The sequence below is a fragment of the Pseudochaenichthys georgianus genome, chromosome 24 (assembly GCF_902827115.2).
Source record: "Pseudochaenichthys georgianus chromosome 24, fPseGeo1.2, whole genome shotgun sequence".
Classification (NCBI taxonomy): Eukaryota; Metazoa; Chordata; class Actinopteri; order Perciformes; family Channichthyidae; genus Pseudochaenichthys; species Pseudochaenichthys georgianus.
The window spans coordinates 20,032,699-20,176,877 of NC_047526.1; the positions used below are offsets into that span (position 1 = coordinate 20,032,699).

Consider the following 144,179-nt stretch of genomic DNA (forward strand, 5'->3'; position numbering starts at 1 on the left):
CCTTCGCTCCAACCCCTCTCCCTCTCCCTCCCCCCACATCTACAGGTGAAAATTACTTTAGCGACACATTCATCGCAAGAAGTGTAGCAAAAGTCAAGGCCGCAGATTCGTGGATTTATACTGCCACAGATCAGATTCGTGAAGTTGTAATGACTGATTTGAGAGGTTGTAATAACCAAGTTGCAGTTGTACTGGAAAATATATTTTAAAAATATAGTGAAAAGTGAACATTTCATCACTAAGCTACAAAACTTTTTTTTTTCTTCTGTGACTTCAAATTTGGTTCACAGATACGTGGATATTTTATACAAGTGTAAATGTATGCACACAAGCTAATTTTTTCGGCAAGAGATCACATCAGGTTTTACAAGCTCTCGCATTTTGCACCATATCTACCTTCATACTTCCTCCCATTTTACTCCAAATATGGTCAGGCTTACTCGGGATATATTTGATAGGTCAACACCACGCTCATATCTGTAGGCTAGGGATGCTTCATAATTAGCATGAAAACAAGAGTGGTATCTATGTTCTCATTTAAGTTTCAGCAAAGATGCACTTTAAAGGTCCCCTATTATACTGTTTTTCATCAATATATTATAGGTCTCAGTTATATACAAACATGTCTGGCTCGAAAAACCAAACAGATCATGCATTGTAGCATCCCATAAACCCATTTGTTTCAGCCCTGTTTCAAAAGTTCTGATTCTCTGTCTTTTACTTTAGATGAAAATAAGGAGCCACTCCCCACGCCCCTCTGCGAGATATTTGCTTAAAAATAACACAATTGTGCTCTAGGAGGAGATTCAGCTGATAAGGTGTGTGGGGGGGGTGTTACCTTGGTTGGTTATTGGCTAATGGTTCCACAAGCCAAAAAATAGGCCAATATCTGATCAGCTCATTTTCAGACAGGTTTTTATAAAAATGGAGCAGGACAAAAAGTGAGCGAATCTTTTTTTCTGAAACCTTCAGAATCTCTTTACACAGAGAGGACACATGTTTATGTATGAAAGACATGAAAAAGTGGATTTTGCACAATAGGTGACCTTTAAGTGTGATATTCTGTTATGGTAATTAAACAGAAACTCTAAGGCCACGTTTAGACGGAGACGAAACGGGTTGTATCCGCTACAGTTCTCTATTGTATGGACGGTTCGTCCACATGAGGCCGTAACGGAACCACGGAAACGTAGCCCTCAAACGATAACGGCTCCCAAGGTGGGTAGATCTGCGGACAAAACGGCCCCCCAGAGCCAACCTATACGATAATTTCCTGATAAGGATGACGCCATAGCCCCGCCTCTCGCCACCTCTGCTGCTCACCCCCGCGTCACCCGCGTCATTGCTGATGTGTTTCGCCAACAACAACAACAATGGCGGATCACAGGGTTGCTTTCGTGCTCCAGACGCTACTGACCATGCTACAGATGTTAGTGCAAAATCTACAGCTCCTCTATCACAACCATCAGTAACAAGTGGACATGGAGAACTACATGAACTACATGTTGCTAAATCCACCGCGGAGAATAAACAGAAGGGCAACCATGGCAACCATGCTCGGGGGGTCTTCTTCACTGCTTTTGGTGTATTTTGTGGCGGAAGTACAGCGCCACTTATAGACCCGGCATATGTACTACAGCATCTCCAGCGGGTCGAGCGGTCTCGTGTGGACGGACACGTTTCTTGAGCCGAGGTGGTGGTGGCTTGGCAACTGGAAGGTCACAAGTTCAAGTCCCGGCAAGACCAAGTGCTACCGAGGTGTCCCTGAGCAAGGCACCTTTCCCCACACTGCTCCCCGGGCGCTGTTCAAAATGGCAGCACACTGTTCCTAACACTAGGATGGGTCAAATGCAGAGAAACAATTTCCCCACGAGGGATTAATAAAAGTCCATTTTAAACGCTGCTGAAGGTTAATCCAATGTTCCTGTGTCACTTTGAAATGATTACTGATAATCCATCATCGTATTTATGGCAATAATCATATTTTTCATATAGAGTGTGACAGAGCTTCCGGTTTTGGGCAAACTGCGTGCCTATCACTCTCAATCCTCAATGGTAATGTTTAGATGGATTTAGGAACTTCCCCTCGATTCTATTGGTTCTAACGGTTAAAAAAAGGTATCAATCACTCAAATCGACCAATGGGTTCCACAGAAACGGCAAATACACGGCAAATACACCCAAATTACCCCAGAGGTGTTACCTCTCTAAGAAGGTAAAATGTCACTTGATACAGGGTACTTATTATATGTTATAGTTTGGATTCCTAAAGCTTTTTGTCTACTATCCGACCAGCCCACTTCAGTACCGGCCCATCGGGATTCATTATAAGTAATGGGTTTCTTTTGGACAGAAACTATAATTTACATTTTTTTACTATGTTAAATCTGAATTTACTTAATAAAAACATCTATATTGATTCTGACTTTTCTACATCCAACTCACAGGTGTAACATTGCTTTGAGAAAAAAGATTATTAATTTACCCCTTTGAAGATATAGTCATTTGTTCTGGGCATGTCAATTGAGCCTGAAACCTGAAAAATAGGCTCAGGGCTTAACAGGTTAAAAGTATCATAAAGGCTTGACTCCCACCCAAGATGTTCTGAAACTCGTCATGACAGAAATGTTGCTATGGCTAAGAATTTAACTCAGTAGAGGTCAATTAAACTTTTATGGCCCTTAAATCCTAAAAAATCAGTCAACTGGCTTTGATGTTGATTGCATCCCATACATGACTCCACATGGCTGTGGTGTGTGTACATGGCAATGTATGATGGAGATCGAGAGTGTGTGAATTAAAGGCTCTCAAGTTTGTCCCAATAAAGTTATAGTACACTTACGCTTCAAGTGTGTATTTAAATAGATCCTTGGAAATTGAGACTCTTTACCAGCCTTAACATCTATGATCCTCATTTTCTGTCCTTAGAGAATAACATTTTCTATGACTCACTAGAGCCTCTCCTCAGATACTAAATACATCAAGTTGACTGAAAAGAATTTCACCACACACTGATGCACACAAAGTTTGACAGGCTGAATATTATCTGGGGGCTTTTAAATTACGAGAGACATATCAGAATCTAATGGGCCAGTGCTGCCATTAAGTATAATAAAGTAGTATCAGTTTCTAATTTCATATAAAATATAACATCGCCAAATTAATTTAGATAATGGTGACTGGGAGAGAACGGCGGCAGATTACTGATGTGCTCAACATGAAGAGACATGATGAGATATTCCTTTAAGAAGAAAAACACAGCTCAGCTTATCTCACACTAACACCTTTAAGCTGCTTGAGTGAGGAGACAAACAAAATGTCTGTTTCTCAACTTGATAAGCTTTCCTAAACTCATCTACTCTTGCATACACACCGTACTAGCCTGCGTTACTAAGCACAGTGATACAGCATTAACTTTAGGGAGAGACAATGTTCTTGTGTATCATATTCATTTGACGCTCGTATTGTTGGGACATGAAGGGCTGAGGCGTGCGGACTTTCTCGCGGTGCAGCAGGAGAACGTGCCATTCACTGAAGTAATGCTGTGCCATATCTAAGCAGTAGCATCAGGAAGCTAATGCAATCCAAATAACAAGCGCCCTTTGATGCCATGTTTGATAGCAAGCAGATGTTCCGCAGATGATAGACGCTGCATGTGTACAGCGCATCTGTGGGCGCATTTTCACTAAAAGCCAAATCCTTCTTTGTCTACAGTTGTAAGTGCTGCAGTGGGACAGTATCAGGAAGTCAGAAATGTAAGATCAAAGGTAAAAGGGACAGAAGATGAAAGAGGAAATAAGGCCGGCTACAGTTACAATGAGTGGGTTTCAGCATTGCCTTTTTTTTGCCAGGAAAGCATTGTCAACTTTTGACTTCAGTGTCGTTCATCCAGCAGAACAGCTGTGATGGTAACTTTTTTTGCAAAACACCATTAAGAGTTCTGCTTTGTGCGCCTCTCACAAAGGCTAATGTGGGTGAGAATTGTGTGATTACACATTTTATTAAATTGCAAGTCTGTCAAATTCCAGGATAAATGTGCAGGTGATAATTATAATCAACTTTTTATCTCTCGAAAATGGCCGACCCCTTAAGGTTCAAGTTCAGATTGTTTTAGCTTCACCAATTGCCTAAATTAAAGAAACTCTATCATGCCTGAACTCCGAGCCAGGTAACCACATGAGGGATACAAAAGAGTTTCTTTGCTTTTCATTAGTATGGCATTATTCATCTTTCACTTGCTCAAAGTCATCCGTGCCTTATTCCATGTTAAGCAAGGCTGAGAGCCTTTTATCTTGTATTATGTTCAGGACCATCAGAAGGCTCGTCAGACATGCAGTTTGAGTAGAACAAATACAGTTTTTAAAGGTGGATTAAACCATTAAATTAGGAATTTATTAAACTGCCAGTCCTGTCTGAGAGCATGAAAAAGAAGGAGCTGAATGCCAAAATCAATTTATTTACCCTGAGGCTAATTCTATATTCTCTTTTCTTTATGCACCACTACCCCAAATAAACATAGGCAAAAACAAAGTGACAAGACAAAAAGTCAAGGGGATATTGAAGGTAAATATATTCCATGGAATGCTCTTAACGTCCCGATAGCAATGAATACATGAAATGCTTTGAGAATAAATACATAACAACATTTCATCTGTGGAAGCCGTGGCGCTGTAAAAAGCACGACCAATCATCTGAGCCGGCCCGGCTAAAGTAACTGGATGGCCTACCTGCCTGTCAGCCGTCCATCTGTGCACAAACTTATCTCGTGCCCTCATTGGTCATGTGCGCGTTCGTGTGTGTTGGAGGAGAGGCTCTGTAAGGAAGTCTGAAGGAAGGGGCAGATTTTTTCCGGTTGCATACTTTCAAATTCTAGCGCACTCGAGCTGGTTTCTCCATTCTTACCTACCCTACCTTTAACAGAATGAAAAGGACTATACCAAATGGCAGCGTGATCTAACAGACCTTATAAAAGGCACGATGGAGGTGCCGTAAGCATTGCCAACACTGGAGATTTGCTGGGCTTTTCAAAGATGGCAATCCCAAAGGTGTCCAATGAAAAGACCAGAACACAAAACATCTCATAACATTTTCTTTGTGGGAGGCGAACCAGGATGGATGAACATGGGAGACGTGTTTATTCGGGCCATATCTGGTGATTGCCTGTCCATGATACAATAGTTAACACTGCAATTCAATTATTGGTTACAATAACCAGCGTTGGTTCACCCAATGTGTTGCACTCAGGCTTGTGAAGCGGATAACAGGGGTAGGTTATATAGGATGTGTCATGATGGTAAATTAAAGTGTGTTGCACCAATGTTCACCATTGTGTTGGTCCAGTTGGGAGTGGGATTACATTTTCTGAGTGAACTTCAGTGCTCCAAACATCGATGATAAGGACATTCAATTGTTAGGGGTCTTCTCTAATGGTTTTGATATCCAGAAAATGTATGATTACTCAGAAAAGTAACATGAAAATGAGTGCTTAATTTAAAATCCCAGCTAAAGATCATTAATCTGGAAATAGGTTATAATTCTGTCATTGGAGTTTGCAGGTTTTATATACATAAAACTCCAAAAACCATGTTTTATTCATGCTTCATGGTACCTTTGCATATAAAGAAAATGGCACCTTTATGGTCATCTTCAACTCTTGCTATCCTCTCGATCACATTAAATGAGTCCAAACGTATATTTAGCCAATAATAACTTGTTTTTACTAGCATGGTTGCAATGTCCACAATGTCAAGCAATTATCAGCATATATATTGAGACCCTTTCCCAAAAGTAAAGAAACACTTAATTCTCCAGTCAAGACATTTTAAACAATTCATGACAGTAGCCTAATGTCCTTCAAGCTAAACTGTACAATACGTTGTTTACCTTGGAAATCGAATAAAAAATGCTTCTGTCGGCATTCATTTATGACAAACTGTTTTGATTGCCATACTTTTAACAGCTACCGCTAAATCTAAGATTAAAAAACGATTTGGTAATGGAAGTATAATGTTAGGCACAACATAAGAATAGGAACATTTGATAGTTGGGGTTAAAAACCAAAAACACTTTGTTAAAGTTTAGGGTTTTGCAGACATACCTACATGTCAAAGCCTGTGTAAAGAGACTCTTACCATGTCAAGAATAATTCCTAGTCACATATACAGATGGCTCAATGAATATTGATCTTTTCAGTTACACGAGAGAGTTACAGTATATCTCAAGCATGGACGATGTTGTACATACCTACAGAACTTAGAATTATTAATTATAAAGTTTAAGGCTGCAGTGATGTGTAGCCCAGAGCTTTTCGTTGTATAATGTGGTTTAGAATAGTGTCATGGTTAATAAGTGCTGAGATCACAAAAAGCCATTTGTCCCTGTAAGGCGGAGATCACATGTTGACAGGAGCATTTACTTCTCTGGTTCCCTTTCGCACAAACAAAATAAAAACGGCAGCAGGGTCCCTAAGTATGATAATAATAACACAATACTTTATTGATCCACGGTGGGAAATTCTCTTTTTAGCTAACCCCTTCGCAGCAGGCCATCCCACAGCCTCGAGGGAACGAAAAGTAAAAGAGAAGAAGGAACATCTTCTTCTTCTCTTTTGAGGCCTTAGAGGACTCTATTGGCGCGTTTCCACTGCAGGCCTCGCTCGGTTTGGGCCCGGCTCACTTTAATGCTGCGCTTCCATTACAGTTTAGGAACTGGGGCAGTTACTATAGTAACGCAGTGTAGGCGGAGCCGTGACGTCATCTTCAATGAGAGCCCCAGAAAAACAACACAGCCGTTAGCTCTTAGCACTCAGAGCTCACAGCTCCTCATATCTGTTCAGAAACTAGACAACAGTTACAAACAAGTACAAACCACAGACTGCCTGTGTCATGGCGAATACAGTCGCTGGTTTATTTATGTCTGTATAGGCCGTTGTTGTGAGTGTGGACGGTCGGAGCATATATAACGTTAGCTTAGCCAAGCTACATTTAGAAAACACGCATTTTAAAAGGGTTTTTCGCCTGCCGTCTGTCTGCAGACTTGTCAAAGCATTAATTTATGGTTTTTACTAACCGGTATCAGTATGTTGTTACTTTGGCATTATTTTGAAACGTGTATTGCAATTAAATCACAGTCAAATATGTTCATCTTGTTGTAGTTGTAGCCCCCTTGCCAGCGATTCTCTCTCTAGTTTAGTATATTCAGCCCGACTCAGCCTGGTTGTTCCTGGCCCTAGAACCACGATTTAGTCGGGCCAGAAAAAAGGTGAAAAAGTAGCCCCGGGCCAAAACTAGGCCAAGTGGAAACGCAACCAAAAACGGGCCCCGCACGGCTCGGCACGCTTAAAGCGAGCTACCCGCTGCAGTGGAAACGCGCCATAAGTGAATCCAGTCGGCTCTAACACATAGTCACTGCAAATGAAAACCCATTATAAATAGCATTCATTGGCATATTTACTGTATGCATACAAAAATTAACCTTGGGATAAAGAGCACATGTAGGTACGAAAGCTGGTGTTTACCTTCATTAACAGGCCATTCACACACCGTTTCAGCGAAGGCAATATTATGCACACAAAGTCATCCCGCTGGTGGAAACTGCTTATCCCAGCTGATGGAGTATATAATTCCAAAATTGGAATAATAATGATGGCATTATAATTCAGAGGGATAGAGTAGAAATTAGATTCTGGGGCTTTTTTGCATATTGCCATTATTGAGTTCTGCACCATTCTCTCGGTGAAAGCGAGGAGGAATTGAGAGACGGGATGAGTTTACATGTCTAACTCACTGAGGCGACCCACAGGACTCACCTTGCAGCAATTTGTGAGTCTGAAGAGAATATTTTTGAATAATTATGTTCCAAAAGAAAACTGTAACGGATTCAAACGCAGATGCAAATACACACATAGCCACCCTGTTAGTGTAAGAGTAAACGGCTGCAATCACATTAAACATCCCGGCAATTACAGTGAGAACAAACAGCATTTCAATGCAGCATTTCTCATAATGCCACTTCATAGAGTGCCCTAATTGTGCTCCGATTGCTGCAGAAAATAATCTATGTCACTCTCGCTTTGCTTCACACAGGCACCCAAACAGCTAATCAAAGGGCCATATTTCCCTTTTTGCTGCACTCAGAACTGTCAAGTGTCTTTGAATGAGTGCTGAGCATATTTGCGCGTTTCCATTGCAGCGGGTAACTCGCTTTAAGCGTGCCGAGCCGTGCGGGGCCCGTTTTTGGTTGCGTCTCCACTTGGCCTAGTTTTGGCCCGGGGCTACTTTTTCACCTTTTTTCTGGCCCGACTAAATCGTGGTTCTAGGGCCAGGAACAACCAGGCTGAGTCGGGCTGAATATGCTAAACTAGAGAGAGAATCGCTGGCAAGGGGGCTACAACTACAACAAGATGAACATATTTGACCGTGATTTAATTGTAATACACGTTTCAAAATGATGCCGAAGTAACAACATACTGATCATGAAAACCATGAATTAATGCTTTGACAAGTCTGCAGACAGACGGCAGGCGAAAAACTAGTGATGACAGTTTGACACTGAAGCTTCGAACGGAGCTTCAACCCTGGACTTCCTATTTCATAGAAGCAGTGCTTCGAAGCTTGCTTCAAATCACGTGACATATGACGTCAGAAGCAGCAACTGCTTCAAATCACGTGACATGTGACGTCCGAACCAGCATCTGCTTCATTTCCTGAATGAATCACTTGACTGGTTCACGGTCCATTCACGCGATTCAATGCACTGCCTCGTCTCGATTCTGACAGGTGACAGGTTGAAACAGTTTCGAATTAGAACGCTTCAACACTTTATGACCCCTCTAAACAATGCGCAATGTGTGGGTTGTTGTCGTAGTTTGTGTTGTTGCTGTTGAGTTGTTGTTGGTATTGCATTTGAATTGTAGTATCATTATAGAGCAAGCCAGGAACAAAGATAGGTCCTTCTGGCTCGGGAAACACTTCGAAATGTGGAGAAGTTCTGAACAAAAAGACAATTATGAGTAATATAAAAACAGTTCAATGTTTTAAGGAATAGATAGCCCAGTGGGTATGGAGCCGGCGGCCCGAATCCGGCGATGTCCTCCGCGCAGCTGGTTCAAATCCCGGAATGGATGTACTTTTAATCATTGCTTTTCAACTTTAATACTTTAATAACTGTTAAAAGGCCCTCTCCTCCCAAAACAATGTCCAGCACTCTCTAGTCTCTTCTCAATAACCCAATACACACAATTATCAATCTTTAATTGCAAATAGAACATAATATTCAGTCTTAGTGTGTGTGTGCATCGAATATTTTTCAAGGCAAAGATACGTTAAACCCACTGCAGCCTTGCACTTCGCCAGGAGAGGTTGCTGTAACTGAAGCTTCGAGAAATGAACCTATTTCCGACACAATTGTCCAAGCGGTTCGGTGCTTCATTCAAAGCTTCATTTTGCCATCACTACGAAAAACCCTTTTAAAATGCGTGTTTTCTAAATGGAGCTTGGCTAAGCTAACGTTATATATGCTCCGAGCGTCCACACTCACAACAACGGCCTATACAGACATAAATAAACCAGCGACTGTATTCGCCATGACACAGACAGTCTGTGGTTTGTACTTGTTTAACTTTTGTCTAGTTTCTGAACAGAGTGCTAAGAGCTAACGGCTGTGTTGTTTTTCTGGGGCTCTCATTGAAGATGACGTCACGGCTCCGCCTACACTGCGTTACTATAGTAACTGCCCCAGTTCCTAAACTGTAATGGAAGCGCAGCATTAAAGTGAGCCGGGCCTAATAAGGCCTAACCAGGCCGAGCGAGGCCTGCAGTGGAAACGCGCCATAAAATTATACAAAAGTTGAACAATCTGGCCAGCTGTACTTGGATTAGAAAGTCACTGCAATTTTCTACTGGTTCTTGTATCCAATGTGCATGTATAACTACAAAAACAATAATCATTATTTAACAGACTCTATCCCCTAAATAATAAAACAAGAGAGAGTCTGATATAGCTAAAACAAAGAGTAGAACTAGTTTTGCTGCAAAACAGTATGCTACAAACTAACTTATTCTAAAGACAAACTAAAAACCTCCTGAAAATCTTTTCTTTTAAGGCCATCTAGTGGTTTAATTCGATTCGCTGCAATGATGTACTGTAGGTAGAAATGCCCCAACATTTGGGAAGAGAGTGATGGAAAGAGAACTAAAATATTGAACTCCGGTAAAAGTACTTTTACTTTACAGAAAGTGTTCTCAATTAAAGTGAAAGTCCTACAATGGTTGACCTTTGGGTGACAGTGATCAAATCAAATCATGTTTTATTTATATAGCACATTTAAAAAAGATTTGTACATGCAATAAAAACACTTTACTACAATAGCAAACAGAAGACAATAATTTACAACAGCAAATATAAAGATAAAACACAGGGAAATGTCAGGACAGTGTTAATAACCTCTGTTTTTTCTGTGATGCAGTCATTTCTCCTATCATTCTCTCTTTGTCTTCAGTTCTGGCCACCAATCACAACCTTTCTTATCCATTGGTGGTTGCTTGAGTATGTTTTAAAAGGTAAGATTGGCACAGATACAAAGGCTTTTAATCAGTTGGAAAATAACGAGTTAAGAAGCGTTGTTCGCGATTTTTTCCTCGGTACAAATAGCATTTTCGCCATAGACACCTTGGCGCAAATAGTATTTTTCACTATAGTCACCCTGGTAAAATAGCTGCTTCCTAATATCTCAGGGTGAGTATGGTAGTTCTGCTTTAAAGTCTTTAGATATCAGTAAAAGCTTCTGACTCTGAAAGTGTTTTTACCCCATAACTGAAGAGCGTAAACAACAAACACTCCCTTGAGTTTGTCCAGATTGTTCAAGTGTACTCAGAACAAATCAAAATAAGAGTTGAGAGCATGTGAGTGGGGTGGACTGCCTGGAACTAATACTGTTTATAGCTTAATGCCACATCTGTCATTCATTTGGTGCTTTTATCCACAGCATCTTGAGTGCATCCATTTAGTTCCCAGTGGGAAATGAAGCTCTAACCCTGCAGTGTTACCAGTGCCACACTCTACTCATTACACAACTGAACTCACTCTCAAAGCAGCAGGTTGACAGGAAAGCAAAAGAACATGCTCATTTGAAGCATCCTGGAATCGGGAAACCAGCTGAACCAAACTATTTATTGAACAGAGCAATCGAAGTGCAGCATAAACACCTCTATTATAGCTGCAGAAATCTATATTTTTAGGCCAACAATGTGTAATGTGAAAAGTGTCACTATCAATTCCAATAGCATTAACACCCCTAACTTTGCTTTTACCTTCATCTTTTAGCTTCACTCACATCAACAGTTTCAGACACAAAGTTAGCAAGTAGCTGTAGAACATAGAGGAACGTTTATTAGCTAAACAGCAAATGAAAGATGTTTCCCTACGGAGTGTGGTGACAACAAAACAGAGCTAAAACAAGAGTGAATATACTGTAGGACTTTGGACATTCATCATTCATGAAACTGATTTATTACAACTGTATAGTAGGTTTGAGGTAAATTAACACAAATGGTAACATTTTTGGAAACGAAACTGGCAGAAATGAACTTTCATAACTCAATGAACACATTTTTAGAAGACCAACAGCGAATGAGGATGACTTAGTTTGCCTAATGCCCTTATTTAAAGGTCCCCTATTATACTATTTTTCATCAATATATTATAGGTCTCAGATATATACAAAACATGTCTCTGAAGTGTTTGGCTGGAAATACCAAACAGATCACCCATTGTAGCATCCCATAATCCCCTCTGTTTCAGCTCTGTTTCAAAGGTGCTGATTCTCTGTAACTTTAGATGAAAACAAGGAGCCACTCCCCTCTCCCCTCTGAGAGATATCTGGTTAAAAAGAACACAGGGGGGGGGGGGGGGGGTTACCTTGCTTGGTTATTAGCTAATGGTTACACAAGCCAAAAAAATCGTTATGACATCATAAAGTGGCCCAAATCTGATCAGCTCATTTTCAGACAGGTTTTTATTAAAATGTTTCAGGACAAAAAGAGAGCGAATCTTTTTTCCTGAAACTTCCAGAGTCTCTTTACACAGAGGAGACACATGTTTATGTATAAAAGACATGGAAAAGTGGATTTTGTATAATAGGTGACCTTTAAAGTTACTTATACCTGTACAGACGTTTTGTGAATAAAACTACAACTTAGAACATTTAGGTTGTATGACCAAAACAAGGACTATGCTAAAGGATGATTTGTATAATATAGATTGGACTTGACAAGTTTATGACATATTTTTGGATTGTAAGTATTAGTGAAGTAGTTATTTCGACAAAATCAACCATTAGTTAATGATTTACCATCCATTAAAATATACAATAGTATCCAATTATAAGGCTTCTATTAAAGGAATGGTCCACTCATTAGATAATTAATCAAAACTTCAGTATTTAGTGAAACGTTATGTTTAAACCATACCCTGAAGAAATCAGCGATATTCCCCGGTAAATAATGATTTTATAGCTCTTTTTTATCAAGACCTGTATATTCCATCTGGCCGCCGCCATGTTTGCCATTTTCAGTAGTCACGTGATGGTCGTGACGTCATCCATGCGTTCACTTTGTCAACACACGGAAACATGGTGGAGTATTTCAGTTCGGACTCGTCAGCAGAGGAACAAGTTTTGACCAATGTGAAGAGATTGGATGGGGGAATTCAGCCATACATATCAGTATGACAATACGACACCCTCTGTCCTTAGACCCTCACATCGTACAAGGAAAAACTTCCGAAGAAAACCCACAGTTTAAAGGGAACATGGGAGAAACCTCAGGGAGAGCAACAGAGGGATCCCTCTCCCAGGACGGACAGACGTGCAATAGATGCCGTGTATAAATTGAAAAGATAATACATTTGCAACATAGGTAGTCCAAATGTTTGAAAATGCATGTGTGTATAATGGGAAGATGATATAAGATACTATATGTATGCATGTAGTACCACCCTTGCTAGCGATTCCCTCTCTATAGTTTAGCATACTCAGCTTCGTTGTCCCTGGCCATAGAATCACGATTTTATGGGGCCGGAAAAACTGGGGGGAAATACACACTAGTCGGTACTACGCTATATGGAAAGGCCACCAAAAACTGTCCTGGCCTGGACGTTAAAACGGGGCTAGCCGCTGCAATGGAAATGCGCTATAACATACCTTATTCTTACTCCGAGCACTACTTCTGCTCCTCCGTCGCTTCACACTTGCAGAGGGCGATTTCTCTACTGGCCGAACTGGTGTCCTGGTCGGTGATGACACCAGAAAGACCGATGGTACTGCATCTCAATTGAGTAATGGTTGTTTTTTAAAATGTCTCACTAGGAAAAGCATAGGTGTAAATGATGAAATATAGGTGACTCCATTTGGCTACTTTCATGTAATCGTCCATCTTTAGTAGCTATGTTATTACTACAATGACAAAGGCAATATCCTGCTGTGAAAAAATACCTATTTTCTGCTATTTATTCACACTGTACATACACATGAGGTCTTATTCATGTTTTTTTCATGTTGTTTTTACATGAAAAAATCCTGTGTTGAGCTATACTAGTGGCATGGCTTTAGATATAGCACTGTCCCTCTTGGTGACTTTGTTCCAGACTGAAATATCTCGATAACTATGGGATGGATTGCAGTAAAGTTAGATACAGACATTCATGTTCTCAAGAGGATGTATCCTAATGTATTTGATGACTCATTTTTCATAGATTGCCATGACATTTAGTACAGATATTCATGTCCCCCTGAGGCTTATTTAAAAATAATTGGACCATTAACTCAACAAATTTGTTTTGGGGTTTTTTGTATTAATGTTCCTATAACATGTGTCTCTAAACAATTAATTGAAATACAAATTCCCATGTCAATTAGCAGATGTTAGCATACCAACATCTGAAAGGTCTCCTATCATGTTATTTTTAGGCATATATTATAGGTATCAGATATATAGAAATATATAAAAAACATGTCTATGAAGTGTTTTGCTCAAAATACCAAACAGATCACCCATTCTAGCCATGCCTCATATCCCTCTGTGTTAGCCCTGTTACTAAAGTGCTGATTCTGGGTGTAAAGCTTTATGCTGCTGTGATTAAATGCCATATCATGTTCTAAACCACATCAAGGATTATTTCTGAAACGGTATGGAGCACAAATGCTTTTTCTCTTGCAGGTTTACCACAAGGTGAGTTCCATTTTTTATTTTCTGCTTTTTTACATACTCTCTCCAGTACAGCTTAGCTCTGAGTCTTAGCGATTCTTGCTAATGTAAACAAAGACCACATTACGGCAGGGCTGCCAACACTCACAAATTGAGCGTGAGAGTCACGCAATCAACCCATATCTCATGCACTCACGCCACACTTGCCTTTCCTCACGCTAAGTTTTCATCCAAAATAAATGTATATAAATATAAAAATAAAGTTAAGGAACAGCAAACCGAGTGGTCTACGAAATGGGACGTTCTTCTGGCTTTGTTCAGTAAAGTTGGAACGATATTGGGAGATTCTGATTTCACGGATCAATAACTCATGAACAAAACGTTATTTAGACACAAATGACGTCTCCTAAGTACCGTGGTAAGGTTGACAACGAACTACAATCACATTTCGATAAAAAAAGCCAATACGCGCCGTCCTCCGAGCTGGACACATTACATTGGTCTCTATCTGCAGTTCAATACATTTGTAACACTGTACACATGAACGTTTCTTTTTTCGGTTCACCAAAAAAAAAATCTCACTCCAAGCTGAACTCAAATGTTGGCAGCCCTGTATTACGTCTAAAACAGTCAGGCATTGTTTCTGATAGCAACATTTCTGATAGGGCCGCGGGTGTAAAGCCAACCCACATTTCCAATATTACGTCATATCAGCTCCGTTGTACCCCCGTTTTTAGAGATTTGGGTACAGAGGAAAAGAGAGAGGGTTTTATTTTCTGACACTTTGTGAGTTCCCTGACACACCGGGGACACATATTTATGTATAAAAGACATCGACAAGTACATTTTGCATGATAGGTCCCCTTTAAAACAAGATTAACATGGTAAACATTATAACTGCTTAACATTGGCCTGTTAGCATTGTCATTGTGCATTTTAGCACTCAAATAGCTTATAGCACTCCTAGCATGGCTGCAATCTCGTCGTCTTCTGAATTGTCGCTGTCAGATTACCTCTCTGCTCCCTCTATCCTCTACACACAGTATAAATCTATTCTTTTGTTCTAGTCTGTTGTCTTTTCTCTTCCTGCTTCACCTCCTTTTCCCTGTTTTGCAGACACCCTATAGCCAGAGGGCACAATCACACAAGCAGAAAGTCAATCAGGAAGCTTATTAAACATGACACTCAGTGAGCACACTCAATATGGGCGAAGGACATGGACTCTGAGGTCTACGTGTCAATTAGGAAAATCAGATCCATCATTGCAGTCAACTCTTTTTCACTCCTCTGTTTCCTCCTTTTGCATCTATAGCACATTATCTCCTAGTCACCACCGCTCTCGTCTCATTTGAAAAGACTTCCCAGCTTTACGCACCAGTTGTTGCACTGCTCTACTACCAAATAAAATGGGAATAGACATCAAATACACACACACACGACACACACGACAGCAAGCTATTCATCACAATTTAGCAACAGCATCAGACACTGAGGGACGCCCCCTCTAGAATACAATCCCAAACACAAACGGCTACACACTTCTCCCACGACACTCATTTCTCCCTCCATTTGTCAACATGGTTTCCTGCTCTTTTAATTCCCGCTAAGTCATCGCTTTTTTCTGTCTCCTTACAAACTAGGCTTTGTCATTCAGTTGAATTTAAAGAGAAAGTCGATGAAACTGAAAAATGCCTAAGAATGTTTTGTAGCTAACTATAACCCCAGTATTATATGACTAAAGTACAAAAAACGAAGCTATTATAATTTGAGTATTTGAACTATGTATATGCATTTAGTTCCTTTTTGTTATTTTATTCTAGAATTACACATTTCTGAAAAGCTCTTGTTAGTGTTTTTATTTATGTTTATTCTTATGACTTATCCTATTCATGCGCTTTTTGTCATGTTTCCCAACCTCATATAGGTGAGGATAAGCTTTTCTATATGCAGGGATGCCAAAAAAGGAAATAAGATATGCAAATGAGTGTGTGTGCAATCATAAACTAATCTGCTAATGGGATTTTGTTAATGTCTTCCCATTAAATTAATAAAATATGACCCAAAAGTGACTTGAAATTACATTTCAGTTCAATGCACAAGCAATTAAAGGCCACCATTAAAAGTTACCATAATGTTTTTTCCCCGTTAATGTTACCACTCCATCATATAAAGTATTGGATCGAAGCTTCAAGATGTTGTGTAGTGTTTGAGACGGCTCCACCAGCATATGTAATGCTCACTGTGCAAATTCTGTATTCCTGGGTGAGATGATTTCTATTTCTCTGTCAACTTCACATGGTCCCTCTCCACCTGCTTTCTCATCTTGCCACTGATGGAGTGCTACATGAAAAGGGACTTCTTAAGGTCTCGTCTAAAGCTTGTTGAGCGGCGGTAATAGGCCTGTTGGAGTGGTGATGATGAGAAAGAGAGATTTGCTCACAAGATCTAATTTCACAGCCAGTGACCGGAGTGCAGTAGGCAAACACTTGATTGTGTGCATAAAGTCTGACAGTGCAATAGCACCACCCAAAGACAAGCTGCGTACATGAAGAGCTGCAGCCATTAACTTAAGGTAAATAAACATCTAAAGTATAAATACTGTATGCACATCCTTATACGACTAAACCGTATATTGGGTTAAAATAACAAGTCTATTATTGAGCATGAATATAAAATAATTAAGCAACATAAGCAAATTAAGTTGGATAGGGTTGAAAGCTAAAAAAAAAAACCTATATAGTGTGGTGACTGTATAACATAACATAATTCACTCATGGAACTACAGTTAAGGGTATTGTTTCCGCGCGGACATATGTGTTGCTTATTGTATCTATTGTGTGGCCTCCTTGCTTTTCTTCCTCTTTTCTTCCCGGACTGCAACCGGACAACATGACCTTTGCTGCTCCTAAATAAAGTACCCTTTTGCACCTTCGATGCACCGCCTCCGACTCCTATCTCTCGGCACTACACTGGTGACCCTGAGTTAAAGGGGAAAGGAAAAACCAATTACAGCTATAATATTCCGGTAGTTTATTCATTTTACAATGGATATTGATCGTAATATTTATTGTACATGATATTACTCGCCAAAAGAAAATTAATTATCCGCCGGCCGGGTGGGGAATTCCGGGACCAGGCCGCTGCCATTAGGGGAGTCCCAAATGGTTACGTCACTGGGTGGGTCTTCGCTCCGGGTATCCATACCGGAAGTCAACACAACGTAGCAGATATGGCAGTGATGGAGGAATTTTGCAATGAGATCGACGTTTTGAACGATGAATTTGACTATTCGTCGGGAGATGACATTGTCTGGTCTAAACTGGTCTTCAATGGCATTACAACGATAAAAACGATGATGTAGTTAATCCATAGGTTAATATACAATGGGGCTGTGTCCCCTTTGAAATGTTCTGATAATCTATAAGCAATACAACTGCAATTCCGTTATCTGCTGTCCGCTCTGTGCTTCGTGCGCTCTGGGTCCTGCAATACCATCCATTGAACACCTAGTCCAGCAATACTAGCCTTTTTAGGGCTGTTTTCGACAGATGAGCGTGTGTATGCCAGTTTAATTAGTTGAGCTATAGAACACCCCCAATTCTCCATTGTACGTCATAATAAGAGCTACCATTTAGTTTGGACGCGATTGCGTTAATTAATAAGGTCACACTGTGTCAGTAAATACATGTGTGAGCTAGTAATCTGGTAGTGCTGCAATATTTACCTCTCTCTCGGCAGCTGAAGCAACTCGTTTGGTGGCTCGAATTTCACGTTTGTTGACACTGTCATTGTCTTGCGCGGCCGACGTGCTGGGACGGTCGGTGTTCCCGACTGCATACGTTGAGAAATCGAATATTGTGGGAACAGATCCTGGGTTCAAATCCGATGTTTTGTATTGAACCAGGCATCCAGACAGTGTTGGGAAAGTTCACTTTCTACATGAACTAGTTCAGTTCACAGTTCACATATTTTAAAATGAACTAGTTCAGTTCATAGTTCATAATTCAACATTTTGAACTAAAGTTCATGGTTTCAAAAATGAACTAATTTATAGTTCATAGTTCTTTTTTCAATACGTTGCTGCGAGCTATTATTTGTCTCCTGTACGATGTTAATGGGCCATTTCAATTTTTACAATATCCTCAGAGGGCCGTACAAGTTATTGACCTCTGCTTAAAAAAACTAAAATCACAGCTCATTCATTTCATGCTGTGCAAAGAAAAAGCAACCTCCTAATCCAGATATCTCACCATGACTCGCGTATGCATGCACGTGCAGGGTGTGGCGTGACCACCTAAACAGAAAGATAATTTATGGACACAAGATGTGTGCAAATGTATTTAGTTTCCTATCCATGTGAACATGGTTTAAGTGGGGGGGACCTAACCTCCTCTAGGGGGGTCCGGGGGGCATGCTCCCCTGGCAAGATGTGTTGCACTTTGAGAGCAACATTAGGAGATCTATGGACACATCTCTCAACACCCAAACACAACTGTAAGCAGATTTTCTTTTAATTTATGGATATTTGACAAATCACTACCCTTTCAAACTGTATTCTTCTTTATTAATAACTGTCTTATAGTATTTTATACCTGTTTACTTTATTCTCTTATTTTTTTTATAACTATAATGATCATATAAAGATGTGCCTTTACCTCACTGGTTGTAGACAAAGCTTCTTATATTCGTTAGCATAGCTAGCTAACCAGATGCTAATGACAACAACACAGTTATTATAGTATGACAGATGAGCAGATCGCCACTGGGCTTACAACTAAAGACACAGACACGCAGAAACTGTGGCATGTGTACGGACTTATCGGTACTGCAATTTCTGAAGTGCTGGAGTGGCGTTCTGGTGCTCTCCGTCAGAACTGCACCCCTGTCAGTCGAGACATATACCACGTGATGACACGTTAGGCTCGTGTTGTGTTCAAGGACCCTGACCTTGGCCAGGAAAAACAGGTACTCGCTTGTTTAATTTTTTTGCGGTCTAGATTTCTTTCATTTTTTTATTTTTTGCGTGTGTTTATAAATTACCTCGAGGGCCGTACCAAATTGTCTCGCGGGCCGTATACGGCCGGAGGCCGGAGGTTCCCCACCCCTGCCGTAGAGTCTCACTCTGAGCGAGTGCTGCTGCAGCTGCTCTCGGCTTCGTCCATACTAATTCATTCATTCATTCATTCATTCAATGCTCGCCGGTTCCGCGGTTCCACATTGTTTGTTGTGAGGAGTCTGATATATTTAGTATATTTATATTTTAGTGCGACAGCCAGGGGTGACAGGCGCGTACGCGTCACAGGCAGCTTGCTGTTGCCAGATTGGGTGGTTTTCCGCATTATTTTGAAGCCTGTTTACGGTGTGTTTTAACTGGGTTTTCGGCTGAAAGGCATATGAAATCTGGCACACTTTTGAACGCCGTTATAATACAGTGCTGAGAATGAACGCACGTTTGAACGCCGTTATACAGCGCTGAGAATGAACGCGTTCTCAATTACGTTCATCTAGCGGAAATACAGTACGTTCAGTTCACGTTCGCCCAAAATATGAACGCGTTCATGAACGATCGTTCATTGAACGCGTTCAGGTACATCACTGCATCCAGACTCATCAAACCTAATTTTGTGGACATAATCGTCATTTTTAAAGTGTTCGCTGCACACACGTGCGTACTGATTCAGCGGCGGATCGGACCGTTTCATGGAAATAACCCATGCTTTGAGCAGCTTCTCATCCGTTAGTGCAGTGGTTCTCAAACTTTTTCTGTCATTCCCCACTTTGAACAGGTGGGCCTTTTCAAGCCCCACCTGTGCCTCATCGCTCCAATAAAATGGTAGGCCAAGCTTAAAATTGTCGAATGTATCGTTCTATAACAGGGGTCTCCATTTTTTTTAGGATGAGGGTTACTTTAAAAAAATAAAACAAGTCGTGAGCTACTTTTACTCCTCTTTTTTGTTTTTTTGCAGTGTATATATTTAGCACATTTTAACATTATTATATGCTACCTTTAACCTTTGAGTGCTGTTTGGGTCTGTGGGACCCGTTTTCAGTGTTTACTAAAATAAAATGTATGCAATTTAATTATTTTAACCTGCTTTATTTGGTGGTGGACGTCACATCCTTGAGGGTCCGGGGGCATGCACCCCCAGGAAGATTTTTTTTAAATGTTGAAGTTGAATGCATCAATCTGGTGCACTTTGAGCTAGGGCTGCTCAATTAAATCGTATTTTAATCGCAATTACGATTTTGGCTTGCAACGATTATGAAAACAACATAATCGAAATTAAACGATTTTATTTATTTTTTAAATAGGTTTTTCAGTTGAATTATACTTAAAGTTCAGGGTAATCAACTGTTAAAAACATACTTTTCAAATTATTTTCTTCAATAAATTGATGTTTTTCAAAGTAAATGGTTAATCGTTTTTAATAATCGTGATATCAATTATTGACCCAAATAATCGAGATTATGATTTTTGCCATAATCGAGCAGCCCTACTTTGAGCCCAACATGAATTTATGGATACAGCTCTCAACACTCAGATGAAAGGGAGCTGTATACTTTTCAATAATCCAAACATCTTTAGAATATGATCACAACAAATCATTTAAACTTGTTTATTCTTATCTTATGTTACTTAGTTAGCATTCTTTCTTTTTATTTATGCATATTTGACTAATCACTCCCCTTTTAAACTTTTTACTGTCCTATAGTACACATTGGAATGATTTCTTACTTTATTTTGTACAACTTTATTAAATAGATAAAGGTGTGCTCTCTCTCTTGCTCTCTCGCTCTCTCGCTCCACATTGCTTTTCTTCCCGACTGCAACGCTGTTGTGTGTGTCTGTGAGAGCGTTTCACACGTGTGTATGAGAGATTTTTACCAGTGGCGAGCCTGTCTCTGAGGGCCTAAGATATTCTACAAAATAATATTTAAAAACATTAAAACAAATTATATTTTTCTTTATATATTTTTTTTAAATATGTTTTTAGTAATATTTGTCAATAGTTTTACCAAAAATAACTTGATTAAATTCTATTTAAAATAACATTTCCAAAGAAATAAATCCTTTGAATCTGCCTATTCAGTTTCTGTTTGAATGTGAAGGGTTAAATGAAAGAAGCTCCTCTCTGCGAGTCTGTGAAGACAGGAGCTGATTGGACGTCCAGCTATGAATTCACAGAGGGCCAGCTATAGTAACTGAACGAGAGTAATGTCAAATGACAGTACAATTGACCAATCATATCTTCCCTCTAAATGGGTGGGCTTTATTATCGCGGACTTTATGACAAGTTCCGCCCGCTGTGAAACGTTTCTTGTTTCCATAGCAACAACAACTGTCAACAGCGTAAACTTGCCTTCAAAATAAAAGCATGCCAAATTACACTTAAGACATACAACTGCAACGAAAGTAACAAACACAATGCAATATCCTTTTCAATTTCAAAGAACACAAATTGGGTTATCTACAGGTGTTGTTTTGTGTGGTAGAGGGTCACTTTTCATTGATACGTTTTGATATTCCACCAGTGTATAAATAATAAATAAATGTGAAAATAAAATGTAAAAAAAAATTGAATTTTTTTTTTTTTTATTTTTTTTTTTTATTTAGGACTAGATGCCGTTTGCATGGTGGAGAGCAGCAAGGTGATGAAGACCTTTGAAGACAGCGCCACTGCAGCGCATGCGCACTTCTTATCTCATTATTATGACTTTTTATCTCATAATTTCGACTTTCTTATCTCATAATTATGACTTTTTATCTCATTATGACTTTTTATCTCATAATTATGACTTTTTATCTCATTATTATGACTTTTTATCTCATAATTTCGACTTTTTTATCTCATAATTATGACTTTTCATGGGGATTTTATTTTGTTCAAGTGGCGGAAATGGGCTTCCATAGTTTACATTGGAAATAGACTAGATAAATACATTTAATGGGAATATTGTTCCATGGAAAGCAGTTTGAAAAGTGTTTCCATTTCCCTTTAAGTCTCGCTGAAGTTTCCGAGATTGGACTGAACATGGCTATTGACGCCGTTTTTCGCAAACTGCTGGAGAATTTTGGAGACGTCCGTGGCTGCCACGTGCACACGGACTGAGGCTCGGTGCGCCCCCCACGGAATGGCTGAGGACGTCACTCGCCATTCCCGCATCGTCTCGGCACTGGAAGACAGCAAGCCTTCCGACTTCACGGAGACGATACACGACCTGCTAGGTATGGGAGAACCCGACTTCTACCTCATGGGGCTGTTTCTTCGGGACGTGCGGCTGCATGTCCAGGCTGCGCTAGCTAACACAGCTAGTGTTGAACCCCGCGCTTTAGCCGAAGAAGCTAGCCGGTTCTTCCTGGCCGTCCGGGAATTTACCCCTGAGGTGGTGGGGGCACGCCGCCTAGCAGAGGCTCCGGGCCGACGACATTGAGTAACGACAGAGCAGCGACAGATAACAGTTGACCACGACAGCCAACGACTAACAGCTAACGACAACTAGCAGCTAACAGCGGCAGCTAACGGCTAGCAACGACATCTAACGGCTAACAACGGCTAGCAACTAACAACGTGTTAACATTTGACTGTTAACGATTTTTTTTTTCGGTGCCAGAGAGGAGGTTCAACCGGCCGGTTGACCTCGTGTGGACACTCTTGTTTTTTCACCACCTCAATGGCGGCTTCGGATGTCGCCCACTCTTTCATCGGCCCATGGGTGGCGCGCTTCGGGACCCTGTCTGGCCTCTTCCCTCGCCTCGGCGGTTTCGGACGTCGCCCATGCCTTCATCGGCCCGTGGGTGGCACGCTTCTGGACCCTGTCTGGCCTCTCCTCTTACCGCGTCTCACGGTTCGCTTCGGACGGCACCCCGTCTGGCCTCTCCCCTGTCCACGGCTCCTTCCTCCCGGGGACACGGCTCCTTCCTCCCGAGGACTTTGTGCCCGCCACCGCTGTGCCCTCGCCTGCGGCCGGGCAGCGCTCCTTCCTGCTGGGGACCACCGGGATATTCACGCCCGTCGCTGCACAGCGACCCACCTTTTTGCGGCTGGCGGATGTTGTCTTCATTCGCCACGACGCCTACCACGGCCCCCTTACGACGGCCCGTTTCATGGCCCGCACCCCACCCCCCGGTGTGGATGCCCTCCCCTCGTTGGGGTTCCTACCCTCTCCTGCGGCCCCCTTCCGACGGCCCATTCCATGCCCCGGCCCACGCGAGGATTGTGCCATGTTTGAATTCTGGGGGGGCTTGTGTGGTGACCACTGTATAACATAACATAATTCACTCATGGAACTACAGTTAAGGGTATTGTTTCCGCACGGACATATGTGTTGCTTACTGTATATATTGTGTGCCCTCCTTGCTTTTCTTCCTCTTTTCTTCCCGGACTGCAACCGGACTTTGCTGCTCCTAAATAAAGTACCCTTTTTCGATGCACCGCCTCTGACTCCTATCTCTCGGCACTACAATAGCAAATATTGTTTGCATTGTTTATGTTAAAAAATGTACATTTGATTATGATGAATGTTTCATTTTAAACATATACTCTAGCCTGTCTCTTTAAAAAAAGATCTCACTTTACATGTATAATGTAAACGTGTGATTTAAGATTATTTCATCACATAAATAATGCAAATTTCTGTCTGTAATCTTCATTGAAGTACAAACAGCTCATGACTAAATTGTGTTTCTCAGTTTAATCCAGAAGATGGCGCCACAACTCAGAGCAAAACTTAAGCCTGGCATTATAAAAATTGCGCTTTTAATATTAATAACCAGATGAAATTGCATCGCACACATTGGGTGTGCCTCAAGTTTGACACAAGCAGAGATTCATACATGAATGGTAGGGGAGCAGCAATGCAATACTCTGACCAGTTTAAGGATATTTGTCAACACATTTGCCACTAATTGAACTACCACCACTCATTAGGATTAACCATGATTATTTTATTTCATACATTATGAACTATTTTAAGCATGTCACTTTGTCATCAAATGTGTGTCAATGCAACAGCTAGGAAATAAGAAACGATAACCCTAAAGATTATGGACAAAAAACAACGGGGTGGCACCATTATAATAAACATAAACAAATGATGTTATCCTAAAAGCTATTCCAACTTGAAGCTTATTTTGCTTCTTCTCTGCTTAATTACATTGTTACAAGACGCAAGCACCAGTAGAGTCAGGGCTTGGAAGAGGTTAACTCATTTGCATAATTGGTCTGTTAAGGTTAAAGGAGAAACAAATATTTTTAGCACCGGAATTGAAATTACAACACAATCATAGTGTTTTATTGGGAGGCATTAAATCACAGCTAATAGAGAACATTGTTCTCACACTTAATACCTCTGTAGACACTTTAGTTGGTGTATTTTGGAACCTATTTTTTGTGTATATATTTGACACTTTATACAGTGTATCCTTGTGAAAAAAATGTATGTAACAATTCTTATGCAACTTTGGTGTACATATCAGGTAAACTGAACAGAAACAGCAAAGATAGAGAAACGTGAAAAATACAATAATTTATTTAACCAGATATGAAACAGACAGAAACTGAGACATGCTGGAAGAGAAAACCTCCAAAGCCTGATGCCAAACTGCTTTTACGTTAGTGTCTGAGGGCAGAATATGAGCTACTGTTTGTAGGCAATGATTGTATTGCCATAGACTTTAGTAAACATCAAGTCCTGTCTGGATTAACAGGTGTGGCGGGGAAATATGGGTGGTGCAGAACACAGGGAAGTCATCTTGAGGTTTAGACAGACATGTAGCACATCCAGGATCCACAGATTTACAAAGAGTGATTATGTAGGACAGCCCACACCTAGAAAATAGAGAAGAATCAAATGATTAAACATTGTTAACAATGGAAATGATGACATTTATTGAGAGATTAGCAGTGGGGAAGGAATACTCAGTACAAGTAGCATTACTACATTTTAAAGTCACCGTTACAAGTAAAAGTCCTGCAAGTATTAGTATCAACATATACATTATTTCTTAATGGTAAAGAGTAATTGTTACCATTGATGCATTTAAGTGCAACACAGCTGGAAAAGGTGACGCTCATTTGAATGTCTTTCTATACTGCTGAATGATATTTTAACCTATCATTATATTTCAATATGATTATCAATTGATTTATATTGTTATTATTATGCCATAATCTCAATATGTAAAGAAGGCTATCTAGGAACTTAAGTGTAGTAGAAGTATAAAGAAGCATAACATGAAAATACTCATGCAAGATACCCTTGAAATTGTTATAAAATACATTGAGTAATTATAGTGTACATTTCCTCAGTGCAGATTAGAGTCGGCTTTCGTGTGCGAGTGACGTTTATAAGAACAAGATGTCTTTGCCTGTCAATTAAAAGAAGACTAATAAAGCTGCTAGTCAAAGGCCTTCGTTTGACTCCATAACTTTTGCCCAATGTAGCATTAAATGTTTACCATTCAAGCCAAATCCAGCTTCTTCTGAGTTTCTGACAGTTTGTCTTGGAGCCGCTTCTTCTTCCAGTCCAGGAACTTCCTCCTCATCCTGTTGGCCTGCCAGCCCGCCACGAAGCCGGCCGCGAAGGAGACCACGACGGCGACCTGAAGAGTCCTCTCCGAGACCTCAGCCATGTTCACCTCTGACAGCCGCTCACATTCGAGAGCCGCATGAAAATCAGCGGTTCACTGGTACAGGAAGTGAATCGCTCTAACTCACGCGATACTACAGTGGGCGGTGGTAATCTCGTGCGCTTCAAAATAAAGGTCCGGAAGCCCTCTCAAGCTCATAAGAACATCATGTATTTTGTATACAAAAAAGCTGACATAAGGGGTAGAATTATAAAGTAATAAAAAATAATGCATACAATAATTCAGTTTCATATTTGCCTTTTTATTCATAATGTTTTTAAAGGTGCTGCTATAATAAAATGATGAAAATGTGGTTTGGAGTCAGACCTTTTCCAAAAAATAAACCCCAAAAAAACACATCTGCATCCATACTATCACCTCTGAAGTATGTAAACATGTCTTTACCCTCTTGGGTTCATGGTTCTTACCCTTTATACAGTATATGTTTTTACCCAGTGATAAAATAAACATAATAAATTGATTTACATATTGAAACATTAGTCAAGTAAATAAAGTATATTAAATCAATACAATTTTGAATACTGCTAATAACAATATAAAGTGCAACAAACTTCTTGAACAAGGAGTTTTATTTTCTTTGGAAAAAGTATTCAATAAAAAAACATTAAAAAGAAAAGGAAGGTCATTAGGGAGTCAAAAAGTAATTTACATTGGTCAAGGATGTGGTGAAATACATATTTGTTGTACATTTTAAATGGTTTATGTGGGTAAATAAGCCTGAGACAACCAAATTGGCTTGTTTCCTTGGATCCAATTACATTACGTTTTCAGATTTTAAAAGGTAAATTGGAAAAATGAATGTGAAAGTTGAATGCATCACCTAGCTCCCTCAGTCGTTACAATACATAACTCATACATAGACATAATAAATGTGGCTGTAACATTTGTTTGTTAGGTTGTTTAAGGAATACACATAAAACACCATAGATTGCAAATATTAACAAGTAATGTACAGTTAGAAAACAAACATTGTGTTTAAACCTCAAGAGTTGTACAAGTGTAAACTGCATGTGTGAATACAGGTTGATGTATATACAATGTATTACGGCAAAGCTGTATTGGGGCTGCAAAAATGTAAATAATAATGCTCAAGATAGTTGATTTAACAGTTTGTAATGTTTGAATACTGATTGAATACTCCCTGTTTTGTTTTTAAAGAACCAAAAAAAAAAGGACTGAGGTTGTGTTTTTCATTATCTGATGAGAGTAATGTTATTGTTAAGTGATGTGGTTATTGTAGTGGCAGCAAAGATCTCGGGAAGCACCAAGTTGCACTCTGAGTTTTTTTACTACAAGTAGATTTTTGTCACAGTAACATGATGTACAATTGACGAGAACAACGTGTCTGCTTTCCTTCCTCTCATTATGAACGCTGCACCTTTTTGACGTTGTCGCTTCACAGTTACGCTGTGGTGTGTGGTAAACTTTTCCACGTTGCCCTTTGTTTCACTTCTCACTTCTTTAGCATTTATAAAAAGTTCAAAAGATGTTAATGCTTGCTGAAGAGTTTGAGAAATTACAGTTTGTGTCGTTCGTCAATATTTACATCAGTTCAGACCACAATTATTTAAAAAATGCAGCAGCATTGTGCCTTAACCCAAAGACTTTTTCAAGTTCAAAACAATATGGAGGTAAAGCACCAAACAGGATGTACAGCTGCCTGTCTCAGAAGGTTTCCAGAGGTGTTCATGCTGTTGACGGTCGGATGTGGAAGAGTTTTTATATACAGTAGCTTCCAATCTTCGTAGAGCCAAAATATTTACAATCCGTTTAGAAAACTGATCAACAATGGTGGATATTAAATCATTTTTTCAAATAGTCCTTAAATGTACTGTCAACATGTCAAATGTTTCAACAGAAAACCAGGATCCAAAGGCGTCCATGATGTATTGCTGAAGGTAGAGAACGTTTATGAGAATCGTCAGATACAGTTCAGAGTGATGTGACCAGGGGTTTGGCTCCTCAGCAGCAAATCACAACCGATTCTGTTTCAGCCGGTCTATGTGGTAACAGAGTTTGAGCGCAGGTCCCAACTTCAGTCCTAGATACTTCATCATCATCTCACTTTTCAGCAAGAGCAGAGCGTCTCCGTCTATCTCCTGAAACACATCACAGAACAGTGTCAGAGCCTTGTATCTTTGATAAGAGAAGGCTCTTGGTCATTTAGCGCAGACTCACATGCTTCCTGAAGGATTCAGCGTGGGGGCCCAGGGCCTGGGGGTCAGCATCTTTGATGAACCAGACGACTTCCTCCACCCCCCACCTGGAGGGGTCTTTACCCGCAGGACGCTTGGACTCTGCGGAGTCTGGAGTGTAAGCTGGGGAAAGGTGGAGGAATGACTCTTAATTTATCAACAACATTGGGATCCAATAAACAAAACAAACTAATAAACAGTCTTATATGATAACCAACAAGATAATAGCTTAGTGTGTACCTAATGAAACTGTTTTATTTTAGAACAGGAGCTAGAGGAGAATGTTAAGAATATATGTATGTGAATGTAGTTAACTCTTATCAATCAAAACATATGTTATACTAAAGTATACCAAAATAAATCCCAGGAGACTATGTCGTAAAAATATAGTCACACATGTAAAAAAAAAACATATTATAGTATGTCGAAAGATATCGGAACAATTACATGGTATATAGTATGTTGAAAAAAGTCAAAGTATAGTATGTCTAAACATTTCAGAAAAACAACATAGTATGCAGGAAAATAAAATGGTATGTGGAAAATATATGAAAGAAAAAAGTATAGTATGTCTAAATATATGAGAAAAAAGTCATTATGTATGTTGAAAAACAAATAATAGTATAGTATGTCAAAATCAGGAAACCAACACATGTCGAAAAAAAGTCATACAATAATATGTAAAAAAAGTTACATTGAATATTATGTCATTACAAATTATTAGACTGGTATGTCAAAACATATCAGAAAAACGACATAGTTTAGTATGTCGGAAAAAAAGGTCATAGTATAGTGTGACAAAAATGCACACACTCCTCCACTGAACTAATGCGGTCTATTTAGGCTGCGGCCCCACGAGGACGAATTCGGTCGTTTGCGTTACTGTTTAGTGTCATATAGACCGTTCGGCCCCACGAGGACGACCGAATATGGCACTAAACGACTGAGGAAACGACAACGGGTCCCAAGGTGGATAGAAAGGCATACGCAGCTCTCTGGGGGGTCAAACGGCTCCGTGTGTGCGCCCTATACGGACATTTTCAGATCACTGATAGTGATTGCGCAATAGCCCCGCCTCTCCCCACCTCTTCTGCTCACCTCCGCTTACCCCGCGCCAGTGCTGAAGTGTTTCGCCACCAACAACAACAACAATGGCGGATCGCAGAGTTGCTATCGTGCTCCGGACGCTATTGACCATGCTACAGTTGTTTGTGCAACATCTACAGCAATAATGATGAGGCAATAGCCCCGCCTCTCCCCACCTCTGCTGCTCACCCCCGCGTCAAAGTAAACTGCACCCTGAATTCAGATTATTTATCTTTCTCTCGCGAGTGAAGTCTAATCTGACAGGACGGAGACACGCAGCTCTGCTCCCCTGCAGCTCCTCCCGCTGCAGCAAAACACACACTTCAAGTCAGATCATCACCCTTAGCTATTTTAATTACCTCTCAAACTCCCTAAACTAGTTATAACAATGTTTATTTTTACTGTCGGCCGGGTCACTCATTACTGGATGAGCTGCTGCATGAGACAGACACTGACGCTGTCTGAAGAGAGGGAGGAAAAAGAGAGGCTCCGTGTATTTTATCATTATATTATATAGAGTCGTTATTCATTTGTTTTAAAGCTCAATAAATAACAAAGAAGACCTTTGACCGGCACTTTTATAATTGTGTCCGGAAGATTTCAACTTTAATACACGCTGACTGGCGAAAAACTCTGCCCGGTTCCCTCGGTCCCCACCGCGGAGAATAAACAGAAGGGCAACCATGACAACCATGCTTCTTCGCTGCTTTTGTGGAGGAAGTTACAGCGCCACGTACAGGCTCGTCATATGTACTGCAGCTTCTCCAGCGGTTGGAGCTAAACGGAGCGGTCTCGTGTGGGCAGACACTATCCAGATAATTATTGCATGTGGACGGAAGCCGTTTGCGATTGCGTTTGCGTTAATCCTATGCGTTTAGCCGTTTTCGTCCTCGTGGGGCCGCAGCCTTAGGCGGTCAGTGCACACACCTGTGCAGGGGGACCATGGCTGTACAGGAGCTTTACAAGCTTTGGTACAAAGCACTTTTATCTGTATCAAAGATCTAATCAGAGGAAATGAACTGGCAATGCAAAGTACAAAATGCAGCCTCACCATTCCTGTTGACTTCCTGGAAGCTTCCTGGGCTTGATGCTTGTCTGCACAGGCCCATTGGGGTAGAGCAACTGCTGCCACGGTAACTATAGGACCGCTTTGGTGGGTACTGGGATGTCATGACATTGAAGGCAGAGTCGCTGGGATCAACAGCATAACGCTTGGAGTCCATTGGTGGGTCGCATAGGAAGTCATCAGGCATGGACGTTTCCGCTAGAAGAGGAACGACAGGAAGTAGTATCAATAAAGACACATGTTGGAAATGTATGATGTGTCCCAATCATATACTTCTAATGAATACAATTAATTGTGGAACAAAAACAACATATATGCTGTGTTAAAGCCCCTTCCAGCTGTAACCATACGTCTGTGAAACGGTTAAAGGCTGTAAGTAATTCTTCTGAACGTGCTCCCCTTTGAGCCAAGCATTTTGCAGATTGTCAATAATGTAGATGCCTGCTGGTGCCTGCCGGGGCTGGGCAGTTATGGATTATCTCTCTCTGACAGATTTATAAGACAGAAATACTCTATTGAGATGATTTGAATTGCCTGTTGTTTGTGCTCAAGCAAAGGTCAAATGTATTTGTTTGTATTCCGAAAAATCTATTATGTGACTAGATCTGAGGATCACACACACACACACACACACACACACACACACACACACACACACACACACACACACACACACACACACACACACACACACACACACACACACACACACACACACACACACACACACACACACACACACACACACACACACACACACACACACACACACACACACACACACACACACACACACACACACACACACACACACACACACACACACACACACACACACACACACACGCAGTGATAACAATGATAAACAGCCCTCATACCCTACAGTACAATCTTAATATTTTCGCACTTTAGATACATATATATTTTATTGTCTTTTTTTCATTGTTAACACTATCTCCATTCTTATGCATCAGTTTTCTTATATTTTATAATAAATGTTTACTGAATATTATAAATAGATAACCAAATTCAATTTGTTTATGTTATAGAGGATCATTATTTGAAAGGGATTTGCACTGCTTGGAGAGTATCCAACACAATATCATAAAAATACTGGGACTATTTCGGAATTGCTTCTCCATTTCACCAGAGAAATGATTTACATCTGTTTGTAAGGCACCACAGGGAGTGAATGGTTTGTAGTGTGTGTGTATAAGTGTGTGTGTGTGCGTGTGTGTGTGTTCTTCTCTTCTGTATGTCTACAGTCTGACATCAAACACTTTTCATGATTTGTAAGAACAAAGAGCAAAGCGCTGGTCCTTGACACATGAGATTCCCATTCCCACCTCAAATACTCTAAAGGCGGTCTTTAAATATTTGCTTATTCAGAGCAGGACAGACCAAGAGGGAGAAGAGCAGTGAGAAAAAAATTAAAGCGAGAGAGAAAGGATGGCTGGATGAATGAATGTGTCTTTTCTCTTGTGGAAGAATTAAAAACAAGTCTGATTTTCTCTAGAGCCTAAGCAGGAAAGGAAAGCTCAGAGAAAAATCAAAGGGAATAACAAAGAAAGGTGTGTATTTCACATAAAAAAGAATGAAACATACATACTAAACCCAGAGACAGTTGTTTTGTTTTTGATTTAACATGCAGACATGCACAGGAGTGAAAAACAAGTCATCTGATTGTTTTATAGCACAAAGAAGAAGGATAAGTCTGTGTTTTAGCACCCAATGTAAGTCTCAGGGAAGCACACAGCTGAAAAAGATAAGATTCAACAGAAAAGAGAGGAAGCGAGAGCGCATTTGTACCATAAAGTCACACCAAGTGTAAAAAGCGCTATGAGCCCCTTTCTCAGTCAAAGGCTCCAGGTGTGAGGGTTTAATACAATTCATTAGACCTTGTAACCTGACCCCCCCCCCCCCTATAATTCCTGATTAGGATTGATACTTGGTACAGACCGATTCATGTTCGGGGATAGAAAAGCTGATAAAGGGGGAGATTTGTGATACCTGTGAGGGCTTGTGGGGTGGCAGAGTGGGGGACGATGGCAGCGTCCTGGGGGAGGGAGCCCATCTCAGGCTCTGGGGTGCTGCCGGGGGGGGAATTAGCGAGCGGGGACATCACCATCCTGGGCTTCAGCTACACACAGGAACACACACATACACTCAGATCAAGGATTCTGCTTTTATTTCATTACACGACAGTATACAATATTGGATTCCTTCTTCAAAAATCTTCCTCATACAACACTGCCCGTTGGTAGCCAATGTAGCTGAAGCTAATGAGGATTTGGTCATTTGACTAAGAAATATTCATCGGCTTGTGGTATTCAGCTCCCTTCACAGCTAACAGGAATCATTTGCACATACCACCCGCATTTTAACAAGACAAAGACGGTTGGAAATCGTCAAAGTATCCTTTAAGTGTTAGAAATGTTTTGACCCATGCATTGAACTAGATAAAAAGGCATCTACCTACAGCACCACCACTAAACAAATCTCAACAATAATGGCAACTCTGTACTATATCGTGATATAATGTTTCTACTACCAATTCCAATATCAATATTTTTTGTACACGTTCAATGGCCTATTAGTTAACAGTGCACCAATATCACAATGCCCCTGGTTCAATTCTGGCTTAGCATCAGTTCTGCATGTCATAGCCTCTAGCTCTCTATATTTCCTGTCTTTATGAACCCAGGAGGATGTTCAATAAAGAATAAATGCAAAAAAGGAAGGCAAAATAATATCAATGACAGTACCATACTAAAGACAAAATGTTGCAGTGTCCGTGCCTGTGTCAAAGCATTCATTAATGGTACATAGTTGAGTTTTTGACCACTGGTGGCATTATGGAGTGGGTCAATCATTTCTTCAGATCTACTACTGTATACCAACAGTTTTATTACATTATTCGGCACATAGAAAGTTGGCGTTAGTTATGTGCTAATGAACCTGGCAAAGCACCAGCTAAAGGCATGGGAGAAGACTAGCTGTGTAAATGTGGATGTAAATAATGCAAAGGATTATTTATAGTTGCAAACCAGGAAATGATCTGAACACATTCAGGAAATGAGAAAAATCTGAATGTGAACCTACAGTTTGTGTGTGAATCAAACGACGACCTACTGACCTTGAAGCCAGGTTTCCTGCCTCTCTTCTTCGGGACTTTGAGAGGCGACATATCTTCAACGTAGTGACTCTGGAACTCCAGTTTGCGGATCGGAGGCCGTCCTCTCTTCCTGCCAGGTACCTTACCCTGGGGCCCCGCTGAGAACTGGGGGCCGAGCGAAGAGGTCTGCATTTCTGAGCCGGCAGACAACGTACTCATCAGACCTGAGAGACAGACAGAGAGATTGTTAAATGCAATTTCGAGGTAACAGGAAGTGGCAGCTTTTAACTGCACGCACCACTGCTTCAGCAACCGGAAACTTTGATGTACCTGTGAGACAACCCCCTCGCACGCTTACACACACACACACACACACACACACACACACACACACACACACACACACACACACACACACACACACACACACACACACACACACACACACACACACACACACACACACACACACACACACACACACACACACACACACACACACACACACACACACACACACACACACGCAGAGAAACTAAAAGAAATAGTAGAAACAAAGCCACAAAAAGCTTTGTACTCCATCACACCCCTCCCCCGCTCTAACTGAAGATTGCAATACATATCATTGCTGCACAGAGAGACAAAGCCACACACACACACATACAGACACACACACACACACAGGGAGAGGAAGTGAAAGCAAAGCACATACCCATAACACCCACCCGATCAAACAATCAATCAACTGTACATTCACACACACACACACACACACACACACACACACACACACACACACACACACACACACACACACACACACACACACACACACACACACACACACACACACACACACACACACACACACACACACACACACACACACACACACACACACACACACACACACACAGCAGTGCTTTCAAGTGTTTTGTCCTTTACCATTCATTCACATGGCCATGACTTTCACAATGCTTCCCTCTCTCCATCATTTCATTCATGCAACACAATGGCTTACCTGAAATGTCCCTTGAATGAAGCTAAGTCACTCTGTGCAGATTGCGCTTTTCAGAGCGCCTGGTTTTTCTTCTAAATACCTGTCTTACTTCTGATATATATATATATATATAATACAGATATGGACTGATTTGAGTGCAGATTCAGGCAACTGATATAGAATAAATACATCTTCTTGCGCTGTCTGAAGTATTTGGCAATGCATACAAAAGGACAAACTGAGACAGACAGAGCACTTGAATATGCATGATGCCTTTCAGTCCAAACCACACAGAAAGAGGCTTCAGATTTAGCATAAAATGATGATTGTGAGCATTGCCTACCATGCACAGCCTTCTGGTGGTCTCCGTCTGTGTGATGCTTCGCTCCAGCAGCAGGTTTCTGAATAATCCCCCCCGACAGCCTGCCTCTACTGTTCTCTGCTGCTCCACACTGTCAAGACGCCGGCAACTCTCTCTCTCTTCCTCAATCACCTTCCTACGAAACAACCCCCTCCTCCTCTTTCCCTTCTACCCCCTAACCCCCTTTATTATGTGTCCCCCTTCAGTCGTCATAGCAACACGCCTCTAACATCCCGCGGCAGTCGCAGACGTGCTGAGCTCAAACGATGTGTGTGTGTGTGTGTGTGTGTGTGTGTGTGTGTGTGTGTGTGTGTGTGTGTGTGTGTGTGTGTGTGTGTGTGTGTGTGTGTGTGTGTGTGTGTGTGTGTGCGCGCGTGTGTAATGTAATTACAGTTGCTGCAGCTCTGGGTTTTTTTCTCTGTCTGTCTACAAAAAAAGCTCAGAGCGGGTGACAGGGGATTCACGCTGCGCAGTGTTTTGTGCTACAAGCGTTCAGGGTTACAAATCTATCCTCAAATTGTTTCTGAGGACATTTCTGCACAGGAAGCATGTCCACAAATTAAACCAATGTGTTGAAATCTTTGAGTCACACTGAATGCTTGAACTTTTCGTCTGGCTTCCAGGTGAAGGGATCGATTTCTCTGTAAACATCAAAAGCATCAAGTAGAAGCCCTTCAGGATTACTCTGCTGCTTTTGTTTGGGATAAAAAAAAAAAATCATATTGCTGTCAAAGCTCACAGCCTTCCTTTTATTTATAGACTTCCTGTATACTGCTTTTGCCTTATCTATAATAAAAAAAGTACACATGGAAAGAAAAAAAGACCAGCCAAAGGCAAGGTTGAACGTTTTTTGCTCGCCGTGTTGTACTATTTGAAAGAAGAAGCCGGCTCCAGAGGACTTATTTGCTCCACGTGTAGAGTAAGTCAGGCTTTTCCCTCCCTCACCACCATATATTGATTAGTTACGCTCAGGTTGCTATGCCGATTCCTATTCGCTGTCAAAGGAGCCACACTGCTGCGTTTTAACGCTCAATCAAAATCAGGTTAACCTTACACAGAGAGGATCAAACCCCGGCGTGCCCTCCATCGCACGCAGAGCCGCTGTGTAAAGAGATTTGTCAGGAGTCGACTCACAAGCTGTTTTAATGTGACAGGCCAGACAAATTGCAGCATTTCATTACTTGTAGTCCACACATAATAAAAAAAGGGGGGAAATAAACTGCAAGGTGAGAACAATAAGAGCTGGGACACACTGACCATGTGTGTGTGTGAGGGAAGGGACCCATAAATCATAAAAGTAATTACCCAGTGAGATTAATCCTGATGTCCCTCCTCAATCAGTCCTGTCCCATTAGGACGCATCACATTACAGACAGAGACAGAGAACAGATAATCATCTTTTGCTTAAAAATAATTACATATGAAGGAAAGGGCGGGGGAGCCCATTAACACTGGCTGAAAATATGAGGCAGCAACATTTTTTTCAGCAGGCGAAGAGGAAAAGATTTGCACCACTGAGCCTTTACACAATACATTTGGGACCGCTGCCTCATTTGTCTACGGCTAATTAAGCAATTAAGAGATGTGTGAAACCCTGCACCCAACGTGATGCTCTAAATAAGGGATGTGTCTATTTTTTGGAAGCTGAATGAGCCACAGTAATGGCCACAACAATGATCAGCAATGATTAGCATAACTTAATCACCAGCTTCAGGGGATGGAGAATTGTATGTGTTTTCAATTTTGCAGAGGGAAAACTGCAATGAAGTGAATTATGCTAATGCATCACTAAACTGCACGCGCACACATAGATATATAGACAGTTTAAGGGTTACACACATACTAACCTGCATGCATAACATCGCAAGCTTCGCCTGGTTGTCTACAATGAATAGTGTGTGTGTTAGTGTGTGTGTGTGTGTGTGTGTGTGTGTGTGTGTGTGTGTGTGTGTGTGTGTGTGTGTGTGTGTGTGTGTGTGTGTGTGTGTGTGTGTGTGTGTTCTCTAATCAATGTAACCAACCCCCTGAATTTATTTACAGCTCAGGCAGGGCGTCGCCATGGAAACAGAAGGTAAAAATTGGATCCAGTGCCAGAGTCATGTGATAAGGTGGGAATAAATAAACAACAATGTCTGTATTAAATATAGGCACTCACACACACACATAAACGGCTGCTCCTTATCTCCACTGAGCTCCATAATAACAGAGCCCACTCCAGAAAGAGAGGGAGGGTGGAGGGTATTGCTCTTTTCATCAGCTGTGGGCCGGGGGGGAGGGGGGACATTTGATAAATCATATACAGGAATATTTAAATGCCCATATCTCACACAAACATTTCTGAATATACAGCACAGTTTTAAAATGACTTCTTGAGTTGATTTATTTTCCCTAAATTATGATAAAGAGGCCCTATTATGCTAATTTCCAGGTTTCATATTTGTATTTTGAGCCTGACATGTTTACATGCTTTATTGTTCAAAAAGCTCTTTATTTTTCTCATACTCTTTTCACCCTCTGCCTGAAACCAGAGCCCAGTCTTCTCTGATTGGTTAGCTGTCCGACTGATTGGCCAACAGCTTAGATGTCCCGCCCCTTAGCCTATTACGTACAATGTGTTGGAGCGCTAGCCAATAGAAGCGTGAGTGTTATGAGTGATGTCACTATGTGTCACTATGTAATTACAAATATATTTAAACTTTAAAAAGTAAAAAATATTTCAGTACTTTTTAATCCACTCGATTCCTTTACAGCTGTAATTACTCATTACATTACAGATAAGTAGCCTACTTTATATACAGAATATAAGAGTTATGCATTGTTTAAAATATGAGAATCCAATTTAATTCAACACATTTTAATGCATCAGTAATCAAGTAATCCAATAAGATAAAGTGTAAATGTAAATAAAATGTAAGGCAACGTCATATTATTTATAATAATATAAAAGTGACATTCAAAGAATAGGAGGTTTATTTAACTTTAATATTATTTAAAGAAGTCTAAGAGACGTTTAGCTAAGATATAGGCTATTTGATGAACTAGTTACGGTAGGCCTATATTTAATTTACATATATTTAATATAGTTAGTAAAGGCAATCCTAAATACCCGTTACATTTCAGCAGATACAGGGAGACTGGCAAAATCATTCTTTCAAAATAAAATGCTGAGACTCACTTTTTAAAAACAAACTCTTACTTTGAGCGCAAGTGTCGGGGGGGCGGCACCTCAGCCTCCGCCCAACTTGCTGTGACTCCGCCTCCAAGTCCACCAGCTGCCAGCAGCCCCGCCCCCGGTTGTCGCGGTGATCCAAACGCAGACGAAGGCGTACCCCTTTGCTTAGGACGCCAGGTAACCAGGCAACGTGACCAGGAGGAGGAGGGGCTAGTTCCAGATAGGATTCTGGGCTTGAGTCCCGCCCACCTCGCAGCCTCATGCCCTCTCAGCCCAGGGGGAGGCGAGATACATCACACTGGAGGAAAAGAGAGAACACTTTAAAACGACAATACATTTAAAATATGCATGGATTGACCTGCTGTCAAATGTGAATGTATTAATAATTCAATTCTACTGATCACCTTTTGCTCATAACGAAGTGCTCGAATATTACACTTCTTAACATTCATTTTATCCTCAACCATCCTTCAGACTTTTTAAACCACAAAAATGTGAGTGGAAACTTTAAATACCAAAAACAGAAAAGAAAATGGTCGGAGCATTGTGTAATTAAACCAGTGTGTATCCAGAGGTCAAATAAATAAAACTGGTTGCTAATGGGAGAAAATGACTTTGCTAAAAGAATTAGGGACAATCTGTCATATCTACTGTTGGAGAGAACACCCAGGGGTTTATTTACTACTATCAGGCAGCAATTATTCTGCCTGCATGGAAGTGAGATGTTGCATTGCATCATCAGAAAAACACATCTAAAGCACTCTTACTACACACAAAAGTATGTATTTACTAGGGCTGCACGATATTGGAAACAACTGACATTGCGATATTTTCTTCCCCTGCGATATATATTGCGATATGAAAAAATACAGGAAGAAAAGACAGTTTTTTTCAAACCATCCTTTCTTGAACTGTTATGCTATACAATTGGTATTTTTTTAACAATATTTAACCGGATGAACGATTTGAGTCACGGACTTCTGGATCTTGAATTATCAGAGCAACAAGCTGAGCTAGCTCGGTTATCCTGCTGTGATCTGAATGGATGTGATTGGTGGTTTGCTGTGCATGCAGAGCCTGCATGTCACTCACTCAAGTACCCCTGACATGAGAGCCGCGCGAGTTTTCCTTTTGTAGCAAGCAGCAAAATAATTGTAACATGACGTGTTTGAGTTCAAAAAAAATTAAATCTAAAAAAAAAAACGACACGATATATCGTTCAGCCCTAGTATTTACAGCACAGTATATATGATTTAAATAAAGTCTGACAGTAATGACACATTTATCAATAGGGCAATCAACCATAAATAATAACTTAAAACAGCAAGAATCTTGAAAGTATATTAGCTTAACTATAGCGAAAAGGAAAAGGGCAAAAATGTTTCACCGAACCAAAACCTAGTAAAAATCACGTTTTTTGGTTTGTTTACAAAAAGTGCCACTGAATAAAAATCAAAGGAAAATGGGACATTAAAGAGCAGATACAATATTTTTGAGAGCTGAACTATCAGCTTCAATCAACTAAGAGAGGAAAAAATCTGCCCTCAACCCCAATATAAAAAAGAAAAGTAAAACGAAAGATCAAACAGACATCCTACAAAAAACATGAAAGAAGATGCGCACACACACACACACACACACACACACACACACACACACACACACACACACACACACACACACACACACACACACACACACACACACACACACACACACACACACACACACACACACACACACACACACACACACACACACACACACACACACACGGGAAGATTCCTCTGTTTCTATCTAAGGCTCTGAGTCCCATGAGAGAAGAAAACTACTTTATCTTGCTACCAAAACACTTGTGGTTTGGAGCTTTGCCAGAAGTGAATCTGGAGAGATTTCTTTAACAAAATCACACACAAAGGTGAAAGGACCAATAGTGTGCCACCCTGCGAATGTATTTCCCTCTGCAATACAGTGCTGACAGACCTTTCTTTATTAAAAAGCTTTTTCAAACAGTGTCTTACAAAAATAATTAGAAATAAGGAATTAAGTGAATGGATTCAGTCAGACCATATACAGGTGGACTTGGTTGCTTTAAGTAATGAATTACAAAATATAGTGATGATAAATGGCACATTTTGATCTCAGGCCTTGTTTTTAGCTCTGGTGCCTCCATTGTCATCCAGCATTTTTGATCCCTTAGAATAAAAAATCTAAATAAATTCCTCGCCAACAAAACAAAAAAACACTTTGCAGGAACCCACAAGGTTGTTCATGCTGTCTGCATGGACTTTTTCTTTGTGTGCAAATGAAGTCCTTCTGCAAAGTGCACTCCTTTATCAAACTTTTTCAAGATGTTGCGAGTTATAGCTGTTACACACAACTACACTATACCACTGCTTTTGCAATGTGGCCTCAAGCAAATTCAGTCTGGTTTGAAGGGATGTGAACGATTAACTGTCTGCATACTCCACATACATGTGTGCATAACCTGACATTTGCCCCATCAACTTTTTTGGAGATAAAAATAGTTGTTGGTCTAAATATTTAATGCTCTAAAACAACACTGTCACATACTGTATACTGTAGATCAGGATGTTAGTGAAACCAAAGGTGAGACTGAGTTTAGTCAAATGTATGATGGAAATTGGATATTGAATATGCAAGCAACATCACATTTTAGCAGGGAACATAAGGCTTTTCTATAGTATTCTCTATAGATGGACTGCACTGAAGTGAGTTTATAATGACCTTGTTGTGGGTTAAATACAGTAGTGTGGGATTATGCCACTGTGTAGGCTATGTTACACAATGTTAATGATGATAAGAGATGCCTTTAAGTTCGGTTTTGTGATAGAGACTCATATTTACCTAGACCTATATCTTGTTGTGGTCGACTTAACGGACGGAATTCATACCTCCAGGGCAGGTGGACTTGCTGTAGACGCTGAGCCGGAGCATGGAGCACCAGAGGCGGCTGGAGCACCAGGGAGCCCTCGGTGTGAGTCAGTCCGACTTCCACCCCTGCAGTGGCGGCAGGGAGGCGAGCTCACACCGCGGGCTGGGCTAGAGACGGAGGGGCGGGAAGCTGAGCCGCTGTTTGACCTTCCTAACGCTGTTCGGAGATTTTGGCAGGAGTTGTAACGTCCATAATGGCGGAAGTTGTAGGGAGACGTGTCGCTAAACCGTTCAAGGTGCTGTTGGTGATGATAATTTCCTTCTCTGGCTTTGAAGCGGCATCTCAATTATCTGCACCGGCTCAGACAGAAGGAGAGACTGCTCGGTAAATAAAACAGGAGCACTCCAACTGGAGAGGTTCAGCCCTCTTTGATATCCCAAACCCTCCTTGACAGATATGAGTTAAACCCAGAAAACATTATGTTCTATTGTCATATTGTCACACAATTTAGATATTTAAGTAGTTATGGTCAGGGATTTGTTGTGTGTGGGGTCTTATACAGTTTATTGTGATGCTTTTTGTTGTTGTATGTAGGCTACATTCTTAATCATTGAAATGATTCAATGATGATACAAAACTGTTCTATACTTTTCAAGATTACATTTATTGTGATGTAAACAAAATATAGAAGTCGTTTTTAGTAAATAGTTATAGTATTGAGTTACTTCTGCTTTCAGATTTATGACTAAAGTTTAAAAAACTGATATGAAATGTTTAAATTGAATTTCTGTTATGTTAAGTAGGCTACATTAACTAATTAACTAAGTACTGAAGTGTTTAAGTAAACGTTAACTTTGCACAACTATTTGAGATTTTCTAGTATTTGAGCCTTCTTATCTTACTATATTGTACTTATCACTGCACCATATTATCTAAAACGTCCGAATTCAGAATAATATAATATAATCAAAAGTAAGTAAAGAAACCATTTATATGAGTTATTAAGATGAGTTCCATCTTTACAAGCTTCTACATTAAAGGGATGAACAGACTGATACACCAATAATTATATCTACAGAAAAATGTGTGTTTTAAAGTTATGTTATGCAGCCTGCAGTTTGTAAAATAATGTACAGCAACAAAACCATGTTTAAATGTACATCATACATAGAAACCTCGTACCCTTGCTTCTGCCCCATGGACCAGTGCCTTCAGCCATTTTTCTCATCCAATCTGATTCACCCAAGCGCGCCACCCACGCATGCAAAACGACGTTGAAACTGCAATATATGAGCGTACAAGCAATTGAACCCCTTGTTATGGTATAGCTGGATGTTACAGATATGCTAACTGACCTGTTTTAATCAATTAGCATAGCACTTTGCATAGATTAAGCTTCCTTTGGAACGGCATTAGGTATCCAAGAGGAAGATTAGCCTAATTATGATGGTGAAATCAAACTTTCAGACAGGGAATTCCCTGTTGAAAAATAATGATATGCTAAGACTAGAGTTTGTCAGGGTACCTCTACATGACAGGGCCACGACATTGGGTAGCAGTACCCACTGAAATACATCTCCAAAACAAGCTTCCAAGAGTAGATGGGGAAAATATTGACACAATGTCATTTAAAAGTTTTTTATTTGAAATGATTTTAAATACAAATAATATACTTTTCCATTTACAATGACAGTTCCTTTGTAAACAAAAGTGGCAGATAGATAGTCATTGGGTAATTTGTCCAAACTGAGGCGGCCTGCCGGCCAGTCGCCTGAACATCTTGCGTCATGGGAGAGATGGTGTCGTATTTAACCTCACTGCAGATTTTGTTCTCCCCACACAGCGTAAATCACTGATGCTACATTCTATTGCAGCGCGATAAATACTCAAGAGTACAATTTTGCCTGTTAGCATAACCCTGTTATGAACGCAATTATGGGAGGGGATAGTGCGCACGTGAGATTGTGTATGTGGTGTTGGGAGAGCGTGCCCACAAATAGTCATATCTTTAACTCTCCCACACGAACATGACACACTATACAATAGAAGAAAATGTGGATATTTATGGTGAAAGATTATACATTTCTTTTAAACACTGTCAAGTCGTCGACATACAGTGAGCCCAGAGCCACACAAGGAAGCTCTGATTTTTCTTTTTTGCACTCATGAGTCTAACAGATGTAAAAACCAAAGTTAGATTGGAACGAAACGAGACAATGTTTTATATTTGTTGTCACTAAAGCTTAAGTGAACTTTTAAATGAAAAAAGAGTCTCTTGGTTAGCCAGAACTGCTCTGTACTCCCCCAGACGGAAAAACAAAATGCCTTTTCAATGTTGTGGGGGAAAAACACTTATCATTTGAAAAAATGGTGGTAATTAAAAAACAGACATTGTTGAGCTTTAATGACTAAAAGGAAAAGGTGCTGAACAGAAGATCATCTGTCTTACACAAAAAATTACTTTCAACAGGTTTTAGCTCGAGACACTTTTCAGATCATGAGTGCTGTCAGGGACCCCATACTCCAATCCCTTTAACACAAAGCGGGTCACGTACGATTGCTAATCCTCTTTCAGCAGACACAACTTTACTCAGTGATATGTATTCCAAGACTGAGGAACTATAGGTTTCTATGAAGAGGCTATCTCTATACGGAAACTAAAGAAAAACACTGTTACAAAACAAACTTTTTTTTCTGCTCTCCCAAGAACCAATGGTGCATAGCACCCAAGAACTACTATGTTGTGGTATTTCAGTTGTATTCATAAGGCCTTTTTGGACAATGAGTATACACTGGAATGTGCTACAATTGTAAAGAGAAAAAAAAAAAAAAAGGATGAAGAGAAAGGAACTTCTCCGAAAAGCCACAAGTATTTAGATCTATATATATATATATATCAGTATCTGAGCCCCTTAGAAAGACTGAAAACTCACATTTGTATGTAGTATATGGACGAGAAGAGTACTCAATAATTCAAAGAAATGTTAACACTGCAAGTTTTGAGGTCAATTAATTTCAAGATCCACCTATTTTCAACGAACACAGTTTGACCTGGATTACAGGGGCAGAACAGGCATCATTAACGGAACCGACTGGAGATCAGTGTCCAACTGTGTACATCTCCTTAAACATACAGTGAGTACAAGTACATATAAGTGACTGGCTGGTGTGACAAAGAAAAGTAAATGAAAAAAACTAAACCTGACGAGACATTACTGTGCTCCCATGCGCTGAAAGGAGCAGAAACGTCCCAATGTTTGCCTCGGATGTGTTCCGAAGCAATCTAAAGCTCACACTGCAGTTTTTAAGTGTACAGTAGAAAGTATCATTGGTGTTGAAACCATTGGTGCCGAGTGATTTCTTTAAAATTAGGAAAAAGAGCAATGCCATGATTTCCATTCGGAGGTCATGTGTTTTTGTTAATTTTGCAAAACTGAATTAGCTGTTATACATCCCCCTCTCCCCCCTTGGAGAAAAGAGCCCAGATAATAGGTCCTCCAGTCCACAGTGTGTCAATCTTCCATACCTGTACAAACACATACAAGGTTACAAACACACATCATCCACTCACACTCTCACATGCACACACATCAGGGCCTGGGCAAGTATTCACAGAATTCTCTTCCGTTAGCAACGGAAACTGAACGAACAAGTCTCAGTAGAAAAAGGGGGGCAATGGAGGGGCGGGGCCACAGTCTATGTAAAGATAACATGGAGGGGAAGAAGAAGAAGAAGAAGAAGGGCTCTGTGTGTATAAACTGTCCCCAGTGTGTGTTCAGTGTGTGTTTGTGGCGGGCACAGCTTCTGCTTCTCTGCTCTTGAGTGCTGCTGTGGCGTCGGGAGTGGGTTGGGGTGGTCAGTCCATGGGGAGAGGGTCGGGTGGTGGTGGGGTTTGGGGGGGCTGTGTGTGCGTGTATCCACATTCAGTCGTTGTCCTCGTCGTCGTCTTCACTCTCCTCGATGCCGTCGCTGTCCTCTTGCTCCTCGTCCTCCTCCTCTGTGTCGGGGATGTCCCACTGCGGGTGGTTGTCCAGCATGGCCTTGGCCTCGTGGACCTCCAGCTGGGGGAATACAAGAATACCCGTTAGAATACCTACATTTCACCTCAAAACACAGATTATATCTCCTACGTTTGGTCATTTTGCAGAGGAACACCTAATCTCCTATCAACCATGATAGAGCCGTGTTCTTTTTCCACATCTTAGGGTGCTATAAGACCTTGAGTGACAATAAGCTACATTGATGCCTGGTAGTTCGTCTTAACACTTGCTTTTTACAAACTTATTAAGCTGTAAATATGAAAAACTCCTTTATTTCAAATCATTATTAGCACCACATGGACTCAAGTGGGGAAATCCAATGTTGGTATCGGACAGCAAATTGTTAAGCACTAATCAGGGGCGGACTGGCCATTGGGAATACCGGGCCGGTGCTGTGCAGAAGAAGAAGAATTGGGAGGGAGGACACACACACACCTTGAGTGGTTTGATCTGGTCCAGTCCCAGGTAGGAATCAGAGCGAAGTATCACAGAGTATTGGTAGTTGCCTGTTTTGGAGGGTGCTGGAAACTTCAGCTCCACCTGAGGAACAACACACACACACACACACACACACACACACACACACACACACACACACACACACACACACACACACACACACACACACACACACACACACACACACACACACACACACACACACACACACACACACACACACACACACACACACACACACACACACACACACACACACACACACACACACACACACACACACACACACACACACAGGATCAGTCATATAACTGCATATGGTGTATTTAACATTGTTTTACAGAGCAGCATGTGGCAATTCTACAATGTTCCTGTATATATCAAAATAAAATAACCGCCACGTAATCAAATAAAGTGACTGTTTCAGGATTTTAAAAGGTTGGCCTTTTTTAATTAAAAAAGACAATCTGATAAAAGGTAGGTTACCACAAATGAATCATTTTAAAGATGGAGGATGTCATATGCTGTAAAGATTTTAAAGACCCTTGATGTGTGATCCTGGGCTATATTGACACAACATGCTGAAAGGGTCCCCCGGTAAATATTAGCATTCAACGCCCTGCTGAGCAATTACATATGGCAAACGTATAATTATCAGCACGGTAAGGCTCATTATTATTCAGCCGAGAATGAGACGTGAACACAGCGGCAATTTACTCTTTTGATGAAGGAAAATCTCCCGACCCCTTTTTTAAAAACATGTCCGTCAAATCACGCAGCGTTTTAGCGGCCTCACAACACAAACAGGCGGAACTGTTAAAGTGACAGAGTAATTGATGGTGAAGTGTTAAGCATGGGCGGGTCACCTCTGGCCGTTACATTCCTTCAGACTTTACGTGGGCCTCATAAAACCTCGCTGTCACTCCTGGATAACACCAGGTTCAGAGGTGCAACATAACCACACACACATATATAAGCAACTAACCCTCGATGGATATAATGACAAGTGTAACGGGTTGCCTGGCAACAGGATTTGTGAGGGGCTACGGTGCACAGAAACTGTTGCTCGTTTCAGTTTCTTAAATGTTACATTTATTATTTCATATATTTTGTTTAAGGTCAATTTGTTGGGAAAACACAAGTCATTTGAAAATGTCACCTTGGGTTGTAATGGACACCACTAAATGAATGCCATTTTTAAACTAAAACATAAATCAAAAATATTCTTTACAATAAAGTAGAAGCATATGATTGCCTCCTGGGTTGTATCTAAACTCATACATTTATTTGGCCATTGTTCCATAAGAAAACACATGCTCACCTCCTCTGTGTCTTTTAGCGTGCAGACGTGGTAGGGCATGGAGACGAGGGTCTGGTCCCGGCGGTCTGCGATGTACAGCCACCACCACTCATGCTTCTCCTCGGCGAAGTAGATGCTGTAGACGGGGTGCGTCACCTTTGACTTGGTCTCCAGCAGGGCCCGCTCCCGCCGCTGGATGCTCTGCTGCAACGCCTCCCACTCCTGAGGGGGGAGAGTGGAGGGTTAGGCTGGGTACAGGTACAAGCCTCTGCATTCATTGATGACGTTAAATCAGGACAATATGGAACACAGAGTGAGGATTTTTCGTGCTCCCAGGTGTGGAATTTGTTAAAAAGGCTTCAAAATGAATCAACATTTGATGGAAATCTCAATATGGAGTTAACAGAAATAACAGTAAGCGCGATATTTAGTTATGGCAAAGTAACATTCTGAATAAGGTATTGTGGAGCTGCTGAGAATTCCTGGTCTTTAAAACTGTTTGGAACAGATCCTCCTAAATAAAATGTGTGATAATGGGAATAAGGTTTCATAAATGGTCATTCTGTCTAATGTACCGAATCATACTGCACTTGCAATATCAGGTAGGGCTGCTCGATTATGGCAAAAATCATAATCTCGATTATTTGGGTCAACAATTGATATCACGATTATTAAAAACGATTATCCATTTACTTTGAAAACATCAATTTATTGGAGAAAAAAAAAAGTGAACAGTATGTTTTTAACAGTTGATTACCCTGAACTGTAAGTATGATTCAACTGAAAGACCAATAAATAAAAAAAAAAAATAGTAATAATAATAAAAGACTAATCGTTTTATTTCGATTACGTTGTTTTCGGAATCGTTGCAAGCCATAATCGTAATTGCGATTAAAATACGATGAATTGAGCAGCCCTAATATCTGTGCAATGTCATTTTTGACAAATCGTGCAGCCTTAGACTGAAACTCACAATAAAATGAGATATTGCTCAATGGCACACTGCCATTAGTCCTCATTTAAAGTGTTCTGACCTCTTCATCGTCTCCAGCCATCTCGTCCACCTCCGTGTCGCTCTGCTTGTCGCTGTCTTCGTCCCTCTCGCTGGGAGAGTCCTTGTTGGCTTCGCCCTCTTCTGATTCGCTGCCCTTGTCCGAGACCTCGTCCTCTTCCTCCTTAACCACCGCCGTTGTCGTTGTTGTCGCTGTTGCTGCTGTTACTGTTGCTGTTGCTGCTGCTGCTGCTGCTGTGGCTGTGACCACCTCCTGTGACAACATTGGCAAAAACACAAAAATAATGTATGATGTAAGGGATGCGATTGATGATCAACGAGCAGCTGTGATTGGATACATACATTTCCTGCCACGGTGCCATTGGCCTGCTTGGTTTTAGCAGGCGCTGGAGTGGCCTTCTTCTTGGTTAATTTTTTCTTCTTGGACTTGGCTGTCTTCTTAGCCCCTTTATTCTTGTTCTGCCACACTTTTGTTTTGGTTTTACTCACGTCTCCCTGTACGACACAAAGACAAATTAAAGTTAGGTAAACCGCACATTATTTCTTGCACTAGAGCTTTTAATCATGGCTAAATCTGTGCAGCAATGATATTTATTGCAATCTTCAGTTAGAGCGGGGGAGGGGTGTGATGGAGTACAAAGCTTTTTGTGGCTTTGTTTCTACTATTTCTTTTAGTTTCTCTGCGTGTGTGTGTCTGTGTGTGTGTGTGTGTGTGTGTGTGTGTCTTACTGCTTCCTCTGCCGTGGCAGCCTCCTCTGTTAGACAGGGTGTTGATGAGTCCTGCTCCTTTTCAAACACCTCCTACAAAAACAGAACACACATTTAGCTTTTTTAACAACGCATACAGACAACAGCACACTCTACTGGTCGTCAGTGGAAGTGAATTTCCAAAGCGGCATAATTAGGAATCCATTTGATTCCCCCCTTATTTTGGAAAATCAATCCTTACCGACATCCGTTTTCTGGTTAAGGTGACAGTGACTGTGACGATGGAGCCTGCTGTGATGTTATTGCTGTCTTCGTCATCAAGGACTGCAAAGAAACAAATGCAACATTCAACTAGACGACCTGACCATGACAACAATCATGCTTAAGTAAGGTAGATACATCTAAAAAGGGACAAAGACTAAGATGGAGCTACCGCATTTTGTGGTGCAGACGGGTCACAGGTCAGCTGGTGGACAAACAATGCGTGTTAAGATGTGTGTATATCAGGACTGACCCTGCAGTTTGGTATCCATGGTGATGTGAGGGAAGCTGCCCAGCACAGCAAAGACCTCATCGTACTTCTCCTCCCCGAGGAAGCGCAGCATGTTGCGTCTGTCGGAGTCCTTTAAGCTCACCAGGTCCTGGAGGCTCCGGACTTTATACTGCAGAGGAGAGGGGAAATGATCAATAACACCTTTCTGCATGTTTTGACTTGTTGTGTGCATGTACAGACACCGGGCGGGCAGTTACCTTCTTAGAGACGCAGTAGCGGAGGTGCTCCTCCTCAAAGTGGGGCAGCTGCAGCAGCGGTGACTTTGACTCCTGCAGACCCTGCACTATCATCTGGGTCAGCTTCATACAGTTCTCTATGGTAACCAGTCGAGGAGCATGGAAACCTGGGAGAAACGGGCACAATGATGTTGGTGGAGACCTGTGAGAGGCTGATTCAAAGTGAGAGGTCTTGCTCCCAGTAAATTGGACTTGGTGTGTGTGTGTGTGTGTGTGTGTGTGTGTGTGTGTGTGTGTGTGTGTGTGTGTGTGTGTGTGTGTGTGTGTGTGTGTGTGTGTGTGTGTGTGTGTGTGTGTGTGTGTGTGTGTGTGTGTGTGTGTGTGTGTGTGTGTACCTCCTCTGCTGTTGGCCATCATGGTAAGCTGACAGCCCACGTTGATCATCTCCTGGAGAAGAGCGGGACTCTTCCTCACCACGAACCTCTGATCTGGAATCGGAACACACACAATGTTCTAAATAACGTGGTCCCGGCCTTCCTTATATTTTTATCTTATTACTTGGGAAATAAATACGCAGATAATGGTTGAATATCGTCCTTCAAAATGTCATTAAAACCTCTCCACTGTCTGGATACCACGCATTAGAGTCTTGGATGCGTGTTCACGTGTTACGCAGCTTATTAACTCGTGCAGATCCAACTCAGATGTCTCCAAAACATCACAGCTTGCCAAGATTCGTATTGTTCACAAACAGAGAACTACTCTAAACAGCTTGTCCTAGTTGAGTATCTGACCTTATCTCTGTGTAAGAGTGGAAGCATACAAACAGGGTATGGTTGTGTATTTATGTTGCAATCCCGTGACTTGCTGTCTCGCTGTTTAACTTCCCATTTTCTAAGCTCTAAAGAACAAGTTACTGACCACTTCTTTTGGAGATGTGAGCTATATATGCTAACTCATTGTGTTCTTATATAACCATGTGAAATACAACAGTGTGGCACGCCTGTTTTTACAAATCTTTGAATACACTTTATTGAATTTATCAGCAGGCTAAGAGTAGCTTTTACAACATAACATGTAAATAATGACATTTAGCCATTTTCTACAAGTTTTCTTTTCTGGTGTCCTACCTTCATCCAGCTCCTCTGAGACGTCCATGCGTGCCAGGTGAGCCAGCACTAAGACCCTGGCCTTCAAACTGTAAGGATAGCAGAATGGAGGCTCCTTCTTCTTCACGTTGATGTTTCCCAACTCACGGATCAACTAAAAGACACACAGGAGAGGTTGTTTACAAGTGTTTTCTTTTGAATTCTTTACACACAGATTCAAAATAGTCATTCTCACACAGGCAGACTCAAGTACGGTTTTTTAGTACCTGTGGAACTTCGATGTTGTCTGTTGGTCGTATGGTGGCGTCTTTGTTACTGCGGGGGTCAAACTCAAACGCTGCGGTCAACACCATGGCTAACCCTGAGAGTGAAAAACGAAATAAGTTTAAAAAACACATCAAAAGAACTTCAGAATGTCTGTTTTGTTAGGTGGAAGTAAAGCTTGTTTGACTTAATCATTGGACCTAACGCTTCAAAGTCTTGTTATAAGAAGACGGGGAACTCACGCTTCATGTTCATGTTGGGTGTCTTGTACATGAAATGCATGAAGAGCTGCGTGGTGTTGATGAGGATCTGGTCTCCGCTGTATCTGATGGAGCGGTACCACCATGTGCCCTGAGATGTGGAAGGGAAAAGGTAAGAAGGTTAGAAAGTCAGGGTAGAGGAAAAAGAGAAGGCAACTGGTTTTTTTACAATCTAATGCTGATGAGGACTTACCACAACAACAGGAAGGATGACCATAAAGGCTAGTCCATATACAAGCAGCACCTAGAGAAGAAAGCAGGATGTAACACACTCGTTTTATTGTTGCTAGTATAGTACAACACATTTAAAGCAAATAAAAAAGGTAGGTTTGCAAATTGTTACTCCATTTGACATTAATATATACCAGCATTGAGTTCTTCTGGTCAACAATCCAGGCGGGCAGGGCAATACCAAAACTGGTGGCTAGAAAGGGAGACATAAGAAACATTGATCAAAATGGTAAAAATCAAGAGCTGTGCCGTGTGGCCAATTCAGCATCATGGACAAAGTTGGAATATCACAAAATGATTATTTCCTATATTGACGTTGTGAAAAATTACTATTCAATTTCAATTACTACATTCGAAACCTTATAATCCATTTTAGATGCCATTGAACAACATGCACACATGTTACTTTTGGAGGCCAGTGAGTGAAAATGCATTATATATAGACATTTTTATTCATTCGGATAAACCCCTTGAGATGCACCATCTCGTTTTCAAGGGGGTCCCGAAACGCCCACAGTAGAAGTCAGTGTATAAGACTGAGACATATCTTCATGGTATTTCTCCCTGGAATTAACGGGCTTTCATGTATCGATGAATCTTCCATTGTTTGTCACATTCATGACTAAGCGAGTCAGACTCACTCGCATTGATCAAAAAGGTGTGGCAACACTTTAAAATGCAGATGTGTGAAAATTAAAAAAAAGGTAGTTTCACTCACCTCCCGGCCCATCCGGGTTACCGTATGTTTCCCAGTTCTGTCGTGACTGTTCGTTTGTCAGACTGTGGAATGAAGAGTAAAAGGAATCAATCACCTTACACTTCTGGGCTTTCATTATTCATTAATCTGCTAATTGATTATGTAGCTGCTGTCTGGCTTACAACATCGAGACACTTACGCAGCATAGGCTTTAGCAATCCTCATGAATGTGGACTCATCACCGCCTTTGTCAGGATGGAACTTGAGTGATAGCACACGGTATTGCTTCTTGATTTCTGATAGCGATGCACCCTGGAGACAGAAATATAATTACAGCAGCTCCTTACCGCACATGAAGTGTAAAAACAGATACAAGTCAAAGGAAAACTACACTGTGGATTCTCAGAAGTCCTGAAAGATGGTTATTTTTGTCTTGCGTTTCATCTTAGAAAAGTTATCTTTGTCCCACAACATAAAAAGAGTCTTAACGGACTTCAGAGGACCCACAGAAAACAAGAGACGTTGTGTTTTGTGCGTATTTACCGGGTCCAAGTTGAGGACTTCATATGGGTTATACTCCTGGTACTCTCTGTCCAGCTTGGACACTTTGTATGCTAGCAGCAGGAACACAGCCCAGCCAAATAACAAAGCTGCTTTCCTGAAAATGTCACACACAAGCAAGGAAAAAATGTCACACACAAGTGTTAGACAACATCAGGCCCGTCCCTTCTTTTAAAAGCCACTTCACATTGCGTCATCTAATTTTTAGAACTGTTTGGAGTAGAGATATTGGGCAGATGCAATTTGCAATGCAAACTAGCTTCCAGCTGTTAGAGCGACGGACATTTGGGAATATGAAAAACAGAAAGCTTGGTCTATGCATGGAGTCAGAAGGGCAGGGCAGGTTCTGACATTGTTGTTGTTTGGTATTTATGCATGGAAGTTGAACTTGTTTCCATGACAATAGCAAAACCCCATGGCCTGCTCTGCAGCATCTGTTGCCATGACAACCACTCACCAGCCTGAGTTGTCTGGCTGGCTCAACCAGAAATAAATATACGATGGATTCCTATAATAAACACCATTGTTTTGATACAGTTGCAAAGAGGAAATGGATAGTGGCATTTTGAGAATAAATGGCTGATGAAAAAGATGCTTCCACCAGATTACGTCAGAAATGCAGTCATGCTAAAAAACAAGTCATGAATTTTGAGAGTAATAACAGAATATAGGAGGTGTATTGACAGAACCGGAGTGGAAAGTGGATGCATGAAAACAAAGGAGACGGAACAAAGACGAGACACTCAGACAGAAACAGTGACGGAGGAGGCGAGGAGTGAGAGAAGATAGGCAGCGTGAGACGCTGAAACGTACTTGAACACCCAATCTTTTATTAACCCACACACGCCGAAGGAATAAACAACACTTAGAAAAACAGCGTCATGTTAAGAGAAATGCTAAACAGTGCAATTCGATGTTTACACCGACAGCACGCGTCACCAAGAGGTTTACACGTGAATAAAAAGTGCCCAAAATGACCAAATACAAGTACTTCCACACAAAAGATGTATTCTTTGGACAGTGTGGCTTTTGCCTCATTGTCACATGACAGTGTCCAGCTTGAAACACACACCAAGTGATCCAGAGAGCTGTCTGGAACAGTCTTAGTAAAGGAAGGATGGCTGATGTTACTCAAGGCAAACAGCAAGTCACACCCAGACAACAGGAGGGATGCGAAATGTACAAAGAGAAAGGGAGCGGACCAATCAAGGAAACAAGCCTGTTATTACACTGCTGAGCATGTTTAGGCCAATCATATTTCAACAGTGAGGAATTTGTATGATGCTGAAGCTGCATTAGGCTAAATAAGTGAAATATTTAAAGTAAAATCTGATTTTGGGCTTAATTGAAGTGAGTCGAGGCCTCTCTGGATTTAAATCACCCACAGCTTGTCTATTTACACCATGAAAACTACAAACCAAGATGTTTGGACTCACTTTAGTGTTGGGACGATGCTCTGCTGCGACTTCATCAGCCGCAGCCGGTACCACAGACACCTTCCATGGACCTTCCTCAGGCTCTTCAGACGCAGTTGTTCTGGAAAAACGATGGACAGAGACAGAGGTTACGGACACATTAATACTATCAAAACAGTCACAATGATTACTGATAATGCCACATTAGTTAGGGAGGAAATACACGTGCTTTATGGTAATGATTTAAAGAGGGTTGGGAGATATTTTCATTGGGATTTAAAATCATTGTGGATATGTTTTTAGAGGAGGGGGATGCATTTGTTTCCTTTTTTCAGCTTGAATTAAGTTTAAATGTGGGTGTATCTTTTCGATATTGTTAATGCAATGGTGTTGACAGGGGATTCCTAACTTGCAATACAATATTTAATTCAACAACAATAAAATAACTGTTTACAACCTATTAAACTCCAATCTAAATTGTCATTAAATAATCCCCATTAATCCAGCGGAGTAAAGTTTGATGGCATATGTTTACCCAAACCTTGTTAGATATGGTGTATTGTTGACAAATAGATAACAGCTATACTGCTATAAGGATATATCAGGATAAGGTGAATAAAGCCACAAAGGCAAGGCACCTTCAACACAAGGCTTTGGTGTTGAAGGTGTTGCTTAACCAGCCAGTTTAGCTTAATTTACTATCGGAGTATGGTTAAACAGACTATAAATGTGACGTTAAGGCAGATATATAACCAATGGCTTTGTAATACTTGAAGCTGGTGCGATATCTGTGCTAACTGACCTGTACTTAACTACGAGCAGTAAAAGAGACGTGGACATCATCTTAGAGACGTCTGCTAGCCTACATTCACAAGTTAAACTAACGTGTGGTTATCTCGTATAGCCGCTGCATTTAGTAGGAAGCTAACCAGATTAACAGGCTGCACACTGGTGAGCATTAACACAAACAAGACGAGCTGAATCTACCAGGACACTTTACACTAGCTGTGGTTATTGAGTTAGCACTGAGGCAGACATCGGGCCTTACCAGCATTCTGATCCCGGGGCCAGAGGTAATATGTGGCTGGGATCACAATAAGTCCGACGAAGGACGTGAGGAAATAAAAAAACGTGTTGCCGCTGTCATCGTACTGGAACTGTTGCCCGGCCATTTCGTAGCGGCGCTTGGGTCGCCCTTCTTCTCCACCGCTGCGATTCTCCCACTTCTAGCCAAATGTGTGCGAGTTGACAGACCGTTAGCTAGCCAGCTAGCATTCAGCCGAGACAGCTCTGATCATCGGTGTACGTGGTGTACGCCTGCGCAATGTGGCCTTCCTTCTTCTTCGTGGGTATCCAGCGCTGCTCCTGATCGCTACTGACCCCCAGCGGTGGCGACGGAAGAAGAACAGAGGAGCTGAGTGTGATGGGGCTTTTTTAACTCGATTGAAGCAGTAAGACAGTGTTGAAAAGTAACTAAGTTAATATTTACTCAAGTACTGTACTTAAGTACAATTTTGAGGTACTTGTACTTTACGTGAGTATTTGAATTATATGCTACTATTCTACTCCACTACAATTCAGAGGTAGGCTAAATATTGTACTTTTAGTCCACTACATTTATTTAATACATTTAGTTAATTTGCAAATATACAGTAGATAGATGATAAACAATAGGAGCAAGACTTAAAAAATACTTTAGATATACCTGGATTAAATTCACAATTAGTATAAGTTTCACTTCGTAACCAAAAACATATAATATATGATTGCATAATGAGTACTTACTTTTACTTGAGAAACATTGTGATTTCAGGACTTTTACTTGTAACAGAGTGTTCCTACACCCTGGTTCTTAATAAAGTAAAAGATCTAAGTACTTATTTTCGATGAGTTTGATGTTTAAAAAAACAAAATGTACTCGGTTACTTCGTAAAAGATTACATGGCCAGGCTCTGCAACTCTTGCACATGCTCCATTTTCTTTTTCATGTAAAGAGGTAAAAACTCAGTTTGAGAAGTCCCCCAGATGTGTTCCTACAACCGTCTGCAAATGTATACATTATTTTGTTATAAAAATGTATGTGACTAGAAAAAAGAATAATAATAAGATAAACAATCTCAAACTATTCTTGTATTTCTTATGGACATTGCATTTGTCAACAGTATAGTCATATTAATTGTAGTGGCAAAAAAACAGTTTACACAAGCAATCCCAGAGCAAACAACTGAACACAGATTGTGTATTATTTTGGCAGCAGCGCTGGAAAGCGCGAGGTTGACCTTGGGCTTGTTTGACTGATTTAACATTTGTACCAGTGGCCATTAAATCACAGTAAAATGTTATCCCATATAATAATGTACAGGATTGATTTATCTTTTTCTGTAAACCATAATAGTGTGTTTATATGATTTAGATTAAGAGTAAACAAATATTGTAAAATATGTCATAATGATAAAACAAAAGAAAGGAAAACTAGCTTTGTGGAATGTTTATTATTTTTATTTTAACTCAACAGGATTGGCTGGACATAAACATACAAAAAGGATATAAACAGTAGGGTTATCTTTATTCAAAATAAAAGTAATAGCCTATTAAACTACACTTGTCAATCAAGGATTTGTGTTAAAGTGAAGATTGTCATCCGATGTTGCTTTGTGTATCTGATGACTTACACAAAACGCATGGTTGCAAGGACACTTTTTTCTGTTCCTTCCATATATACTGTATGTTTATTGTTAAGCTTTAGTTTTAGACTGATCAATTAAAACATTTCTAATTACATTAGGTATATGTTTTTGATGATTTTTCAGATGGGTCAAAGATGATGATAAACAAATGTGTATTTTCTTTACAGACTGATTCTGTTATATGTGCACCATAACATCATCCAGAGGCTTGCGTTTCAAGTCAGGCACTGTGGCGTCAGACGCAGGATAACCTACAGGAAGTAACATCAACAGCTTCTCATTGGCCGGCCGTTTGAGGAGGATCCTGAGCTGGGGGCCGCAGTTTAGAGGCGTCGATGTGACGGTGACGAGACCCACGTTCTGATTAGCAAATGGACAGAGAGAGCAGACATTCAGCCACGTTACCATACATGTCAAGTAGCAGTTTATCCTAAAGCGCATGCATACCCTTGTTTAAATGGCATTAATGAGAAATAAAACAGTTATCGGCTGATGTATATTTCAATGGGCGGTGTTATTCTTTACCTGTAAGGCAGCTAACAGGGTTCCACAGGAAATGGAGACACTGATTTCATTGTAGTAATGTGTCCTTTTCTTGTCATTTGGTAGAATCCCATAGGTCTGTTTGAATACAAGGACTAGATATGGAGCAACATCCAGGTAATCCTTAATCCAGTTTGTCCTGCAAGAGGAAGGACGTTTTGAAAAATGGGTTAGACATGTGAGAGATTGGAAGTTGTAGGAAGACTTAACAGTACATTAGTCCATAATGAAAGATAGACATAGTGTAAGTCAGGCTGACATTTGGGATAAGGGGATAGGGATGAATCATTGTACGTGCAGTTAAATTGACTTTTTCTAGAACAAATAAGCAAATATTAATGAGGGAGGGTGGTGTGGGTGCTCACTTTAATTTGGCCAAATCATTGACCCACTTGTCCCCCATCCTCTGACGGTAGTTGACCTCCTCCTCTTCTTCTACTATCTGTCTGATCTGGTGCTTTGTGTCGGGGTCTGACACCACGACAAACGTCCAGGGCTCTGTGTGCGCTCCACTAGGGGCCGTACCTGTCCAGATGAAGGAGGCAAGTTGATAGGAAATAATTAAATAGCCACATCCCCCACTAGATCAATGTTTACGTTTTTTGTATTTTGGTTTAGAGCATATGAAAAGTGGTCCATTTGTCTTCACATGCCTGCAGTAAGGATGACATTATCGATGACTTCTCGTGGGACTGGCTCAGGGCTGATGAATCGGACAGACCTCCGCTGGTTCATCAGAGTGTACACATCCTTGGATCTCTGCAGCATCGTCTCCTCGGGGTAACGTGGTGGAGTAGGGTACATGTAGAAGGTCTTCCTCCTCGTGGCTGTCCGCCCAATCGCCATGCTCTAACAGGATGACAGACAAAAGCAGGACCAGTGAGCACTATCCTATATACAAAATGCTAAATTGTTATTGCAATACAGCTTGTTCTTGGATCATTATGTAAAGTTATATTCAATGATGCAAAACAAAATGATTAGATTTAAAACCCAGATGACATTATGTTATCACGCACATATAATATGTTGATGAAACTGTATGCAACAGACTAACACGTTGCCCGTATATCAGGTAACACGTTGCTCTCTGTTTTAGCCAAAGTTGGGTCAAGTGCACTGATACCTTTAAGTACCTCATAATTACATGCTTGACTACAAGAGTCAGTTTCAGTTCATGTTGCCTACTGCAGAGGGCACTTTCATTAGGATTGATCAAAAACATCTTTAGAAATGTTGCATTTAAGCATAACGTTTACTAAAGAAATACATTATCAAAAATAATTAAATGAACAAAAATGTAAAAGCACTTAGAATGGCCCACATCAGAAAACATTGGATAACATATTGATGCATTATGTGTTCATTATTTAGATGTGCAGCTGGTACAGGTAGTAGTAACTACCTTGTACTTGTTCTACCTTTGTGGTGGCTTGTTGCCCTCTGGGGACAATAAAGATGACCTTTCCTTACATTATTATGTCCCTAGGCTGCAGGCCGTTTACTATTACTGATTTACCCAACTGTGAATGATTATGTCTAAAACCAAAGACATTCACTTATTGATAAGGGGTTTTTACATTATGTGAAATATGTCTGGTGTTGAGATTGGGGTTCTTGCCTAGGCTACATATACTTTGTTTCCCTTAAAAAAGTTTTAGAAAGTGGGAAAGAAGTTTCTGATTAGCTCTTACCTTCCTCTTTTGCTGTGATTTCTGTATCGTCCTGCAAGTCCTGGTCCACCCACGGTCTAAAGTCTGCTTTTTTTGCCCCTTCAGTTTTTCCAGGGGGGGTCGAGGTGGTCTCTGTCTCCCGTGACCTCACCAGCATGAAGCCTATCACCAGGCACAGGACCACAGCCAGGACAGGCGTGAGGACTGACAGCAGAGCCATGAGTGCTTTAGAGTACAGAAGAAGACCCGGTTACTCGGCTGAGTGCAGATTGAGTGTTATGAAAAAATGCGGAGTCAGGGCTATCTTTGTGAGGAATTTGGCTCTTAGGTTGCAGCTCTGCCCCACAGTTACCCGCTGTTTCTGTTTTTAATGTCAAGAAATGGCACCATAACCAACATATGAGAGCCCTAGGTATGTGTTCAATAATGTACACGTGCTACAAAGTCAATATTTTACCTCTTCCTGTTGGTAGGTAATACCTGACTGTTTCATTTGTAGCTTTCTCAAAGGGCTGTTTTAAAATCGAAGCTGCAATTGGCAGGGAAGAAAAGTGTGTTATTTATATTTTTCTAAATTATAATTTTTAGTTACTCAATCCTAGAGATGTACCAGCTCTACTTCTGACTGGTGTGACATAAACATAAGAGGCAAGTGTGCATAGACTTTAAACTTAGATTATTTTTACATCATAGTAAGGGCACATGTAATGCAATAACACATTTCATCTTATCCCAAGCACGATATTTTGCAATATATACAGTGAAGTAACCAGCATTCAGTTCATGTGTATATACTTAATCCCTAAGATCAAGCATAATATGTTGATGATTTTCATTCATTACTTACAGTAGGCCTATGTGGTAAACAAAATGCTCACAATGACCAACAGGTGGGGCAAATATTTCTGCCAGGATGAACTCACTGGGTTCATAATTACCTCATTTGAAAACATGCTGGTGATCAAGAATCAGGTAAAGCCTATGTATTAGCCTTTTTACAAATACATAAATCACACACACACATAAATAATGTAATGGAGTTGGTTCAACAAATGAATAATAAAACAAAGCAAAAGAATAGCTTGGCTAGAATGTATAAAAGACTGAAGCTTTCCAGCATGGGCTCGCTCTCCAGTGCGCACTACACAGACAAGCACATTGAAGAGAATCTAGGTGGCTCATTGCCCAACAATACCCACCTTAACATATCATTTATGATTCTATTAAAAATATTTCACTTTCTAAAACAAGCACAGAACCTGCATAATGATATCTTTCAGATTCATTTCAGCTGTCAAAAACTAGCAGCACTTCCCTTTACACCAATTTAGCAATAGTGGGATGGTCACGTCTTAAGATGTTTTATAACTTGAAAATGACATCATTTGTATTTGGAAAATAGGCATTTGCAAAGGCTTCCTTTTTTTTTTTCATGGAAACCTTGATTTCAATGTTCACACCATTTACATCCTCGGATGTTAATTTCTTTCAGTGTTCGCTCCGCCTCCTCGGCTGTCTCCGGCGCTGCGCTTTAAATAGCAGCTGTTTAAAAACTCCTCACCACTCTCCTGTCTGCTGTGCATCTCTCAGTCTCCACTCACTCGCAACATTTTCCTAAAACACTAACCCCCTAACATCTCGCAATGTCGGCCGCCAGCACCGAGACTAGCGCCCCACTGCCCACCGTCGGCAGCCGCGTCTTCTTCCAAGGTGCACCCGCAGTTGGCTGCGTGGGCACCGGCCCCATCACCGGAGACGACCCGGTGCAGAGGAGACAGGGCAAAGTGACGGTCAAGTACGACAGGAAAGAGCTGCGGAAAAGACTCGTCCTGGAAGAGTGGATCATCGAGCAGCTCAGCGAGTTGTATGACTGCGAGGTGAGAGGAGCCTAAATATTAAATCACACACGGTTTGTGGGCGACACCTTCAAAAACATACGGATATTTTAGGGAGACAGGTGAAAAAAAATCTGCAGAAATGCTTTATCAATTAGATGGCTTAAACCTATATGTTATCTAATTAGGACTCACTTTACTGTATGCATTGAGTGACATTGATAGTTGCTTTGCTGCTCATGTGATTGTGTCTGTCTTTGCAAAGGCATCAACAAATGCACCCGTTTTATAGCGAACCCCAACATCCTCCATTAAACAGACTGTGTATTTGGGTTTATTGGTGTCTCTTTGTCCTCAGCACCGATACCTGCTGGATTTTTGTGGCAGAAGCGAGAATAGCAAGGGGCATCAAAGCGACACAAAAGCTGTCTGGTGTAATAATGATGCCTCTTTACACTGTGACTTTGACACATCGCATTGTCTCCTCTCTTATCCTCTCTGTCGGTGAGAGAGAGAGAGAGAGAGAGAGAGAGATCTTTGGGTTTTTGGATTATGTATAATATTCAAGGTGTATGATTAGAAAATGCGTTTTGAAATAATTGTATTTTTTTTTAAATCCTGAATGTGATACTCCTTGAGAGCAAAATGAGGACATGATAGTGTTCCAGTTCCCTTTTAACTGAAGCTTTATGTGTGGAAATTAATTCCTCAGTCGCATTTCTGACCTTTCAAACCCTCTTCACCTTTCGAGGGATGATCTGTCGCCAGACGATATTGACAGCCCCATTATTCTGCATTCACAAGTGGCATTCTTTAACATTTAAAGGGGGAGGGCAGGGATTTGTGTGTGTGGTTAGTGAGCAAAAGAGAGATGGGGGAGCAGAAATAAAGAGATTCTATAGGTGGTGGTGTGTAAGTGCATGCGTGTGTGCCCTACAGGATGCTGCCGGAGTCAAGTTGGGGGGAAGGGTACGGACTGGAGGAGAGGGAAAGAAGGGCAGTGGGTTAAGGATGTGCTGATGCTGTGACTCTCCTCACCAGCCAATCACCTCCTCTGGCTCTGACCCCCTTCCTCGCAACAGAGGGTCCGCACACACACATATGCACACATACAGTCAGTCTGTCACCTCGGAACGCAGCCAATCAGAGATGGAACAGGCAGTGTGAGCGTGAATACACATGCCTTCACACATGAACCTGTCAGACTACACTGTGGGGATGAGTTATATTAAAATATGGAGCATAAGGGATGTGTGTGTGCCTGTGGCTACACATCATTACCAAGATTGATTGTATTGGTGCGCATGTGCAGAAGGGAAACACCTGCACAAATCACAGCAGGAGACTGAATATCAACATCCAAGCATCATTGTCTGTCATGAGTTTGTCTACTGACTTATGAAATGCACATAATTCCTCCCCATACTGTAGGCATACGACTGTCCTGCAACGGCAAACTGCTACCATTTACATAAATATCACCGAAAGATAATCGTTTTTTAAGCGATCCATACCCCTAAGCAGGATTTTTAATTTTTCCGACTGTCATCTTGTTTGCAAAGCTTCCTCCTCTCTTTACAGTCCTGCTGTGTTTCTCACTTAAGTTAAAGAGCTGCATAGCCCCTCTGAGTGTGGACTGGTTTACATTTCAAAGCCAGATGAGCTCTTGGCTGGGTGTCAGTCTGCTGTCAGCAGGTGCGCTTGATCTACGAGTCCTATGAAGCTCCTCCCGTGCGGATCGACTAAATGATTTGATGTTTGGATGAAGAGGGCTGGGGAGCACCGGCCTAGCGCGCATTTAAGAGTAGGCTTCAATCAACATTTGCCTTTCTCTTCAGAGACTGTGATTTGTTTAATGCAAATGCATATCTAGGAAAATAGTCAAAACACTACAGCAAATCACAATGTTCTTTCAGTGTTGCAGTCAGTCTCTTTTGATTTCTGGATGCCACCATTGTATTATTACTGATGAAAAAGACTCCACTTTCTTGTCTGCAGATGTGCCTTTTTCCTTGTCTTCAATCTAGATTAAACTAGATATTCCCAGCAGCGTGACACCTCCTCATATTATGTCTTTCACACAGCAAATGGGATAATATCACATAATAATCCCCTGGCTCTGTGGCGTTGTAGCCAGTCTGATATCGTGCTGCAATAAGCGCAGTGTTGACTGGTGGTAGAAAGACATGAAGGCTGGCATCATTTCAGAGGAGAGAAGGTAATGAAACCAGTACATCATTACTTTGACATGTTGTCACTGTGGTGCATTGTTAAGGCTTAGTTTCATCTGTTCGCCTAGGAATAGAAACATGATGGCAGTGTTTGAGCAGGTGGACTTTACTGCGCTACAGATTATGTTTGATCACATGACTGTAAACAGGAAGTCACACTCCCTCCATGTCTGTTAACACCTCTATGTTCAGACCTAAGATGGACACATTTGTTGTGTTGAGTGTGCTGGACAGAGAGAGGGAGATAGGCCTACTGCTGATTTGGCGACGCTGGTCTAGCTTAAAGGTCAGACTCTGTATCGGTTTCATAAGAAAACTTGATACTCGAGAGCATCAAGGAGTGTGTGTGTGTGTAGAGGGGGGGGGGGGGTGCTGATGCTGAAGGTAATAGATTGCAGGAAGGGTTAACTCAGATTAAATTGGATTCAGGTTTCAATAATAGCAAGGTGAGAATATGTGTTGCCAATTCATCTTGTACAAAATCTACTTGTACTGTAGGTTGATAAACCCACATAAGGAAAGATCCATGGTATTTTCACACAAAATCGAAATTCTTGTGGAGAGTTAGCTTAGCATAAAAAACGTCAAAGAGCTAAATGCTAGCATTTCTTAAGGTAACAAAATCTGCCTACTAGCACTTCTAAGTTCACAAATTAACAGAGTGTATTGTTTGTGTACTTAATACACAGACTAAAGTGCTGAGCTAGAGCCAAGCTAGCTTTTTACCCATGTTAACAGTCTTTATGCTAAGCTAAGATAGCCCTTTCCTATAATAGCTTATTTGGCACACAGTCATGATCAATCTCATCAACATCTGTGCAAGAAAGCTGATTAGCACATTACCATTAATGTTAATTAAACCTTGAAGCAAACAAGACATTTACTCAAAAAATCATCAATTGTTTATCCCAACTGTGTTTTTCCCTTTTTCTGTAGCTCATTGTCTTTTATTACAATTTATTTATGTGTTTTTCTAACCTACCGTTTAAATTCGCCCTGGGCCTCGGGCTCCTTCCTCCTCTCCCTGTGCGATGGGATAACAGAAGGTGAGTTCTGTCAGAGATGGATCCCCTCGGCTCTCCTGGGATATGTTGCCTTGTTTATTTGGCTGTTCAAAGGACAGAGGGGAGGGGGTGACCGAGAAAAGCCAAGGACCCTCATTGCTCCCAATGCAGCACTTAATACAGTGGAGACCAGCAGCATCTTATTTTTTCCTTTTCCTATTCTGCTCTGTTGTCTGACAAAGCCATTGCTCACGTTACATTAAACTATAAAGAAGGTGCTGCAGCGTTTTCTCCCTCCAACTCATACGGCACGTCTGTCCACAAATTACAATATAGACAATCAGCAACACTTTTGCATAATTAAATTGCAATTTTGCTACTGTAATCATATACAATGGCACTGGATCAGTCTATCTTGATTAGGGCAAATTCCTTATGGAGTTCATTGACTATAAATTAATTTAGTTTTCTCTAATCAAAATTTACAAAAAAGTTAAACTTGACTATAGTGTAATTGAGCCTAGGGAACCAACTGTACAAATCCCCAGATCTTTGGTTTATTATCACATAAGATGAATAAAAGTAGCAAAGCCTCATTTTTAAGAAGCTGGACCATGCTTGGCATTATAGTTCTCATTCATAACACTCCGTTCGATGTCTCACTATGGGATGCGCCTCATCGCGGAGCAAACAGAAGCATCAATCTCATTACGCCAATCCTGATTGGCTGGTGATCTTGACGTCAACATCAGGGGAAATCACCCCCTATAAGTAGCCTGCGCCACGACGCATGCGTCATTCAAAACACCTCTTCTCGCTTCAGAGCACATCTCTAATGGTAGCCGGGCTAGCTAAACAGTCCACAGACTAAAGCTAACTTCGGTCGACGGGCGTTAGCCGGCTACTCTTTCTGCTTCGCAAGAAGACTATAGTACTAACACACCAGTTAGTATTATAAATAATCAACCCCGCCGTTCTTCCTCTGGAATTAAGGTAAGGTTTTGATTTTCAAGTTAGCAACACACCCGTTGCTAGCTTGTTTTTTCCCTCACTGCCGACACCACGGTAGCGAAGACGCTTTTTCTTTTCTCTTCTCACGGAGGAGAAAAGGATTAAAAGAATATTACCACACCAGGTAATATTCTTTGAGAAAAAAGACCCACACCGTCCTTTTTTCTCCGGATTAAAGATAGGTTGGTAACACTTTTTTTCTCGACGTACCTGTTACGAGCGGGTCCTCTCCACGCCACGCAGCGAACGAGATGGACTCCTCTCTCCCTCACACCAGAGGAGTCAGGGACTCGGAGGCTCGAGCTAGCTCGGAGCTAGCTTGTCGGGACAGGATCCCCTCATGTCCATTGATTTGCCGGCTGGCAATCAAGACGCGGGGGCGTCCGCCGCAGAGACTGAGCCCCTCACCATTACGGTCTGGGGCTCATAAAACAGCGGCAGCCGCGGAACCGGATTCCCGCGCCATATCAGGCCGGGACCCGGTGGCGGCAAGAGACGCGGGAATGGGGCCCCACGCTCTACCAAGCTGGGGCTCCTGGCTGCACCTCACCATGGTTTCACCCGCGGAGGATGTCCTAGAATTGGATTACATGGAGGACGAAGAGGATGCCTCTGAGTTCCTCCTGTCTGATTCGGATGAGCAAGAAGACGACATCTTCATGTCAACAGCTCAGGCTGCAAAGCCGGGAGCGATGGCTGCTCTCCCGGGCGATAGCACACCAGCTTCGCCCTGTCTAAGCATGGACCTACAGGCCGTGTGTCAGCACACTGCGTCCAGGCTAGACATCCCGTGGCCCGAAATGGCCAAGGAGATCTCCAGGTCCCGTTACGAGGGGAAACATTTTCCCCAAACAACGAGGACGAAGAGGCAACTCCTTCCGGTCTTCCCGGAGATGTTGGATGAGGTGTCGGTCTCGTGGAGAGACCGGCCCTTTAGCAACAAGGCCCCAATCCAGGGTGCCTCCTCCCTAGACTGTGACGGTATGGAGAGGCTCGGCCTGCTCCGCATACCGCCTATGGAACCGCGGCAACCCACCTCCTACCGAGGATGGAGCCCGTCACCAAGCAGGAACCCCACACTGCCAGCAAAGGCGGACCGATTCCAGTCGACCATGACTGAACGGTCCTACAGAGTCGCAGCGCTATCCGCCAGGGCTCTGAACATTTCCTCACTGCTAACTGCATACCAAGCGGAGCTCTGTGAGGATCTGTCGAGCAATCCTGGACCGGCCACTCTGGACGAGATGGCTGCGGTCACAGACATTTGTCTCCGTATCCAACGCTGCGCCGTCCAGGCCACGGGCAAGGCAATGGGGATTATGGTGGTGCAGGAAAGAGCAAGATGGCTCAACCTCACCAACCTCCCAGACCGGGAAAAGGAGGATGTGCTTGACATGCCCATCGTTCCCGAGGGGATTTTCGGCTCCGCTCTCGCCTCCATGCAGAGGAGATGCGAGTCGAAAAAGAAGGAAGACGAGGCCCTCCACCTCTGCCTCCCTCGAAGGGTCCAGCCGCTGCCTTCACAGCGGCAACTCTTCGCCCAAGCTGCCCCGAACCCTGCTCGGTTTAAAATACTGAAACAGCAGAGGTCGCAGCCCGCCCTGAGTCCCCAGCCCAGGCAGGAGACGAAGGCGAGTTGGCCTAGAAAGTCTCCGGTTCCGGCTGCAGCCCAGGCGCAGCCAACCCAGACTTTCGACCAGCAGTCGAGGAAGAAAAAGCGAGCGGTCTGACAGCCCCCCCTTCTCCTCTCCGTGAATGTGTTCCCGCCGCCTCGAGAGTTGCCTAAACACCATCCTCAAGTCTGCACAAACACATGTCACACACTGGTTGATCACTCTGTCATTAAACATTTGCCGCTGACGCATCCAGGCTTCAGGCCGAGGGCGCAGCTAAAAAAAAATGAATAGAAAATCAATAAAACCAATAAACAGCCCGCCAATTCTTCCCCTTTTGAGAGCAGCTACGGCATCTCTCAAAAGGCGGATTATTGACAGGTCTGTGAAGGCACCACCGCCACGCGCATGCGCAGTGCCGGCTGGGGTCGTGAAGGCTCCACCGTCACGCTCATGCACAGTGCCGGCTAGAGCTGTAAAGGACAGCCCGCCAATTCTTCCCCTTTTGAGAGCAGCTACGGCATCTCTCAAGAGGCGGATTATTGACGGGTCCGTGAAGACACCACCGCCACGCGCATGCGCAGTGCCGGCTGGGGCTTTAAGGGCACCACCGTCACGCACATGCGCAGTGCCGGCTGGGGTCGTGAAGGCTCCACCGTCACGCGCATGCGCAGTGCCGGCTAGAGCTGTAAGGGCACCACCGGCACGCGCAGGCGCAGTGCCGACTGGAGTTGTGAAGGCACCACCGTCACACGCATGCGCAGTGCCGGCTGGAGCTGTAAGGACACCTCCGTCACGCGCATGCGCAGTGCCGGCCGGAGCCGTAAGCGTGACATCTCAGCTGGCTCTAAGGAGCATACAGCAGGAGATACTCACAACATCTGCCTGGGCTTCTGAAAACAGTTATACTTTATCTGTTTTCACAAACCCAGAGAGAGTCAACCCATATTCTGGAGAGAGAGGTTCTCTCTCTTCTAGAAAGAAGGGTTTTATCTATAATGCCCACCGAGCGGAGTCAGATTACGGGGAGCAGAGAGTTTTGGTTATTATGTAATGCGTAGTGGCACTACACCCGACTTTTCTAGTGCGGGACGCGCTACCGACTACGGGTGCTGTCTTTTCACGGAAGGTGGCCACCACGGACGCAGGTCAGACAGGCTGATAGGGTATTTACGAAGGTCGCCCGGTAAGAGGTCCCTTGAGCAGAGACCTCCAGCGGGCACACGTAAACTACCCGGAGCTTTTAGCGGTGTTCCCCACCCTAAAACGCTTCCTGCCTTCTCTCAGAGGACACCATGTCCTCGTGAGGACAGACAACACGATATCGTGTATGAACCGCCAAGGGAGGTTGCGTTGTCTCCAGTCACACACACTGGCACACAAACTGATCCCTTGGAGCGGCAGACGTCTCCTCTCTCTGAGAGCGACACAGGTACCGGGAGTTATGCACCTCGGGACAGAATTAATTACTGTCCAGAGGTGCACCACTCTATACAGACTGGACTCCTCATCCAAGGATCGGGAGTCCGCTGTGGGTGCGTTACGGCGGAGCCGCGTTAAGTCTGTTCGCAAAAGGAGAAAATGCTCAATGACAGCTGTTCTCTTTAATGCACGATTTAAACTCACTGTTAGGCGGGGACACACTCATACACGATCGACCTCCGGGTCCTCTGTGCGTGTTCCCACCCCTGGCTCTGTTACCCCCAACTCTGGCCAGAGTAAAGGAGCAACGCCACACACTTACGGCCCGTCCACACTACAGCGTCGACAGCGTCGACAACTCCAATCTGCCCATTCACTTTGAATGGGGTGACGTCACGTTGCCTCGCTTTTTCGCCGAACTGAATTGTGGGTAGCAGAGCGGTCCGTCTCCGCCGTCTCCGGCGTCAGAAGTTGAACAATGTTCAACTTCTGACGCCGGAGACGCCGGAGTAGCCAGCGCCAGCCAATCAAATCCCGTTTCTGAAAATCTGACAGCTCAAGCCGTAGCCAATCAAACCGCGTCTAAGCTGGGAGAGATATCCCGCCGTTCATTTCTATATTTCAAAAAAAGTTGGAGGAGAAACTAACTATCGCCGTCGCAAATCACCCGGTTGTGTATGACCAGACCCTCTTCACCTACCGGGATACAAACCGGAGGAACCAGGCATGGAGGGAGGTGGCAGAGACAGTGGGTGAAACTGGTAGGTTTTCGCCTGTTTGGGGAGTTTATATATATATTGCTCCCATAAAATCCCTGGGGTTTTTTGCTTTGTATGTCGGGAGCGGGAGATTCATGTGATTGGTTGTTGGTCGTGTTGCTTGAATAAAATCCCCAAGCTCCAGACACGCCCAGCTCCAAGCTTTTTTTGAAGCTGTAGTGTGGACGCTCCGTTACTCTGATGTTTCCGCCCTAGCCCGCAACGTACGGGCTGGCGGAGATATATCAGCTGTTGTGCGGGCAGCCATAGCAGCCCCCACCACGCAGGGACAGATTGTCTCAGGCGGGGGGGGCGATCCTTTACCCACGCCCAGAGCGCGGGGCACTATGGGCCTGACCCGTGAGTGGTACAATCTGAATACAGTGGGACTCCCTCAGAAGGTGATAAACACTATTCAGAGTGCGAGAGCTTCCTCCACCAGGTCTCTTTACGACTGTAAGTGGAGGGTGTTTGAGGAGTGGTGCCTTCAAGAAGGACACATCTCTTTTCAATGTCCTTTTGGGGTGATTTTTATCATTTCTACAGGACTTGATCGAAAAACACAGAGCTTTCTCCACGATCAAGGTGTACCTGGCTGCTATTGCTGCATGCCATGTGGGCTTTTAGGGTAAGACGGCTAGCCAACATCCTTTGGTTTGCCGTTTTATGAAGGGAACTCGCAGGCTCCTCCCTGTCTCCAGGTCGCTGGTGCCCTTATGGGACCTGGCAGTGGTTTTAAATGGGCTCAAAATGACCCCATTTGAACCCCTGGAAGGAGCTGACATGAAACATCTGTCACTCAAGACAGTGCTGTTATTGGCCCTGGCATCCGCCAAGCGGGTCAGCGATACCCATGCACTGTCTGTACATCCCTCATGCACTCATTTCGCCCCAGGGCAAACGAGAGTGTTGTTGAAACCCAACCCTGCCTTTACACCGAAGGTGGTTGGTTCGTGTACCCCAATTGACATTGAGGCATTTCCTCCGCAGCTGGTTTCCTCCGGGGAGCAGCAGCAGGATCTGTTGTGTCCAGTCCAGGCTTTACACACACGCAAAATAAAGCAAAAGTCTAGACAACTTGAAAGGATATGGCGTTCAACTAAACTTGAAGAATCTCGTTTAATTTGGCATATTACTCTCAATGAATATAAGAAAGCACTACGTAAAGCGAGAGCAGCCTACTACTCTTCATTAATAGATGAGAATAAGAATAATGCAAGATTTCTTTTCAGCACTGTAGCCAGGCTGACAGAGAGCCACAGCTCGATTGAGCCTTCTATTCCCATAGCACTCAGTAGTAATGACGATACTATTAACGATAAAATTGTTACTCTTAGAAACAAAATTAATGACCTCTTGCCTTCGACCAGTATAGTGTTATCAACAGCTCCCGGAATCGTAAGTTCTAATATTACACTAGATAGTAAACTAGAATGCTTTTCAGCCATTAACCTTGAACAATTACATTCAATGATTCTCTCTTCTAAACCATCAACGTGCATGTTAGACCCAATTCCAACTAAGCTGTTGAAGGAAGTTTTTCCATTAATTAGCACTTCTTTATTAAATATTATGAATATGTCTTTATTATCAGGCTATGTTCCACAATCATTCAAAGTAGCAGTGATAAAACCGCTTCTTAAAAAGCACAACCTCGATCCAGAGGTTTTAGCCAACTATAGACCTATTTCTAATCTTCCGTTCCTCTCAAATATTCTTGAGAAAGCGGTGGCAAAACAGTTGTGTGATTACTTAAAAAACAATGATTTATTTGAAGATTTTCAGTCTGGCTTTAGAACACATCATAGCACAGAGACAGCTCTGGTTAAAGTCACAAATGATATTCTAATAGCCTCAGACAAGGGACTTGTCTCTATTCTTGTTTTGCTCGATCTCAGTGCTGCATTTGATACTATCGACCATGATATCCTATTGCAAAGACTAGAGCACTTAGTTGGCATACAGGGAACTGCTTTAGGCTGGTTTAGGTCCTATCTATCTGAACGCTCTCAGTTTGTACGTGTTAACGATGAATCTTCCACGCAAACCAAAGTTAGCTATGGAGTGCCACAGGGCTCAGTGCTCGGACCTATTTTGTTCACATTATATATGCTTCCGTTAGGCAATATTATAAGGAATCATTCTGTAAACTTTCATTGTTATGCGGATGATACTCAACTATATTTATCAATCAAGCCTGATGAAATTAATCATCTAAATAAAATTCAAGACTGCCTTAAGGACTTAAAAACGTGGATGACCTTAAACTTTTTGATGTTAAACACGACCAAAACTGAAGTTATTGTACTTGGCCCGAAGAATCTACGAAACAAATTATCTAAAGACATACTAACTATGGATGGCATTAATTTGGCCTCCAGTGAGACTGTAAGGAATCTTGGTGTTATATTTGATCAGGATTTATCCTTTAACGCCCACATAAAATCAATTTCAAGGACCCACTACTTCCATCTACGTAACATTGCAAAGATCAGGCATATCTTGCCTCAAAACGATGCAGAGAAACTAGTCCATGCATTTGTTACTTCTAGGCTGGATTATTGTAACTCTTTATTATCAGGGAGTACCAAGAAGTCAATCAAGTCGCTTCAGCTGATTCAAAATGCTGCGGCTCGTGTACTAACCAGAGTTAGGAAAAGGGACCACATTACTCCGGTTCTGGCTGCCTTACACTGGCTCCCTATAGAACACAGGATAGAATTTAAAATTCTTCTTCTCGCCTACAAAGCCCTTAATGGGCAGGCGCCATCTTACCTTAAAGAACTCATTATACCCTACTGTCCTACTAGGGCATTGCGTTCCAAGAATGCAGGGTTGTTGGTTGTTCCTAGAATCTCTAAAAGTACAATGGGAGCCAGAGCCTTTTCTTATCAAGCTCCACATTTGTGGAATCAGCTTCCAGTTTGTGTTCGGGCGGCAGACACCCTATCCGTTTTTAAGAGTGCGCTTAAGACCTTCCTTTTTGATAAAGCTTATAGTTAGGGCTGATTAGATTCAGCCCCTAGTTTTGCTGATATAGGCTTAGTTTGTCGGGGGACATCTTACTTCTTCCTTCTCTCTGTCTATACCCGTGTACACTCATGTTCCGATTAACCCAGCTTCCCCAAATGTCTTTCTTTTTGGTGTCTATATACGCTGGGATCCGGAGTCATGGATGATCCTGCGGTCCTGTGTCCTGGATCGCGAGCGCTGGATCTTGAGTCGTGGCTGTGGTCCTGGATCATAGGTCCTGGATGGATATCCTCGTGGATTCATCTTCCTATTATATACACACATGCATTTCCAAACATTTGGACTACCTATGTTGCAAATGTATTATCTTTTCAATTTACACACGGCATCTATTGCACGTCTGTCCGTCCTGGGAGAGGGATCCCTCCTCTGTTGCTCTCCCTGAGGTTTCTCCCATTTTTCCCTTTAAACTGGGTTTTCTTTGGAAGTTTTTCCTTGTACGATGTGAGGGTCTAAGGACAGAGGGTGTCGTATTGTCATACTGATATTCTGTACACACTGTGAAGACCACTGAGACAAATGTAACATTTGTGATATTGGGCTATATAAATAAACATTGATTGATTGATTGATTGATATATGGACAGATCAAAAGAGCTTCGTCTTAATGACCAACTCTTCGTGTCCTGGGCTAATCCTCACAAGGGTAAGCCTGTTACTAAGCAACGGCTCTCCCACTGGATCGTGGAGGCAATTGCTTTGGCCTATACGAGTCAGAATCTGCAAGCACCTTCGGGTCTGCGGGCTCACTCGACTCGGGGCCTGGCTACATCCTGGGCTTTGTTCAAGGGTGTTTCCATCCAAGACATCTGTGCAGCGGCAAGCTGGTCTTCGCCGCTCACTTTTGTCCGCTTTTACAGGCTCGACGTCTCCGCTCCAAGCGTGGCCCGAGCAGTGCTGGGCACCTTGTTGAGTCGGGACTCCACCTGTGAAATTCTGGTTGATCGGTGATCTTCGAGATAAGCTCGTCTGGCAATACGGGAGCTACAATATCCCATAGTGAGACATCGAACGGAGTGTTATGAATGAGAACTATAGGTTACTTACGTAACCCCAGTCCTCAGAGTAACATGAAGTGAGATGTCTCACCAGACGGCCCTCCTTGAAGCGAGAAGAGGTGCTTATTTTGAATGACGCATGCGTCGTGGCACAAGCTACTTATAGGGGGTGATTTCCCCTGACTGATTTCACCAGCCAATCAGGATTGGCGTAATGAGATTGATGCTTCTGTTTGCTCCGCGATGAGGCACATCCCATAGTGAGACATCTCACTTCATGTTACTCTGAGGCCTGGGGTTACGTAAGTAACCTATAGTTTTAAAAATTATGATTTATTTTAAACCAATGTATTCAACTTTAATCTTGATTTCACCTTGACGTTAAAATCTAGAAAAAAATCTTTTTGTCTGTCGTGTCGACAAAAACATAATATTTTTTATTCTTTGTACGTCCAATGGTTAAACTACACATGTCAAAAAATCCCTAGCCCCTCACTCATTCAGGAGCCCACCGTGAGAGACCAGACAGACTGTACTGGAGGGCATACTAATGCTGAGGTCTAGTTGATTAAAAGGCAGATTGTGTCAGCACGGTGATGTCCGTCTGAGAGCACCTGAACGAGATCGATGGAGGTTGTTGAGAAAAAAACGTTACTCAATTCTTGAGGAACAGACTTTTCTGTGTGTGTGAGAGAGTAACGTAGCAACAGAAATGGACAGGGCGGTAAATCTGACTCTGCAGTTTGATGTGTGTGTGTTGCTGGGGTGCATGCTGCAGAATGAGGGGAGATGGACTGCTGTAATGCCCTACTTTTTCATGGCTCTGCATCAATAGAGCCCCACTCAATTAGGCTTATTCATGTGTACGAGCACGGACACTGCCCACACACAGAGCTCTGCCCCTCGGGCCTTGTGTGGGGGTGTGTAACAGAAGTTGCTTTTTTTTCTTGTTTCGGTTGATGATATTCTGCTGCTCTTTGGCAGATATGGGGTGGTGAGCGGTCAGGGGTACTTCTCCATGAATGGATGAGTCCTCACACACACATAGGTCAGTGTGCATATTAGGGCCAAATAGAACAAGAGGAAGTAAGAGATGGAGCATCTTCTCGAGGATAATACTTAGTCTTATGTCTGTTCTCTTTCTCTCTGGATCATCACCACAATACAGGAGGTCATTTAATTTCCACCCTTGTGTGTAGGAACTCTGTCTCAAGGCGGTGTGTGTGTGTGTGTGTGTGTGTGTGTGTGTGTGTGTGTGTGTGTGTGTGTGTGTGTGTGTGTGTGTGTGTGTGTGTGTGTGTGTGTGTGTGTGTGTGTGTGTGTGTGTGTGTGTGTGTGTGTGTGTGTGTGTGTGTGCACAAAGGAATGTGGGTTTTGTTGTTGACCTCAACAGTGACTTCTAGGAAGAAAAAAAACATCTTAATCTCCTCCTGTCTGAATCATTATCCCCTCCCCCTACCCCCCCCTTCCTGTGACCTTGTCAATAACATTCCCATTTGCTCGCCTTTCATGTTTTTCTGGCCGTGTATCATGTGAACCTCATTGGGCAGCAGAGGACCAGTACACAGTGCAACTCAAGCCAAGTCATTAGCAACGTTCAATAGGATTTAGGAATAGTACGCCGGGGATAAACACACACATATTGACGCACATAGGAATTGTGTTACCATTACGGTTACACTATATATACGACATACTGCAGACATACAGGTGTAACCAGTATACTATTTCATGATCTAGGCTATTGTTATGCTGGTGGTATACAAGGGTTCCTTTACCTTTACCTCATCCTTTACCTCTTTATTAGTCCATTCAAAAGTGCACCCATCCACTGACAGATGATGGATGTGATTCAAGTCTGTAATCAATTGAATACATCTCCCTTTGACTGACGACAGGAAGTGAGCTAAGCTTGATTCCCACATTATTTTTTAAACTAGAGGCTTCCTGCAACATTGTCAGCTGAAGGTCAAAATTGTATACAAAAATGAATAGAGCGGGGGAAGAGCAGTGAGAATTAATCTGAGAAAAATACATCATCTTGTTATAAACTTGGATCTAGAATTTAAATTACTACATCCAGCAAGACAGATCTACTTATTGGAAGATTTTGTCAATGGGTGACCCTGATGTGTTTATGGATCTGTCGGGGAAGGTCATTGTTGTTTGTTATCTGCGCTTGGGATGGCGGACATTTATCTCCCTGCCATTTAAATTGCACGGGCAAAAATAGACTCGCTTAGCGTCTTTGTCCGAGCGCGTGTTGACACATTTCACGTGGCACCTGCAGACTCACGCATCTGCTGCGAAACAAATCAGAGGTGCTGACAAGAAGGCCTTTTAGCGAGCAGATAACCACCAGCTTTTGAAACAGTTATAAACGTCAGAAAGGCGTCAAATATCTGTCTGAAAAACAAAATGGAGGGCGAGGTTGCAATGTGTGTGTTCGCCTCTCTACATGCCTCCTGCTGCTGTCATCTCGACACTTCTCCTTTCCTCAACCTCTGATCCACCGGGACAGCCACCCACCTGTTTTCTTTTTTTTTATCCGCCTCCTCTTCCCTTGAGCGTTTTGTTCTTGTCGTCCCTGTGGCTTTCACATACATGTTCAGCAGGGCTCGACATTAACGACTGCCCGATGGCCATCTAGTATTTAGCTCGGGCAATGAAGCCTAACCTGCTGGTTGCCCGATCGGGCAATCTATTATGCCAGTATCATGCAGCTCGCGGATCCAGTAATGAGTGACCCAACAGTACAACTAAACATATCTAACTAGTTTAGGTAGTTTGAGAGGTAATTAAAATAGCTACGTGTGATATTCTAACCTGAAGTGTGTGTTTTGTCCGCTCACCGCTGCATGTGATCATGCAGAGCTGCGTGTCGACTCGTCAGCAGCAGCTGATCTCTCTCTCCCGTCAGATTAGACTTCACTCGCGTTTATGTCCATATCGATCAGATCCAGCTAGTTCTAGCTAATGATATGACTACCTGCTTATTAAAAGACACCTAAACAATAAGTGTCGCTATGCAACTGGGTGAGGCCACAAAGTATAGCGCAGCATTATGCCTTTGTTTACATGCCCACCGGAATCCCGAGGCATTACCAACAGATCAACGCACAATCAACCCATACAGGACATCTCTTTCTCCACATTAAGTGTTAAGGCCCTGACACACCAACCTGATTTTGGGAGACAGAGGCCGTCAGAGGCTGTCGGGCATTCGCGGCGCCCTACTCAGGTTGGTGTGTCCCGCACCGTCGTCCGTGACACGCCTTATTTGGACTGCCTGACCCGATGCATGGCCGATTCACATGCATCGGGTCAGGCAGTCGGACCAAGCAATCACTCGGATTGGCTGTTCAGCTAGCGAATCAGTGCATGAGAAGCGAAACGGAAGTGAGGGATGTAAACAAACGATTTAAGAAGGCACACACAGACTGCTATTCATTTTCATCTCATCATGGCGATCTGGAATGACGGAAACGAAGACCTGCTCATCACCTTGATCCAGGAGAGGCCAGCTCTGTACGACATCACTGAGACAAGGTACTTGAACCGAGTAGTGAAAACCGGACTCTGGCGAGAGATTGAAACGCAACTTGGTTTCTCGGGTAAGAATATCTTTTTCATCAATTGAGCTCTTTAGCAGATACTGTTGGCTTTTTATTGTTTTCCAGCGTACAGTGACGTTAACGTGAAATGTAATTTGTTATTTCAACCTTGTGTTTTGTTGTTATCTTGTTGCTAGCTGTGCAGTTTGGCACTGCATATAGATATGAATTGGACATGTTAACTAGCCACAATGCTTACATCGTTTATTTGTGTGCTTCAGAGAAAGAGCTGAGGAAAAAGTGTGATTCTATGCGAACCCATTACACCCGGTACAGGAAACTTGCCCCTTCGGGGTAGTTGTGGAGCACAAAAGACTGGCAGACAGCAGTGGATCCTGACCAGGCTGCTGCTTTTAGAGCCCTACACAAGAAGGAAGGAGAGTACTTCGAACCTCAACATCACGGTAACTATTTTATTTGTTGAGTACAAATACGTTTTTCTTGCTTCTTTCATTTACTAAAACATTATTTTCATTCATTTGGTGGTTACAGTGTTAAATATAACAATAACAGAATAATATATATATTATTGTATTATAATTATTGATGTGCTCATCACCTTAATGTTGCAGCTGGTAAAGGAGGAGCTAATTGAAATTGCATGATATACTGCTGGGTAGCTTATGAAATTCACCATGGGATCAATAACGCTTTTATCTTAACCTATAATAATACATGATAAAATATGTCTTGATTATATTTTGTAGTGTTCTGAATCTTCTAGAAGTATGTCTTTAGCATCTGAATAGAGCATCACAATGTGTCTACAATGTACCTCTCACACTTGACCATACCCCAAACTAATGGCACACACATTTCAGGGTATTGTTTTGTTATGAATGCTTAGTAAACAGTTTTAAGAAGCCATGGTATTAAATTCAACTAACTGTGAACGGTGGCTGCAGAATCACCCCCCGGTGGCACCAGCAGTGAAACCTCGACCAGCACCACCGAGGAGTCCTTCCACTTTGATGCTGAGCCCTGCACTCCCCTGGCAGAATTCACTATCTGCACCACACCGGCACCGCTCGGAGAGAGGCCAAGCACACTCAGCACTGGAAGGCCTCTGGCGAAGCGCAGGATGATGCAGGATTCGCAGGAGGAGTCCGCCGTTGAGGCGTCAAAAACATTGCTGGAGGAGATCAAAATAAGACTGGCACAGTTGGCCCCGAGTGGACTTGATGATGATATCGCGGCCCAATCCAAAGTGTTTGAGCACAGACTGCGGCTGTTGCCACATCAGATGCGACGCTTCCTGAATCAGGTTCAAAATAGCTTCTTCGATTGCTTAGAGGACTCATTTTTAAAGATGTGGCTAATTTTTTTTTTACAGACAGTTGTGGCAATAAAAATGTTGTATTGCATAGTATTTTTATTGTATTGTATTTTTATTGAATGTTTACTTTTTGTATTATTATTGTTTATTTGGATAATAAACCACTTTTTACCGATACTGCAAAACTTTATTTCGTACCTTCATACATTCGTACCTCCATACATTCAATTTAGCAAGAAGTGGCCATTATTCAGATGGGTGTTTCTGCAGGATAGGCAATGCAAAACTTTATTTCGTACCTTCATACTACAGCCATTACATAACACAACATAGAATGATTTATTGCTGCTTCAGAGAGCTGAAGTGGAGGAGCTGATTTAAATTACATTATATGAAATTCACCATGGGATCAATAACATTTTATCTTAACCTATAATAATACATGATAAAATATGTCTTGATTATATTTTGTAGTGTTCTGAATCTTCAAAGTTAACTGAAGTTATCAAATAAATGTAGCATGGTATAAAGTACACTGAATGGGAGTGGAGCAGTAATATAAAGTTGCAGGATTAGTCTCAAGTACCTCAATATAATTATAGTATGTCTGCACTTTATGTGCTCATTTCATCATTCATTCATGTATTTTATATTCTACTAAAACTGAATCAAACCATAAACAAGGTGGCCTGTTGGGATTACTATATATATATATATATATATATATATAAAATATATCTGCATTATTTTATCCCACTTTATGCTTTGCTCTTGCTGCTTGTTTTACACTGATTTTATATCTTATTTCTTACTGATGTAAAGCACTTCAACTGCAATCCCCTGTATGAAAGGTGCTATACAAATAAAGTTATTATTATTCAGATGGATGTTTCTGCCATTATCCTCCTCAATTTGCCTAGAAGTATTTTAATGTTGAAGCTGTTACTATAACCAATACTAATGCTAGGGCTGCAACTGACAGTTATGTAGGCACATTGTTATTGTTTCTTATCGCTAACCCCTCTTATGGCTGATAGCTCCAGTGCCGCACGAAACATGTTTTCGATGGACGAGAGGGAAATGAAACGCACACGCTATTTGTTGTTTGTTTATATCACGGTCTGTTCTTCTTCTCTGTCTTCCGGTTGTTGCCTCTTTTGAATGACGAATACACACTACCGCCGCCTGCTGGTAAGGAGAGTTATTGCCACTCACGCACTGAAGTCTTTGCGGTGTGTTCCCGTGCGACACATGGCCAAGACGCAGGAGAACACAGCGACGCAACAGCCGGCGTCGGCGTCAGCGAGTCCTCTGGTGACTGCTTGGTGTGTCAGGGCCTTTAGACATTAGAATTGACTTTTCTTGTCTGTCACATACTCTTCTTGTCTGTCACATAAGTGGCGCACTGAAGCGGTATTGCGCTAAAGGAAAATTATTTTGACCGACATTTTGACCGAAGAGATTTAGATTTGCCGGCTAACGGGAACTCTGACGTCGCCATTTTGTGTGCTTCGCGGATGCGCTCGGCTCCTCTCGACTGCTGCTCGGGTCTGCTTGGTCAGCTTCCGGATGAGGAGGCATTTGTTCGAGCAACTTACAGTAGATAACATTACAAACATTTTTAACAGGGGCCATAATAGTGTAAATAATGTTTGTTTTGGCAGTTATAACTGAATGTAATGTTTTCTACTTTTTTACATCTGGGAAGGCATCTGCCTTCATCAGATGGAAAGTGTCTTGACCAACAAATTAAGTATTTCTTATAGCTATGCAGGGCATGCAAGCGAGAAAACACAAACAAGAACAAACAAACAAGTGAAATGAAGAATAAAATTGAACAATATAATATTGTGGTGGTTCATCTTATAATTCAGTCTAGAGAATGCACCAGACAGCATCTAAGACCTGCATCTAAATGTTCTAGGGGTACGGAGGCCACCCAAACCCTTCGTGCGTCATTTCGTCCAAGCGCATTTTTCAGGGCAATCTCTATTGGGATCAGGGCCATCTGTAAATTAGCTTAGATGGCCCACAGGGCCATCTCCCAAAATCCTTAATGTCATGCACTGCATGTAGATTAGTCGTGTTATGTCTGTCATTGACACTGTTAATCACATACGCCTTCAAAGTGTATGAAAAGGTTTAATTGCTACAAGCTCACCAAAAATGAGCCACCACTGATTAAAACCCAAAATGTGATAAAACGATGATTACGGTCATAAAAATGCAAGTTTTCATTTAATTTATCTTGATGTCTGCCTCCCTATAGTCTGTTCTCCTTCCACCATGTCTCATATGGTTCTCCCTGTATGATGTGGTTATGGGGTTGACGGTAATACTACTATGATGTCATGTTTTTAGATGTTTCTGCATATCTGCCAGGTGCATAAAAGAGAACATATAGATGGATAGAATGAAGAATAAAATTGCAGATATAACAGTGTCTGCAGGTTATTAACTTAAATTATAGGTCTATATTAGGTCAAATATAGCCCAAGATATAGTGGTAGGGAAAACAAATCTTAAAATGGTAAGTGCAATTCGCGATCACTTGAGAGATATGCCAGATGCAAATTGTGCAAAAATAGAAGAAGAATAAATAGGTGTGAGATGAATTTTCACACTCACACACTGTGTTTCCTGTGTTGATATGACATCCCCTCCCATCCCAGATGATCCAGTTAATCACTGGTTTCATTGTCAGCTTGCGGGCCGACACAATTTATAAACTGGCTGTGTGCAAACACTGAGTCACTCTCCATGGTTGGCACTGGGAAAAGATGCAAAAACACTGTCGTCATTCACGCGTGTATGTCAGAGGGAGACTTTGTTTTGACTTTCAAAGTCAGCGGGGTGTGTTCCTGTGGGCGTGTATTTCACTCGTATGTTTGCCTAAGCTCAAAGACAGCAATGGATATTATAAGGGGGCACTCTTATTTGTTAAATGTGTTAGAAATTACATTCTTAGAGACTTAAAGTTTGTTTATTGTTTTGTCTTCATTGCTAGCAGTCTATGGCCTCAGAACAAAGGGATTTCTGATAGCTTCTGAATTTGAATAAATCCATTCATTTCACTGGAAACAGATGACCTTGGTAATCTTATTGACGTTGAATGTCCAGTTTGGCTGGAAGCCCCGTTTTTCCATCGAGAGTGAGGGTCCAAATGGGCCCCAGCTGTCATTACATCAGCCTCAGGATAATATGAATCATGCGCCCCCGGATCACAAAACTGTGAAATAGAGTCACAAGAGAGATGCTGGCAGTTGCATGGTTGAATCCACAACAGAACTCATTCTGAGCTTTAAATCAGGGCTTCAGACCAAACCAGGATGAGATGATTTCAGGGATTTTGACCTTGTGCAGTAGCATGTGTGTGTCGGCGACTACTAGACAACACTTTAAAGGACTCGCCAAAATGATCATTTATGTATCAATGATGTATGAAAAACACAATAAACAAAGAAAATGATTTGAAGTAAATTGGGGCTATGTTTTCCAAAAGCAAGACTAAATCCAATAACTCTAACACAACTCATGCAGTACAATCCAAGTCTCATTGATGCAGTCATGTGCTGACTAATTGCTAGAAAAACATCTCACAAACAAGGCAACACAGGGTGAGTAATTGATATACAAACGTAATCAAAGCACAATATGGTGAGTGTACTGAATAACACATGATATACTTTTTTTATCTGCACTGTCCCTTTGGTGTAACAACATACATTTCCCCATCGTGTAACTAATTAAGGATTTATGATAATCCAACTCTTATCTACTGTTACTGTAAAAAAAAAAGTTGCATTAGAAATCTACGATAGTTGGATAGATAGGTATCTATAAAAATGAATATCTAGCATTAGCTAATAACGTCAATAAGATTACCAAGGTCATGTGTTTCCAGTGAAATGAATGGATTTATTCAAATTCAGAAGCTATCAGAAATCCCTTTGTTCTGAGGCCATAGACTGCTAGCAATGAAGACAAAACAATAAACAAACTTTAAGTCTCTAAGAATGTAATTTCTAACACATTTAACAGATAAGAGTGCCCCCTTATAATATCCATATTGTTGAGAATTTCCCTTCACAATGAGCGTTGAATAATCGATGAAGGAGTTCACAGAATTAGCTTCCAATATTCAGCATGCAGGATCATAGTAGTTTGCACTGGAATCCTCCTTTGAGGATGAATCCCTCCCTCCCTCCCTCCCCAACCCCAATTCAATGTCCTCTGGAGTACAGCTGATTCAGCGTGGGAAAGAGCTTTTTGCTGCAGCAGCTAACTTTATCCAGTGAAGTCACATCATCCCTGCTGCATGGTTTCAGCAAATTGCATCGCCTAGGGGAGAGAGGTGTTTAGAGACGAAGGAGGGAGGAAAGGGAGGGGAATAGCGGTAGAAACGCTTCTTTCTACTATTGCATCCTCTTTTGTAAAGTACATTTTTCTCATGGAAACCTTTGTCCTCTTGTTAACCTTGATCCTTTAGACCCCTCAGCTTTTTTTTTTTATTAACTTGTCCCATCCTCACTCTCCATTCTCTGGCGTGTAGTAGTTTCTCTTTCTTTCCCACAGCTCACTCGGTCTCTTATGATGAATTCATCCCTCTGATGTGACACAGCATGGCGGTGTAGCGGAAGAAAGCTGAGCTGTGAAGTTTCACTGTGTTGCACAACCCTCCTCTGCCTCATCATCACCACCGTGACCCACTTATCTGTGCGCTCCCCATCTCCCTGCATCTTATTTTCTTCTCATTTAGATTCCAATTACTGATCCCAAACTTAGCTTTCTTCATTTCTTTTTAGCTTCCCTTTTGCGGCCGTTCTCTCGTCTCTGCATGATCCCCGATTTACATAGCTTGTTTGTTTTTGTTTTCTCCTTCTTTTTTTTTTACTGGCTTTTCAAGTTTTCCTTGTTTACAATGTAATTTAAATATTTTAGCATCCCCTTACTATTAAAATGCACCTTAAATCCCTCCCGTCCCACGCTATTTCCCTCAGATCTTTCGTTTTCCGCCCCTCTAGTATCCCATCTTATCTCCTCGTATACAGCGCTGTCTGTTCCGATGAGTGGGTGTTATGATTTTATTGACCCGAGTACTTTTCTTTGAAACCTTTCAGACTGTGTGAATGTGCTCAATTTGTATCTTCTATTATCCGGCAACATCAGGGCCACATTTGATGTTTATTACCCAGACACTTATTTAGTCATTACAGGCAGAGACTGAACGTTCCTGTGCTCTTTACACCGCTGCAACATAACCTGTCTGTGACACACGCACGCACACACGCGCGCACAAACTCTCTCTCTCTCTCTGAATATGCCCGTAGAGAAAATGTAATTTGATAGACAACGATTTTGACTGCTAAGCTTCCATTTTTAGCCTCTACCTGACAGCAGCCATGATTGTCCTGAAAACAACTTACTGCTGTGTCACTGCAGCTCGTTTTTTTTTTACAGTATTTACATTTCATATCATCAATAAATCCAGAATTGTAGAGAGTTCATGTATCATACTGAAATATTACAAGTCAAAAACATACCTTACTCTAACCCTAAATGGTCTAAAATATTTAGTTAAGCGTTATATTCTTTTTAGGTAGGTTGGCTTTCTTGAAATCGTTTTTACATTTGAATATTGATTAGGCTATAGTTAGACAATGTAGCTCTTCCAAAAAATGTAAAGAAGTCCAAGAGTAACGAAACAAAACAAGTTGGTTAGCTTTTCCTAGTTTCTCCCTGACATTTGTGGCGGGTGCTTTTTTTCTGGCAGTACAGCTATAAGCTAGCATGGCTTCTGAACGGTCTTTATTTCTGAGGTGAGACTCATTTGGATTGTGGTATTTCAATCACAAGTTAGCAGCTAGCTACCGTGCCATTATGTCATTGTTAGCTGTGGATATAGGCATGGGAAATACAACCGAAAATAAAATATTGAATCCACCTTACACAATTACCTTTCTGCTGCATATAAGTGGCCTTAGCAATTAACCCTTCACTGTTCAATACAACTAGTAGTTCTCGTTCACGTAATTAGACTATGAATGGGAATAATGATGAATCACTTTTCTGAGTGAAGTGATGGCCTGTCACAAGGAGTTTGACTCTTTGTTCGAGGAGAGAGTGTTTGAATAGAGACTGAATGGAGTTTGTGGTGAGTCACGGGGCCGGCCCGCTCCCATTAGTTTTGATTCACCTCACCACAGACAAACCAGACTGAAAGCCCTGCTGGCTGCTTAGCTGTCGGTGAAAACAAGTGTGATACACATGCACACACTTTCTCTGCACTAACAGAAAAACAAACACACTGACTGGCCTGTCTCGCTGCTGGCTCTCTCACAAAGTCGACTCAAAGTATCCTTCTTTACAACAAACACTCCGCTCCTTGTTATCTGCGCAGTCTTCTATACATAGGATACACACTAAGTCTTTTCATCTCGGTCTTTCTTCTGCTTATGAATACAAACACATTTGCCCCCGATTGGAAAAAACTGGTGGTTCTAATCGTCTCTTTTACCACACCAAAAATCCTATTCCATCCTGATTTTACACTATTAAATTGTAAACAATACACATAACGTTGCCAGTGCCCTTTTATGGTATTTAATACACAACATATCACCTTTTCACTAATATGTTGCTGAAAATATGCACATGCAGCGAGGTAACAATGTGTTATGTTGTAATTTAGCTAACAAGAAGAATCATGCATTTGTTTTCTTTGTTATGGCTTCTCCACATTTTTTTTAAACTTTCTACCTGTGAATACCTTACTTTTTGCAGTACTTAGTTGTTTTTCATTATCTTCGTTAATTGTATTTAATTTGTTGTCGTTAATGTCCAGCAAACGAAAAAGTACAAGAATAGTTTGCAAATGACAGTGGCCATCTCCTAGGACTTCATTTCTGTCTAGAGTATCATTTTGTGGTTTATGCTGCTTGAGATCATATCTTAGAAACAACAGCATTTTATTTAGTGGAGGAATACCTGGCTTTATCTCCCATAAAATATATATTTGTAGGATGAGCTTCTGCATGAGCTGCAGGGACCTTTCTATCTACCGTCTAACACAATCTGATGTTGTTTTTAAGAGTGTGTGTGTGTGTGTGTGTGTGTGTGTGTGTGTGTGTGTGTGTGTGTGTGTGTGTGTGTGTGTGTGTGTGTGTGTGTGTGTGTGTGTGTGTGTGTGTGTGTGTGTGTGTGTGTGTGTGTGTATTGCCTCTCCCTTTACGTCTCCTGGCATTGCCCGCTGTCATTTTGTCACCCTTCAACTTCTGGCAAGATGAAAAAGAATTTTCCCAGAGGGCATTGGGTGTGAGCTCAACTATTTCAGCTTCTCAATCACCAGCACGGCGGCACTTTTACCGTTCATCTACATTTTAAGTGTGCAAACGTGCACGAGTGTTGAAATGATTGTCATTGCATGCAATGCATTTCACACACTTGGGTACTTTCTCACAATCTCCACAGAGAGACAAAGCCCTGGGGTGAGCGTTTCTCTGATTGATGGTGGCAACGTTGAGTGTGTGTGGGGGGGGGGGGGGGATTTGCACGTCGTTGGCGATTGCCTGCAGTCATGCCTCACACACACAGCCCATACTTGCCCTAGTCATCACCAATCACAGTGACATTCTGCCTACTGACAGGAGGAATGGGCACACGCACGGGCACACGCACGCACGCAAATTCTAGTTTGGACATATAATGGGTTTCATCGGACACCTGCTCAGCCTCGTCCGTCAATTTTTGTCCGTGTGTTTCCTAAATAGAGATTATTTTAGCTTGGCCATCTTTGAGTATTTCTATATACTTAGTCACCCCAATGTTGGAGGATTTTCTAGACATATACTGTATAACAAACATAACCTACTGCAGAGGAAGCAGTTGACTTCGAAGACTCTGATATATATGGACGTGAAAACCTATAAAAAGGTAGATACGGCCCTTTATAAAATCTAAAATGGACATCTTAAATGCAGCATCTACCAGCAAAGTGTGTTTTTGTTTCTTCAGAATTATTGTCTCTGAGCTAATTCTAATTAATCTTTAATTGAAGTTTACTATGCCTATGTGAGGTGACAAATACAGCTACTCAGCTATCATTGAAAACGACTCAAATATATATTTTTGTATTACCTTCTTATTGTTTGGTTTAACAGACTCCATCACTTAAAGTTTGGAGCATCAAAATGCATTCTTTAAATATAGAAACCCGGTAATACCACCAGCTAGCCTTGCCAAAGTGCAGTCACTGCAGCTTTGTTTAACTCCATGTTGTTGTTCTAGCTACAATGATCTGTGGTGTACTATTTGATATGGTATTACAGAATATCATACAGTACTCACTGCATTTGAGTTTTGCAGGACCGTACAGTGTACCACAAAAAATAGAAAATGAGAATTTCACATAGCAACAGCATCCAACCAGTTATCTCTCCTGCATTTTGAAAAAACGCCTGACATGCATTTGCATATAACCTCAGTCCTCCTGATTCCATTGCGGACACATTTCTATACTAATAAATGAACGGCTTTCATACGTTTTGCCACATTTCTCCGCCTTTCTTTTCTGTTTTCTTAACGAGGGGGCACTTCAGAGCGAGACCCTCTCGCTAAGACGCGGAGAGAGATTTGAGAAGAAGAGGTTGGAGGGTACAGTTGACTTTAGGGAGATGCTTAAAATACACGCCGTGTAAATGCCTCTTAACAGCTCAGGAATGAGGATGACGGTGGGTTAGCCTTATGAGCGAGTGTGGGTATGAACAAATGCAAATGAGGTGTCACTGATGTCAAGTAGGATTTTTAAAGTTAGGTATGTGTGTTTATTACTTACATGGGCCTTATACATATCTGTTGTATATGGTCATCATCAACGTTAATGATTTATATGAAAACCCCAGTTGCAATTCATCTGTAGTCATGCCTTCAAACATAGAGCCTACATGCTACGTGTGCTACATTTGGTATCGTATTTCAAAGGTATAATTGTGAGCTAATTGTATTCTGTGTTTTAATGCTGAGAGCTCAAATCAAATCTTCTCTCCATCCTCCCCGTCCCTGTGTCTGAATACCAGTGCACGCTCCAGGCGAAAGCATGAAGGAGTCCTCTGAGAGAAACATAAACGCTCACACATACACAGCACACTTTAAAAACGATTTCAGTGTTGTAGCATCGTGGACAAAGGGAAAGGGGATGTGATAGAAAAGGTATTAAAGTCTAGTTTGCTGCCCAACAAGAGCGTTCAATCTAAAAGAGAATTTTTCTCATGTACGGTATTTTTTTATGTAGTTGTTTTAGAGAACTTTTAACCAGTTTTTGGCATGAGAAACACCCAAACACTAACAACAACAACATTATATATATGATCAGCTAATCATCAGCCATTGTTGCCATTTTTGCTGCTCATTGATCAGTCAGCTGTTGTGCAGTTATTTTCCAGACACGGCTGGTTTGATTTCTGGTCAAAGGTTGGTGAGAGCCATTATGACTCAACCGATTGGCCAAATCAGTGAGCTGATAGCGACGAATGCCACAAATAGCCAAAGAGTTGGATGTTTGATGCTCAGTGGGATTATCCAAACTACAATGTGTGAAAAAGATGATAGAAGATGAATAGAAGTTAGTTCAAGAGGATGTACTACGATGCAGTAGAAGGGGATGCTAAAGAGACAGGAAGACAAGAACTGGACAGTTCTACAAAACCCTAGAATAAATGAATTATTGAAGACCAACGCTAACATTTATATAACTAGCTTTTTTGACAAGGTATTTTTGGGACAGAGGGCCTTTTTTTTGGAGATTTTAGAGTTGAAAGGGGGAGACAGAGGGGAGGACTTGCCTGAAATGTTCGGCCGGACAGGATTCGAAGTGGCTTACTAGGCGGCGGTGACCTCATATACAGTAGGCTGCCAGCTGTAACCACTGAGCTATCCTACGGCCTGCGATTCTTGCTTTTCAAAACCAAAATGGTTATGGCAAATAGCTTAGGTATGGTTAAGATTAGGCAAAAAAGGCAATATTTTATGTGACACTAGGAGGTTTTGCAACGTTTCACAAACGGTGTTCTACGAGAGCCCCATTTGTCCCTCAGAAGAAAGGCATACCATTTCCTATATTGACAATGAAAGTTGGCCTTTGACATAATTGGTGAGGAACGGAATCGTCCAATATTTTTGGGATGGGAGAGCATTTGCTTCAATCATGCAGTATGTTGTTACTGAGCAGTTCAGCTGTTGGTAAAGGCCACAACACAACAAAAAAACTGCACTTGCACATGGTTTTTCTTTAGCTCTAATACCTAGGAGGGAGAGTTTGGAAGATACGTCATGTGGTAGCTGGGAGGAAAGGGTTGATCCGCCCTTCGTGCCCCTTTTGCACAAGCCTTGTGGTGAAATAAAAAGATCCGGATAAACACAGGACCTTTGAAGTGGCGTTGAGCTGAAAACAGCCTCCAACCACCAAACCACTAAATGGCCCAGCCCGACAGCGTGATATACCACAATGACATTTCCATATGATGCCTGCTCCTAGTAGGCAAATATATGTTCAGGCTGCTTGGAGCTCAGAGTGCAGAGACGTGGAAACACTGATTTGAATACAGAGATGAAATGAAAGAACTGATAATGTGAGAAAGTGTGTGATTGGGGTTGGTTTTAGTAAAGGCTTTGTTTCAAATTCATATTTCCTGTTTGCCTCTTTTCTTTTGTTGGTTTCATGGCACTGTCTTCCTCACTAACCAAGACTGTTTCTGTGTTTTAGGAAGAAGAGATGCCAGAGGTAGAGATAGACATAGATGAGCTGTTGGATGTCACCAGTGACGACGAGAGGGCCACCAAACTACAGGTATAGACACATGGGGATTGTTTGTCTTATGTCTCTTTTACGTTTTATGTCTATTGTACCTATATCTATTTTTAGCTAACCCCATTGTAATATACTCTACTAATGTAATGAAATGTATTGTAATGTATAGCAACCCACTTTCACGCAGTCAGTCTGTCAGTTACATTTAGCTTTTTGTCCTGTTTGAACACACCTGAAGTACGACAGTCAGAATCCTACAACCAAATTGTCTTTGAATGCAGCAGCAAAATCCTGCTCTTAAGGGAAACGTGTCATGTCATGTCACTTATTTGCATGATGGTCTATTGAGTCTTCTATCAGTGAATCGACATAGCTGCCTTTTGTACTTGTAGTTGTATTTCTCGCTGTATGATTCTTAATGCTAGTATATTCAAATACATTCTGGTTGTTGGATTCTGACTGACAGGTACCATAGCCCAACAACATGCTCACCAACCACTTACAAAGCCGATGTAGAGAGGGTGGTGAATAAAGAATGAAAAGTCAGAGAGCTGTCACTCTTGTTCAAATGTTTTCCTTTTCTTCCTTTTGCACAGGTATCGTTAATAGACTGCTACAAACCAACAGGGGTGAGTATGTTCAGTGTGTCTGTCACACAATAAAAAGCTCAAGCATTGTGTCCCATATGTATGTGTGGGGTAAATGATTGAGTTGTGACAATGACATTCATTGTCTCTTTCCACTATCATCCTGATATAAATGCAACAAAGGGTTAAAGACTAAAATTGAAGAGACATTGCTTAACATTACTTTTTTTTACATGTTAGGGTTAGGGTGAGAAAAGGTTAAGCTATTTTGGTGATTACAGGTAGCGCAGACCAATCACATTACCTCTACATGCGGCGATCTTGTTCAGCCTAGACTCCCCATCTTTCACTTGCGTGTTTGTGTGTGTGCAGCATTAGGTCAAACTGCAGCAACCACTACAAGGTCACTAGTATATAAAGCCTCTCAAAGTGTCAAACCAGTGTCACACTTACACACACACACACACACTGTAATTCCTTGACAATGGAGTAGCACACATGCCATTTTGAACACAATCCCCAAATGAAGGCATCAGCTGGGGATAAACACACAGAGACAGAGAGACAGACAGACAGACAAACAGAGAGACAGAGAGAGAGAGAGAGAGAGAGAGAGAGAGAGAGAGAGAGTTTGACTGACTGACTGACTTAGGCTGCGGCCCCACGAGGACGAATTCGGTCGTTTGCGTTATTGTTTAGTGTCATATAGACCGTTCGGCCACACGAGGACGACCGAATATGGCACTAAACGACTGAGGAAACGACAACGGGTCCCAAGGTGGATAGAAATGCATACGCCACTCTCTGGGGGGTCAAACGGCTCCGTGTGTGCGCCCTATACGGACATTTTCAGATCACTGATAGTGATTGCGCAATAGCCCCGCCTCTCCCCACCTCTTCTGCTCACCTCCGCTTACCCCGCGCCAGTGCTGAAGTGTTTCGCCACCAACAACAACAACAATGGCGGATCGCAGAGTTGCTATCGTGCTCCGGACGCTATTGACCATGCTACAGTTGTTTGTGCAACATCTACAGCAATAATGATGAGGCAATAGCCCCGCCTCTCCCCACCTCTGCTGCTCACCCCCACGTCAAAGTAAACTGCACCCTGAATTCAGATTATTTATCTTTCTCTCGCGAGTGAAGTCTAATCTGACAGGACGGAGACACGCAGCTCCGCTCACCTGCAGCTCCTCCCGCTGCAGCAAAACACACACTTCAAGTCAGATCATCACCCTTAGCTATTTTAATTACCTCTCAAACTCCCTAAACTAGTTATAAATATGTTTATTTTTACAGTCGGCCGGGTCACTGATTACTGGATGAGCTGCTGCATGAGACAGACACTGACGCTGTCTGAAGAGAGGGAGGAAAAAGAGAGGCTCCGTGTATTTTATCATTATATTATATAGAGTCGTTATTCATTTGTTTTAAAGCTCAATAAATAACAAAGAAGACCTTTGACCGGCACTTTTATAATTTTGTCCGGAAGATTTCAACTTTAATACACGCTGACTGGCGAAAAACTCTGCCCGGTTCCCACGGTGCCCCCACCGTGGAGAATAAACAGAAGGGCAACCATGACAACCATGCTTCTTCGCTGCTTTTGTGGAGGAAGTTACAGCGCCACGTAGAGGCTCCTGCATATGTATTGCAGCTTCTCCAGCGGTTGGAGTTAAACGGAGCGGTCTCGTGTGGGCAGACACTATCCGGATAATTATTGCATGTGGACGGAAGCCGTTTGCGATTGCGTTTGCGTTAATCCTATGCGTTTAGCCGTTTTCGTCCTCGTGGGGCCGCAGCCTGACTGACTGACTGACTCACTCCACCGTCACCGTCATGGATAACAGCTTCTACTCTACTACATTTGAAGCTACAACCAGCCTGCTAGTCTAATTTTGTCCGAAGGGTCATTCTGCCTACCAGCACCTTTAAGCTGTTAGGTAGAATCAGTGGCGGTTCTAGAACATTTTAAATGGGGGGGCAAAGGGGGGGAAAGAGGTCATACCAGGGTGGCATGGGAGGGCGGACAGTATGTGGTATTTTATACTGTATATAACCTATTTATTGTTAATTCATGCCCTAACACCAGTGTTCTTAATGCACAAGAGAAACAAGGTGTTCAGACAAACAATCGGGTGCTCTTTGAGTCCCCCAAGCTTACTTCAATAATTTTAAGTGAAAGGAAACTACAAAATGTATTTTAAAGCAATGAATTAATGGAACAGGTTGTTTTGCATTACAATGTAAAACTAAATATATATATTTTGTTTTAAAAAAATTGGTTGTCTTAGTATTAGACAGACATATTTGCATGTCCTCACTAAGCATTATTACATATTCATTTAATATTAAACAAATCAAAATGGCCAATTATCCCAAAATGTTGCTGCTAATATAATCATATGCTTGTCAACTTTAACTGATCAAAAAGAAATTCTGAAAAAATACTTGAATTATCTATGAATTTGCAATATGGTTCCTCCGTTTGTTTCAACCCCGTCATGCCATACCATTTACCCTCCTATTAAAATAATGGATCAGTCCATGTGTGATCTGCATTGAGGGAATTACATCACAAAAGTGTCAGTTTCTTCTCTTACTGTACCTATATTTCAGTTTTTGTATTTTCAGATTAAGATTGACAAACTCAACATTTCAACTCTGTTATATGAATTAATAATAGTAAATAATTGTTTATTACAAAATAAACAATAGTTTTGCAAAATATTACAATTTTGTAATGTCCTTGACTTCCATGTGGTGCCATAGCTAAACAAGGTCTCATGCCTACTTTTTGTCAAAAACTTCAACCCTGTTACATTTTTTTCAAGGAAATTCCTAGTAATTATTTATATTTTGTGCCTGAGGTGGGAACATGTAAGTAGTCCACTACCAGATGTTATGACCAAACATTTTGGTTTCATTTTTCAAAGATATAAAGACCCAAAAGGCACCCGATTCAGAGAATACTCAGAATTCTGCATACTGTAAGTACTTAATTATAATTAAGTACACAAATGACATCACCCATCTCTTCAGAGAGCTAAAGGTGACCTGTGCAGCAACACATTTCAATCAATATTTGTCAATACAAAGAGCTGCTATAGATTGTGCTGCTGTGATGGAATATGTAAGGAGAATAAAAACATACCATGTGGTCCAGCTGGAGTCACCTCTGCCTCCTGATCCCTGCCTCTGTCCCTCTTTCTGACACTTCATCTTTATTCCTCACATATATTTCTTCTTCTTCACTAATGTCTTCATCTCCTCCTCTTCCTCCTGCTCTGACCCTCCTGGTCTCTTCAGTGAACTCTCTTTTCCTTTTCCTCTTTCTGTTCGTCCTGATCACTTCTCATATGTCTTTTTGTTGTTGTTGAATCATTCCTACACTCTGGCCTGCAAGAGTCTACTTGTGAAAAGCACTGGTACAAATGCTTGTATAACTTTACACGTTAGGGCCATGTAGGTAGCTAATATGTAGCATATCATAAATATAACATCAGAAAGTATTTATCAAACGCACACAGGCTCTGTGTTTAGATCCAGTTTTTACGGTAAAGGATGTATCCTGGTTTCATTGATCTGGCCTCATTGCTGTGATGTGTAGTTTACGTGGATTTAACAGTAGGCTACCGCGTAGTTTAGCAAAGTGATCGATCTCCCAGCTAACGCTGTCTGCGTAGTATTTTGTAACGTAACGCCCCAAACAGCGCCCATCTGTTAAACGCTATCGATTCAAACGGCAGCGTTTTATTAATATTTAGTTTCAAGCTCTCGTCCTTAGTAAAAACAAAACTAGTGGAAGGGGAAATGCTCCCAGGGGAAGCTGATCCATGGGTGCTAGGACAGCTCGCTCCCTCTCTGCAGCTCTGTGCAATAGAGTCTGGCTGCAGACCGCAGAAAGGAGGCGTTTCCTATAGGGGCGTTTCCCATAGGGGCGTTTCCTATAGTGAACGACGGGAGCCGGCTCTCGCCCGCGAACGAGCCGTTTTTTGTTTTGTTTTTGCGGAGGGATCTAGATCGGCATGAAGGCACATTATGCAATGTGCAATGTGGACATTATCCCGCTTATTACACATGGCCACATTCTCAACAAAGTAACGACATGACTCCCAATAATAATTGAAATGCTTTTATGGATTTAGAAAAAGATTTTATTGATTTAAAAAATTGTTTTATGTATTGATTTAAATTGACATGCATCCGCTAAGAAAAGTAGTCCGTTGTTACTGTTTGAACTAACGTAACAACGGCAGGAACTGCTTCTATAGTGTTTTTGAGGAGCTTTTTGATTACAGATTTGAAAACATCGTTGCTTGCTTTAAAAGTAGCACAATTCATTATGTCAAACCTTGAAAGATATCCCTGCCCTAATGCCAAAAGTAACTGGCAACTGAATATATGTCGCCGTAGCTATGATGTCTATGTCTGGACCGCTGCGTAAAAAGGAGGGTTTCTGATTACTTCTCTTCTTACTTCTATAAGAATAAAACACGGAGGACGGAGATCTCTTTTTGTCCCCCTCTTCTCCCCGCTGCAGCCTAGCAGTTGATCTCAAAGCACGCTCCCCTCTCCTGCAGGGAGAAAAACTATATTTATATATTTTATATAGGTTGATACAGTAGCCCCTTTTTTTAAATAGTTTTTATAGGTGTTGCCATTTGTTTTGTGTAGCGTGGTTCTACAAGCAAGTCAATGCATTCATTGGGTGGTATCAGAGAGTTACACGGGTCTGTAAATGCAATGAAAACAATTGGCCACAGCAAATCATTTATATTAAACATGTAATTTTTACTTTTGAATACTTTAGTACAAAGGATGTCTTGAATAATTTAAGTGATATATGTGTACACATATAAATCATTAGTCAAAACAGGGCTACATTTGATTAAAAGGTATAATATGCGGTAAACTGAAGAGCCCTTTGGGAGCTGAAAGAGCCGGCTCTTCTTGGTGAGCCAAATGATCCGGCTCAGCAAGAAGAGCCGGAATTCCCATCACTAGAACAATGACTTCTTCTGCGAGGATTTATAAAAGCAGCTGGAATCCCTTAAGTTGCTATTGGATAAAAAAAGTTAGGAAACGCCCCTATAGGAAACGCCCCTATAGGAAACGCCCCTATAGGAAACGCCTCCTTGCTGCGGTCTGCAGCCAGACCCATCTCGCTCTGTGAGCCGCGGTCTGTGTGAACGCCGCTCCGCAGTTTAATGCAGGGCCGTAGCTGCGTTTTTAACGGGCCTACAATGATATTTAAAATGATTCACTTTTAACTAATGTAATGCTTGTTTCGTTGCTTGAGAAGCTTGTGGAAATAGTGTAGGTTTGTTTTAGTACAGTTTTAGGGAAACAAAAGTTATGGGGGCAGCTGGGGGGGCAAGGCTCTACAGTGGGGGGGCAACTGCCCCCCCTTGCCCCCCCGTAGATCCGCCCCTGGGTAGAATGTTTGCTTATACATTTAAAAGACCAGCAGTCTCACTGTGTTTCCACTCTTTATGCTATTCTAAGCTAACAAGCTACTCTAGCTTCTGTGCGGAGACATGAGTGGTATCAATCTTCTAGTCCAATTTATTGACAAGAAAGCCAAGGAGTTTACTTAAAAAAAAGTAACTATTTAGAAATAAAAACCTTTGCTGATAATTGATGTACTCGTATTTAAAGGAAGGACATGTTTGCCAACTTTAGCTTGCAAACTATAATAGAAACTGAGGATAGATTGTAAATATCTAAAGATTCAAATCCTTATCTCCTTCTTTACTGTGAGCATGTAATAGTCCTGTTTGATCATTTTAATGCATCTTTAACTATTAGGAATTCATTTTTTAATTGTATATTTCCTTTTGTGTGTGAATGACTGTTTTCTTCTCTCCCTTGCAGGACTTTGTCCGTGATCTGCTGGCCAGGATAAGGGGAATGAGAAAACTCAGTGCGCCAACCAAGAAGGGCCTATAATGGCTGTGAAATCCACCATAAATCCACCATAAACTGCGTCATCTCAGCTCCACCTACTTAACCCACTCAACATGGACTGTCATCACACATTAATACTTAAACATAATGGCATTTGTAACTATTCTGCAATTTGCAAACATGCACCATAAACTCCATGAATATAGCACTTCATTTCACCATCACGTAGAATGACAAGGTGTATTGTTATATTTAACTGTTGAAAAGGTACATAAGCAAAACAGAGCCGACATGTTTAATATACAGCCACAATAAAATGTCAAGCCTTGGAACATGACACAACTGCAACTGTGCTTTAACATGAACACCACCCAATTCCACATTTCAGAGCCATGTTACAAGCTAACGCTGTAATCCCAACAGCCATACAGACTAAAAGCACCAACAAAAAGGGGGCGTGGTAACAAAATGTTTGTACTGCAGTAGGTGTGCAATTAGCTGTAGCATTATGTAAACACAGTGCTTCGAGATTTTGTCATTTTTTTACTAAGGTGTTTTACTGTAACTTATACTGTATGTTGCCATTTATTGTTCCTGTGATTTGAAATGTGGTCTTCAACAGTTTTCCGTTTCGTCCTATTTTAAAGTCACCCTGCTTACCTTTACTCTTTCAGCGCTTCGGATATAAGGGAGCTCTGTAGTTTTATTTTCAGCACAAGGCGTTAATACATCAGTTCTGTCCTTTTGTGATGTGTAAACTCTGGAAAGAGTGGGGACGTTTTAGCAAGCGAGGCTAAAATATTGTCAAAATCATTAGCTTTTTACCCACTGTTCTTGTGTACATTTCCCAACAGAAAGGCATGATGGGTGTTGCAGTTCTTTGTGAGACTACAAAACCTGTATGATGGTAGCCTTTCACTTATAACGGTGTTGCTCTTCTTCATCAGAATTCATATCAGTTGGTCATTTAGGTTTAAGCACAATGCTAATACATTGTTTTTTAATACACTCTGGTTCACTTAACTCTGCTAACTAATAGTGATTTGCCTTTAAGGAAATTCAGGATCCAATCACTCTTTTTCTCTACACAGAACCTTAACTACTGACAACCTAAAAGGCAATTATGGTTGAGTCATAACCTGAAAACAACTTGAAACTTTGACACTCGTCAGGTCCTGTAAGGGAAGGTGTGCCAAAACTGGGAGTATTACATCTTAAATGTCATACAGCATGGCAGCGTTTCCCTGGAGATTGTTTGTTGGGTTTGTAAACATCTGCGAGAGGGCGTAGATTCTTTTTTTTTTGTTGATGTTTTTCCAGGTTGCAGAGAATAGGTTTTTATTGTATAATCCAAGGTTTAAGTGCTGGATTTAGTTATTTATTGTTGTCAATGTACACCAACACACTCACTAACCTGTACGCTCTGGTACAATCATGACTCTGTTTTAGGGAAGGGCCCGATTTCACTTCTGAGCAGTCGATCGTGTTTCCGAGGGGAGTGGCGCAGACCTGAATCTGCCGTATTATACTGTAAACCCTCAGCTGCCAAAGACAAAGCAGGGCAATGTTTGGTTTTAACATAACACTTGCAAAGCACCCGTCTTGCATGCTAACAACAGAGAGAAAACACTGATGAAGAGAATAGATATTATGAACTTCTTATAATCAAGCAAAAAATACTTTTATTGACTTAGATATCATGTCTGACTTTGTAAAACTTCTTGTGTTGAAACAACGTGACGGTCGCGTTGGAGAGAATCCAGGACATTTTAAAATGGTGCTGTTTTTAGATGTTCTTCCCAGGTTTTGGTTGTGTAAAACACATTTTCACTGTCGTTTGACGCCAGAGAAATGTGTCTGGGAGAAGTGTGTGTCTTTATTGATGGGGTGCGTTCAGTCTTTAGTGGCCTCCTCTTTGCTTTTCTGTCTATCAATTTGGACTGCATTGGTGTCCAGCGCACTCAGCAACGGTTGTTTTGTTTGAAAATGATCACTTGTTTCTGGATGAGTGAATTGAAGGCAAAGGTTAGAGGAAGCCATTATAAGCAACTGCGATGCATTTGGACTCATGTCGAGGTACTCCATAGGCTTTTCCCTGTTAAGAAACAGTTCAGGGGCAATAGGCTGATATTTTATAATTTATGGGATTTCATGTGGAGAGTATTTCGAAAGTGTTCCATACTAGAAAGCTTTACGTTTGCATGTATTTTTAAAGTCGCATGTAGAGGGGAACATTTTGTTGGCCCAAAGGTTTTTAATTTCACAAAATAAAACACTTTCCTTTTTATACCTTTATTCTTATTATAATTATTAAGACGAAAATATTCAGTTTTTCAGCTGCAATTTTGTTTTTCTGTACATCCACAATAAGCGTTCTTGTTTTTAAAATGTAATGTGGTGTGTGGTTTGTTTTTGCTGATAATAAAAATGCAGAAGGACTCTGTACTGTTTAAACAGATGCCTTCTCTGTGTGGATTCATTTTCGTTTTTACAGGGAAAGGAAGTGTGGTTTGTACTTTATTTAGAACAATAGTTTGCTTTGAGTTGGATTAAAAGAGCAACATCACTCCCATGTTTGTCCTGAAAATGTGAGGCCAAGTTAACCTTAGCTTAGCCTAGCCTAAAAACAAGAAACAGGTGGAAGAGCGGGAAGAGCGGGCATCCCATGTATTTACCGTAGCAGCCATATTTAAAAATACAACCCAAAACCCTTTGCTGGACGTTGACCCATCTCTCTCCCCATCTCCAGTCGATTTTCTGTACTTTCAATAAATGCAAAAACTGACGAAATACTAAACAACAATAATCCATACAAATCCAAAAATCTGTAACTAGAAAGGCACAGCTCTTTGGCAAGGAAAAGTGGTATCAATGTAAAAGAAAAGGAAAAGCAATGTATGCATCCACCCCATGATTCTGATTCAATCCAACATTTCACAAGAAGTTCTTTATTGATCCCATTTTCGGACATTTTTGAAATTTGGGAAACAGAGTTTGCTTGCTACACCACCTTTCATTAGGTTTCTTAAAAATGAGCCCAGTAGTTTTCCCTTATCCTAAACAAACAAAGCAGACTGTAAATATAACCTTCTTTACAGCAGTAAAGAAGGACACTATTTAGTTCCCTCATTTTTCAGTCTTCAGCTAATTTGACCAGCTGATGTGCTTGTGTGTGGTCCCCACGCATCTGTTTCTGCACAAGGGGCATATTAGAGCATCATGGCTGCCAATGTGTTCCTTCTCAGTGCCACCCGATCTGGCCGTGGTTTAGTAGGACAGCCCTGTCTGATCCTGTAAAGAGCTCATCAGTGTATGACATTATTGCTCAATGTGCGCATGAGTAGCCTTTCTCTGCAGCATGTCTAGCCCCATATGGACTGGCCTACTGTACATAGTTGCTAGGTAGAAAGTGTCATGGATTTCAGATTTAACAGGGCCACTGTAAGAATAATCACAATGAAACTTTGAGTTGCATGATCACCGGTTTGTGAAGGAACAAGTCAACCTCACTGCAAATTAAAATCTCATGTAATTTAATTTCCAAAGGGAAGTCACGTGGAAGAATATAGGCCAGTTTACAGAGGAGCCAGACAGAGAGAGACACACTTGGTGAACGCGCCACAGCGTTTATTGCCGCAGAGAACGTGCTAATGAATGTCTTCTGATTCGCTGACACACATTCCCAAACAGCCGTGTGGATTTCACTGCAGGAAAAGCGAATTGCACACACTTACTGCATGTCGGGAGGACCAGAGAAGCCAAAGCGGTGCGAGCGCAGTGCAACAAGGCGCCGTGTGCCTTTAAATTCCATGACCCACTTTTCACAGCTGGGGATGGCTGACAAGGAGCGCTCGTGCACGCTGCCTTGAATAATTGGGACTGCAAGGTGAATGCGAGGAGAATAAGGAGTAAAGGACTAGAGCACCCCCCAACAGCGGGCCCGGGTTCAGTCAGCTGGCTGCACACCAGCAGATCTCACACCAGCTCAGTCACTGTCGGTCATGCTGCTTCAGAATACCAAAACTGATGCGAATAGAGACAGTTGTTTGACAGAAGAGAGCTAATTGCATGACTGTATGAAATTACACTGGCAAGGGTGAAGAAACGTTATGGGCTGTTATTAGTTAATAGTCAAGCAATGCCATAGAAATACACCAGGCAGACCCTACTGTAAATGTCATATCTTCCCCATCCCCCTCCCTCATTCTGTCATCTTCTCTCTTGATCTTCTCCGCCCCCCTTCTTCTAGGCTAATTGACTATATTTTTCCCCTTTTCCCTTGTGGATGCAGTGATCCATCATGCCAATACTTCAGAGACACAGAGAGAGAGGGAGAGGGGAGCAGATTGAAAGTAGAAGGAAGACAGACACTGTAAATGACTGGGGCGTAAAAGAGAGACATGAGCGATTGGTTTGACACCAGCAGCAGCACCAGTAGCATGGCGTCGTGGGGAAAAAATTAGGGGAAGCCAATAATACGTCCTTTCTTTTGGGTCGGGGGTGTGGTGGTCAATGTAATAACCTAACCAGATGAGTGATTACAGCACCCGGTATCATTTTATACACATTTGTATCAGATGCAGGACTTACACACGCCTGTTATCTAACCGACAGGTCCGCACGCACTCTCCAGCCGAAACTCTAATAAGCATTCATTCACAAACTAAATCAGGAGACCTTTAACGTTTTACGTCCGATTCGCTCCTTTTTTCCTCGCTGTACACAGTTCCAGTTTGGGCATTGGCCTGTCATCAGATTGCATTTGTTGTTGCTGCTGTAGCGGAAGTTTAGTACAATTATTTTTGATGAAATACTCCAAATCTCCACCCTCCATAATTGCACTTGCTTCAGTTGCTTGCTACTTTCTAACGGCGGTGAGAGTGATGCAGTGACGCTATCTATCTTCTATCGATTAGATTTATGATTCGAAAATTATAAAAGTAGGGTAGACATGTGGATATTATCGGACTGAACAAAACTTGCATTTATCTAACAGGTTCGTTTTCCACTGACCTTATTTCGAGCTATTTTCCTAAATCCTATGGAGAAATCTCATTGCTTTTTTGTCGAGGGAATCCGAGAGCAGCTTACTTCCGGATTTTAGGACGTGTCACTGCAACACTAAATTGATGCGATTTGATTGGATTGTGAGGCAAGGGAAGCCAGCTGCCTCTGGCTTCCCTTGGCATGGCCCTGATCAATCACAGGTTGGCAGGGGCATCACGTGAGCCTCATCTGATTGGTCAATCCCTCCATTTTTTTTCACCAAGGGAAGCCAGATTCGGCTGGCCTCCTCTCGCAACAGAGAGTGCAATCTACTGTTTCACCATAACATCTAGAGGGGCGCTGTTTGTTTCACTCTTTGTAAAATACTCAATGATAATGGGGGAGAGACGGGCCGGCAGCAACACACAGCAAAGGAGAATTATCTAAACAAAACAAAGTGTTTTTATTTATTTATTTAAATTCTAACTACAATCCGAAAAAACAGGGGAAGCCTGGCTTCCCTTGGCCTCCGGGAGAAAACGCCACTGAGCAGCACTCCCCTAGATCCCATCTCGTCTCTACTAGTGTGGGACCCCACCGCCGCATCAGACAAATGCTGGGCGGACGAGTCACGCTGTGATAGTCGGCTCATTCATTCACATGACAGTCTACTCAGCCGTACAGCACCACTTACCCAGACAGAGTGAAGGAGAAGTGAAGGGGGGAATTCTTCTGTCACCCCCATGACACGGAACTGCGTTACACACTAGACCTGCTGCATTGTGGGTAAGGAGGACATGGCACGCAGGACTCTCCTCCTTAGCTACAACAGGAACATTACTAGAAACAAAGTGCATTATAAACTGGGCCAGACCAAGTTACGCCAAATTGAGTAATTTCTAACGTTTTTGACACTTACTTAATATTTGATTCAATTTTAAGTACAAACGAATCCCTGGGAACAACCTCTGTTCCCTACTCTATAAATACTATATAACACGCATGCATGTGTTCTACTTACACAGCTTGCATATGCGTGTGTGGCAAAACCGGCACTACTTCTTGTGGGAAATCTATTTAATTTCACCTCACTGAGCTCATTCATTTTTCCAGCACTCCAGACACTATGTTACAACTCTTGCTCTTCAAGCATAAAATGATTTATGTGTGTACAAGATCACACAGACTTCATTGGCAACATGACCCATTTCAAGGTCTACTACTACTACTACTACTACTACTACTACTACAATGCCAATAGCAAAGTTGACCGATCGAGCAGTTATTGCTTTAGTGCAGCCATCTGAGGCAGTTTTAGTGAGTCAAAAGTTCATGTTCACTTTGAAGTTCAAAGACTTCATACTATATGATGGGTGGAACATTGTATTCAGTATAGTGTGTAGTGGAAGAAGTACATTGTTGGTTAACATCCTGATTATGTAAATGTACAGAAGTAGCATCAACTGTATGTAGAAATATGTAAGCTCATAATGTCTAGTGTAAAGGTATAAGCATTTGTTCTGCGCAAAGAAATTGCCCTTGTTACTTTAATTCAAAGTATAACATTCCAAATTCATTGCATATTCAGAATTTGACTGTTATATTTTGTTGTGGTTGAGCGAGTTTTTCCTACCTTATATACAGTTTTAAATACCGATTTTCATACCAGAAGTTTTCAACGCAGTGGTTTGGCCCTTTTTTTATTCTACTCAGTAGAAGCTGGCCAGCCATTATTATAAACGCCATGGCAACCGCTCCTAAATCAGCTGCATTTTTCTAAGTTCCTCGCCATAAAACATTTTAGGTAAGATTTGAACACACTCATAATTGACCTTTGCAACTTGCAACGCATCATCATTCTACAGAACAAGCACCTCAAAAATTGAACTTAAGTACAACATTTGAGTAAATATCCCTAGTTAAATACTACAGTTGGTAGACAATATTCAGCAGGGACGCATGAAGAGCCTATCTTGAGTCTGTAAAGCTTTATAGATCAGCAGCGCACTAAGTCTTCCCAACACAATAAATGCCTGGACGTCAGTAAACAGTGCTGTTATTGAGACAGCAGTGTAGACAACACCAATATAACCACCGGAGGGATTAATGGCAGGGATTTAGAATTAATAGCACTATTTACTCGGGTCACACACGGGTCATATGTCTGCTGGCCTGTTTGTCTATGAACTGCCTGATTTTAGTTTTTTTTTCTCTCTTGTGATTGGCCCTTTTTTTGAGCATATCCTGAGGAATGAGATCGGTCTGCTGTAAAAGGGTCTCATACCTAGATACAACATTCAGTTTGAGTGTGTGTATGTGTGTGTGTGTGTGTGTGTGTGTGTGTGTGTGTGTGTGTGTGTGTGTGTGTGTGTGTGTGTGTGTGTGTGTGTGTGTGTGTGTGTGTGTGTGTGTGTGTGTGTGTGTGTGTGTGTGTGTGTGTGTGTGTGTGTGTGTGTGTGTGTGTGTGTGTGTGCGTGTGTGTGTACTCAAGGCAGGGCAACATGGGGGAGTCCTGGTGGGGGTTCTGTCTATCTGCAGGGGGTGAGTTCAGATCATTCTCAATTATGCCATCTGTTTCTTGTAAATTATGAAGAGACAGAGATAATTAAAGAGGCTACTATGCTAGCAAAGCAACACAGACATGGTCTTATTTAATCTAAACATAAATTATTATTTAATCACAGTAATAAAAAAAGACTGACCAATATTTTCTTTACAAAAAAATCACAATTATAAAAAGGCACAAATATTATTCCTACGCAAGTTAAGGGAGCGAAATACTCAGTTTTATTTGATTTGAAATGTGAAAAATAAACTGTAACTTGTCCCACATGAATGACGATGAAAGAAGTGATGGGTTGCTATGGAGAAATGGTCCCGTCTCTAAGGTAAAATGAGGATAAGACAGAGGCAGACTACTCAGTGGTGCATTCAAGCTCATAACCATATAAAGTTGTCTGCTTTTTTCTCTGTTTACTCACTGAGTATGTGGGTTAGTCGATGATAAACCTTCATTGCAATGTGCTCCATTAATAATTGCCAGAGTATGTGTGATTTCACTATCATGTAACATTTACAAGACTGAATGAATACAAAAAATCAAGCACATTCTCATTTTGCATCAGATGCAAGAAAAACAAAATGGGAGACATGAAAATGTGCACCTAATTTTTTAATTTGCATTGCTAAAGTGATTTCACCACTAAACCAACATCTGTTGTTTTCTATTGATGAGATGACTGTTTTGTCGGTGCCGATGTGTTACTATCATCAACGCAGCAGCATGTCTCTGCAAGCTGGTTTTAAATGAATCTTTTGCAGCTTATGCATTATTTACCTCATTATCTCTTAGATGTCCTACACTTGTTCAGCATCTCATATTAAGGTGCCATGCTTCCTTTAATTGCTGTCGGAAATATTGCAACGACAGGTAAATCATGATTAAAGAATGTAGTACTGTTTTACATACAGAAAATAATAGATGTCGCATTCTCACTTTTACATAACAAGTTTTTCCAATAAGGTTTATAACATTATAACAATAATGGTTTTGACTATTTCTTATAACCCCCCTTTAATTTAAAGCCGTTTAAAGTAGACCGTTTTTTAGACTCTAAAGACATATATTCCCAACAAGCTTCCTTCTGATGTGGTCCAACTTGAATAAAGATGGGAAAAATGTGTTTATTTTTCACGGATTTCTACGTTTGTCCGTTTTCAGCACCTTAGTTCTAATTGGGCAGGGCTTGCTAAAAGTCGTGACCCACCAATCAGTATTCAGAAATGTTTTATTTGGTGTAATGCTTGTGATGCCTGAGACAGTTAATCAAATCTTTTCAAACCATACATACAGAATCATTAAGAAGCATTATGTCTTATTTCTTTCCCAGAGAGTTCAACTTTGATTATCCCTTATTTAATGAATGGATATATAATGTTGTGTAGAGAGACTAGAGAGTGTTTCCTGGGCATTATCCCAAATCTCTCCCTCTAGATACAAAAAGATGCAGTGTGTCACTGTATTGAAGATACTGCTTGTTAAACCAGCCTGCTTAATCTAGAAACTTATCTGATCTCCACTCTGATGTCCGCAGGCCAGAACTGTGGGTTTTATGCAAGCGCACGCATAACCAACGCAAATTAATCCAACGCAAATTAATCCAAATAAATCGGAGAAGAGCAAAGCGGCCGCAACTCCTCAAAACCAATCAGTTCTTCAATCTGCTTATTCCTCAGCACCATCACTGCCACCCTGGTAAGAAGAGCCCTGAACATTAATCAACCAGAGGTTCAGCATCCCAAAGTGGAAACATCCATTCACTTCCAATCCTGGAAGCACATTTAGGTCACGCAAAGACAAGTTCTTCCTGTGTCTCTCCTCACTTCAGATCAGCAAGCAAGTACTCATATTCCATGCAGAGACTCAGTGTGTTTATTTTCTTTTCATTGTGTGGATTGATTTTGAATCTCAAGATCCCTGTCCTGTGGGAACCAATTACAGACAGTTTGGGGAGGCTTTTATTGTGCCCATGGGACTAGGGCTGCACGATTTTGGGAAAAAATCTAATTGCGATTTTTCTGACAAATATTGCGATTGCGATTCGAATTGCGATATTTGTTTTTAAGCGAACCAACGGAAGTTTATTGTAAAATGCGGCCATAACTCCGGCTAGGAAGGTTGTATCAACGTGCTCCCGTCTCTAGCACCCTCGCAGCCCGAGCTACGAGTGAAAGAACTAAACTTACATGAAACTTCCGTTGGGTTGCTTTAAAGTCAAGCTTCAGTTTAAGATTCACCCTGTCATAGAAACATGTGATGGAGCATCACTAACCTGACTCAGATGGTTGGTTTCACCAAAGCATCTAAAGCTCCATTGGAAGCCATTTGGAAAGGGCAGGCACTTTCAAAAACACTTGGCAGGTGATTGGATCAATCTGTCTATCACCTTCTATCATGGGCTACTTCTGATTGATTAACAATGGCTGGTACATGTGGAGCACAGCACTTCTGATTGGTGTGGATGTCTGACATACAATAAAAAAATGAAAAAATTGTTGAAAAAAAAAATGTTAAACAAAATCGCAGGCTTTGCGATTTGATAATTGCATCCTTTCAAATCGCAATTTCGATTTAAAATCGATTAATCGTTCAGCCCTACATGGGACCCTGAACGCCACTCCAGACTTAACCACCACCTACTGACTGAACCCTGTACCCCACGACCAATGTCTGATTCTTACACAGGCTCCAAAAAAACAAAAAAAACACAGACACTAATCATCAAAGAAGAGGAGCAGGGGGTAGCTTTGCCTAGAGGGCATTTGGATATAAAAATAAGTAAGAAAATAAAGGGCTCGGGTTAAATATGATTCTCATTCTATCTATCTCTGACCCCCACAGAGATGCCCAGACGTGTGTGTGTCTTTCTGTCTGTCAGTCAGTGCATGTGTCTGAGTTTTTACCTACCAGGCCAATGTCTTCTCCCTCCCCTTCCTCCATCAGAGGAATTGCCAAACAGCTGGTTGCCATGGTTTCAGTTTTCCTCCCACCAATCCGTAGCCATTTCACTGGGGGTCCAGAGGGGGGGGGGTAAGCCTGCACAGTCTGTCAAATAGCAGAGATATGAGTGAAGATTAGCAAACATCCAGCCAGGAAGAGCAAATCCTTGCTCAAATATCTCCGGGTTAGTTAAAATAACAGAGGACTGGTTGATTTGTGTCTCATGTCTCATTTCCCCTAATTGAAATTCTTCTTTGTAAAAGGGTAACTGTGAGGTGAAAAGGCCATTTGTATTCCTGCATTATGTTTTTCATTGACATTTTTGGCAAACATCATATTTTAGTTAACTGATTAAATCTGTTGTATTACATCGAAGATACATCAAAGCTAATCATGTTCATGCACAAAACAATACTTCAGTTTTAATAGCTCTTAATAAGATGAATCTTGTGATTTTAATATCTTAGTGATGTATCAATAAAACCTAATGAGAAACGTATTGAATCCCTTTAAAGGGATTTAGTGGAGTTTTGACGAGTCAAACATTATTAATGTAAGAAGAGGGCTCCCTCTGCTGGTCATATGGGAGAAAAGTCACACATTGAATGGTTTTCAAATTCAAAACCACTGGCTTTGACAAAAAAAATGTCTGTGATCATTATACAGTAAAAATCATGCATCTCAAAATTAGCTGATTTAAATCTTGTGTTGTGTTGCTTTTTGGGTTTAAAAACCTCTCACTTGTGAAGCTAAATAATACTTCAATCAGTCAGTAAAATGCAAAGCTATAACAGAGACTGTTTTTCTTTAGATAGGTCACTACAACAGTGCATTTTTATATTTGTCAGGATAAAGCTGTAACAGAGAGCAGTTTTATCTTTAGTAGTAGGAAGGAATTAATACGAGATAACGTGTTAAATCCTGTACACACCCATAGCCAGGCCACACAGGTGTCCTTTATACTGCCTGATTAGATAGTGTTTGATTGACAACTCCTTCTCTCACATGTTTGCTTTGTTGCTCAAGGGACAGGACCATATGCATAGAAATGTGCTTATTTTAAGGGAGATGTGTTAATAGGTCATAGTAGGAATAGCACTGATGTTTATTATACATTGATTAATGGGCTGAATTGTATACAGTAGCTGCTGCAGTTTTGGTTCCTGGTATTTTGCATGTTGGCTCACTGTAAACAGAGCCATCGTTAATGTTATTAGTAACACCTGTGCTCAACCCAACTGCAAAATGACATCAGGTCTAATTAGCCAGATGTATTGAAAACACCTGTGTGGGTGTGCAGAGCATTCTTAAGTCCCGGGTAATCCATTGTAACTGTTTTGACATCAAGAACAGTGTGTGTATTATTAGTTTGACTTGGTCAAATGGGGTTACTTGCCCTGGATGGTCTTTTTTTACTACTTGTTCTGTCCAAGTTGTTCAAGGTTCTGTAAAACCATGTGGATTCTTGTAAATTTCTGATGAGTTGTCCTCAATACTCTCCTTCCTTTTTATAGGCTCTATGTTTGGGTCATATTTGAAGTAGCCTAAATAAACATACAAAGAATGATTAAATGTCGAAAAGCTGACTAAGTATGACTCATACCTTTGCCAAACTTGCATTGATACCAAACTATAGGTCAAAAGCCAAATTTGAAATGACATACTGATACACCACCATTGCCAGTAGATGTCAGCATCTAACAGACCGGTCTTAGACCTTATACTTTCACTTGTACACCTTGTCCCATCTTAAGTGTGTTTACAAGCAGAACAAGGAAATTACTCACACGTAAAATAACCAATTTCTTCTAGGCAAGTTAAGCAAGAAAACTAAGATACTGCACGATAACAGGTGAATATTGGCTTACAAGGTGCATTTAAGGACCTGAATTAAGTTAATGTGTGCATGACTGAGACAAAGTAACAGTTTACCGTACAGCAAGTTTGTGATTAAAACACAATATTATGAGTTTGTTTTACCTGTAGATGAGGTTTTATCCTGCTGTGTCGTCTCCCACCTGTCCGTGGGAGGGTCCCGGCCTGTCAGCAGGTCCCTCGGGTTCCTGATCCCTCTCAGTTGACGTCAGGAGAAATGGCGGACCAGGATGGCAGCGACGCATCTCCTCCCGAGTCCCAAGGTGAGTTCATACAGACCGAAAAGTTAACTTCAAATAACTTTTTTAAAAGGACGAGCTGATATTAAACGTGTTGCTCAACCGAGGGGATTCGGTTAGTTTTCGTGTCGGTGTTATGAACGCGGAGAGACAGAAGCACCGGGTCACGGGAGTGGGATTAACTCACCCAACCGGTTGTTTTACGTTTATTAACGATTAAACACGACCTGTTTTCTCAACTACACATATATTGACATTTGTACATGTGTTGTTTGTTGTTTTAAATATATATTAAGCTCCTTGCGCTGGCAGGCACCTGTTGCTGACATTTTGTCTACTACGTCGAAATGCTCCTTCAGTTGACGTGACAGGTGAATTCATGGAAACGGGCTCAGGGTGTCCTTGCAGAAGTTGCTAAATTTGTCTTGGGGCTACAACTTTGTGTTCTGGTGTTTCAGCTTTTTATTTTGACAGTTAGGCTTGGCTTGTACAGTACATACCTCAAACGTTTCTACAATGCCAGTTAACAGGACACCTATTACCCAAGCTATTGCATTTAGCCAATGTTGTCTTTTGCTTTTTAAACGCTAGGACAGAAAATGACCTGTCAGCTTCACTCATAGAACCACCTGTATGTTATTTGCTACTGTTGAATCCCAATGCATTATAAATGTTTTATTTAAAACTGAAAGCCAAATAATATGGTGGTGTGTTTAGGAGTGTGTGTGTCAGGTTATTAATTTGCATATTTGCATGTTTCACACATGGCCACACCTTCATTAGTCGTAAAACAAGTGGTTTTTGTTTGCTAAAAAAGTAGCTGTCACATCATCACTTGTTGGGATTTTAGGATGTTGTTTCTTATGTAATGCATTATTGGAATTACTTTCGAAAACTATTCATGTGAGAAGAAAGATAAATGTTACGAAGTTTTATAGTAATCTATATTTCTTTCTTAAATACGCTCACATATTTTACTATAAATTCTCAGCCATTAGACTATCTTTTATTTTTGCTGAAGATGGAAAAAGCCTAATTTTAGTTTAAAGTTTAAATCTGATATCTGATTTATGTATTCCACAGTTTAACTGTAGAATTCATAAATGCAAATTACAAATTATAAAAAAGGAAACTCAACATATTTAAGCCAGTTAAAGACGTGGTGGCATGGTGCAAACCTTTGGAAATAATTGGCTTCAAAGCGCAGTGATGCTGTTGTAGCAAAGAGTTTTAAAGGCCCACAACACCCCAAAAATACTAAAGTATACCACTTTTTTTAAACTACAAGGAGTTTGAATGAAAACTCAAAATAATAGCATGAAAGTTCTCTTTAATCAGCTGTTAAATCAGCATTCTGTCTAACTATTTAAGAGATTACAGCTTTTCACTACAAACAACTCTAACAAACACGACCCAAAGTGAAATCCATGGTTGTTTTGTACTCCTGTAGTCCATTTGTTTTCCTCTGTCCAGCCTTACCTTCATCATGAATTGTTTCAGTTTCCCCATGAATGCCTACTGAAATTGGTCTCATATTGACTCTTCTGCAAATTTTCGGCATCCATTTTCTGTAACAGCATGCTTTCAAGCTTTCAAACCCTGTTGCCATTTTAGTATGCATAAATAACTTCCTACTACATGCATTATTTATCTGATATTCCCATGCTGCTGTGAGTTGTAAAGATACACAATACACTGCACCCCCATACCTTTGATCTAACCACTGAAGCTGGCTCTATTATGTTCACCTTCCTACGGGATTATCAGCTGTTTTCTCCAATCTGCCATTTTTGTATCTGCACCATCTAATAGTTGGACCGCGTAGTAGTAGTAGTAGTCAGATCGCTACTCCTGCTGATTTTAATTATAGGTCTGGGCTGGGATTCATTCACTTAAATGTGCGCAGTCTTTTACCTAAACTAGATTTTGTCTGCATTTGGGCGAGCTCGACTGATGCGGTTTTATCATTGTCTTAACAGAAACGTGACTAAATAAATCTATACTGGCCTCTGACATATCCTTAAATGGTTACAGTGTATATCGTACCGACCGACCTAATAAAGGTGGTGGCTTTGCCATTTATGTGAAAAATAAGTTTTGTATAACCAAGATGGTTTCCAAATCTATCAGTAAACACCATAGACTGTATATATAAAGGTAAACAACTAGAATTTGTAGCCTTAAATATCGAAGTAGCAAAGGGTCAACAGGTCATGGTGGTGGGCTGTTACAGACCCCCCTCAGCTGTCAAGGACTCCTTGTCTTCGTTGGCAATTTTTTTATCTCAACTTGACTACAAGGAAATAGTGCTACTTGGTGATTTTAATTGGGACTGGTTAACTACAGTATCAGAGGATTTTAAAAACCTTTTTATCTCATTGATCTCAGTGATCTTCCTGTAGGGAGGGGCGGGCTGGCTGGCCCTGCGAGTAAAGTAACGAGTTACTTTATGTAGAGAGTAACGAAGTAGTGTAATACATTACTTTTTTAGTATTATATTATATATTATATTTAGTAACGATCCCATCTCTGGACCTAACCTCCTCTAGGGGGGTCTGGGGGCATGCTCCCACGGGAAGATTTTTTTTTAAATATTCAAGTTAAAAGCATCAATCTGGTGCACTTTGAGAGCAACATTAAGAGATCTATGGATACATCTCTCAACACCCATATGAAACAGAACTGTAAACAGATTTTCCTTTATGGATATTTTACAAATCACTTGAACTGTATTCTTGTTTTGTCATATAGTATTTCATAACTGTTTTTCATTTATTCTCTCTGGCTGTCCATCTCATAATGTTCACATATAAACTAGCTGTCAATAGGAATATCATTCAGAAGAATTATAATTTCTTGAAAAAATCTGTCACAAAAAGAGGTTGCACATTTAAATTCAGGTCTTGTTATGGCAACGTCAGTGGCCAAACAGCTACATTTACTGCTGCAAATACGTTCAAAAATGCTGTCGACACGTAAAGCAGTGGCAACTATGCCACCATTTCAGCTGACTTTTTCTCAGAAATACTGTCAAATAACATCCATATATTTCAGTGCTAGGTTGATGCTTAGCTAAGCTAACTATGAAACACTTTAACTGACAGGACTCCGGATCAACTGTGGACTGTAAGGTAGCTTCTAGCTTCATGTCGAACAGTAAGTCAACATTTCCCAGAGAGCTTTCTTTGAAATCACCAGATAATGCCAAAAAACATTACATTTAGATTGTATGACAAAGTGTTTATTTAATATATCTGGCTAGCTATAGCTACTTGCTAACGGTTTAGCTTACCCCCGCGATTCAAAGTAACGTCAACGTAGGTGTAATTTATGCTTTGCTTACATGTTCGCATAACTTGGAAGTTTACTGACATTTACATACCTTGTTTATCTGTCTCAATTGGTGGCTCTGGGGTTGTTGTGTGAGCCACCATTTGAGAATTGTCGTCTTTTTTAAGATTTTTTTTTTCTTATGTCCATCTTCAAAAACTCTGACTTACAGTTTATTTTAAACATTGTCACAGCTCACAGGATAGGTACCTGTCAGCCAATAAGACAGATGTTTATTTCCATTCAACTCTCTGGTTTGTCTGGTGTCTTGCCTCTGTTGCATTCACTGAACGCGCGAAATTACAATCCTGCCGTCCTCTCTTGTGTCATGATGAGGTTCAGGTAAAGCACGGTTAATGTATTATATTATTGACTCAATAATATAATACATGACTTTGAGAGTAGGCAATCTAGGCATATTAACACAATTAATTAAACACTTATCACGGCGACGGTGTACTGATATATATATATATATATATATATATATATATATATATATTTTTTTTTTTTTTTTTGTTGCTAGGGGGCCCCTTAGTGGCTGCGGGGCCCTAAGCGGCCGCTTATGTCACTTAATAAGTGTGTCAGTTTGATGGGCTCACTTCTGAGTGGTTAAACATTACTAATGGTGTACCACAAGGTTCTGTTTTAGGTTCGCTATTATTCTCCATCTATATCAATAGTTTAGGTGAAAATGTCGATGGAGCAACCTTACATTTTGATGCGGACGATACCGTGATGTATTGTGCAGGTCCCTCCATTAAGGAGGCTGTTGTTGAATTGCAAGCTGTTTTAACATTATTCAGACTCAGCTCTCTGAACTAAAGCTTCTTTTAAATGTTGATAAAACCAAGGTAATGCTCTTTTCTAAAGCTAAAAAGACACCAGAGCCTGTTTTTAGATATTGTAACTACGCAAGGAATAAAACTTGAAGTAGTTACCTGTTACAAATACCTTGGTATCTGGCTTGATGATTGTCCCACTTTTAAACTTCATGTCAATAACCTGCTTAAAAAACTGAGGGTTTGGCTAGGTTTCTTCTACAGGAACAAGTCCTGTTTCTCGCTTGAGGGCAGGAAAAGGCTAGTCACTGTGACGTTTTCACCTGTGCTGGACTATGGTGATTTGATTTATATGGATGCACCTGTCCATTACCTGATCAAGTTAGATGCTGCGTATCACAGTGCACTGAGATTTGTGACAAACTGTAAAGTATTAACCCATCACTGTACCCTGTATGCAAGAGAAGGTTTGCCTTCACTAACGGCCCCTACACACGGCGGCGTGCATTGCCGCTTGGCGGTGGGCGTGTCTTGAGCTTGGGGAGTCAACGCGAGCAACCCGACCAACAACCAACCACATGAATGTCCCGCCCCGGACATACAAAGCAAAGCATTCATGCTACATCCATGCTGGCTAAATATACTGTCTATGCTTGCTAGCTGTCCATTCAAACGAAGTACACTGGATATAAACTCCCCAAACAAGCGAAAACCTACCAGTTTCACCCACTGTCTCTGCCACCTCCCCCCATGCCTGGCTCCTCCGGTTTGTATCCCTGTATCAGGGTTTCCGTTAGCCGGTAATTACCGGTTTTTAGCTGGTAAAATTTATAAAAAACCGGTAAATTCAAAACCTGACGGTCAAAATGTCTGGTAATAATTAGGGAGGCTCCGATCGATCGGCCGCCGGTCATTATCGGCCGATATTCACTCTTAATAGTTTGATCGGTGCTCTCTATTAAGGCCGATCAGGAGAGCTGGATCTGATCGATATGGACATAAACGCAAGTGAAGTGTAACCGGAGCGAGAGAGAGATCAGATCAGCTGCTGAGTCTGACCGAGACACGCAGCTCTGCAGGATCACCTGAAGCCCCGCCCTCTGTTTAGCGAGCTGCATGAGAAACTGACGTGCTGTCAGGAGAGAGAGAGGGAGGGAGAGGATCCGTTTCTCCCGTGTTATTATTCAAAGTTGATGTAAACTTCTGAATAATGTACGTTATCTACTACAAGTAGTTTGTTTCAATGTAATAATTATGTTGTTTGTTGTTTGTGGAATCATTTATTGAAAAATGAATCTGAATTTTTCGATCTGTTACGATTATAAACTGAAGCAATATAAAAATGAGCCCGTGAACTGAGTTTTAAACTGAAGCATATCTGCTCATAGTCCGGTAATTACCTGCTAACGGAAACTCTGCTACACAACTATTATTATTATTGAAATATGACCGGTAAGTTTCAAATTAGTCCGGTAAAATAAATTCTGCCCGGACATTTGACCGGCGAGAAAAAATCCTAGCGGAAACCCTGCCCTGTATGTAAAGAGGGACTGGTCATAGAGTACCGGGTGATTCCCTACCGCCACGATAATTTTCTCCTCCTTTAGTTGACATATGGGAAATAACTGCTGTCTGGCTCTCCCAACATACACCCGGTTTGATTGGCTAGTGCTTGTACTGTCAGATTTACATACGAGGGATTTGATTGGCTGACGCCTCCGTCGAGGCGGCAAAAGTAGAACATTGCTCTACTTTTGCAGCGAGCACCGCGAGAGAAGCTACGCTTTGCTCCCACAATGCAGTTCGGCGAATCGTGACATCACCCCATTCAAAGTGAATGGGCAGAAGCGTTGAAGCGGCAACGCACGCCGCCGTGGGCCAAACCATCTGTTTCTATATCAGCTGACAAATTGATGTCTTACTGGTTGCTGCTGTGAGAGATCTCAGAGCTCCGCCATCATGTTACCAGTTTACATCTAGACTCTTCCATTCAAGTATATGAATGAAGTTATGAAGCTATAGTTGTTTTTCAAACCACATGTCACTGAGGGAGCAAACATCAATTTGAACTAGAGAATGCAATTCCTGAAGACATGGCTAGTGGGAATGCTTTATGCTGAAAGTCTGATGCTAAACTGCTATGCTTAAATGTACTGTGTAAGAAGAAAGTGAAGAATTTAGATTGAAATGATACATGAACACAGGGGGCTTGAATGTGTGATGAGAGAAGAAAAGAAAGTAAAAAGGCTTGGAAAAGCAGCAGAATATTTGAACTGCAAACTTCTGAACTAACTTGATGGCGAATGATCTGTCGCCATAGCAACGGCATTTGATGACACCCCATACTACGCTTAGATGCGTTGATGGCTGCATCGTTACCAAACGTGTGAAGTTTCGGGGCGTTTGGAGCAGTTTCACTGAAGTTATGAGAAAACCGTGTTTCAAGGCGAGCATTGTTTTGCCATGGCAACGGCATTTGAAGAAATCTCAAAACTGTCCCGTAGATGTTCACGGCTGGACTGTTAGCACACTGCTATCTGAAGTCTGCTGCTCTGAGCATGTCAGTTGGAGTTATGACATCATCGTGTTCCATTACACAGGTGTTTATATTTGAGCTAACGAGGTGTGCAGAGATCACAGGTTTCCATTGTTCTGAATGAGAGATAAACCTCTTGCATGTGAACGTTTTGTGGAAGAACCGTAACAGTTATTTGTGAAATTTCAAAGCATGAAGCATGTCAAGGAAGTTGAGTAGTTGATGTGTAATTTTTGTGTACTTTCGGGTTAATAATGTGGCCTTTTTGGCAGTTTAACTAAAGGTGTGCTGCTTTAATGGAGGCATGTTGAATGTTTTTGTCACTTTATGCCCTCAAGAGGCATTTTGTTTAATTATTTTTGCTTAATTATTTCTCATTTTTCAAGCTACGAGATGTCTTCCTACGTTTGTCATGATAAATTATGTCTCAGGAATGTAGGGTTTGGGAATTAAGGCAGTTTAAAAAATATATATCAATGCGAATTTCAAGCTGTCCTCCACTCTAGCTGTGACATCACGCATTCTAGTTAATGTTAACATCTGAAGAAAACCTCTTTAACAAGGTCTGAACAATGTTTAATATCTCTAAAAGTAAGAATCAGATTTAAAAGTTGTTTTACACGAATAATGTCAGAAAGATGTGTAACATTAAAGTTGGAATGAGGTTTCTGAATGAAAGTATGAAGGAACAGCTAGCAGTTGAAGTCGCATGAAGATTAGTTAAAGTCTGAAGAATTTCTCCATTGACTTCAATGGTTAAAAATGTGATGTATTATGGGATGTATCTCTGAAATTATGAAAGTTATGAATGAGAAAAGTAATAGCCATCGATTCCCGACCGAGCTGAACGTTTTGATGTGTGAACGGAGTTTCTGCGATGTTCAATGCGGGAGAAGAAGCGCGGCAAAATAAGTCGGCGGAATAATAATAAACTTTTCGTGCGTAAAATAACAGTTAGTGCTGTTAACAGCAATCCCACTAAATTAGCCAGATTGAACATGCTTTATGTGGGATAAGATACTTAAAATGTGCCGAATTGTCAAAAGTTTTCCATTCAAATGTTTGCTGACATTGCTAATAAATCAGGTTGGTTTGTTATGAGCAACAAGGAATATCGCTTTCTCTTTTTTTTAATCAAATGTATTAATTGGACTGTATTTACAGAAAATCACAGAATATGTGTATTCACAAGAAAGACAATCCCTTTTACTCTTTGGTAGTAGTCCATTCTGTATACTTCAATGCTAAATGTGTAAACAGTCAAACATATTTCATCTATTTCCTTGTCTGTGTACATCCAGAAAGGTGTTGGAGGATGTAGCCTGGCCTCTCAGGTTTAAGTCTGAGGGTTAGGATTACAGCATTACTCCATCCTGCAGGGACAGGATCAGATTTCTCTTTCATGAATGACGATTTGTACAGCATGTGCTCCCCGAGGAGAGGAGGCTGCAAGCCTTGTTCTGAATGCCTTTACCTGCAGGTATTTGAGGTGGTAGTGAATTAGATGCTTTGTGCTGAAATAGTCTATGGGAAAGCAGTACTGTATGCCATATTCTTTTAACATCCGACGCTTCTATTCAGCTTTTTGAAGCATCGAATGCCTGTCATCATATTTTATGACATCATCTTAGGGCTGTTCGATTATGGCAAAAATCATAATCTCGATTATATGGGTCAATAATTGATATCACGATTATTAAAAACGATTATCCATTTACTTTGAAAACATCCATTTATTGAAAAATGTGAACAGTATGTTTTTAACAGTTGATTACCCTGAACTTTAAGTATAATTCAACTGGAAAACCAATAAAAAAAATAAAAATAAAAATAAAAAAAAAGATCGCTTTATTTCGATTATGTTGTTTTCATAATCGTTGCAAGCCAAAACCGTAATTACGATTTGAAATACGATTAATTGAGCAGCCCTACATCATCTCCCAATAAAACACTAAACTCCCTCAAACTTACTTTTAAAATGAATTCGAGTGGGAATGTTTTTTTTTAAAGGTTAAACGCCAACAAATATAAATTCAAACAGATTTTTCTTTTCGATTAAGAACATATTTTGAATTTTAGGATTCTTACATATCCTATTCAGATAAATATTGACATTTTAGACGATCCATCTTCTATAGTTTTGATCACACAAATTAGGATCAATCCTCTGAAGAGTAAAATCCACTCTTACAAATGTATATTGCTAACAGGGCCGCCCCTGGCCAACTTGGGGCCCCAAGCGACATTGTGAGATGAGGCCCCCCCCCCCCCCAACCGACAGGAGTGAAAAAAAAAGTTTGGAAACAAAGTAGGCTACTTTGCAAATATAATTCCTGTTTATTATTATTATCAACAGTTACTTTTTTATACAGTGAGGTAAATGGTAAATGTGCATGTATGTTGTTCAGTATGCGTTTAGGTGAATATGTCTGCATTTCCTGCCAAATACTAGCCTCAAAAAGATTAACATATAATTAATATAAAATAAACGACTTCTACTAATAATAATAATCATAATCAATTCAATAATATAAATACTATATTATTTTATTATAATATAGTTGTAATATAGTCAAGACAAAACATGCTTATTACATGCTCAAAAACTGATATTTGTTAAATCTGTATTAAAATGTAGTTCCCTCTGTCAGCACACACATTTCTATCAGTATTTCTCTGTGTTGTGGTTGACATGATGATGACTGTTAGGAGTTAAGGGGAGAGGCTGAGCATCACCATGAAATGTGCAAATTGACATAAAAATCAATAAAAGGGGAAAAAATGCTCCATGTTTTTTAGGCTGTAAACTTTAACTGTTATGTAAGCCAACTAGACAGACAGTTTATCACTCTTCCTCCTGTACATTAGCAGATAAAAGGCATAACATACTTGAATGAATGGTAAATAAAGAATGCTGGAAATAACTGCATCTCCATTAGCATATGCTATGCAGAAACTGCCTTCTTCATGTCGTGAATTGCAGCTGATGTTTTAATAGGGCAACTGGCAATTTGACTTATACAACATTCGCAAGTTGTACATTTGACTCATACAATAACCCACCTTCGAGTGATGCTCTATTTTCTTCATGTTTTGTTTTTTTTCCCTCTTGCTTGCGCCGGACTGAAACTGTCTTTTCACCGACATCTCTTCACCTGCACTAGTGGCCGTATCAAAGCCGTGATTGGTCAGATGTCGATTCATTGCAACGGTGTCGGGTTACAGACATGCTCCCCTTGTCACCTCTCACAGGGGGTGCAGGGAGAACTGAGCGGAGAACTGCACACAGCAGCTGAGGCCCTCTGGGCGGGCCCCTTGCAGCCTGCGTGATTGGCCTGTAGGGAGGGTCGGCCCTGATTACTAATAATAATAGTATAACCTAATCTGTATCTTTAACTCTTCAGAAATACCAGCTTGAAACGGGATGAAGATGTTTTTTTAATATTGATTCGAAGCAAAAAATCTTCCACATTTTCACAAAACCCCTAATACTAGGCTATTACAACTTTTATAACTTGCATGCACCTTTTAACCATTTAAAGCTGACATGCTGGTTGTTCATCTCTGCATTTGCTATAGTATATGTGATATCTATCATGCAGGCTGCTGCACTGTCATTGGACAATCTTCCAAAAATGTAGCCTTCAATAACTTCATTGCCCTTTTATTTTGCATGTCGCCTTGCATGCAATGCTCATCACATCTTATCTCATTTATTCCTCACCCTTTCTCATATTCGGTGTGTTTGCAGTGTGTCAGTGTATGAAATGATAGTGAAGCACATCTTATTATCTGTTCATACTGCTCAGGAATAACTATGGATCTGAACACTGAAGTTTTGTGTCCTGTAAAGAGCCCGCAGGATATGAGTAAAGAGATGTTCCATATTTGCTGCACTTCCCCGGTACCGGTATGCCAGAGTGCTGATGTCTCTTTAAGTGGAGAACGGGGCGGAGACATGTACCATGTGCTCTTGGGACACACCCCTTCCACACAGGCAGATCCAGCAGTGTGTGTGTGTGTGTGTGTGTGTGTGTGTGTGTGTGTGTGTGTGTGTGTGTGTGTGTGTGTGTGTGTGTGTGTGTGTGTGTGTGTGTGTGTGTGTGTGTGTGTGTGTGTGTGTGTGTGTGTGTGTGTGTGTGTGTGTGTGTGTGTGTGTGTGTGTGTGTGTGTGTGTGTGTGTGTGTGTGTGTGTGTGTGTGTGTGTGTGTGTGTGTGTGTGTGTGTGTGTGTGTGTGTGTGTGTGTGTGTGTGTGTGGTGTGTGTGTGTGTGTGTGTGTGTGTGTGTGTGTGTGTGTGTGTGTGTGTGTGTGTGTGTGTGTGTGTGTGTGTGTGTGTGTGTGTGTGTGTGTGTGTGTGTGTGTGTGTGTGTGTGTGTGTGTGTGTGTGTGTGTGTGTGTGTAGTCCTGTTGTTGTCAGGGAAACCCTTTTACCGGTACCGGCTCACCTTGCACTGCTGCATTTTCACTAAATATTTGAAGGGCCCTGCTTCCCTCCTACTAGTGTATGTGTGGGGCAGTGTGTGTGAGTTTACTGTACTGCCTGTGTGATGTGATCCTTCTGGCAAGTTTACAGAACAGGCCCAGCGAGAGGGAGGCGAGGAGGGGAGAGGAGAGGGGGGGCTGCAGTAAGAGTGGTGACAGCAGCATCTCTTGAGGAGTGCAATCTTTCCAGCTTTCTTCCCCCGGCCAGTTTTTTGGATTAAATCTTATTTTCTAAACCAGACTACGAGAGCTCATCCTCCAGACTCCAGACTGTCACACTCTGTGTCTCACTCCGTGGCTCCGCCTGGCACTGCCATCGTCAGCAGGGCACAGTGGGCAGCTCTGTGTGTCTCTTGCACACTTCATCTCTCTGTACTTGTTTCTTTTCTTACTGTCTCCTTTTTCTCTACACTTTCATTTCCTACATCTTCTCTTCTCTTCCTCGTTGCTCTCTTCTTCCTGCTGTCTAAGAGACAGAGCAGCAATATGCAGCGAGAGGAATTGGCTTCAAGCATTACCTCATAGCTGTCTTCGCTGAGGAGAGGGCTTTCAAGGGTGACCCCACCACCCTCTGGCGTCCACCACTTACCTGCCCCCCCGCCGTCCCCACCCACCACTGCAGGGTGGGATGGGCAGGGGCTGGGCGAGTTAGCCAGGGGACCGAGGGATAGCAACAGGGCAGGCCATGCCAGAGAGTAAAAGACAAGGTGGAGGTGGGGGCTCGCGGGGCAAGTGGAAGCTGAGGAAGGGAGGCAGCCGCTCGGCCATCCCGGCACTCTTCACCATCACTGAGGAAGAGGAAGGGCTGAGACGGAGAGATGCTCGCAAGAGGAAGAAAAGAGGTATGGAGGGAGAGGATGGAGGGAGAGCACAGCGGCATTGCATGCTCTGGTACTTCATGCTGTTTGATCTTCAATCTGGGACAGAGAGGCTAGCGGCGCAGAAAGAAGTGTGACTAAGCTCACGGGAGGTCTTAAAGAAGCCCTGAGTGTGTGTGTGTGTGTGTGTGTGTGTGTGTGTGTGTGTGTGTGTGTGTGTGTGTGTGTGTGTGTGTGTGTGTGTGTGTGTGTGTGTGTGTGTGTGTGTGTGTGTGTGTGTGTGTGTGTGTGTGTGTGTGTGTGTGTGTGTGTGTGTGTGTGTGTGTGTGTGTGTGTGTGTGTGTGTGTGTGTGTGTGTGTGTGTGTGTGTGTGTGTGTGTGTGTGTGTGTGGCCATCTGGAAACAGGTGGCTGGTGAGAAAGCTGTGTGTGGCAACAAGCTGACAAGGCAAGATGGGCTCAACCCAAGGGCAGCAGATGAGAGTGAAGGTGCAGTCCACTTCACATGTGTCTGTGGTTGTAATACTGCATCAGTCAACAGGACTCACTGTGTGTGTCCAAAGTAAAGAATCTTTACATTTGCAAATGTTAAACTGTCTGTTGTTTAGCTTTTTTTAATTATGAATTATTCTTTAGTTTACTGCATACCTTTTTATGTAATGTTGACAAGAGCTGCAATGTATGCCCATTGGACAGTTCATTGTCCGTCAAACGTGGGATTAGGCCTGCAGAGTTGTTAGTGAACTGTTTCTGGGTTTTGTAGTTTTCAAAGACAAAACCTCAGTCAGGTTTGTGAATGTTGGTCAACTAACACGGATACATATATAGTAAATTAAGCATTATAGGGTCCTTCTGAATTAGCTGCAAGGAAACGAGCAACTGTTTGAATTATCACCAATCATACATGTGAAAGAGGAATTTGTATAACACAATTTTTTAGCGAGGTTTGGTTGTTTATTGACGTAGGGAGACAGGAGGGGGATCACATATTAACGTGACTTAATATGTAGTTTTTATAATTTCCACTTGTATTCCCCCAACTTCAGTTATACAGTCTTACATGTCTAACATGACATCCTGTAAAAAAGTAGAACTATATGATGTAAAAAGAACAAGGAAACAAGTTATTTTTTAATTAACTGCATTTCCTCTTAGTGTAAGACATTCTCATACTAAAGGTTTGCAGTTTCCTCATGGGGCGAACATGTACGACTCACTTTACCTATACATAATGGAATAGACCAAGAGAGAGAGGATGAAGAGACAATTGTGAGCTCTTGCAGCGAGTATGATCACAACCTATCATGTAACTGCTCACTTGCTCCATAGTAACCTTTATTTTAAAACTAGTGAGCCCACTCCCCTTAGAACCCAACCTTCATGTTGATGGTACATATATATGCAATAGCTTAGCACTATTCAGGATACATTTAAATGTAGACTGTATTAATTCCCCATTCACTTTAAGTTTAAAAGCATGTCTTGGTCTTCAGGGTAGATACATTATGTAAATAGTTGTTTGAATCAACTGTGACAGAGATGAGATGCTGTTTTTGACATTGGTTAAGGAAAGCTTTTCTTTAGCAATCTTTATTTTGGGAATTTGTCTTCTAATATCAATTTGCATATCATTTCTATACATATATCGATGACACGTTGCTAAACAAAGTTTCTATGATTGGTAGTATGACTATTTATTTAAGGGCATTTGTGATAGAGATGGCAACATTTCAAAAATAGACAACAGCTGTTTTTATTATTTATTGCCCTTGTACTTTTGTCAAAAACGTTAAAGAGTTATATGTTGACGACAGACATACATTACCTGAGCTGAAACCTGTACAGGCTCCCAAATGCAGCAGTACCCTCCTCTGAGCGCAGCTGTTATCCCGGCCTTACTGCCTGTCCTGGGGCTAGAGAGGAGGACTCCCGCCCCCTGCCCCCTTTGCCTCTCTGCTGGCTGGAGCTTACTGTTTAGCTTAGCATTAGCAGTGGGCTAATCCTCTCAGGCTGCAGGAGCCACACAGCATGCTCGCCTGCTACCCACTGGCCCGGACGGCACAGCATTAATCGCTAACTCTGACCATTTAATCTGATTGAGGATAGGTTGGGGGTGGGGAACACGCTCCAGCAATAAGGGAGGGAGGGGCAGATTAAACAGTCACATTCTCCCCGTGTCTCACTCTCTGTTATACACACACACACACACACACACACACACACACACACACACACACACACACACACACACACACACACACACACACACACACACACACACACACACACACACACACACACACACACACACACACACACACACACACACACACACACACACACACACACACACACACACACACACACACACACACACACACACACACACACACACACACACACACACACACACACACACACACACACACACACACACACACACACACACACACACACACACACACACACACGGATAAAAGGATGGGGGTTGGACAGTCATCACAACCTGTCCCATAGTCGGTCGGCTCTCAAAAACATTGATACCGACCGAAGCTGACCCCTCTCTCTCGCTCTCTTGTCCTGCTTTCCCCTTTACTCTGAAGTAAGGGGTGCGGTTTTTCAGAATTTCTTCATGTTTTGCTTTTCCCTTCGTCTCCCTCCTACGTCATGGACTTTGGATCTTAGCTTATCTGCCGCCGTGTAGGATGTTAGCAGGAAGTAGAAACGTTGATTCTGGCCCTCCAGTCTGACTAGTCGGAGTGGGACGCTAGCAAGGGGTTCAACAGGTCCCGTCCTGGCAGTGACACCCCTGAAATCATGCTCCAGACTCCAGGTAAAGACTTGAGATTTGATTCCAGGACTGTTGCATATTTAACTGATAAATTGGCACCGGTTCAACAAGGTGTAGGGTAGGGAAAGAAAACAAGTACATTGCAGGCTGTTGGTAACAGGTTAGTTTCATTTTGCCTCTGCACTGCGACATATTGGATTTAAAAAAAAACACATTTCGTTGAGGTTGAAAAACTGATTTGAGTTGAATTTCTACATCCACTTCAAGTGAGATGAACAGTCTTCAAGGGCCTGAAGTGGTTTTGAAATTACTTGAAAATGTATTGGCTCTTTTGAAATATAGTGTGTTAAAACAAATCCCAAAATATTACAAAGGACATGACTACACTCCAAACTCTCCTTATGGCATTAGAACAACGTGCAGTACCTCCATTTTTTTTTTACACTTAGTGTTTCGATAACATTTGAACAAGCCAAAGGTGGGTGGGGTTTTTGTAGATGTACTGGGAGCGAGCACGATGCTACATAAAAAGTTGGTCTTTGGTGTGTTGACAGATGGATGTGATGCAGTGAGAGGAAACAGCCCTGCACTAGAAACAAGTCCACCACATTACACAGTTAAACATGCATGCATGTGTATTAGAAAATAATGAACTAAACGTTTTTAATAAGTCCAGTGTGACCCACTTTGCACGGCAGCAGTCAAATGGTCGTAAATAAACCATTTTGCCTGTACAAATAATGTCAAGCTGTTCTTTTCGCTCTCTTGCTTTAAGCATCTTTTTTGTATTCATAACACTGACTCCTTAGGGTCAAATGATACCAAACCTTACGCGGCCCTGATGTGCACACGGCCTCGTCTGCAACCTCTTGATATGCAGGATGAAACTAGTTGAGTTGCTTTCTAGTTTATACTGTCTTACTCGCTACAGTACAGGAAACATGGACTGGCTGTAGGTATATAAACACACAATACAAATTATACTAATACGTTTAAAGATTCATATAAATAACAATAATAAAACAAAAAATACTAACAGAGGTAGATTAAAGATGATTACGAGACGGTAATGGCCATCTGTTTTCATTGTTAATCCTCTTTGTTAGTCATTTGTATATTTTATATGTATCATGTAACTCCTTCCTGCTGTTGAGAATCCACAAATATATATTATACATCCTTTTTTCTGTCGGAATAAGATTATATTGATCAATCATGAGTCATAGCAATACAAGATTCATGTTACTATTCCAATAATAGTTTGATGTGTTATTAATTGCTAATTATCTTCCATTATGTCAGCCTCTCTTGTTTGCTTCTTTCTTCCTGTCAGAAGGTTATTGTTTCCTGTTTGCGTGCTTCAGAGTGCTCCCAGCTCTTTTCAGTGAAGAGCTCCAGTCACATAGGAAAGTGGTTCTGCTCTTAGCCTGTCACCGCCGGCTTATTGTGAAGTTCCCCACTCAGCTTGTCAGAAGGTCCACTCCATCAGCCACTAGACGTTAACTTCCAACAATGAAATACAGCGCCTTACAGTAAACCAGAATGTGTCCATGTGATGCAATTGTATAGTCACATGACCTATTTGCCTAAAAGCCATTCACAAATTCCCAGTGTTGTATTTGTCTGACCACATTATTCTCACCTCTGGGTGAGTTTATCTTTTTTTCTGGAGGAAAATAACCTTAGGGGAAGGAAGACATTGAGCAGACATTATTGTAACCTGGCCCAGCCCTTCCTGTCACAACAAAAGCTTTTATAAAGCCAGATCCACTGCAGGATTACCAGAGGCAGGGTACACCTGCTGATACTTGTGTACACACCTCTGTTGATGTCCCATAGCCTGCGAAATGTAATACCGATGACCTCACGCCTTTGTCCTGCATGTCTATTGTGAAGTACCACAAAATGTCCCAATGAGTTAGGGTGGAGACGCCGTTTGCACACTAGATTTATAACATAATCCGCTACATTACAAACCATAACATGAAGAAATAAGTTAAATGATTGTGCTTTTAGTAAGTGTATCTTGGGTAAATCTGTTAGATCTTTCTCTGAAGAATACTACAAATGTATGGTGTATCCAAAGCTGTTATCTATTGCTAAAGAAAAAAAGAGGTTTTTGGCATTGTAAAAGATAGTATAACTTGACCAGTGGCTCAGGGATGTGGTTCTCAGTCCGGTTTGCCTTTCTGCCCTTTAGCATCCTAGTTGCCACTCTTTGTAGCAAATATACTACATGGACTATTCTGATCCTATCAAGGGTACTGAATAAGGCAAAACAAAAGAGGTAAGCAGTTGAAGTGCACTTGTTCATCTTGGCGTAGCAGCGACTATGTAACTTGTACTTTGTTCCTTTTCACCACCGGCATTACCCCACTGAGCTAACATGTCACTAAAGTGAGGCGATAAAGAAACCACGAGGATACGAGCGGGAGAGGGAAATGTCAGAGTGTGTGTGTGTGTGTGTGTGTGTGTGTGTGTGTGTGTGTGTGTGTGTGTGTGTGTGTGTGTGTGTGTGTGTGTGTGTGTGTGTGTGTGTGTGTGTGTGTGTGTGTGTGTGTGTGTGTGTGTGTGTGTGTGTGTGTGTGTGTGTGTGTGTGTGTGTGTGTGTGTGTGTGTGTGTGTGTGTGTGTGTGTGTGTGTGTGTGTGTGTGTGTGTGTGTGTGTGTGTGTGTGTGTGTGTGTGTGTGTGTGTGTGTGTGTGTGTGTGTGTGTGTGTGTGTGTGTGTGTGTGTGTGTGTGTGTGTGTGTGTGTGTGTGTGTGTGTGTGTGTGTGTGTGTGTGGGTGGGTGGGTGGTCTTAGGTAGGGTCTGTGAGTAGGAGCTTGTTTTAGTCTGGATCCTGATTTAACTTGCTTTTTTCAAACTTTCTGGGACAGATTAGCCTCTGTGAAGAATCTCTTCCCCACGCTTGAACACAAAGGAGGTGTTTGAACAGTTATTTTGCTCTGCCTCGGCACCTATGCATACACACAGTGCATAATGATTCCAGTTAATCAGTTGCCACCGTAATACTGTTTGCCTCTTGATCATTGACTAATTAAGCCAACGTTGTTATCACAAAGTGGTGTGCGTGTGTCATTTGGGAACATTTGGGACAGGCTCATCTGTTTGTGCCCGAGGCCCCGATGTTAGGCTCGGTGTCTGTGTTCAGGAGGCTGACCTGAAAGTGCTGAGTCACCCCGAGCCTGATAGTACCATGAATCAATGGCCCAGCTCGGAGCTGAGAGGAAACACTGCAACACACAGGGGACGTTTGAGAACACGGAGAGCGCAGTATACGTTGTTTTAACTCAATTAGTTTCCTGTCAGGCTATACAGCAGAAACTGTAAATATATATAAAACTAGAGCTCTACTGTTTTTCTCCTTGTTGCTTGTTTTCACATAGCTATCCTAAGTTCAGACCTTACACCACCACCATGTGCATGATCAATGACCCATTAGAAGGCGTTACTACTGGAATCTCACCGGTCTAATTCACACAAACCTGTATCGTAACCTCTTATAACATATGACAACCTTTTTAAAATGTGTACCTTAATGTGATATTGCATGTTATTTGTAAAGTTGATAACATGTAAATGACCAAACTCTGTATTCTTCAGTATAAGTATCCTTTTGGCGTCAATGTGGCAACAAGGCCGGCTTTTATCAAACAAATTTGCCCTTACTGTAATAACCAAATATAACCATATTTATAAAATTCAGTGGCAAGCAAAAACTAAGACATGAGTTTTCAGAGGTGAATAGTATTAAATAAATACCATATTCATATTAAATAATGATGCATTAAAGTTTACTACAGGTATAAACTATTAGGCGTGTTTTTAGGTATTCCTACCATGTTGTTAAATACTTGACTGGAGAACAGTATTGACTTTGATGGTGTGGTTCTGTTGTATTGCCTTACGTGGCACTGTGTTAGGACAGAGGCTGGCTACACTTTGTGGGTGTATAGTTACCAAGTGGGGAAACTGTAGCCCCTCAGGGTTTCTACTGGAAGTGGATTTATGATGCGTTCAAGACTCTTGGTTTTTGCACACACTCTACCTATTCTTTATTTTACTTAGCAAGGTTGCACTATGGAGCTCCTGCTGAATAGATGCTCAATTGTAAAAAAAATCTAAAGTTACACATATCTACAGTTTTCTTTGTTCTATCGGTCTATTGTTTCTCCTTAGTGTCTATTTCTCTCCACATGTTGACACTTCTATCTTTCTTTCCAGCGTCTGACTCCCAGTATATATCGGAGGATGGCAGAACGTCTACGTCCGCCACCCGCCCCAGCTCCTCGGGCTCGGGGCGCACCTACAGTCCCACCCTGACCCTCACCCCCAACACCACCCCTACACAGACTCACACCACCACCAGCAACAGCCCCAGTAACAATGCTGCCAACAGACCAGGTAAATAGCACTGGCAGAATGAGACGTATTACACGAATGATGTACAGTAGTTAAATGTAATGTTTAAAACGTGCTTTTGTTGCAGACTCGTTGCTCTTCAACAAGATCGACGAAAGACAGAGGTTAGCCCGTGAGCGCCGGGATGAGTGTGAGAAACAGAACGGTGTGTATTCTATAACTGTGTGTGTGGACTGCATTAGTGTGCTGTGGCTGTAAATGCATCTCTCTCTTTCTTTTTTTGTTTTTCCTGCAACATATCTCTACTGAACTCGTCTGGTAGCTGTGGTGAATTGCCTGTTTCTCTGGCCGTTACATAAAGTCTAGGCTGAAGCCAGGCACCCCCCGTTGCCATGGCACCAATGTTACATAATGGGTCAGGCCATGGGACAGGGTTTAGAGAGGCCTGTGTTAAAAAAAGAAGGTGTTGTACGAGTGTGTGAGCAGCATACCGCAACAGATTTTTAGTTTTGGGAAGTCAGTGCTTGTGTATGTATTTTTTATTTCTTACTTAGTGTGTTTGTATTGTTGTACAGCGGTCATACCTCCGGCCCCAGCTGAGGGGCAGAGGGATTTGCTTTGTGTTTAAAGCTAAAGCCTAGTCACATGATCCACAGCTGACCCATCTCACTGCTGCTATAAGCCTGCGTGTGCATGCATCGTGTGTGTTTTTACACATGTTTAATTTAGTTTGTTTTATGTAGCGTGCAAACCATAGTATATTAACTGTGTGTATGTGTGTGTGCACTATGCCTCAGCTATCAAGGAGACCCAGTGGCAGGCGCGTGAGGAACGAGCCCGGCAGCACTATGAGAAGCAGGTAGAGGAGAGGAAGAGGAGGCTGGAGGAGCAGAGGGTGAAGGAGGACAAGAGACGGGCTGCCGTGGAGGAGAAACGGCGGCAGAAACTGGAGGAAGACAAGGTCCGACACACAAGTGCAACACAACACTCAACGTCATCCTTCACAGGCTAATATATCAGTTTTTAGCGAACCATATACACACTCTATGCCCCTTCCCTTTTTAGTGAGTTGGAGTTTGAACTGCAAACTCACCCTAATGTTCCCTAATTCATGTCGATTTATTAGTACTCACCATATCTTTCATAAACTGTAGGGAAACGTGGGTGTAGTTTGTTGCAATGCCACCCATAGATTGCTGACAGGAAGTTTTGTCTATATAATATAAATAAAATGTGTGGCTGTAGGTAAAGCAAGAAGAGCATGTGGAAACTGCATGGCTAAAGTTGATGAGCTCAGGCCCTCGCCATACAAACCTGTCTCACTGCTGCATTTTTTCATGTCAAAAAGTACCCTCAAAATATGGCGCCAAAGTTTAAGAAGAAAGTTATAATCTTGAAACTGTAGAGTCTAATGATATTTAAAATTTCAATTTAAAATTTCAATTTTTTTTTATAAAGTTGTGCTAAGTCAGAGGTTTCAATATTACAATCAATATCTCACGTAAAACGTCTTATTAAAAGAGTTGCAGTTCTTTTGTTTTGATGGTTAGTGAGTCTCTTGACATTGAGTGCAGGCTCTAATTAGTTTATTCATTTAATGAACAGTGAGACACCTATTCTGATGCAGCACTGCTGGTGCTGAGGTTAAGTCCCTGTGGCTTAGCACTGCACCGTGTTATCACAATGTCTACCTCTCTCTACTGTCTGCCATTAAATTAAGTCAAGAAATTGACATAATGGACTTTTAAAACGTTGTTTTTGACAATATTCAAAACATTTAAGTATTTCTACATTGGGAAATTAAGTTTTGATATATACCTTTGCATTTCATTTTTTTAAAGTTTTATTTCATCATGCAGTGCCCCCACCCCAAACTAGTTTGAACCATTAATTCTGGGAATGCTTTAGGAAGGTAAACTGCCTATAAAATGTTGTCACTTCCTGAGTAGCACAAATTCTCAGAACCAGTTTAAGACTGGTTCTGCTTTCATGTTTAGCCTGTTGCATAATTACAGTTTAGATTCTATCCAAGTACTTGTACAACTGGTGTGCACAAAAACATTTCAGATTCTTCGACAAACCATAACACACCGCATGTGTCCAATCAGAGCAAATCATTTATTTATCTTATCTTGCAGCAGTATTTGTATATCAAGGCATTAACCTTTCTTAAACATACTGATAATGTATTATTGTTGCCGTGGCTGCAGACTCGTCACGAGGCGGTGATGCTTCGGACGTTGGAGAGGAGCCAGAGAGCCAGACAGAAGCCCAACCGGTGGTCTTGGGGAGGGCCGATGCACACAAACAATCCCACCACGCCAACCGGTACTTGAAAACATCACACACCTACACACACTTCCTGCAGAAACTCACGCCATGAATGTGCTTTTTTTGAAATCTCATCTCCCTGATGTCCGCCAGTGTCTCTTGTGTAAATATGTCTGCCTGCCTCTGCGTGTCAGTATTGTTCTGCCATTTTTGTGTTTGAACTTTGCAGATCCCCTGCCCTCTGTTGTTACTGCTGACTCACACCCTGCTCTGCCCCTCCCTCTCTCTCTCTCTCTTCCTCTCTTTCTCCCCCTTAATCTCAAACTCAACCTCTCTCTGGCTCACTTTCTCTCTCGTATCTCCCTCCATCTCTTCTCTCCGCTCTTTGTCTCTCCGCCATTGTCCCTTCCCCTCCTGGTCCAGGTTTTGTCGAGTCGGCTTTCCTCTATCCACTCGACCTTGCCGGACTGGAGCACATGCAGAGTGCTTTCAGTCTCTCCCGCAGATACGGAGTGACCTCTCAATGTGAATATTAAAATACTGTCAGTGATAGACCTCTGGCTCTAGCACTGTAACCTTACAGCGACGTTATAGCACTGGCATTAGTGTCAATGTAGGCCAATGTAAACGGCATGATTAGTGTTTGGTGTTTTTATTTGCATGTAGCAATCCAGTTTGTCACTTGAACCTAGTCCCAAGACACGGGATCATTAATTCAAACCATTTTAGCTCCATTTATAGATGACATGAGATCCATTTAGCACTAATTCATTTTCTCCTATTTAGAACACTTTGGTAGTCTTTTCACACGTAACGTTATTCAACCAGAATAGACTAGAGTAGAGACAAAGTGGGATTGCTGGCTCCAGCTCCTGCTCTCTTCCCCCGCTCTCTTTCTTCAAGACCAACTCTTCAGTCATCAGTAATTTTCTTTTTATCATGTTTCCTCTTCTAGATGCTGACAGGCGGTCAGTGTCCACAATGAATTTATCCAAACACACAGACCCTGTTATAACCAAGCGCCTCTCCTACTCCTCTGCCACACTCCTACACTCACCAGACCGAGGTATTATTCAATATTATTCAATACATTATCCACTAACTTTGGCTGTGTCTTGTGTCATCTGTGATGTAACTCTTGTGACCGTCTAAGTGCACATTTTTGTTGCTGATGATTAGGGAGATATTATATAGACAATTAACACAATAATACATTAAAGTTGGTTCAGCATTTTGCAATATACACTACTAGATGAAAAAATCTGTACAGTAAATATGAAGCTACAGATAGCTTAGCATGACTAGACGTAAAGACTGGAAATTAGGAAACTGCTAAAGACAGTTAGCTCTGTGCAAACACAAGAAATGCAATCTTTAAAGATTAATTAATACGTTATATCTTGTTGGTTTATCTGCACAAAAAAGTTGTTGTCATAAGGTTGCCAGGCAGCAGAGACTTTAGGAAGTCACTGCATCCAGACAAAAGAACTGGCAAATAAAACCCCATAAAACCGCTACTTTTTTTACACTTAGGCTTCTTTAAGGATGAAACAAACAAGATACTATGTTGTAATCAGTCATTTCAAAGACGGTTAAGCTTATAATATACCTCTTATTATATACCTTAGTGAAGAACCAGGCTAGCTTTTTTACACTTTCTATTTTATAGTCTTTATGCTAAGCTAACACGCTGCTACAGTAGCTGTATCCTTATATTTAAAGGGCAGCTATGGGAGAGGTATCTCCTCATCTAACTGTCAGACAGAAAGTTCTCAGAATGTCAACAGTTCTTTGAGTGTATATATATATATATACATAAACTGTTAAGTTGTTGTGTAACCATTACATCATGTATTCTTTGATGTTGATATGTTTGCTGACAGGCTTACAGATGAGGACAGCTTCGTCTCCTGTCATTAGTAAAGCTCAGTCCAAATCCCACCTTCACCAGGGAACGACCAATCAGCACAAAAACACAGGTGTCTTTTGGGAACCTTTAACAGCTTGGTCCCCTATATTATAAGTGTAACACTGTTGCAACCAAAAAGATTATGGGCTGGAAACTGTTGAGGAACAAACAGAAAGTTGTTGTTGTTTGCTTACTCTCACAGAAGAAAATGGAAAATATTGCTTTTTTTCTTTAAATTGCATCATTGAAGCTTTTGGAAGTCCTACACTACTGTAATATATGAAATAAGAGGATCAAAACGCATTTACTATATACCTTATGTGCATATGCTTCCACTGTTTCATCAGAATGATCAACATTTTTTATCTCCCCCTCTGGCGTGACCCCTTTCTCTAATCCTCTGTCGGATAATCTTTTTGTTTTTGTGGCAACACTGTACATGTACGCCGATTTTATCCCAGCTGAAAAATCAACACCCACATTTCAACAATCAGACGTGCACATAATTATATACATATACCGTACTTTTCCGACTATAAAGCGCACCTGCATATAAGCCGCAGCAGCTACATTGTCCGTCTGTCTTGCTCTCGTTCGGTCTCTCGGTTCCACTTTTACTTTGGCGCGCTACCTGTCTCACTCTTTTCCGGCCTCCAGCTTTTCCTGCTGGAGCCCGCCGCTTAAAGGTGGCGGGCGCGGACCGGTCCTAGAGCCCATAGCGTTAAAGGTGGTTAATTTTACCTGTAAAATCCATAGATTTAGGAGGTTCCCTAGTGGCCGTTAGCTGTACAAAAAAAATGGGGAAAGAAGTCGCGGTTTATAGTCCGAAAAGTACGGTAATGTAATCACATACCAAAACTAACTGCACACGTTTTTTTAACTGAGTGTAACCCGACTCTGAAACCACTGTTTGAATACAAAGTGGTTTCGATTAGAGACTTAGGTTCCTTTGCACAGTTTCCAGCCCAGTTGTATCTTTGACCCTCACCTGCAACCTTATCCACTATCAGAGCGAGCAGTGCTGCATGTTTTGCCTGATAATCTGTCCTTTTGTCTTTTTTAAGTGGCAAATCAGTTAAAATGAAGATGTATGACTTATGCTTAATAAGCTACAAATGATGTACCTGCTCTGGTACTAAAGACTGCATGGCTACATATTGAAATTTACTTGCATTAAAGCTTTCGGCACTTCTTTAACTATTTGCTAAATGAATTATGGATTTCTGTGTTTTTCCTGATCTGCACTGTTTACCTGAATGCTCTCCTCCCTGTGTTTGCTCTCGGTTTGCTCTCCACATGTTGTTTGCTTCCCTTCACATGAACAAAGTGGCGCATGCAGGTGTAACAGCCTGTGCATTGTTGCGACTTCTCTTAAGCTCTCGCCTACACTGCAGTGTGGCGCGAGGGAAGGAATGAGTAGCAAATACAGTAATAACGCATTATTTATAATCTGCTTTGACTGACTGCTCCGGCTAATCAGTGGGCGGTAAATAGTTTGAGTTGTTAGAAAACCTTCAATGTTATAAGTGTGTGTGTGTGTGTACACTCAGGAATGCGCCATCTTCCCCTGACGCCATGGGAGAGCAACGTGGTCAACCGCCTGCAGCAGCCCACACACTCCTACCTGGCTCGGAGCCGCAGTGCCATGAGTCTGTCTGGAGATCAAACAGGTAACCCCCCCCCCCCCCCCGGCTCTTACAGGCAGTAGTGAGTGAACCATTCAACAGGGGATCACTGCTCACGATGCACAAAGTATTAAGGCTGTTGATGTTTTGCCCTCTTGACCAGAACAGTTAGGGATGTTAATCAGATTTGGCCAGACTCAAAGAATTACACTGTCTGAAACCTCCCTCACCGGGCTGTATCAGGCACTCAACGCTCAAACACACGTAAACACACACGTCATCCACACACACACACACACACACACACACACACACACACACACACACACACACACACACACACACACACACACACACACACACACACACACACACACACACACACACACACACACACACACACACACACACACACACACACACACACACACACACACACACACACACACACACACACAATACGATTGCTTTGGACTGTGTGTGTTTGCAATACTTGTTTTTGTAAAGCCATGTGCTATACTATGCCTGTACATTTAAGTAGATGTTTTGATCGGGGATGGAAAGATATTGTATTTTATCGCGGATTGTGATGAAAAAACACAATGTGTTGATAGTGGCATATTCTAAATATAGTGACTGTTGTGAATATCCTCATGAGCGACTGGAAACGCTAACGTCTAGCTTGCTATTATGGTCAAATAACACCTGATGAAAAGGAATTATGACACAAGAAGGAACGGTCACGCAAAATGACGCACAATTATCCTTCATTTGGGGCGGGTTCTCTCAGTTACCTTTTTTAAATTGCCATGAATGAATGATTGTTTTTTCTTCTTCTGATATTGTATTGTTGTGCATTGCTGTTTTTCCTTGTGTGTTTTTGGAAAAATCACACTTTTAACGCTTGCACACACACTTTTACAACATTCAACATTGTCTACAGTTAGTGGAGGTGCACCTCTTGTGATGTGTGTATTATTCTGCATGCTCCCTTCCTCTGTGTGGGGTCTAATGCATCAATAATAAATAGTTCATTATGACTGAATGGCTTTCCAAGTGAAAATGCTTCCAACACTGGGACTATTTATATTTTCCGATTGGTTTGACAAACCACTCATTTTAATAATTTAAAATAGCACAAAGTGAATGTGAAATTGTGGTTTGAATCAAATCTCTTTACTATCCAATCGGGCCAACTTAATCGTTCATTAAATTATAATATTAAACTATTTGAGATTCAGTTCCCAAGTGATGGTTGCATTACATTAGTAGTTTTGCTTCCAGTCAGTAGCACTAACGGCTTCTTTCTCTTCTCTTTTTTCACCATACTTATATTTCTCTCAATCCTCTTCTTCTACCCCAACCTCACTGCTTTTCCTTAATAATCATCGTACATCCTTCTCATTCCTTCCTCTCCTCCCCAATCTCTCGCTCCTTGCTCCTGTTAATCAAACTCTCGCTCCCCGCCCCCCCCCGCCTTGCCCTGCTCCATACCCTCCTTTTAAACACTCCAAACTCCCACCTCGTGCATCACCGTAGCAATACCTGTTTGTCCTCGCTCAGTGTCCTGCCACCCCATGGGCTCCATGTCCTTCAAAGCCCTGCAGGCCCAGCCGCTGCCTCACTGCCGCAGCCAGGAGAGGAGCCTCAGCCGGGGGACGGGGTCCTCTGCCCCCACCACTGCTCGCAGGAGGACCGCCGGCAGCACACAGGTGGGTCCTGTCCTCAACCTGCACCTGCGTTTGAGCCAAGACATTTGCAAAATTGTATATCAACTGTGACAAATTCTGGTGCTTGTATGCTTATGTAATGGGAAGAAAAGCCTCAATTCCTCCTCTGTTTAGCAGCATTGATCCCAATGCCACGATGATGTATTCAGGTTGTCTATTCATGTCCTATTTTCTGGAACAGGTATTTCTTGAAAACATTCACTTGTACTCCATAAGGAACTGATTTGATTAGTGGTAGCAGGTCAAGGTTACTGTGACCTTACAATACATAGTATTGGCCATAAGTCAAGAAATGATGTGCTATTCATGACAATTTCATTCATTTAACATTAGGTTTAACATTAACATCATGTGCATTTGTGCTGCATTCATGTGGCACTGGAGACATGTACTTCAACGCCATCCTTAAGTTGGAACAACAACTTATAAACAGATGTCAGAGTGTTAAAGCTTAACCACACCAAAATCAAGAAAAACACTTCTATTTCATGAAATGGAACCAGCCGACGAGCACATGAACGCACCATCTGCTTTGGCGGAGGTCTGATCTCATAGTGCCGTTCTAGTTCTGTTAAGGTTTGGTGTCTTACTATTCTCATGCTCATAAATAATTCACTGCATTTTGCTCCTCTACATCTTTCATACGTTGTTATACCTATGATGCCCCAGATCAGTCGGACACAGTCTGTCTGAGCATCTGTGTGACTCTGCACGCACGCACACACACACACACACACGTGTCACTGTTCACACAGTCCATCTGTCTACTGCTGTGTCACAGCTGATACCATTAAGGTCTTAGAAGGAGGACGTCCTCTGTACTTGATATGCCACACAGACCCAGAGACACATGCATCAACCATACATGTGCACATTAATTATACAGCATAACAATGATACACCAGTCACTTTGTGTTTGGGACACAATGTCTAGACACGATAAACTGTAAGTCATTGTTATTGTTCGTCTTTTGTTGTGCCTCCTCTTCAAACGTTTCAACTCACAGGGCACATTATCTGCTTATTGAGAGAAGGTGATTTTTAGTTGTGTCAATAGTCACATTGTTTTATTCATGGGTGTCATGGCTTGATGCCAGAGGTTACACATGGCCAGTGGAAGGCTGTTTGAGTCTAATCCTGTTACTGATCATCTTTTGCTGCCGTCAGTAAGACACCACCATATTACTTTGTGTTTCTAAGGACATTTTTCTGAAGAACTATTTTCTGTGCCATGCTTCTCACTTGAAAAAGTAATAATATTTGTTCATATAATTATTTCCCTATATCTCCTGCACCAATAGCGTAAGGACCGGGACAATGTCAGGAAGTCATGGAGCAACCTGTCTCTCCCATTGGCTCCCATTCTGACTTTGCCCCCCAACAAGCGCTCCTCTTCTCCAGGCAAAAGGAACAGAAAAGTTACAGCGCCCCCTCCTGGCAGGTAGGAGAACTCACCCATGATCCCTGATCAATAGAGCCATAGAAGCAGATTTGTGAGTAATGGATTATTGGGAGTTGGGTGGGCTAGGGATGGTGTAACAACTTTGAAAGTTGTGCGCAAAAGTATAGCTTAAAGGTTAAAATGGTGTGATTCATTACTAGTATAAATACATGTGTTCTCTACTTTAAAGAGTCCTCTCTCCTGCTGATGTTCAGGTGTATATCAGTTTATAGTGTCTACTTTAAAGAGTCCTCTCTCCTGCTGATGTTCAGGTGTATATCAGTATGTAGTGTATCTACTTTAAAGAGTTCTCTCCTTCTGATATTCAGGTGTATATCAGTATGTAGTGTATCTACTTTAAAGAGTCCTCTCCTTCTGATATTCAGGTGTATATCAGTATGTAGTGTCTCTACTTTAAAGAGTCCTCTCCTGCTGATGTTCAGGTGTATATCAGTATGTAGTGTCTCTACTTTAAAGAGTCCTCTCCTTCTGATATTCAGGTGTATATCAGTATGTAGTGTCTCTACTTTAAAGAGTCCTCTCCTGCTGATGTTCAGGTGTATATCAGTATGTAGTGTCTCTACTTTAAAGAGTCCTCTCTCCTGCTGATGTTCAGGTGTATATCAGTATGTAGTGTTAGTCAGTACTTTTTGTCAACTGCTGCTTCCTGCACACAGGCCTCCACAAAAGTCCCCAGGGCGCCCACCCACCCCAAAGCAGCTTAAGTCTCCGGGGGCAGAAGACCCTGGAAATCTTCGTCCTTTCAGGGTTCCACACGCGAGTCCCCAACCCACCAGAGCCCCAGGAGAGGAGGAGGAGGAGGAGGAAGAGCAGGTCCTCAGTCCTCCTCAGCCTCGCCCCCAGCCGCTGGGTCAGAACAGGAGCGGCAGCGAGCAGACACCAGGTCAGTTACACACAGCGTCATGGAGTGTCTTTTTATTAGTGAGAGAATAAGAGAGAATGGCCAAAATCTGAATTATGATGCCTTTTCTTTTAGAGAGTGCAAGCAGCCCTCCAGCCCACAAGACCTCAGCAGGCACGACAGATCCAGAGGAGGCGAGTCGTATCCTGGCTGAGAATCGCAGACTGGCCCGAGAGCAGAGGGAGAGAGAGGAGGAGGAGCGCAAGCAGCAGGAGGAGCAGCAGAGGTAAACTGTTGTGACCAAGAGTGGTGTCGTGGCTTCCTTCCTTATTTTTCTATCAAGCCACTAGACGCCTTAAACCGACCTTTCTGACGTGTTTGTCTTTCCTTTACATTTGTGTTACTTACAGTTGATGAGTTGCTTGGCCTCCGATGGTTTGGATGATATTATGCAATGGGTTTGCTCCAAATAAAATAACAAACTTTTACACATGCAACAAAGAAAAGAGGCCTTTACAAAAGTCAAAACGAACAGGCAAAACTCAAATAAAATAACAAACAACTTAGGTATTCTTTCTTTCTTTGTTAAGGCTTGTATAACTTGATAACTTAAAGGGTAATTGAACGGTTAAAAACTGTTCCTCGACGGCGTCTTTCTAACAGGTTGCCCATCTCTGTCACCTTAGAGAAGGCGCCATGGGAATTGTAGTCTTTTATACTCTGGTTGACGATAGAAGTCACGATTAGGTGGCCTTTCTTATGGAAACAAAATACTGGCTCTAACAAGGTGTGTGCCTCTGCATCCTCCACTGATTCCTTTCCTTTTTTTGTACAGGATAGCGCAGGAAGAGATGGCTCGCCGTAAGGCAGAGGAGCGAGTGAAGAGAGAGGAGGAGGCTCAGCGTCAGGGAGAGGAGACGAGGAAACAAAAGGAGGAGGAGGAGAGAAAGGGCGAGGAGGAGAGACTTCAGAAAGAGAAAGAGGAGGCGGAGAAACTCCAGAAACAGGTGAGAGGGAGTGTTCACTAGAGGCGCAACTTAGCTTGCCCTCGCACAGGAAGTGTAAACGCTTGATGTGTGTCCTGTGTGTTAGAAAGAGGAGGAAGAGTCGCGACAGAGGGAGGAGGCAGAGCGGCTGAGGAAGGAGAGAGAGAAACACTTCCAGAAAGAAGAGGCTGAACGCTTAGAAAGGAAAAAGGTGATGCACTTTCACACACATATACACACATTTAAGAATGAATGTTATTCCTCATGTGCAGTGCATGTAAAGACTCTTCTTTTGTCTTCACCCAGCGTCTGGATGAGATCATGAAGAGAACAAGACGTTCAGACCCATCAGACAAGGTAAACCTGAAAGAGAGAGAGAGAGAGATATATATATATATTATATATATATATATTTATATATATATATAATATGAAGATTCTATGTTGTTTCTGAGTGTTCATTCTTTCTCTGTATTGTTTCCCTTCTTTAGAAAGTTGTTCCCAACAGAAACGGAGAAAATGCAGGTAACCAAATGTGTCTTCATACAATCAGACATATGGCAAGGTTATAGCATATAGAGCCATTGTAGGTGAAGAATAATAATACCCTGGCCATTTACATACATTATTTTACAATTTATAAAAATAAATATTGAATTCTGCAGGAATATAACTTCCCTGTGTCACCATTTGGTACAACAGGGAAGGGATTTGCTTTGATATCTGGTGGTGCGAACATAAACAATCTAAATAAATATGTTGCAAAGAAGGTAAGAAATAAAGAAATATATAAGGATACAAAAAATAAGTATTTTTAAGAAACAATTTAGCATTAAAAGAGGATGCTAAAGACAAGTATTTACACCAAATTGAAATCTAACTATACAAATAACCTTAAAATCTAAAAAACCAAAAACACTTAGGACAATGAGTATATATGGCAAACTACAGTGTGTTATATTTTAAAGTGGAGGATGTGCAAAAACCAGTCGGAGAGTTGAGCATGAACATGGCTCACAGTATTAAAAAAATGCAGAAAACAACAATATATTGTTCACATGATTAATGTGATGCATCATGTTTTTGGGTGGATCAAAAGTCAGTGTCAGTGTGGGTCTTGTTGATGAGGCCGGAAGCAGAGGGGAAGCTGTCCCCCATGTAGCTGATTCTGACTTCCGTGTGTGTTTCCTCTTACCATCAGAGACCCCTGCCACTCCCAGTCCATCTGCAGTAACCCCCTCACCGTCACTCAATAGCAACGGTGGTCAACCAGACCCTGAAACCTCAGCACTGAGCCATACTGACCAGAGGTAGAGTTATGAATTGAAAACATTTGAATTGGTATGTCTGCAAATGTTTCAGGAAACCCCAGGTCGCAGTTCATATTTACTGGAGTGTGACAACAATCTGTTTTGTACAAGAAAATAATGCTATAATAATATTGTATAGATGGATACAACTGTAATGTTCATGTAAACAATACATCTTTTAAGAATACTATGGTTATTGAGATAAAAAAGTAATAGTTAAATTGTGAAATTGTATGTATTTTAAATTTGTTGCAACTCTGACTTTGAATACATTTTGTGACCAATATCTCAAATGTAATCATATTTAAATGGTAAGGGGAATTAAAAGGCCAATGTAAGTTGAGGATATAAACATGTGTTTGGTATAGGCAATAGTTTCTGAGTAACTGAGTCTCACCTGTTGTCCGTCACATCAATAACTGTTCCTCTCTGTCCTCTGTTCATCCAGGGAGAACGGGGAGTTTGAGGAGGTGATCGTACTGCCTTCACATTCCAGGCTGTCTCCTCCTGAGGGAGAGCAGCAGCAGCATGAGGAGGGCAGAGTTCCTGTCATAGCCTTCAGGAAGAACGGCCTCCTAAAGCCTCTGAGCGGAGCAGAGGACATATCAGCCCAGCAGGGACCGGGTCAGTAGCCGTCCTCTTTATGAAATATGTTAGTCTATTGTTGTGCACTGAAACAATGTACCATTCCCTGTTTTCATTCTGTTGCTCTTGGTTTTTAGACGTTGCCTGATGCCCTGTTAGGCCGACGTGATTCCACACCCAGAGAGACAGGAAGTGAGACGGCCACAGAGCGGTAACATAGGGCTGTTATCAAAGCGAGACCCTTCCAGAGGACTACTTTCTCTCCCTCCCGCGACAGAAGAGAAACGCGGCCACTTCCCAAAGATGGAGTTTCCAAAGATCTGCCTAAAGCCTTCCCAGAAAGAAGTTACTCTCCCCCCGAACAAACCCTCTGAGGAACAGACGCTCTCTCTGTCTCCCATCACTCTGTCATTACGTTCTGTGTACAGCCCCAAACCCCCCCGATTCTGAAGTGAATCTGAAATCACAGGAGCATCGAATGCCCCCTCGTGACTCTCTAAATGTGTGTGAATGGATGAGAGATTAATAATAATGTAAACTGAGATCAGCTGTAAAGTCTTCAGCCCGGATACTTGAAGAGATTTGTTGTTGTTGTAGAACACACTGTGGCGTTATAACTGGAACTCGCACAACAGGCTCCGAATGACACGGTTCCATTAACGCGTTTTATCTCTTTGACCCGAAACTTCATGATTCAGCGTTTCTATTGAAATGTTACTGAAGAGATACAGGAAGGAAGTCAGTGCATGAAGTTGTATTATGACTACAGGAAAGTGTCATGTAATGTAATATATTTTTGCTGTGTCTACAGTGTTTAAGACTAGGAAGTTATTAATGTGGGCGTGGGAGGATCATGAAGTTAAATAACGACAAAAAGAAAATACTGTTCGTAAAATAATGATTTTTTTAGTTTTATTTAATTGCTGTACAGATGAAATGTGATTCTTTGTTTTGTCCTCCATACCGTTTAAATGGAGCAGAACAAATCTGCTTAGTCGTTAAACCCCTTTCCTTCGTTTACCCTTTACATTTATCCCATCGCTGACTTTTGTTTTGGCCAAGCAAATACAAAATGAATTAAACTAATGTTGGTAATATTGTTTGAGGAATTATAAGAAGAAATGCTGCTAATTTAGATCCTTTGCCTTACCGCATTGTGGCAAGTATGTCACTTGTCTCTCTCAAGTGAAGATATGCATTCCCAGCGTGAGCTTTGACATTTTGGACACATGCCATAACTCTCCAGTGACTTCTGCTTGATTTATGAATATCAAAGCCTGTGATGAAATATCATATAAAGGCTATAATGTCAAAGCTATGTCCTTTCTACTCTCTTAGCATTTGGTTCTCGAACCGCTGCACTTTCCTTAGTTATAATATTGCAGTACCACCAAAAATGGAAGGATACTCCAGAAAGATTCCTCATGTCTTGTTTGTGTAGTGCTGGTTTCTGCCAGTGGTCAAAGCTTGTAAATGACGTTGTATAAATTGTTTAAAAGCTGATATATTTGACTAAGAACACAAGGCTTTGAAAACTGGAAAGCTTTTACTACGAAGAGGGGCTGTGGGAGATCTGTGAATCACTGTACAATTGCTGGCAAGTAAATAAAACGTTTTGAATTGAGATTGCAATGTTTTTCTCTGCCGCTTTGGTCCAAAATACTGAATAATAAGAGTAGAAATGGTGCATTTAAAACATGTAGCAGATTTATTTTTAGCATAAACCAATATAACTAGCAACATACAGCATTTTTACAGAGAATACTTTTCCATCAGTGTCAAAGTAGAAAAAGTCTTTAAAGTTGTTTTTCTTACATGGAGAGACAGTTTGGAGAAAAAGAAAATATTTACACTTAGTGAAAATAGTGGATAGAAATCAGCATATACGCAGGTCCAGAGACAAAATATGCTTTCAAGTGTGTGATCCTCTATTCAACTGCTTAACCAGAAGTGCGTATGCACATCTGGGTCATTTCTAGTTATTCACAACAAATGATGACTGTTAGTGAAGTCCAGGATGTTAGCCCGAGGGGTGCTAACCTCCAGTGATGTCCACTCTAGTTATATACACAGCAGCTGTATTCCACAACTCTGGGATTTGAACTGCAGCAGTATCACCAGTAGAACGTTTTGGTGAGGAAACCGGCGGCGGCGTTGAGCCAGCTTCCACTGGAATCTTCTTTAGCTGTGGTGCGGGAAATCGCTCGGTCCACCTCCTTCTCGGGGCTCTCCTCTTCTTCTGGGAGGTAGTCTGGGATAGCTGCGTTCTTCTGGACTTCCACTCCAGATGCGTCGAGAGGGACCAAAACCTGTAGATACAAAAATGATTGAGAGAAATTAAGAACACATTTTTAAATCAAGCCAACAATTGAGGTGTATTGTATGGATACTCAAAAACGTTGCTAAACAAAATAAGGAATCTAGCACCACCACTCACCTCTTCTCCCGCCTCATTCTTCACCACCTGCTGGGCCGACAGCACCTGAGTGGCTGCGATGGCTGATGCCAGACTCTGAAAAACAATAGGCGGAGATCAGATATAAAGTGTTCACCCGCACCATGTGTATATAAGTTGCTTTGATAATGCAATAATACAAATGTTGACTACAACTCATTTTTGAACAGGCTGGTTTCTTCCTCAGCAGCCCCTGATAGTAAATGTGTTGGTGCGTTACCTCAGTGGGCAGGTCTGAACGGATGCGGACGGTGCATCTCTTGGTAGCCATCTGGAAGGTGAAGCTGATCACCCCTCTGACCTTCAGAAGAGCCTCCTCACACAAGCTTCGCTGGTCCTATAAGAGAAAAAGTATAAGTTGCAGCATTTGATAATAATAGTCACTGTCTTGCTTGTGTCAGTCAGTCTACTCACAGTGCTGTCCAGGCCCTTGATGTGCAGAGTGACAGACTTGGCCTTCTTTTGAGAAGAGTTGATAAAGAACTGGGGTTTCTTTCTCCTCTCCCTCTCAGGCGTGCGGGGGATGGGTATAGCAGGCGCAGTCAGCATATCATACACCTCCTGGGCCAATGACGTGTTGTCAACAGACAGGCCCTGCCTAAATAAATAAATATCATATTTTATGTTACCTAGTTCCAAACCTCTGAATTGCCAGCCACAATTCTGAGTCAACATTTAGGGTGATAACTATTTGGCTTTCCCATTAACTTCTAATGTTTAAGTACATATCATTATATGCTTAAACTTAAGATAGTACAACAAAACAGCAGTAGGAATCATTACAGTTGACAGCTCAAACTACTCTTACTGGAAATGTCAAGTACAATTACATGCCAAGAAAATACTCTCATCTCAAAAAACACCAGTGCACAGGAGTACAAAATAATCCCTCACCTTACAATTAGATTCTCCAAGCTCACCATCATACCCAGTTCATTCTTCATGGTGGGGATGTTGGGGGACAACTCAGCCAAGTAGCGTAATGTCTGAGGACAAAGGCAGAAAAGTATTAAGAAATGCACCACATTTAGAGAACATTGGTCCTTTAAAGAGGAGGACAGTACAACACGGATCAGCACCAGTCCAGCATCTTTCACCCACCTGAAGAGTTGCAAAAAGCACGTCTGTGTTCTGGTGGTCCAGGAAGAGAACCAGCCCGGGGAGACAGCCCTGATCCTGGACGATCACATCTCGGTTCTGCGGTTCAGATGCCAGGTCCCGCAGCTGAGTAACCACCGACAGAGCATCCATCATTGCTGTTAACTTCGGTTAACTACCAGATCTGAAACTGAGGATATCAAGTCAAATGTGTTTTACCGTTAGCCTGATACGGACAAACTGTTTTGTGTGTGGCGAACGTTGGACTTACGTTAGCCTAATTATAAAACGATCAAGTGGGATGACGTTACAGTTACTAGCGTATGATTTAAGGCTGGGTTCGAGGTACGAAGCTACTTTATAAACAGTGATTCAAGCTTGTCCTGTCGGGGTCAACGTGCTAGCTAACGTTGAGGCTAGCTAAATAAGCTAAAGTTAGCAACTTTTGAAACGGGAAGAAGCTGCAGAACTTAACAAAAGCCCCTTTTCATTTTTTTATGTACACCATTTGAACACACAAATATGCGATACTTCAACACATGATAATACGAGCGTCTAGGTAGTGAAATATAGATGGTAAAATGTAATTGTTGTGTTGTTTCTTACCAAGTAGAGGAAGACGCTCGTGCACAAAAATACAAATTTGATGTTAGGCTTTTCGCATATATACGGTCTATGGCTTTTCGCGACACGCAATTGGTCGAGCAGCCGTTGCCACTGCTTCACGATCGACCGCTCCTATTGGCTCATCATACTAGTTCTGTATTTCTATCCAATCAGAGGAGTTTTTGCTACTGCGGCTTTATTTGACTTCACACAGACTCGCTGGCTTCTTGGACTCGTGAGCTGGGATACATCAGTCTATGGGATAAATATGCACGTTCGAAGTGGTTATCTGCAGTTACAGTTGATATATTAGGTTAAAATCAAGATGTCGGACACATGTAGCTGCTAGTGCATGTTTTTTCAAGAAACCTCCACGGTAAGTAGATATATAGTTTCGTTTATACCGCATGTTTCCTGGTATAGCAGTTTACTTCGAGCCTCTTTACCTCTTTTCTGTGGGACACTGCGCTGCCTGTGAGGGGAACCTGCACTTCCCCCACACAGAAAGGTTACTCTGTTGAGGTTAAAACAAAAATGTACTCTGAAGCCGCTGTGCTGATCCAATTGTATTAAATTCATGGACTCACAGCCGAGTCAGCAGTACAGATGGTCAACCGGAGCATCAGTGTGTGATGTCAACAGAGACACAAACAGCTGCATTGATGATGGACTCCAGGGGCTACTGGAATTAAAGTTTGATAGCATAGAAATAGGTTTTTATTTTAATTAATCGCTGTGGAAATGAAATGAAATGAAACCATAATGGCTGTTTCCTGTGTTTGCATCCGTTTCCTTGTGAACCTAGTTAAAGGTGTATGGGGGAGGTTTAAAGACTAATCTCACAATTGAATACACCATTCACTTCGATTTAAGACCTGTTTTGATTCACACATTCAGCTGCACATACAGTATCATTTTAAAACATAACAATACAATAGAAAACAGAAGCCAAAGTTGAAATATATATATATATATGATCAATGCAGAATCCAACAGGGCTCATCATTTATTTGACCACAGGAAGCCAGAGTACCTCTCTAAGAGCTGGACTGATGTAGCCTGCTTTATTGG

The 144,179-nt window shown here is 41.6% G+C and overlaps 8 protein-coding genes across 15 annotated transcripts in view; 3 read left to right on the plus strand and 5 right to left on the minus strand.

Moving 5' to 3' along the window:
• Nucleotides 1–24,715: 24,715 nt before the first annotated feature.
• Nucleotides 24,716–25,912, minus strand: LOC139433066 (mitoregulin). The gene is made up of 2 exons (XM_071201941.1): nt 25,660–25,912; nt 24,716–25,030 (listed from the first exon to the last, which is right to left on the minus strand). Exon 1 carries the CDS (start codon nt 25,831–25,833, stop codon nt 25,663–25,665), a length of 171 nt encoding a protein of 56 aa, XP_071058042.1. The 5' UTR covers nt 25,834–25,912; the 3' UTR covers nt 24,716–25,030; nt 25,660–25,662.
• A 490-nt stretch (nt 25,913–26,402) lies between these two features.
• scml4 (Scm polycomb group protein like 4) lies at nt 26,403–38,085 on the minus strand. Of its 2 annotated transcripts, none has more exons than XM_034076065.1 (6): nt 37,871–38,085; nt 33,335–33,537; nt 32,209–32,338; nt 30,184–30,396; nt 28,030–28,169; nt 26,403–27,950 (listed from the first exon to the last, which is right to left on the minus strand). In XM_034076065.1, the coding sequence occupies exons 2-6, from the start codon at nt 33,530–33,532 to the stop codon at nt 27,825–27,827; spliced, it is 807 nt and encodes a 268-aa protein (XP_033931956.1). In that variant the 5' UTR covers nt 33,533–33,537; nt 37,871–38,085; the 3' UTR covers nt 26,403–27,824. The 2 variants fall into 2 exon arrangements, with proteins under 2 accessions (XP_033931956.1, XP_033931957.1); XM_034076066.1 differs by lacking the exon at nt 37,871–38,085 and adding an exon at nt 34,657–34,774.
• A 4,281-nt stretch (nt 38,086–42,366) lies between these two features.
• On the minus strand, nt 42,367–54,885 carry sec63 (SEC63 homolog, protein translocation regulator). The gene is made up of 20 exons (XM_034075689.2): nt 54,576–54,885; nt 53,549–53,648; nt 52,095–52,209; nt 51,751–51,863; nt 51,573–51,634; nt 50,989–51,047; nt 50,817–50,867; nt 50,606–50,714; nt 50,366–50,460; nt 50,121–50,253; nt 49,386–49,478; nt 49,012–49,157; nt 48,776–48,923; nt 48,503–48,585; nt 48,283–48,354; nt 47,896–48,048; nt 47,576–47,806; nt 46,563–46,763; nt 45,218–45,322; nt 42,367–44,803 (listed from the first exon to the last, which is right to left on the minus strand). The coding sequence occupies exons 1-20, from the start codon at nt 54,697–54,699 to the stop codon at nt 44,666–44,668; spliced, it is 2,331 nt and encodes a 776-aa protein (XP_033931580.1). The 5' UTR covers nt 54,700–54,885; the 3' UTR covers nt 42,367–44,665.
• Nucleotides 54,886–56,022: 1,137 nt separating this feature from the next.
• On the minus strand, nt 56,023–63,524 carry iyd (iodotyrosine deiodinase). The gene is given in 7 exon segments (XM_034076637.2): nt 56,023–56,574; nt 56,740–56,896; nt 57,123–57,282; nt 57,411–57,550; nt 57,552–57,606; nt 58,452–58,655; nt 63,479–63,524. Coding segments are annotated over 6 exon segments (894 nt in total). The 5' UTR covers nt 58,651–58,655; nt 63,479–63,524; the 3' UTR covers nt 56,023–56,391.
• Nucleotides 59,959–96,984, plus strand: ppp1r14c (protein phosphatase 1, regulatory (inhibitor) subunit 14C). The gene is made up of 4 exons (XM_034076640.2): nt 59,959–60,307; nt 87,985–88,068; nt 88,626–88,658; nt 94,494–96,984. The coding sequence occupies exons 1-4, from the start codon at nt 60,074–60,076 to the stop codon at nt 94,566–94,568; spliced, it is 426 nt and encodes a 141-aa protein (XP_033932531.1). The 5' UTR covers nt 59,959–60,073; the 3' UTR covers nt 94,569–96,984.
• A 21,428-nt stretch (nt 96,985–118,412) lies between these two features.
• map7b (microtubule-associated protein 7b) lies at nt 118,413–140,573 on the plus strand. Of its 6 annotated transcripts, none has more exons than XM_034076630.2 (20): nt 118,413–119,100; nt 126,093–126,272; nt 126,358–126,435; nt 127,028–127,191; nt 128,441–128,558; nt 128,925–129,026; nt 129,457–129,567; nt 130,385–130,480; nt 131,961–132,080; nt 133,575–133,747; nt 135,067–135,206; nt 135,884–136,110; nt 136,204–136,354; nt 136,904–137,075; nt 137,161–137,265; nt 137,361–137,411; nt 137,546–137,579; nt 138,256–138,364; nt 138,813–138,988; nt 139,087–140,573. In XM_034076630.2, the coding sequence occupies exons 1-20, from the start codon at nt 118,944–118,946 to the stop codon at nt 139,095–139,097; spliced, it is 2,475 nt and encodes an 824-aa protein (XP_033932521.1). In that variant the 5' UTR covers nt 118,413–118,943; the 3' UTR covers nt 139,098–140,573. The 6 variants fall into 6 exon arrangements, with proteins under 6 accessions (XP_033932521.1, XP_033932522.1, XP_033932523.1 ...); XM_034076631.2 differs by having other exon boundaries at nt 118,414–119,100; nt 133,599–133,747; XM_034076632.2 differs by lacking the exon at nt 130,385–130,480 and having other exon boundaries at nt 118,415–119,100.
• Nucleotides 140,574–140,634: 61 nt separating this feature from the next.
• armc1l (armadillo repeat containing 1, like) lies at nt 140,635–143,189 on the minus strand. Of its 2 annotated transcripts, none has more exons than XM_034076638.2 (7): nt 143,109–143,189; nt 142,506–142,692; nt 142,299–142,390; nt 141,819–142,002; nt 141,625–141,741; nt 141,387–141,461; nt 140,635–141,258 (listed from the first exon to the last, which is right to left on the minus strand). In XM_034076638.2, exons 2-7 carry the CDS (start codon nt 142,656–142,658, stop codon nt 141,064–141,066), a joined length of 816 nt encoding a protein of 271 aa, XP_033932529.1. In that variant the 5' UTR covers nt 142,659–142,692; nt 143,109–143,189; the 3' UTR covers nt 140,635–141,063. The 2 variants fall into 2 exon arrangements, with proteins under 2 accessions (XP_033932529.1, XP_033932530.1); XM_034076639.2 differs by having other exon boundaries at nt 142,506–142,686; nt 143,109–143,173.
• A 129-nt stretch (nt 143,190–143,318) lies between these two features.
• Nucleotides 143,319–144,179, plus strand: part of mtfr2 (mitochondrial fission regulator 2) — a 26,501-nt gene continuing 25,640 nt past the window's right edge. The window contains exon 1 of the mRNA XM_034075389.1: nt 143,319–143,484. The gene's annotated coding sequence lies outside the window, so the exon portion shown is untranslated. The remainder of the gene's footprint in view (nt 143,485–144,179) is intronic.

Bases quoted from the DNA above. Each gene is read 5' to 3' on its own strand.
- scml4 (XM_034076065.1), bottom strand. From the start codon at position 33,532: ATGAGTACGTTGTCTGCCGGCTCAGAAATGCAGACCTCTTCGCTCGGC. The intron at 32,339-33,334 runs GTCAGTAGGTCG...TCCTGTGTGTAG, and splicing joins GCAGGAAACCTGGCTTCAAG to CTGAAGCCCAGGATGGTGAT. The intron at 30,397-32,208 runs GTATCACAAATC...TTCCTCTTCTAG, and splicing joins CACCCCACAAGCCCTCACAG to CGGAAACGTCCATGCCTGAT.
- map7b (XM_034076630.2), top strand. From the start codon at position 118,944: ATGCCAGAGAGTAAAAGACAAGGTGGAGGTGGGGGCTCGCGGGGCAAG. The intron at 137,412-137,545 runs GTAAACCTGAAA...TCCCTTCTTTAG, and splicing joins GTTCAGACCCATCAGACAAG to AAAGTTGTTCCCAACAGAAA. The intron at 138,365-138,812 runs GTAGAGTTATGA...CTGTTCATCCAG, and splicing joins CTGAGCCATACTGACCAGAG to GGAGAACGGGGAGTTTGAGG.
- ppp1r14c (XM_034076640.2), top strand. From the start codon at position 60,074: ATGTCGGCCGCCAGCACCGAGACTAGCGCCCCACTGCCCACCGTCGGC. The intron at 88,069-88,625 runs GTATAGACACAT...CCTTTTGCACAG, and splicing joins AGAGGGCCACCAAACTACAG to GTATCGTTAATAGACTGCTA. The intron at 88,659-94,493 runs GTGAGTATGTTC...TCTCCCTTGCAG, and splicing joins ACTGCTACAAACCAACAGGG to GACTTTGTCCGTGATCTGCT.
- armc1l (XM_034076638.2), bottom strand. From the start codon at position 142,658: ATGATGGATGCTCTGTCGGTGGTTACTCAGCTGCGGGACCTGGCATCT. The intron at 142,003-142,298 runs GTGAGGGATTAT...TTATTTATTTAG, and splicing joins TTGGAGAATCTAATTGTAAG to GCAGGGCCTGTCTGTTGACA. The intron at 141,462-141,624 runs GTAACGCACCAA...ATTGTTTTTCAG, and splicing joins GTTCAGACCTGCCCACTGAG to AGTCTGGCATCAGCCATCGC.
- sec63 (XM_034075689.2), bottom strand. From the start codon at position 54,699: ATGGCCGGGCAACAGTTCCAGTACGATGACAGCGGCAACACGTTTTTT. The intron at 52,210-53,548 runs GTGAGTCCAAAC...TGACATTTTCAG, and splicing joins AGCATCGTCCCAACACTAAA to GAAAGCAGCTTTGTTATTTG. The intron at 48,924-49,011 runs GTAACTGCCCGC...TCTCCTCTGCAG, and splicing joins GCTACTGCGTCTCTAAGAAG to TATAAAGTCCGGAGCCTCCA.
- LOC139433066 (XM_071201941.1), bottom strand. From the start codon at position 25,833: ATGGCTGAGGTCTCGGAGAGGACTCTTCAGGTCGCCGTCGTGGTCTCC.